The sequence below is a fragment of the Engystomops pustulosus genome, chromosome 5, assembly GCF_040894005.1.
Source record: "Engystomops pustulosus chromosome 5, aEngPut4.maternal, whole genome shotgun sequence".
NCBI classification, from domain to species: domain Eukaryota; kingdom Metazoa; phylum Chordata; class Amphibia; order Anura; family Leptodactylidae; genus Engystomops; species Engystomops pustulosus.
The window spans coordinates 61497036-61641214 of NC_092415.1; the positions used below are offsets into that span (position 1 = coordinate 61497036).

The following is a 144179-nucleotide window of genomic DNA, read 5'->3' on the forward strand; positions in this document are numbered from 1 at the left end:
GTTAGTTGGATCTTGGCATGGAGCTGGCGCTCCGCTGCCAGGCGAGCTTTCGCCAATCCAAGCCCGTGTCTCTAGGCTACTCCCCAAACAGCACTTCTAAGAACCTTTTGTATAAGATCAAGTGTAGTAGCGTTCTTATAAGTTTAGGATATGGCGGGTGAGGGGAATGTAAACAGAAGCGCAAGAAGCGCTGAAATAATATTGGTAAATGATAAAAGTTTGCCAGTATATTTTGTGGATAGCACAGCTGGGTGGCGACAAAGTTAACAACTTTGATGTGGAATCCATGAAAACAACCCAAATTTCTGCCTGACACACCTCGTTTGATAAAGGGACGATGTATGGAGGCAGCTATATGGACGACTTTTGGAGGAAGCAATGGAGACAACGTGTGGAGGCTGCTATGGAGACAATTTAATTTGGATAGTGCCTGTATGTGGCAGTCCAAAAAAGTTTTCAAACCAGAGGAGCAGGTAGGTGGCCCTCCAGAAAAATGGAATAGATTGAGTGCCTGTATGTGGCAGTCCAAAAAAGTTTTCAAACCAGAGGAGCAGGTAGGTGGCCCTCCAGAAAAATGGAATAGATTGAGTGCCTGTATGTGGCAGTCCAAAAAAGTTTTCAAACCAGAGGAGCAGGTAGGTGGCCCTCCAGAAAAATGGAATAGATTGAGTGCCTGTATGTGGCAGTCCAAAAAAGTTTTCAAACCAGAGGAGCAGGTAGGTGGCCCTCCAGAAAAATGGAATAGATTGAGTGCCTGTATGTGGCAGTCCAAAAAAGTTTTCAAACCAGAGGAGCAGGTAGGTGGCCCTCCAGAAAAATGGAATAGATTGAGTGCCTGTATGTGGCAGTCCAAAAAAGTTTTCAAACCAGAGGAGCAGGTAGGTGGCCCTCCAGAAAAATGGAATAGATTGAGTGCCTGTATGTGGCAGTCCAAAAAAGTTTTCAAACCAGAGGAGCAGGTAGGTGGCCCTCCAGAAAAATTGAATAGATTGAGTGCCTGTATGTGGCACTCCCAAAAATTGTTTAAAACAGAGGACCGGGTCGGTGGCCCTCCAGAAAAATTAAATGCATAAAGTACTATAGGTAGAGCCAGTGGGCCCTGTCAAAAAATAACCAGTTTCCTCTGCTTTACTGTACAAAGAGCAGGAGAAGGAGGAAAATGAGGAGGAGGAGGAGGAGTGGATAATTATTCAGGTTGAGCTTCCTTCACCTGCTGGAGATTGGAAATTAGGAGAAATCCATGCTTTATTCATCTTGATAAGCGTCAGCCTGTCAGCGCTGTCAGTCGACAGGCGTGTACGCTTATCGGTGATGATGCCACCAGCTGCACTGAAAACCCGCTCGGACAAGACGCTAGCGGCAGGGCAGGCAAGAACCTCCAAGGCGTACAGCGCCAGTTCGTGCCACATGTCCAGCTTTGAAACCCAGTAGTTGTAGGGAGCTGTGTGATCATTTAGGATGATGGTATGGTCAGCTACGTACTCCCTCACCATCTTTCTGTAAAGATCAGCGCTACTCTGCCGAGACTGGGGACAGGTGACAGTGTCTTGCTGGGGTGACATAAAGCTGGCAAAAGCCTTGTAAAGCGTACCCTTGCCAGTGCTGGACAAGCTGCCTGCTCGCCTACTCTCCCTCGCTACTTGTCCCGCAGAACTACGCACTCTGCCGCTAGCGCTGTCAGAAGGGAAATACTGTTTCAGCTTGTGCACCAGGGCCTGCTGGTATTCATGCATTCTCACACTCCTTTCCTCTCCAGGGATGAGAGTGGAAAGATTTTGCTTGTACCGTGGGTCCAGGAGAGTGAACACCCAGTAATCGGTGCTGGAATAAATTCTTTGAACGCGAGGGTCACGGGATAGGCAGCCTAGCATGAAATCTGCCATATGCGCCAGAGTACCAACGCGTAAGAATTCGCTCCCCTCACTGGCCTGAATGTCCATTTCCACCTCCTCCAACTCCTCCAATTCCTCTTCTTCTGCCCATACACGCTCAACAGTGAAGGACTCAACAATGGTCCCCTCTTGTGTCTCGCCAACATTCTCCTCCTCTTCCTCCTCCACCTCCACCTCCTCCGATATGCGCTGAGAAACAGACCTAAGGGTGCTTTGGCTATCAACAAGGGAATCTTCTTCCCCCGTCTCTTGTGAGAAGCGCAAAGCTTCCGACTTCATGCTGACCAGAGAGTTTTTCAACAGGCCAAGCAGCGGGATGGTGAGGCTGATGATGGCGGCATCGCCACTGACCATCTGTGTTGACTCCTCAAAGTTACTCAGCACCTGACAGATATCAGACATCCACGTCCACTCCTCATTGTAGACTTGAGGAAGCTGACTGACCTGACTACCAGTTCTGGTGGAAGTTGACATCTGGCAGTCTACAATCGCTCGGCGCTGCTGGTAAACTCTGGATAACATGGTTAGTGTTGAATTCCACCTCGTGGGCACGTCGCACAACAGTCGGTGAGCGGGCAGTTGGAGGCGGCGCTGCGCTGCCCTGAGAGTGGCAGCATCTGTGCTGGACTTCCTGAAATGCGCACAGATGCGGCGCACCTTCGTGAGCAAATCAGACAGATTGGGGTATGTCTTGAGGAAACGCTGAACTATCAGATTTAACACATGGGCCAGGCATGGCACATGTGTCAGTCTGCCGAGTTGCAGAGCCGCCACCAGGTTATGGCCGTTGTCACACACAACCATGCCTGGCTTCAGGTTCAGCGGTGCCAGCCACAGATCAGTCTGCGCCGTGATGCCCTGTAATAGTTCTTGGGCGGTGTGCCTTTTATCGCCTAGGCTCAGCAGTTTGAGCACCGCCTGCTGTCGCTTAGCGACGGCACTGCTGCTGTGCCTAGAGCTACCGACTGATGGCGCCATGCCCACGGATGGTCGTTCGGAGGAGGAGGTGGAGGAGGGGTGGGAGGAGGAGGAGGCATAGTAGGCCTCAAACACCTGGACCGAGGTAGGCCCCGCAATCCTCGGCGTCGGCAGTATATGACCAGCCGCAGGGTCACACTCGGTCCCAGCCTCCACCAAGTTAACCCAATGTGCCGTCAGAGATATATAGTGGCCCTGCCCGGCAGCACTCGTCCACGTGTCCGTGGTCAGGTGGACCTTGTCAGAAACGGCGTTGGTCAGGGCACGGATTATGTTGTCTGACACGTGCTGGTGCAGGGCTGGGACGGCACATCGGGAAAAGTAGTGGCGGCTGGGGACCGAATACCGAGGGGCGGCCGCCGCCATGAGGCTGCGAAAGGCCTCGGTCTCTACTAGCCTATAGGGCAGCATCTCCAGGCTTAGCAATCTGGAGATGTGCACATTAAGGGCTTGGGCGTGCGGGTGGGTTGCACTATATTTGCGTTTCCGCTCCAGCGTCTGGGGTATGGAGAGCTGAACGCTGGTGGATGCTGTGGAGGATCGTGGAGGCGACGATGGGGTTTTTGTGGCAGGGTCCTGGGCAGGGGGCTGACTATCAGCTGACACAGGGGAAGGAGCAGTGGTGTGCACGGCCGGAGGTGAACGCGCTTGTTGCCACTGAGTGGGGTGTTTAGCATTCATATGCCTGCGCATACTGGTGGTAGTTAAGCTAGTAGTGGTGGAACCCCTGCTGATCCTGGTTTGGCAAATGTGGCACACCACAGTCCGTCGGTCATCCGGTGTTTCCTTAAAGAACCTCCAGACTTCTGAAAATCTAGCCCTCGCCGCAGGAGCCCTCGCCACGGGAGCTTCACTAGTTGACACATTTGGCGCTGATGCACCAGCTCTGGCCCTGCCTCTCCGTCTGGCCCCACCACTGCCTCTTCCAACCTGTTCTGGTCGAGGACTCTCCTCCGTCTCAGAAGCACTGTGTTCACCCGGCCTCTCAACCCAGCTTGGGTCTGTCACCTCATCATCCTCCGATCCCTCAGTCTGCTCCCCCCTCGGACTTCCTGCCCTGACAACAACTTCCCCACTGTCTGACAACCGTGTCTCCTCATCGTCGGACACCTCTTTACACACTTCTTCCAGTACGTCAACAAGGTCATCATCACCCACAGACTGCGACTGGTGGAAAACCTGGGCATCGGAAAATTGCTCATCAGCAACCGGACAAATGGTTTGTGACTGTGGGAAGGGTCCAGAAAACAGTTCCTCAGAGTATGCCGGTTCAAATGGCAAATTTTGCTGGGAGGGAGCAGACTGGGGGGGAGGAGGCTGAGGTGCAGGAGCTGGAGGAGTGCCGATTTCGGTGACATGGGTGGACTGCGTGGAAGACTGACTGGTGGACAAATTGCTCGAAGCATTGTCGGCAATCCACGACATCACCTGTTCGCACTGTTCTGGCCTCAACAGTGCTCTACCACGAGTCCCAGTAACTTCAGACATGAACCTAGGGAGTGTAGCTCTGCGGCGTTCCCCTGCTCCCTCATAAGCAGGTGGTGTCTCACCCCGCCCAGGACCACGGCCTCTGACCCCTGCAGTAGTTGGACGCCCACGTCCCCGCCCTCATCCTCTACCCCTAGCCCTCGGGTTAAACATTTTGAAAATGAGAGTTATAACTTGAATTTTTTTTTTAACTTTTTTTTTGTTTTTTTGTTTTTTTTTTGTGTTTTTTAGTTTTTAAAACCAAACGATGCTATCCTATTGCTATGGCTATTTTATAGCCAAGTATGAAAGCACACTGCTATGCCAGATGAGATGACGCTGAGTTATGAAAAAAATAAACGTAAAATAAAAAAGGAAATGGCAGACTGTGCCTAATTGAAATACAACCCCGGGCCCTAATAAATTTTCCCACTTCGGTCTTTGCGATGGATATGTGCGTCACTAAAACACAGTGGTCGCAAGTCTGACTCCAAATTGCTCACAATTTGCTAGTAGATGCACTGCAACAACTACAGCCACCAGCAGATCAACCAGAAATCAAATATATATAACGCTACTGTAGGCGTAATTAAGCCGTTTGTATTCTCCTATGGCTATTTTCTAGCCAAGTATTACAGCACACTACTATGCCAGATGAGATGACGCTGAGTTATGAAAAAAATAAACGTAAAATAAAAAAGGAAATGGCAGACTGTGCCTAATTGAAATACAACCCCGGGCCCTAATAAATTTTCCCACTTCGGTCTTTGCGATGGATATGTGCGTCACTAAAACACAGTGGTCGCAAGTCTGACTCCAAATTGCTCACAATTTGCTAGTAGATGCACTGCAACAACTACAGCCACCAGCAGATCAACCAGAAATCAAATATATATAACGCTACTGTAGGCGTAATTAAGCCGTTTGTATTCTCCTATGGCTATTTTCTAGCCAAGTATTACAGCACACTACTATGCCAGATGAGATGACGCTGAGTTATGAAAAAAATAAACGTAAAATAAAAAAGGAAATGGCAGACTGTGCCTAATTGAAATACAACCCCGGGCCCTAATAAATTTTCCCACTTCGGTCTTTGCGATGGACATGTGCGTCACTAAAACACAGTGGTTGCAAGTCTGACTCCAAATTGCTCACAATTTGCTAGTAGATGCACTGCAACAACTACAGCCACCAGCAGATCAACCAGAAATCAAATATATATAACGCTACTGTAGGCGTAATTAAGCCGTTTGTATTCTCCTATGGCTATTTTCTAGCCAAGTATTACAGCACACTACTATGCCAGATGAGATGACGCTGAGTTATGAAAAAAATAAACGTAAAATAAAAAAGGAAATGGCAGACTGTGCCTAATTGAAATACAACCCCGGGCCCTAATAAATTTTCCCACTTCGGTCTTTGCGATGGATATGTGCGTCACTAAAACACAGTGGTCGCAAGTCTGACTCCAAATTGCTCACAATTTGCTAGTAGATGCACTGCAACAACTACAGCCACCAGCAGATCAACCAGAAATCAAATATATATAACGCTACTGTAGGCGTAATTAAGCCGTTTGTATTCTCCTATGGCTATTTTCTAGCCAAGTATTACAGCACACTACTATGCCAGATGAGATGACGCTGAGTTATGAAAAAAATAAATGTAAAATAAAAAAGGAAATGGCAGACTGTGCCTAATTGAAATACAACCCCGGGCCCTAATAAATTTTCCCACTTCGGTCTTTGCGATGGATATGTGCGTCACTAAAACACAGTGGTCGCAAGTCTGACTCCAAATTGCTCACAATTTACTAGTAGATGCACTGCAACAACTACAGCCACCAGCAGATCAACCAGAAATCAAATATATATAACGCTACTGTAGGCGTAATTAAGCCGTTTGTATTCTCCTATGGCTATTTTCTAGCCAAGTATTACAGCACACTACTATGCCAGATGAGATGACGCTGAGTTATGAAAAAAATAAACGTAAAATAAAAAAGGAAATGGCAGACTGTGCCTAATTGAAATACAACCCCGGGCCCTAATAAATTTTCCCACTTCGGTCTTTGCGATGGATATGTGCGTCACTAAAACACAGTGGTCGCAAGTCTGACTTCAAATTGCTCACAATTTACTAGTAGATGCACTGCAACAACTACAGCCACCAGCAGATCAACCAGAAATCAAATATATATAACGCTACTGTAGGCGTAATTAAGCCGTTTGTATTCTCCTATGGCTATTTTCTAGCCAAGTATTACAGCACACTACTATGCCAGATGAGATGACACTGAGTTATTAAAACAATAAACGTAAAATAAAAAGAAACTGGCAGACTGTGCCTAATTCTACTCAAACCCCTTATAAATTTTCCTACTTTGGTGTTTGAGGTGGATATGTGTGTCACTAAGAGCTAAACACAACGGTAGCAAGTCCCCCTGCAAATTCCTCACAATATGGTACTAGCTGCAAATTAAAAAAAAAAAAAATTATAACGTTATTGTAGCCCTAAGAAGGGCTGTTGGGTTCTTTTAGAATCACTCCTGCCTAACAGTAAGCTAATAGAACACCCTAACGCTTTCCCTGACCAGCAGCAGCTCTCTCCCTAGCGGCATCCAGACAGAGAATGATCCGAGCAGCGCGGGCAGCGGCTAGTCTATCCCAGGGTCACCTGATCTGGCCAACCAACCACTGCTATCTACGTGTAAGGGTACCACATCATGCTGGGTGGAGTGCAGAGTCTCCTGGCTTGTGATTGGCTCTGTTTCTGGCCGCCAAAAAGCAAAACGGCGGGAGCTGCCATTTTCTCGAGCGGGCGAAATACTCGTCCGAGCAACGAGCAGTTACGAGTACGCTAATGCTCGATCGAGCATCAAGCTCGGGCGAGTATGTTCGCTCATCTCTAATAAAGGAACATTATACTAACATACCCAACCCCCTCCCCCTCATGCCTAGTGACATGATCCCATACCTTCTAAATCCAAAATTAAAATTACCCCCCACAAATTGGAACAAATTTGCACATATCCCTCTACGAAAGTTTTTCCGAACTACAACAGCCGAACTCATTCACACACATACACACAATAAAAATGCTAAGAACTTTTTACATGAGGCGGAGATAAGAGCAGTAAAATGAACCCTCCATAAAAAACACGCTCTCATGCAAGATCCCTCATGGCTGGAGAAATGGCTACTTAAACCTAAACTACAGAAAGGAGCAATATCCATAATATATGACTACTTACTCTCCAGAGGTATTGAAGCTAAACCAGTTTACATAGGGCATTGGGAAAAAGACCTAGGGATCAACTTTAAAGAAAAGCAGATCAAGGCTATTCATAATAACTCGCATGGATTTTCTAGATGCGTAAGGATTCAAGAAAATTCATATAAAATTGTGACAAGATGGTACAACACCCCAGTATCTCTGAAAGAAAAAGGGCTCTCACAGCAAGACACTTGTTGGAGATGTCAATCCTCAAAAGCCTCACTTACACACATATATTGGTCCTGCCCATTATTGAAGCCATTTTGGAGCGAAGTGGAAAATACTATATATAAAATATCCAAAGAGCGTATATCCCTAACACCAGAATCAGTTCTACTATGGATGCCCAACAAATCTTGGCGCCCACGAAAACATTACCTACCAACCATCCTTATACAGGCAGCTAAATTAACAATACCTCCCAAATGGCTTCAGTCTAGCCCTCCCACAGTTAAGGAATGGCTCTCTAGGGTAGACAACATATATCGACTAGAAGAACTAGCACATTGGGAATCAAGGACCCACCATAAATTCTCCAGAATCTGGGAACCATGGTCCAAATATAGAGACAAACTTAATATAATACAAGGATGTGCACAATAAAGTGTAATCCAAAATGCCGTAATCTATGCCACTTAAATAGAAATCTCAGAGAAGAGAGGCATACACACTTTAGAATACAATCTAGAAATAAAAACTTTAGAATACAGTCTATACATAAATAATCTCATACCTAATTCAAAAATAAAACAACAGGTATTACATAGGTGAAATCTCCTAAAGGCAAAAATTGGTCTTTTCTTCTATTATTTGGTTGTTTATTGTTATTAACTGAAATGTTTGAAAAACATAATAAATACTCATTTGTATATAGATAAGATACACCCCCATAAACCCTCCCCTTCTCCCCTCCCTCCCCAGAACCAACTCACCCCACCACTCCCAATACCCAGTCCCAACCCATCCTCCCCCCCCCTTTTCCCTCCATCGAAGGAAACTTCTGGAGCAAAATGCTCTCTTTTGTTAACTGAATTATCATTGATATTTGAATGCTCATTGGTGCACTTATATTTGCAATGTAAAATATAAAATCAATAAACAAAGTTAAAAAAAAAAAAAAGAAGCTTTATTCCTGTATAAGGGAGGCAGTGTGTGTTTCTTTCGCTGGGCTGTACATGTTCATTTAAACCATCTATAAACAGTTTGTGTGGAATTTAGGAACTCCACCCACATCACATGGCCATGCCTACTTGTTTTGATGCAGCCCACAGAATGGGGTCACTTTAAATTCCCAGTCTACCCCTGATGCTGTGGATAGGGGATAGCAAACAAAGTTGGTAAAATCCTTTTAAGATCCATTGTTTCAGATTTCTAGAAGCAGGACTTCTTGTCTGTCAAAATGAGGGACACCAGAATGTTAGCCCACTGTGCTTTTTAAATTCAGTGCAATCTTTTGATGATCCATCGCTGCCCATTAATTGAACCATCTGGCCCTCTGTTAATTTTGTTGTTCTATAGTAGATCAAAAAGGGAAATTCTGTAAGAAGTACCTAGGAAACCTAGCCTAGCATACATATAATATATACACATTTCATTAACAAGACAATATAATCTAAAATAAATGTAATGCCACATTTATCTAACCAGGGTAGTAGTGCAATGGCCTAAAGAAATTATGTGGACACCTAGCAGTATTATGACATGTTTAAAATACAGTTACTTATACTTATCCTTCTTTCATTTTAGCTTTTTAGAAGTTTCCCTTTAGAATTCAGTACAGGTTTACTTACTATTATCTTTCAAATTGAATATGAATTTTTCATCTGCTGTGACATTTTGATCTGCTGCCACTGATTCAATATGTCATAATTGATCCAAGATTGGGTATGTTTTAACTAAGAACAGATGTAGTCCCTATTCTGTGATGTATTTCAGAAGATAGTTTGGCTCATTTAGATTCTCTACTAGCAATGAATGGGCACTAATTAAAGGCACATTATGCAGAATTTGTGGCATGTGCTTGCACGTCACTTAGTGCAGGAAAATAGATGTATCTTGCTATATAACACATTTTGCTTTAATAAGATCTCCTTTTCTTTCATAAACAGGAAGGGATGTAACAAGGGTTTATGATTTTTATACTGGCTACTACAGCATTTATTTCAATGTGAGAAATTTCTGAGAATGCATGTATATGTACCCTATGATATCTAAAGCATTGTGGAATATGATGTTGCTGTAAGGCTAAATACACACGTGTGCCTGCCGTACCGTAGCATGTCGGGCATGCGTTGGTTCCTCTCTCCATGGAGAAATATGGCGCATGATGCCGTATTATGAGTAAAGATAGGACATGTCCTATCTTTCTCCTGGCTACGGGATGGTGTGGTGCAGCATGTGTGGCACCCGTATGGCGCAGTGCGCCCATTGCCATCTATAGGGGACACATATATACTGTATATACGTTCGCCATATATACGTCCCCCATACGGCCGTGTGAATGTAGCCTAATGTTCGTGCAAAACGTCACTCTATCCGCAGTTGACAGAATAGGTGGCGTTAATTTATTTGTGTTTCTTGTGTGTGAACATTGGCTTAGGTTTCTCCTGTGTTTCGAATTATTGAGCCACACAATTCTCAGTTCAGCCCTGTCCTAGCCTGATGGACAGCTGCTCCAGTCTGCTGCTGGAGGTGTGTCCAGGAATTGCCTCATATACGTGGCTAGTCGCATCAGACCTCGCTTGTTATTCAGTGTTCTGTGTTTCTCCCTCAGTGTAGTGTATGTTCCAGTGTGACCACACTTTCCCTGTCTCAGTTTTGTGTTGGATTTCTGTGTGCCAGTGTGAAGAATAGTTTTCATCCGCATTCTTGTTACCTGTCTGCTCCCCTATCCAACAACTGCCAGAGGAAGTAAGTCTTCCCTGTTACCTTGTAGGGTCACTCAGGGACCATTAGTTAGGTTCCCCCTTGTCAGGGCAGCTTCTCTGCTGGACCTTGGGCCATAGCCTATAGGGACGTAGCAAGGTAAGTTCACCACCAGTTTGATAGCTAGTGCCAAGATTAAAAATTATATTTGAATTACTGGAATATTGAATTGTTTCTTTTAATACAAAATGCATATTTATTCAATAGACTTTAAATCTTAACTCCAAATTCATATATTTTTTTTTAACAAATTGTCATATATGATCACCCTTCCAGCAACTTAAAATTGCTAATATTGTTTTGCACAAGTTTTCCTTTCCATTATGGAATTTCTCTGTTCCATGATTCTTATCAGAAATCTTTCTTAGCAGCAGGGAAGTGGGAGGAGATTGACCCTTTGAGTCAATTTTTAGCTGCTCAAAGTTCCCAAGATGCCTAGTGTTCTCTACTAAACTAGCTTAGTGGATTTCCTTTTTGGAATTTCACCGGATTAACTGCCGGGCTCAACATAGTGTGTACATAAAGGATCTATATAGGTTCTAGCTTTGTAGCTTTAATCACAAAATAAATGTCTGTTTGATGTCAAATTTGATTGATGCGTTTTGTCCTGAAAAAAATGGAAATTCTGTGTTATGTAATTGGTGTAGTGCAGTTGGTGTTATGTAACCGACTGAGCATGCTGGCGCATGCACAGTTAGTTACAGCCAGGTCCTGCCATGATGCAGAACCTGGCATGTAGGCTCCCAGAAGTTGTACCCCAAGGTTGCCACAGGATGGATCGGATCCCACGGTAAGCTCAGATTGGTGGGTTCAATCCACAGGGGGAATCCACATACAGGTTACGGTCATGCACATGAGGAGAACTACCCTTAATGACCACAGTAAAAACATGATACAGAGCTCATTAAAGGGGTTTTCCCATGACATAAAATTCTCAAATTTCAATCCCCTAGGGATGTTAACACAACAATGATAATTTTTAACCCTTTACTTCACAATTTTGCTTATTGCTGCTTTAGCTCCTATCACTCAGTGATGGTCTGTGTAAGATTCCAGAATGTGGGAGGGGACTTTCTAAGCAGACATATTATGATCCATCTAGTTCTGTGTGCTGACAATGTGGTTTGATTATCAAGGTACAGGTTTATATACAGTACACCTTCATCTAGAGACAGGTTGGAATTATAATTGAAATACTGTATTTTTGTTAATAACAGTGAATTAGAGAATATGCTATTTTCTTTGAGGGAATACCCCTTTAAGGAGTTAATTAAAAATGGTTATTTTTCTAATTTAGTAAACAAATTTATTCTAAAGTAGTAAAATGACCATTGCCCTGCATCTTGCATCTTTTTCTTTCAAGCGCTCTGTGTAATGTGATGTCAGCAGTCACAATACAAGCAAAGCGATGACATCACTACTCAATTTTTGGTCTGTTCTTGGTGCACTAAAAATGCATGTGTTTTTGCATGTTTACCATGTGTTTGGCTGGTTTGAATCTGTTTTTCTTCCTTTGTGGAAGTGCAAGAAGCTGTGAGTATTAATACAGGATTCAAACCAAACATATGGAAAAATGCAAAAGCACATGTTGTGACAGCATTGAGTGACAGCACCCTGAGGAAGCGTTCACACGATGCGTTGCTTCACCTTTTTTTCATGCGTTTTTGAGGAATTCTCAAAGGCTTCAGAATTGATCACATGCTTAGGTTACATTGCGTTTCGACTGCATTTGCTAAAAACTCCGCATGTAACCTCCATATGTGATCAATGTTAAAGCCTTTGGAATGTGTCAAAAAAGCAAATGTGATGCAACGCATCATGTGAACGCGCATTCACTGCTTTGGACTTTCACTTTAAGGTGTAGTGTTCCTTTAATAGGGGCATTGGTGCACTGGGTATTTCCCATTTGGAAGCTACATGTAATGACTCACCTCTATCAGCTGGTGAGAAGTTTTAGCTTGCGGTGAAAAGTTAGAGAAGTGTGTGAGCGGAGCCTGACTGTCATCTGCAGTAATGAATTCTGACAGATGCTTTACTTTACCAAGTGATATCAATGCTAATACAGCTCCAAAGAACTTTACTGAAACTTCTCCTGACTGTTCAGGTAAATCACCAGAATATATTAAAAACACAAAGTAAATGGACTTTTGTATTATTTACTAGAACTCTTCCCTTAACTGACATTGAATTATATTTGGCTGTGAAGATAAATGAGATTTTTTTTTATGCTGGGCATCAGCTGCTTGTCTGGAAATGGCTTATGAGATGAAGATGCTGTGGCCCACAGGGTAACATTTGTGTTTGAAGATCAAAGTAAAAGCTGCCCATTAAATTGTATGTCTAGGGTCCTGGTAGTGTGTGCACGGCTCACACAATAAGTAAGCTGAGAGATCTGGCTCTTATGGCTTTGATTCAGTGTTTGCTGTAGATTGTAAAAATTTATGTTTTGGTAATGCACATAGAAATTTTTAAAGAAACATTCCATAGGTTTTATTTTATTTTTTTTTCCGCCGTGGGTGGGTCTGTGTTCTTATGTTGCTTCTAGTGTTTACATAAACCTGATGTAAATGCAATGTGTAAATCCAGCTTTGGGTTTATGTCTAGGAATTTAGAATGTGTGCTAGCTGTATTTTTAACATCATTGGTATAACTAGGAATGAGTGGGCTCCATAGCAAAGTTTTGGCGCCCCCCCCCCCTAGGTCCTCAGTTTTAGAGCTCTTTCACATTGGTGCTGATGTTCAACTTCAGTTGCGTTTTGTCTCCCTGATCCATCAGTTTTGTCTCCGTGTCTGCAAAAAAACTGAAGGTGTAACATTGCTTTGAAAACCTCACACCTTGATTTTCTGCCTTTTACTTTTTGCCTTTCGTGATCCGCATCTGTGAAAAAATTAGGATGTTTCATAATTTTTTTTCTACAACGGATCAGTGAAAATACAAGGCAATGTGAAAACACATTGAGGGAACTGTGGAAATCACTGAACCACTGATATGAAACTCAACTCCAATGTGAAGGAGCCCATACAAAGGGGTTTCCATGATCTTTTTCTATTATGGCGGAGAACAATGGAGACCAGTGGTAGATGGGAGCTTTGTAGAAGGTTTCCTTACATCACATAAGGAATACACGCTTTAAAAATAATGCTGATTGCTACATATGTTTTTTATGTTATAAGTAATGGTTGAAGTTCTGTGTCTAAATCAATGGCGGTAGGGAAGAGGCTTCCATTTACTATTAGTCTATGTTAAAGTGGGCGTGTTGAGCCATTTAGTGGCAGGGTTGAGTGAGCTATCAGCCCACTGAAAAGAACAGTCCTGTCATTGACACTCTTCGTGCCGGCTCATTTGTGATTGACCCATCACTATTGCTAATGGCTGAATATTTTTTTTTCTATCTTTTTTGCCCCTTTCTGCGACTTCTGCCGTTCTACAAAGTTGGCCATATTTGTTTTTTTTTTCAGTGTTTCTGCTGATTGTTATTAGTTTTCAGATGTATGATGTATGAAAATGTCACAATTGTGGCACACATCTGTTAAAATGTCGCACAAAAAGTTGCAGAAACAATCCAGCTCTCTAATGGCGTCTTTCATGACAAACAATGTTAAAGGGAACCTGTCATCAGGAGTCCTTTTTCTGGCTCCCCCATGTCCCCATAGAGAACATAGTACACATTGCCAAAGAGCTTTTATGGTAAAACTGGCTTTTTCCAAAAAAAAGATAAATTAGATCAAAGTTTACCTTTCTGTATGCAGAGTTGTGGCCAGTGAGAAGGGGTTTCCCCTCCACCCAGAGGAAACTGCTCTGTCATTCATTGATTTCAAATAAAAAAAAAAAGCTCCCATGTCCCATTATCTCCTCCTCCCCCTGGTCGCTTTGCCCCTCAGGATGTCATACATGGATGCCCCACTCCTCACTGGCCACTCCCATGGGACACTGGGCACAGCTCTGCATACAGAAAGGTAAACTTTGATCTAACTTATTTTTCAGAAAAATACAGTTTTACTATAAAAACTCTTTGGCAATGTGTACACTAGTCTCTATGGAGACGCGGGGAAGCCAGAAAAAGGGCTCCTGATAGCAGGTTCTCTTTCAAAGACATCTACCATCAGATATACTGATAGAAGACCCCAATCATGTTTTTGTTAAACCCTGGAATGTTTTTTTTTTTTTCCAACAAGCGTTTTATAAAATATGATAATGAGCTGGAGGCACTCAGGCTTGCGTCACCCATGCACCTCCTGGCGCCTGGGGGCTGATAATTTATGCACCCCCCCACTGTTCTTTTTACAGACCCATCCCGCCTTCAAATCCCTCAGACTGCCGGTGACGTCAGAGGCTTTCCTTGCATACAGTTGAAGCACAAGAATAGTTTTGGCGTGCATGCGTGAGATCTACAGACTACTGGCTAACATGACCAACATCCTGAGGGATCTGATAGCAGGACCCGGCTGTATAAAGAACAGTAGGGATGTGCATAACTTATCAGTCCCTGGAGCCAGGAGGTGCTTGGGTGATGTAAGCCTGAGCGCTTCCATCTCATTATCATGTTTTATAAAATGCTTTTTTTGACAAAATCAGTCCATTCTAGGGTTTAATAAAAACAGTATGTTAACAAAGACACCATTCTGAATAATTACATTATAGGAGTCTACCATCAGTTGAAGGATTGTAAACCAAGCACACTGGCTTACTGGTATATGCCCCCTCTGGCAGAATACACTCTTTTATTTTTAAAAACCAGGGTATAAGAAGCTTAAAGCCTTTAAAAATTATGCAAATAATTAATACAACCAGCTGTACGCTTCATTAAAACCTCATTTGCATAATTTTTAAGTTCCAGTTTTTTGTAAAAACTATGAAATAAGAAGCTAAAAGAGGAACAGATCCGTCCAGAGGAGGCAGACACCAGTATGTCAGTGTGCTTGGTTTACAATCCTTAATCCTGGTGGTAGATGTCCTTTAAGCATCACTTCCAGGGCTGATTTTATGTTGTAACTAAAAGGTTAATAGTTTTATCAAAGCCTTGTTTTGGCTTTCCTAAAATAATTTTTACGAGTTAGTGCTAGCGCCCAAGTGCCATCACATGATTCTATGCTTGACTCTGCATATTCAGGAACATTTGGCAGTGCTGCTGCTTTCTTGTATGATAACATTTTATTATGCGAATTTCTCAATCTTGGGCAAAAGGCCTTAGGGGGAAAAAGATTCAAATGCTTGTTGTTGTTGACTCTGGAAATCGAAGGCGGGGAGAATGGTTGGGTTGATGTTGGATCAGGGAGAGAAGACTCCACGTGATGTCTGTCTTCCTGGGGTAAATCCCACCTAATCATTTATGGTAAAATGAAGAAGGATTATTTGTATTTGGTTGGTCAGCTTTTATTTTAGCATAATATTATTGTTTGGAAGCTAAATAGTGCTGAATTAGGATGATGTACATGGTTTCTTACCCAGGTTAATAATTATAGTACCGTATTTCATATTGGAATTCTCCTCTGGCTAACAATGGGTACATTACATTGAAGGTGAGGAACTAGCTTATAGTGTACTTGCTTAAACTGTTCTATGTAGCTTGTCTGGGCCTGGTCATTTTATAGGCTGTGAGGGATCTGTTTTATTTCTACTGCAATTAATGGTAAATATAGGTGCATGAAGTGTACTGGTGTACAAGCCTTGATATGGATGCAATTCTTGGTATTTCCAGGAATTGCAACTATCTTACCCCCCTCCCTTGCTCTACCTCCATGTTGGACGGCAGAATGGACAGCTGCAGTAACCATTCCTGGATAGGGTTATAGCGCAATTCTGTGCCAGACCGGGCTGAAGCCTCTTGATATATCTGGCATGGCAGGAGAGATAACATTAAGTGCTGGCACATGATGCATCAAAGTTTTAATGAATCTGCCCACTTTTTTGTATGCTCCACATCAAAACATGTTTGCTTCCCCATTCGGGTTGAACCCAAATAATTGTTAAGGCTGACCCATTGGAAAGCTCTTGCCTATCATGGATAAATACTCATTCCATATAAATTATTTTTTTGGGGGGATTTATCTTTAGTATCATTAGTTTTTTAGACTCCTAGGAGCTTTTGTATGTCAGATTTATCATAGTGGCTTTGACTACTTGATATATGTGGCACATGAGGTGTTAATTTTACACATTTTTGCACAATAATTTCCTAAGTACTGTATTTTCTGGATTATAAGACGCACTTTTTTCCCCCCAGAAAATGGGGAAAAAACAGTGGTGCGTCTTATAGTCCGGATGTACTTCAGGAGGGGATGGAGCTGCGCTCTGCCAGCTAATACTGGCAGTAAGCGCAGCCCTTCACAGTGAAGCGCAGCGGCTCTGTGCTGCGCTCCTCTCCTCCTCTCAGCCCTACACTGCTGGAGGGAATGGAGGGCATCTAAAGCTGGCACAGCGCAGCGCTTTGTAACTCTCATATATATCGATGTCCTCAAGCTTTGTGGCAGAGCAGCAGCAGAGGAGAAAGAGGGGGGAGGACAAAGGAACTGACTCTGGCCAATCCCCGCTCGGCTTAGTAGCCCGGGAGGCTCAGAGGGAAGAGAGAAGATGAAGGCTGCCGCCAGAGTGTGTGAGAAGAGGAGCCTGTACATCACTGCAGTGTCTGACCTGTAACTTCTCTCCAGACAGGATCAGATGAATAAGTCCTCCCTGCCCCCAGGTCTCTGCTCTCACTCTCTTAACCCCGTGTTGCCTGGTATTTAGAGGCTGCTGTCTTGTGAAGGTGCCTTACCCCACAGACCAAGCTCTTGTGGCCATTGTACAAGGACTATCACCTCCTGTGTCCCCTCCTCCTCATAGATTGTAAGCTCTTGTGACCATTGTCACATATACTCATACCTATACAGCCCTGGTAACTCTTGAGACCCCCTGACTACGTGCCAGCATAATTCTATCTAAAGATAGACGGCAGTGCCCGGGAGAGGAGGGGGGGGGGGGGTGATCGCTGCTCGCCCCTGCCCTTATCCAAAGAGAAAAATGGCTGCCCTGCACTGCCCAGTTACTTTATTAAATATTTTAGCATACTATTTGGGGAAAAAATCATTTTTTCTTATTTTTCCTCCTCTAAAACCTAGGTGCGTCTTATGGTCCAGTCCGTCTTATAGTCCGAAAAATATTTCCTAGACCAGGAGGGGACTGGAGTCAAATGTGCCTTTTTGAAAAGTCACAGTTATTAAATTTGTCTACCACAATCAGGATTCACTTGATAAGTCTGGTGTAAGTAGTACACAGGAAAACTTACATAACTACAATGATAAATGATGCCAGCAGTGTGGCATCAGAGTGGGTGTTCAGTGCGGCGGGGGCCATCGTTACCCCAAGGAGAACCCGCTTGTCCACCCGTAATATGGAGAAACTGACCTTTGTCAAGATGAATCAGGTGTGGATCGGCCAGGATTTCAACACACCAATGCATCAGATCAGCAATGAAACCTCCCCCAAACATTGAGAAATGAGTCTGGATTCTAGATACCTGCCTCAGCCACTATTCTGATGCTGCCACCCACCTGATGCCCCATCTGCTGCCAGTTGCTCCATCTGCCTCCCTTCATCTTTACCAGGTACTGGAATTGTCACCCACCTCCACACTTTGTCATTGTGCCACTCTCTGACCTCACGCTGCTGCTGCCACCTCCACACTGTGGCCTACGATGTTGCTGTCACCTCCATGATTTGTCCTTGTGCCACTCTGCGGCCTACTCATGCTGCTGCCAACTGACCGCTGTCTCCCTGAAACACACTGTGATTTCATTTATGCTGTTTTCACCCTCCACCACTCTATGACGTTGCCACTAGGTTTGGTTTTCCCCTTCATTCCATCTGTCAAAAGGAATGGAAACCTGCAGTATTGATAGCCAAAAGCAGGAGTGGATACAGAACACAGAGGAAATGCAAATATCTCATTTACTGGTTATCTCTGTTCTGGATCCACTCCTGTTTGTTTTTTTTAGCTTTAGCAATACTGATGGATTATTGACCGATTTGAAAGCGGAAACTGATGGATGAAAAGAAGGACAAAATGATCAGTGACGTCAATGCAAAATTACTGCTGACACTGTCTCCACTCTTTTGGGGGGGGGGGTTTCTACATGTATCAGAGTTTAACAGAACAGGTTCTGTCATAATCTATGGAATCATCTAATGTCAGTGTAAAAAGAGTACCCTTTGATGTTATAGTGGGATCTTGGCCCTCAGCTCAGTCCTTTCGAGCTGGCACAGATGTTACCTTGTCAGGCTGCATTCCCGCTTCACTTATTTGGTGAAGTTGGCCCCTGTAAGTGCCCATGGAATTGAAGAGTAAAGCGTTTCTAAGAGCGCCGGCTGTCATGTGGGTCATACTAAAACACAGCATTGTTTGAAGACCAAACCACGCTCCCTATGCATATTTGAGCAATAGCACAACGTTCTACAACACCCTACAGGATCTCTGTAGCCAGGAAATACCTGTTTTTAATGTGATTTGTCATGATTCAATTTGGGTCGAAACGAATTTTTTCTAAAAATTTGGTGAACTCGGCGAATCGAATTTATGAAAAATGCGCCCATTGTATGTCTCTGTTAAGGATACATTTCCTATTTTGCCTTCCAAATTCTTCCTAGAATACAGACATGTCAAAATGGCCTTATTCAGCCTGGATATGCTCATGCAAAAGCAGCCTATGTGTAGAGATGTCAACAACTTTAACAAAAGTCAAATTGTGAATACTATTTGAGTCAGATCTTCCTGAAGTCAGCAAGATTTCTGTGGTGTTCCCAGGACTTTAAAATAGTGGTAAATAAGTCATGTTGGTCTCTTTGGTGCCCAAAGCTCTTTGTTTCTAGGGAGCAAAAGTTAAACTGTTGGATCGTAAGAGTTAAAGGTTTTTTTCACTAAACATGTGAGGCCCTGTTCACACAATAAGGCCTAGTTTGCTGATCAGTGGGATTCTCTGTGATGGGACCCACACAGATCACAAAAATGGGGGTCCGATGTGCCTCATTAGGACCCCTTGCTGAGATGAGCGGAGGAGCCAGTAGCACAAGGTCGAACTGCCCCGTTCATCTCTATGGAGCTGTTAGAGTTTGCCGAGTCTGGCAACTCCAAAGAAACGTATGTGGCAATCCGACCATGCCCAACCAGCTACTCTGGTTGCAGAGTAACGGGGGGTCTGACTGGAGTACATCGGACCCCGTTATCATGATATGTGTGGTTCCAATCACTAAGACCCCCACCGATAAACAACAAATTAAACCCTGTGGATCAAGACTGAATTGATTTGTGTGAAGCCATATATAACTTCAAAAAAAAACACTGTGGACTTCATACTAAAAAGTGGCATTGCAAAGAACCCCTTTTAATTACCATCAACTTTACAGTAGTGGGGGCTTTATGATGGTGTTTGGCTTTTAAACACATGCTGTGTCATTTATCCATCTTTGGACATTTATGTTGTAATCTTCATTAGATTATTTGGGGTTGTTGCTATATTATTGTACATGTTTGCACGTACACTGATTCAGTGGTAATGTCAGATCTACGGTTTAATGTTAGCAGGCTGACATTTAAATTATAGTCACTTTAATTGGACTAATTTAAAAGCCATATTTTGAGCTGCGTATACTTGGCACAATACTGTTAGCGTTGTAACCAAAAACAGCTCTCATTCAAGAGCATTTGTCGGCTCCCACAAAGACATTAGTGTGATTTAAAGATCAATTTAAAGTTAAATGGTTGCTTCACTTTCCTGTTAACTTTTCTAATATGTTACATTTGTTTGAAATGTTCAGATGCTGCGGGCTGATAAAATAATGGGGGAGATTCAATGACTTGTTTAATCCATTGCCACAAATGCTTACTCCACAGTCCTAATTGCATCAAGATGACAGTGCGAATTGGAACACAGGATAAAAAAGCACTGCAGAAGGCTCCATGCTTCTTGTTAAATCACTGATTTTCAGCGTAGTTATCTGCTATCTAAATTCCAGCCATCATTTGATTCTTTATAAATAGAGCAATAAAATAAGTATTTACATCTATGTGCTGCTGAGTACAAGTGCTTCTGAATAAATTAGAATATTATTTCCACCACGTCCCCCATGACGGCCACCTGGAGGATGCCCTTTGACCTCTGTGGGAACAGGAAGGAGAGAGGTTAAAAGTCCCCTCCCAGCATCCTCCCACCAGTGTTCTTCCTGTTCCCACAGGGTCAGGATGGAGAGAAGGTCTCTCCTTGCATCATCCAGGTGTAAGGGGGGACGGCAACACTCACCGTCGCGCGGTCCTCGACCAAGCCACGCAGGTCCCTGGTCATCCCCGTCCGGCCTGGTAAGCACCGCTCGTCCCGCTAGCAGCGGCGCCTAAGGGAGAGCGGTGGCGCTCCGTGCGCCTTAAATGAAAAGGTCCCGGTGTGTCGCGCGGAGGCAAATGACGACTTCCGGCGCGACTGGAAGTGACGCTCCGATGCCAGGTCCCAGAGCATGAACGCCGGCTGCAGCCTTCAACAGGGGGATGGGCTCCCCTAGAAGGTATTTAAGTCAGGTTTTTGCGGGTACACGTTGATCTGAGGTCTAAGTTCAAAGTTTGTGCTGGACTCTCGTGCAGCCGTGTGTTTTGTCTCCCTGCTGTCACAGCCATGTCTGAAGAGGCAGATGCAGGCTCTCTCCACCCACTGGTACCCGTAAGTGCGCTGGAGGTGTCCTCCACCTAGTATATATGTGTATATTTGTGTTTATTATGGTCTCCTGCAACAAATCCTCCTCCTTCCCTTCCAGGAGGAATCTGGTGGAAAGGGGAAAGACAAGGAGGAAAAGCAGGAGAAAGGGGGCAAAGTGGCGAGATCCAAATCAAAATCATCTGATGTTCAGAGCAGAAGATGTAATATGTGCATTAGCAAGTTACCCGATATGCATAAGAAGCCAATATGTAAATCTTGCATAGATAAATTATTGAGAGACGAAAAAACCTCCTTTATGGATGAGATTAAGGAGTTTATCGAAGAAAAATTTGTATCCCTTGCTTCAAACCTCTCAGATTCTTCAGGGTCCCTCCACTAAAAGAGCCCGTATGGATCCAGATTTAGCCACTCCTGCATCAGATTCAGATGTCTCTGAATCTCCGTCATGTTCGTATAGAGATTCAGAAGTAACGCATTCTGATTTACAAGACTCTGAAGCCAGGTATTTGTTTCCTATTGAGGAAATGGAAAGGGATACAGTAAGGGATACACTAAACATCGAAGACATAATCCCTCCTAGATCAGTCAAAGAGGATCTCTTTGGAGGACTGAGGAATAAAAAGCAAAGGGTCTTTCCTGTCAATGATGCCTTGAAAGATCTGATTACGGCAGAATGGCAAGAACGGCAAGGAAACGACTTCTGTTCGAGCCTAACGATTCGTAGATTTGGGACGCCTGTCCTAAAGTGGACGTACAAGTCTCCAAGGTATCCAAGAAGATGGATTTACCGTTTGAAGATGCAGGGCAGCTAAGGGATCCTATGGATCGTAAATCCGAGGCACTACTCAGGAAAGCATGGGATACATCTATGCTAAATCTTAAGACTAACCTGACGGCTACCTCGGTAGCCAGGACATTACTCTTCTGGCTAAAGGAGCTGGAAAACCACGTTAAAGACCATACTCCCAGAGAAGTTATCCTAGAGAATATTCCTCTCCTTAAATTAGCGACAGCCTTTTTAGCTGATGCCTCAGCAGAGTCCATCAGATTTTCAGCTAAAGAAGGGGCCCTATCCAACGCATCCAGGAGAGTGCTTTGGCTAAAGCAATGGGGAGGAGACATCCGTTCCAAAACAAAATTGTGTGGAGTCCCCTTTTCCGGCGAGTTCGTCTTCGGCCCGGACCTCGATGCCATTCTCGAGAAAGCAGCCGATAAGAAGATGGGATTTCCGGAAAATTGACCTGACACCAAAAGGAAATTTTTTTGTGGCCCCAAGGACCAAAGGGAGAGCTACAGAGGGAAGGGCAAACAAGGACGTTGGAGCTATCCCAAGTGAGGCAGAGGTCGTGGCTTCTTGTTCTCCTCAAATAGTGACCCATCAAAAAGTAAGAAGCGGTGATGCCAGGGTTGGGGGAAGACTCACGTTTTATACTTCTCAATGGGAGAAGATAACATCAAATCTCTGGGCAAGAGACATTGTAAAAAATGGTTACAGAATAGAATTCTCCCGTCTCCCCCCCCCCCCCCAAAGATACTTCTGTCCATCTTCTTCTCCTTCTACACAGGTCACCATCTGGCAGGAGGTCCAGAACCTGCTACAACTGGGGGCCATCCTGAGAGTTCCGCTCAATCAAGAGGAACAAGGTTTCTACTCCCCTCTGTTCACAGTGAAAAAACCCAGCGGATCGAACTGCCTCATAATAAATTTGAGAGGATTAAATCGCTTCATAATATACAGACGCTTCAAGATGGAGTCGGTAAGATCTGCTATACCCCTCATCCACTGAAACTCCTTTATGTACACCATAGACATAAAGGACGCTTATTATCACGTTCCTATCCACCCTTCCTCTCAGAAATATTTAAGATTCTCTGTTCTTTCCTTGGAAGGGGTAACTCGCCACTTTCAATTTTGTGCATTACACTTCGGAATCTCTTCCGCTTCAAGGGTATTTTCCAAAATGATGATAGAGGTGGTTGTTTTCTTAAGAAATCAGAAAGTGTCTGTCGTTCCCTACTTAGACGACTTCCTGATTGCTGATAGCCAATACCAGCTTAGACCTAACCAGGTCTCGGGATTTCACTATTTCTACACTCACAAGTCTGGGGTGGATCATCAACTTTCAGAAGTCAAATCTTTCCCCCCTTACCCAGATAAAATTCTTGGGGGTAATCTTGGACTCATGTCGTCAAATCTCTTCTCTTCCGCAGGACAAGAAGGACAACATCAGACACCTCATAATATCATTCAGGAAAAAGCCAAGTGTTTCAATCCGGACAGCTATGAAGCTCTTAGGACAGATGACAGCCAGTATCCCAGCAAAACCATTCTAGATCACTCCAAAGCTGGATCCTTTCATCCTGGGACAGATCACCAAGAGGCTTAGAGAAAAAGGTCCAGATCCCACTGAGTGTGAGACGAGATCTTTTGTGGTGGCTAAGTACAAAGAACCTAGGAAGGGGCGTCCCATGGATCCAACAGCCCTTGATTACCATCCAGACGGATGCAAGCAAGTCAGGTTGGGGCGCTTGTTTCCAGGATCAGCTGGTACAGGGTCAATGGACTCAGGAAATCAGTGCCAAATCCTCCAACTTCAGAGAGTTACGTGTGGTTTGGGAGACACTGAGATCCAACAGGTCTCACCTAAGGAATTCACACCTCCTGATATCCGACAACATCACCACTGTATCATATCTGAGGAGACAAGGAGGAACCAGGTCTCCGGATTTACTGGCCCTATTGCAGAAGATCGTCAAATGGGCAGAGGACAATTGCCAATCTCTCTCTGCGACTCATCTTCGTGGAAGAGAAAATCTAACAGCCGACTTCCTGAGCAGGAAAACTCTCACCAAACGAATGGTGCCTAAAGCAGGAGATTTACGACCATCTGATCTCCCTATGGGGGCATCCACTAATAGATCTGTTTGCCTCAAGAGAGAATACAAAGTGCAACCATTTTTATTCTCTAGACGCAAGAGAGCCATTCTCGATTCTGAACGCATTCAGCCATACTTGGGACCAGCCACTAGCATATGCCTTTCCCCCAATTCCCCTGATTTCAAAGGTGCTACACAAGATCTACCTGGACAGGGCCAGGGTAATACTAATCTGCCCGAACTGGAGGAAGAAGAGTTGGTACCCTCTTCTGAGATCCATGGCTCTTCAGGAACCCATCCTACTTCCTCCGGAGAATGATCTTCTATTCCAAGGCCCAGTCTTTCATCCAAGACCGAGTTATTTCAACCTATCGGCATGGATCCTGAAAGGGAACTCCTGTTAAGGAAGGGTCTTTCCTCAAGGGTGGTAAACACAGGCCAGTAGAAAACCAGTGACATTTGCCATATATCATAAAATATGGAAAACATTTGTATCCTTTTGTGGGGATAAACCTCCATCACAAGATAACCCTAATGTCTTTCAGGTGTTGGAGTTCCTGCAAGCTGGATTAGAAAAGGGTCTATCCACAAGCACTTTAAAAGTGCAGGTGTCTGCCCTCGATGCCTTTCATGACTGCTGCCTTATGGACAATCGGTGGGTAAAAAGATTCATAACCGCCTCTTCAAGGATCCGTCCTTACTAAAATCCCTACCTGGGATCTTACTTTGGTTCTCAATGCCTTAACTAAAGGTCCATTCAAACCAATAGAAAGTACTGATATCAGAAACCTGACCTTAAAAACTGTTTTTCTGATAGCTATAACCTCAGCCCGAAGACTAGGAGAACTCCAAGCCATTTCTATACAAGAGCCTTACTTAAAAATTTTAGATGACAGAATTATAACAACTCTTGACTCTGCTTTTCTTCCTAAGGTGGTCTCGAATTTCCACAGAAACCAGGAAATTATCCTGCCGTCTTTTTGCAATAATCCGACATCCTCCAGGGAGGCCGAATGGCATACTTTTGATGTAAGGCGCATGGTATTAACCCCTTCACGCTCCGCGGCGGATATATCCGCCACGGAGCGCAGTGACTTAGCGCTCAGTGGCGGATATATCCGCCACGGCGCTTATGCCGGCTCGGCTCTGGATCAGAGCCGAACCGGCATCGGGAAACACGGGGTGCCGGCTGTAACTAATAGCCGGCACCCCAGTGTAACACCCGCGATCGGAGTTGTCTCCGATCGCGGGTGCTTAACCCTTTAGATGCCGCGGTCAGCGCGACCGCGGCATCTAACAAGTATCTGGGGGGTCTTTCCCCCACGATCGGCCCCCCCGAACCGTTTTCGGGGGGCGCCGATCGTTGCTATAGTAACTCTGGGGTCCGATCTGGACCCCAGAGTTACTAGCAAGAATTGCCAGTAAGATGGCGTCTGTGACGTCATCTTACTGGCAAAGTGCCAGCCTATGCAAGTGCATAGGCTGACACTGATAATACTCTGCAATACATGAGTATTGCAGAATATTATCATGAACAAGCAATCAGATGATTGCTTGTTCATATCCCATGGTATAAAAGTGAAAAAGTAAAAAAAAAAGTTATTCAATAAAAAAATAAAGTCATAAATCACTAAAAATGCCCCAAACCCCCAAAACATATAAAGAGACATATAACTCAAAAAAAAAGTCTAAATCATAACACAAACCCCACATATATAGTATCACCGCGTCCGTAACAATAATAAAATACTTTAGAATAAAAGTAAATCATTATTGAACCCCCACGATAAACGCCGTAAAAAAAAAACTGTTATAAACCCTCCAAAAATTATGATTTTTACCTTTTCAATCCCACAAAAAATGCTATAAAATGCGACCAAAAAACCATATGTACTCAGACATGATACTGGTGCAAAGTACAACATGTCCCGCAAAAAACAAGCCATCAACCAGCTCCGTAGCCAAAAACGTAACAAAGTTATGCCACTTGGAAGATGGCAATACAAAAATTATAGATTTTTCCCCACATTAGGGTTTTGTTTGACAAATTTAGTAAAACGTAAGAAAATATGTTCATGTCTGGTATCCCCGTAATCGTATCAACCCATAGAATAAAGCTAACATGATTATTAGTCTATACGGTGAACACCAAAAAAAAAAAGTCAAAAATCCAGTACAGAATTGATGCTTTTCTACTCCTGCCCTCAAAAAAAGTTCCTAAATTTTCAACAATAGGTGATACCAACCCCAAAATGGTAACAATGGAAAAAGCATCTCATCGCGCAAAAAAAATGCCGTCACATGGCCCCAATAACGAAAAAGCGAAAATTTTATAGCCTTCAAAAGGGGCCAATGAGGAAACTAAAATCCTGGCAGCTGCAGCGCCCTCCTTCCCTTCTGCGCCTTGCTGTGCGCCCATAAAACAAGTCACAGCCACATGTGGGGGGTCTTTGTACTCAGGAGAAATTGCAGAACAAATTGTATGGTGGGTTTTCTCTTTTTATATTTTGGAAATGTGTAAATTTTAGTGCTAAATGAACGTATAAGGGAACAGTATGACCATTCTAAATTTCACTCCATTTTGATTCAATTACTATGAAGATCTCAAGGGGTTAACAATCTTCGTAAAAGCTGTTTCTGATAGCTTGAGGGGTGCAGATTTGAAAATGGGTAGATTATATAGGGGGTTTTGATGCTAAATATGTAAAATTTCATTCAAAACTGTATTTATCCCCAAAATAGTCAATTCTGAAAATCCGGAAAAGCGCTATTCTATTTGTAAGCCGCGTGACGTCAAAATAAATTATCCAGACATTTCAGAAATTATGAAAATGTAAAGTAGACAAATGGGAAATGTTATTCAGCAACTTATTTAGGTGGTAAATCTATCTGCCTGAAAACGCAATGATTTAGAATTTCGAAAATGGCAAATTTTTCAAAAAATTTATCATATTTTCTTTTTTTTGTAAATAAACGCAAAACTTATCTGCCAGAATTTACCACTAAAATGAAGTACAACATGTGGGGAAAAAACAATCTCAGAATCGTTTTGATAAGTAACAGTGTTCAAAAGTTATAACCATATAAAGCGAAGCAAGTCAGAATCCAAAAAATCGGGCTGAGCCTTAAGCTGTAAAATGGCCGCGTCCTTAAGGGGTTAAAATACCTTCAATCCACCGAGGAATGGCGAGTAGATAATAACCTCTTCATTCAATTCCAGGGACCCAACAAGGAAAAAAAAGGCATCTAAGGTCACTATCGCTAGATGGCTCAAGATGGCAATCTCAAAGTATTACAGTATACAGAACAAGCCAGTACCATCGAACATAAGGGCCCACTCCACAAGAGCCATGTCTACTTCGTGGGCAGAAAGAAGGGGAGCTACGTCAGACCAAATCTGCAGGGCAGCAACTTGGGCTTCCCAAAATACATTCCCTAAACATTACAGATTGGACATTCCTAAGAATATAGATCTGGCCTCCGGAAGGAAGGTGCTTCAATCAGTTATCCCACCCTAACTTATCATCTCATTTGATAAGTCTCCAGGTGGCCGCCATGGGGGACGTGGTGGAAATTAAGATTTAGAACCTACCGGTAAATCAGTTTCCACTAGTCCACCATGACGGCCTATTTATTCCCTCCCTAATATTGATTGTTTTGTTGTATTCTGGTGTGTGACTTAACATACTAAATAAATACAGTTGCATCCATTCCAGGTGTGGTTATTTGGTAGACACTGGTGGGAGGATGCTGGGAGGGGACTTTTAACCTCTCTCCTTCCTGTTCCCACAGAGGTCAAAGGGCATCCTCCAGGTGGCCGTCATGGTGGACTAGTGGAAACTGATTTACCGGTAGGTTCTAAATCTTAATTTTTTAGCAATTCTGTTCACAAAAGAAAACTCATATTTTGTATATTTCATACGAACAGTAAACTGTTTCTAGTGTTTATGTATATTACAACGAACCTCTCACCAGGAATAACCTTTTTTTTAAATCAGGGTTCATTAGCCTATGCTGTGCTTTTTTTTTTTTAAATGCAATCTGCATTCTGAATAATTTGTTTATATAAATTTAATTCTCATTAATGGGCTCCCTGTCAGTCCCAGGGGAGGGGCAGCCTGTCTCTCCTCCACACTCATGCAGCTCACCCTCCCCACCTTCCTTGGAGACACAAGCACACACAGGCAACAGCTGACCCCCCCCCCCCCCCACACACACACACACACCGGGAGCAAGGTAATGCAAATCAATCTATTATAAACTACTGAAATGATCCAGAATGCTGCCAAAGGCATTTTTAAAATCGGCATAGCATTGGGTATTGGAGCCTGCCACTAGCAGAATGTTATAATTTTTCTTAATGTATTAAAACACAATAAAACCTATATACATTTAGAATCTCTGTGATTGTACCTACCCTAAGAACAAAGTAGACATGTCATTTGGGGTACACAATGAAATACATAAAAACCAAGCCCACAAGAAAATTTCCTAAATGCATTTTCCCCCAATTTCACTGCATTTGGATTTTTTTTCCCGTTTCACCATCACTATGAAGTGCAATATGTTACACAGAAAAGCTCTCACACAGCTCTTTACATGGAAAAATAAAAAAAGTTAGTTTTTGAAGATGTGGAGTAAAAAATGGAAATGAAAAAGGCCCTGGCTGTTAAAGGGATTTTCGCAAGAAAGAAAATCGTCAAATCTCAATTCCCTTATGATGTTTACTCAATAAAGGTCATTTTAACCCCTTACTTTACAATTTTACTCAGTTTTATTGCTGTTTTAGATACTATCACTCAGTGATAGTCAGTGCAAAATTCCAGGGTGCGGGCGGGGACTCTAAGTAGGCACATTACGATTCATCTAGTTCTATGAGCTGACAAGGGTACAGGTTTTAATACCTGTTATTATCTATTACCAGTTTTTATTAATATTTAGTCTTGTCTTATTTTTAGGTTGCCATGGGTGAATATCGCCTCACGGCAAGTTACCTGCCTCTAATAGGAGCCATGATGCCGCTTATCTCCAGAATATGCATCTGGCCCACCAGGTTCCTTGCCACGGGGCTATTTCTTCCATGAAAAAAACCCTCGGTCTACCTATGTCAAGGTTTCTATACAGTGAACTACACCTCCCTCATGAATATTCAACAGTGCACCGGAAATGAAGCAAGCACATGGGGGCAAGCCCTTGTTAACTCGGAGGTTTGTTTAAAAAGTTTATAGTTTAGTATTTTATGCAGTCCTTCTTAAGGGCGGGCGTTCCTCTTGAAACACATTCACGTTTTGTACTTCCATGGTTTGCTGTTGGTGATTCTACCCAATAAAGATGAATGATGTCAGGAACTTGGCTGGACCATGACCTTATTTTGTGAATTTGTCTTACCTGAGCAGAAAGGTGGCCTGTGCCTCATCCGACTCATATGGCAGATTACAGGAAGGTGAGGTGGTGTTCCAACACATATACAGATTTTAATACACTTTTATTCACCTTCTGAACATTGTACTAGTATCTGACACATAGAGAGATAAGACAGGTCAGAGATGATGCGACATACTGTCAGCTCTGCTACATATGTGTTCTCACTGATATGTGCCTGCCTTCCCTTTTCCCATGATAACTTATCTGTCTGTAGCTTGCAGCTTCTCTTCCCTCACAATGCTGTTTGCTGGCAGGAGGTGATGAGTCTTTGTGAACTCCATCCTTGACTGCAGTGGGTGTGGCTAAAGTGCAGGGAGCAGAGAGAGAGAAACCGTCACACAGAAAGGGGCTCCTTTTGCATGAATGAGTGCATCAATGCAGTGCGGCATGGATGGATTAGCTGATGGCACTGCAGAGATGTTATGGAAGCCAAGTTGCTTTGATGGTAGCCTTATAGGGTTACAGTCAGGTAAGTTTGCTGGTCAGTAATACTGTGGTTATTAACCCCTTTAGGACGCAGCCATTTTTTTTTTTTTTACTAAAGGCTCAGCCACATTTCTTTGCAGCCTGACAAGCATTGCTTTATATGGTTCTAACTTTTGAACACTTTAACTTGCCAAAGTGATTTTGAGATGGTTTTATCATCGCATGTTGCATTTTGGTTGCTAAGTTTTATAAAAAAAATGATAAAATGTCAAAAATAAAATGGAAAAATTTTAACATTTCCACGGTTCGAAATGATGTTGTTTTTAAACAGATATTCGTTTTACCACCCAAATGAGTTACTTACTTTTTCCTTATGTCTGATTTATGTTTTCATTATTTTTTAAATATCTGGATAAATTTTGTTTTGATGTCACACAGCTTACAAATCCGACATCAGTTTTCTGTATTTTCATCATATACCCTAAGTAAGATGTTATCTTTATTCTATCGTTCAGTATGATAACAGTGATAACAAATTTCTACATTTTTGCTTACAATTTATTTCTTTTGTAGAATAAATCCTAATGTGGGGAAAAAAAATCAATAATTTTTGCATTGCCATTTTCCAAGTGGCATAAAGCTTCTTTTATGCAGCATATGCTGTACTTTGCAGTATAGTTGTACCATTATCGTATAGATACATGTATTTTTACACTTTTTGTACAGCACATTACAGACTACGGTACAATACTATATATGTGAGGTTTGTAAGGTGATTTTCACATTTTTATGTTCTATGTAGATTTCATATGTTATAGTTCTTAGGGGGCTTTATTTGTTTATTTTTTATTTAAGTTATAGTGCTCCTTGCACTAATAATACGTCATGGAACACTGAGAGGTTAAATGAGGTATTGGTACTTTTGGAAAGGTGAACCGGTGTCAAGTCCTGCTGGAAAATTAAAATTCTATCTCTAAAAAGCTTGTCTGCAGAGAGAAAGCATGACATGCTCATAAAGTTCCTGGTAGCTGGCTGCACTGACTTTGGTATTGATAAAACGTAATGGACCTATGCCAGCAGATTACATGGCTGCCCAAATCAACACCACTCTTTCTCCAGTCTTTGGGATCTTGATTTCCAAATAAAATGCAAAATTTATTTTAACCTGAAAACACCTTGGACCACTGAGAAACAGTTCAATTTTTTTCTACTTGCCCCAGGTAAGATGCTTTTCGTGTGGTATATTGGTCAGGAGTGGCTTGACACATGTAATGCAGCACTTGTAGCCCATGTCCTAAATATGTCTATGTATGGTGGCTCTTGAAGCAATGACTCAAGCAGCAGTACACTTCTTGTGAATCTCCCCCAAATTTTGAATGGCCCTTTCTTAACAATCCTATCAAGGCTATAGTTATCCTTGTGTACCTTTTTCTACCACACTTTTTTCCTTCCACTCATCTTTCCATTAATATGCTACAATACAGCACTGAACAGCTTGACACTGGCAGTGTTAGTGACTGCCTTCTGGACCAATCGGCAATCCTCACCATGATTATGTCGCCTACTAAGGCACATTTTAAAATGCTTTTGAAGTGTTTTGGGTTCATTATTTGAACTTTCTGAAAAAAGACTTTTGGGTCATCCTTGTCTGTAAGCCATATTTATCAACATTAACACACATAAACATTTGAAAAAGTTCACTCTATAATGTCTCTATAAAATGTTTAAAATTCACTTTTTGAATTGAATTACTCAAAAAACATTTTTGTTGGTATTCTAGTTTGAGAGGCAACATTTAGCAGCCCTTACTGTAATGCAATGGACTACTCTGAGTGATGGCTGTAGCATTCAACCACTAGAGCTTTCATTTAGAGCAGAATTGAGAGGCTAAGGTAAATCCTAATGCACAGTGCCCAGGACACTTCAGCATAAGTGCCAATTCAAATATATATGCAAGACTTGGCCCATAGATCAAACCTTAAATGGTTAAATGTATGCTACTTGCTCCAACACATGCAAGTGTACAGCATCTGAGTAATATTGCTCTGTTGGGACAGCTCTGTACTCCTTAAAGGAAATCTACCATGAAAATCCATCATGATATATGCACAGATCAAAACACTGTGACTGGGTAATAATTTTATATTTGTTATCCATTGCCTCTCTTGTTCTAAAATCAACTGTAAAATTATGCTAATGAGCATGAACTGCTGTAGAAGAGGAAGTTTCAGCACACAGTAGTTGGGAGAACTTCTCTTGCATAGTGTAACAGCCTGTGAAGATGAAGCATGGAGGGGCTCTAGGAACTGCCCGGAGCCCTTTTTGCTCATTTGCATAATTTTAAAAGTTGTTTTTGAAGGGAGGAAGTCATGGATAATAAATATAAGATGATTACCACAGTCGCAGTGCTTGAATCTATGAGTATGTGTCCTTGATTTATCATGCTTCATTTTCATGGTAGATTTCTTTCATTTCAATAAAATTGCATATCACATAACTCAGTTTGATCATTTTCTACACTGCTATTGAGAGTATGAGGAGTTAAGATTGGATAGGGGGTTAATGGGAAGGAGGATAAGGTAGGGTCGAGAGTAGGGAGATAAATAATCATAACAATAATTTGGCAACAGTTCTAGTAGTTATATCAAGTTACAAAGGCAAAGTAATAGTGAAGCTTAAAAAAGGGGAGTATTTTATTGTTAGAAGAGTTGAGCCATACATTCCAATTAATTTGGAAAAAGGTGTAACTTATGCGTTTAATGGGCTATACATTTTTTGGTAAAGACAGTTCTTGTTGACTGCGCCTATTCTTTCCGCTACAGGTGGCGGATCTGGGTTTTTCCAATATTTGGCTATTTTTACTTATGCTGCATTCATCACACCGGAAATAACTGTAAGATATAGGGGTGGTATATTCTTCTCAATCTAGGAAAAAGGGCTTCAAGAACTGTTAGATTAATTGGGAAATTACAAATTTTGGAGAGTAAAGCTTCTATTGCTTTCCAAAATGCTTTGATAATTTTATAGTTCCACTTATGTGGATCATATCTGCGTGTTTTTCTTGGCATCTCCGACATTCATGTGGGCAGTCTTGATATATATGCGAGAGTCTGTTGGGAGTAAGATTCCAACAGTGTCTTATTTTGATTGCATTCACCAGGTGATTTATACATTTGGAAATTCGTGAGGGGATATTGAATGCCATTTCCCACTGCTTAGTTTCAATATTCATGAAGAGTTTGTTGGACCTTTTCTTCAAGTTAGAAAAAATTATGTCTGAACTTGACTGTAGCAGTATTTTATAAATGAAGATTAACCTTTCTCCTTTGTAGTGTTGAATAGAAATTTTGTAATTGGGGTAGGCCCCTTATCTGGGAGGAAGTTGGCTTTAGTCAGAGCTGGTTTCATCTGATAATTTGCACAGACCTTCTACAGTATTATCTGATGGCTTGTTATAAATTGGGTTAGAGGTTTAACTCTGTGGTTATCCATTATATCAACTAAACTAATATCAGTGGCGTAACTACTGTGGTAGCAGACCCGCCTCTCAGGGGGCCCGGATCCGACCTGCCACACAAAGAGAATGGAGAAAGTGCAGTGCAGTAACTACTGTCTGCAAAGTCTGCACATCTTACATAGTATAGGACTATATAATGTGAGCTGCTGCTCTGAGGAGAAATACCGTGAGGGAGGAGGGGCAGAGGAGAGCAGCGACAGGAGACACTTTAGATAACATCCTGTACTGTCCTCCGGTTGCATTTATATCCATGTGGCCTTCTGACCCCCTTCCTGCAGCACCCTCACGCTCTGCACTCTTTCTACATGTAACCGCGTTTAACCCCTTCCCGACTCGCGCCGTACTAGTACAGCGCAAGCCGGGTCCCGGTACATGGACAGGGCTCGCGGGCTCTCCATAGCCGGTAAGTCTTTGCTGCATATTGCCGGTGGCTTCAAAAAGATGGCTGCCCGGTGTGAAGTAAAGCTGCTAGAAGCTGCTCTCCTCTGATCAACAGTGGTGCCAGGTGTCATATACCTTTCCACCTCTCATAAATAATCTATCCTACTGAAAGGCTGCAATATTTTGTATACTTTATATGTATTCGTGCCACTTTATAGGTTTTACCTTCGTTGCTGTATTATGAGCTCTAATAAGAATTTGTATTAATTTCTGCAATGATCTATCACTAGCCTTTCATCTATAGCTGTATTTTGATACTTTGTATTAGTTTTTTTACATTTTGATATGTTTTATTGTTTGCAAATACACTTGGTTACGATCATATCTTGTGTACACTGTTCCCTTGACGACACTTACCGGCTTTGATACATAAATTTAGTGCGTCGCCGGTAGATGACGTCAACGGCTTGAAGATGCGCTAGTAAGCACGAAATGGCCTGTCGCCGTCTGGCTCCAGTGTTTCCCCTGTATTTGCACCATCCTCTGAATAAAAGAAGTAGTTTCACATGCTCGGTGAGTGCCGCCGCCTTCTTTCACGTATGCTGCAATATTTTGTGACTGTAAAACTACACTTTATATGTATTTTAAAAGGAACCTGTCAGTAGGATATCACATATCAGGTTAATGGCAATCCCTTTATACACAACACAAACATGTATTTGAAGAAATCTACTGGTTTGTTATTGAGGAATTACATTTAGAAAAGGTATATCGCTATAAAACTTCTGGAGCCTGAGTCATGTGGGTGGGTGTTCAGTGGTGACTCCATGAAACCTCCTTCTTGAGACATCACACTTGGGACCCAGAAGCTGAATAGAGATAAGTACCTTTTCGAAAGGTGATTTCTCAAAAATAATTTTAGAGAAATACATGTTTGTGCTGTGTATAATGGGACCTGCAGCAGCTGCCATAATCCTTATAATGGAAATCCTGCTGGCAGGTTCCCTTTAAGGTTATGTGGCACCAAATTACTTATAGGGATTTAGAAGACTAGGAGCTCAATTTATATCCTTTTAATAAATTTAGGTACCATGGCTTGTATCATGTTTAAGGGGAAGGGGGCCCCATTCAGAAGTATGCTATGGGCCCCTGCCTTTCCTAGTTACGCCTCTGACTATTATGTTTATTGAGAATCCAAAAAGAAATTTTTAAAGTGGTTGATTCCTATTTAAGGGGGATACCTTTTGTATCTATTTGAACAAATTCCGGTCTAGGTAGATTTCCTTTCATAAACCTTTGGTACATTATGCCTAACCCATTGCAGACCTTTTTTGTTTCCATTTCAAAAGCAGTGAATATTTCCCTTGTCATATAGGGCCTGTGTTTTAAGAGGTGAAAGGGATTTCAAGACTTATATTAAAGGAAATCTACCACTGACTTAAAGTAAAATGAAAAAAAAAAACATACTCACCTATAGTCCTCTTCTCCAGGATCCCAGCACTGGTCTTCTTTAATGGTGACACTCCAGGATCACTGAAAAAAATTTAGCTAGAAAAAGCAACACGGAGCGTGGGAATGCAATGTCTGGTGGATCCGGGCTGTTAATTATTCATGTCTCTCACGTCACATTCCTCTCCCATGCTCCCTCTTCCACGTCATGCAGGAGGCGTGAATAATAATAACTTTTTATTTTTTGCGTGTCAAGACCAGCGACCGACCTGTAGAAGAGGACTATAGGTGAATGTGAAAAGTAAAATTTAAATAAACATACTCACCTATAGTCCTCTTCTCCAGGTTGGTCGCTGGTCTTGACATGTGGAAAATAAAAAGTTAATTATTTACACCTCGTGCATGACATGGAGGAGGGAGCATGGGGGAGGAATGTGATGTGAGAGGTATGAATAATTAACAGCCCGGATCCACCAGACATTGCATCCCCAAGCTCCGAGCTTCTTTTTCTAACTATTTTTTTTTCAATGATCCTGGAGTGTCACCATTAAAGAAGACCAGTGCTGGGATCCTGGAGAAAAGGACTATAGGTTATTTTTCTTCTTTTTCAGTGGTAGATTTCCTTTAATGATATATACACTTATGTAATAGGGTGCATTGATCATCTGACTGATGACTTTTCTAGGCAAGTTAATGGAGGACTGGGCTAGGAAAGGACTTATATTTTTAGAGTGTGGCCTTCATTTTTTGGATTACTGAAGGTAGCATTGCGCTCATCTGTTTTCATTTGTTTGCTGTGCTGCTCTTTTTTCTTTATATGGATTTTTTCATTACAAAATTATTGCAAATAATTGACAAATTGGAAGCTTTTCAGTTTCTGTTAATGATGCCATGATAACTGTGTGCTGTCTTACAGTATGTGACCACTATATTACTTTTAATACATAGCTTATTAGGCGAATGTTTAATAACTTCCTTTGATGCTTCAATTCTATTAGGATTTTAATGCTTGTAATGCATAAACAGAAAATCTCTCATAATTGGATGGTCATTTATCTCAATAAACTCTGCTGGATTCACACTCTAATTTCCCTCTAGCTGTGATGAAGATACTTCAGATTATCTTGATAACCATGTAAAATATAAATAGAAAATGATAGGAAATAGCCTTGTTCTGTTCAGAGGCTTGATATAAAATGGAATTCAGAAGAAAGAGAAACGATAAAGAAAATGGCTCTGTAATATGAGTCAATAACACAGACCCTTTCACTTTGTACTTGGCTCTGTTCCTGATTGAACTGGATGGAAATTGAATGTTTGCAGAAACAAAATGACCTTTCATATTGAGTTTAGTGGAAAATAAATGTAATATTTTATAGGAAAAATATTGCTTTTGTCGGTGTGCTATAGCTCAGAAGCAATTTGTTAAAATGTCTAAAAATCTAATGTTGTATTCTGATGGTTTCAAATATTTGTGCCATACAAAACATTGGGGATTGCAGTTTTTATTAGCTAAAGCATTAGCTTGGAGGGGAATGGGTTAAATATTGTGCTGCATAGACCTTGTTTTTGTGTTAAACTTTTGAAACTTGTAAAGGATTTGCCATGTTTGTTGAGTCAAAAATATCTGCCTGCTTGTCTGTCTATCTGAACATGGAAGGAAATAAATGGGTATCAGATTGGCGATTTAATGATTTTTCCTTTTGCTAATGAGATGTAGCTATCTCCACAGTACAGAGTCTATGAATTATTAAGAGTCTTTCTTCTTCATAGGAGTATGCTGCTGTTTCAAGGCGGATTCTGAATTACTAGAACTTCCATTCTTTGAAGAAGACATTTCAAAAGTGTTTGAAAGTAAGTCAAAACATCAGTCTTAAATGGTAAGAGCAGGAATTGTATTTTCTATGTCTATTTTGCTATGTGCTTCTTAAACTAATATTCATTTTAATTTGCCGTGGCATTAATAATTGATCTCTACCAGCAAGATGCAAGGTCAACTGTTAGATGCCTCTGCAACACAAAAAGCTTGTAAATTATCTGTTCCCCAAAATTGTTGTTCCCCAACCTTTTCCAAACCAGAGACGGGCTGCACACAATTTTTTTTCTGGGAATGTGAAGTGTTTTTTTTTTCTCTCTGTCACCAATGTATGCAAATCTGAAGCTGGTACTCACTGTCAAATAATGATATAAAAGACATCCAAATAGCCACAGAAAATAATTGAATAAATGAATAAATAAGTGATCAGAGGTTTAGTCCCCAAAAATGAAAACCTCAGCTTGTCCTGCAAAAAAATTACACCATGAACAGCTATGTGCACTGAAATGAGATATTATTATTATTATTATATACACTCACCGGCCACTTTATTAGGTACACCATGCTAGTAACGGGTTGGACCCCCTTTTGCCTTCAGAACTGCCTCAATTCTTCGTGGCATAGATTCAACAAGGTGCTGAAAGCATTCCTCAGAGATTTTGGTCCATATTGACATGATGGCATCACACAGTTGCCGCAGATTTGTCGGCTGCTCATCCATGATGCGAATCTCCCGTTCCATCACATCCCAAAGATGCTCTATTGGATTGAGATCTGGTGACTGTGGAGGCCATTTGAGTACAGTGAACTCATTGTCATGTTCAAGAAACCAGTCTGAGATGATTCCAGCTTTATGACATGGCGCATTATCCTGCTGAAAGTAGCCATCAGATGTTGGGTACATTGTGGTCATAAAGGGATGGACATGGTCAGCAACAATACTCAGGTAGGCTGTGGCGTTGCAACGATGCTCAATTGGTACCAAGGGGCCCAAAGAGTGTCAAGAAAATATTCCCCACACCATGACACCACCACCACCAGCCTGAACCGTTGATACAAGGCAGGATGGATCCATGCTTTCTTGTTGTTGACACCAAATTCTGACCCTACCATCCGAATGTTGCAGCAGAAATCGAGACTCATCAGACCAGGCAACGTTTTTCCAATCTTCTACTGTCCAATTTAGATGAGCTTGTGCAAATTGTAGCCTCAGTTTCCTGTTCTTAGCTGAAAGGAGTGGCACCCGGTGTGGTCTTCTGCTTCTGTAGCCCATCTGCCTCAAAGTTCAACATACAGAGCGTTCACAGATGCTCTTCTGCCTACCTTGGTTGTAACGGGTGGCAATTTGAGTCACTGTTGCCTTTCTATCAGCTCGAACCAGTCTGCCCGTTCTCCTCTGACCTCTGGCATCAACAAGGCATTTCCGCCTGTCCAGTCTGCCCGTTCTCCTCTTACCTCTGGCATCAACAAGGCATTTCCGCCCACAGAACTGCCGCTCACTGGATGTTTTTTCTTTTTCGGACCATTCTCTGTAAACCCTAGAGATGGATGTGCATGAAAATCCCAGTAGATCAGCAGTTTCTGAAATACTCAGACCAGCCCTTCTGGCACCAACAACCATGCCACGTTCAAAGGCACTCAAATTACCTTTCTTCCCCATACTGATGCTCGGTTTGAACTGCAGGAGATTGTCTTGACCATGTCTACATGCCTAAATGCACTGAGTTGCCGCCATGTGATTGGCTGATTAGAAATTAAGTGTTAACGAGCAGTTGGACAGGAGTACCTAATAAAGTGGCTGGTAATATAGAGCCACCATAATAAAAAATATATTATTATTATTCCCGTAATAAAAAGAACCCTGTAATCCAAATGTAATGGCCTGGAAAAGCTTATGGCATAGTTATATGGACTTAGGAAGTCAAGGGTAAGACATATCTGTAGATATGAAAAGAAGGTTAGAGTTTATTCCATTTCATTACTGAGTTCCAGCTAGGTCCAGAATAAATCAGGTAGCACTAAAATCATATGTGGGGTACTTTATGTACCCAGGGTTTAACTTATTTGCTCCATCCATAGAGCCAAGCTTTGAGTTCCAGGGAAGACCACAATTGTCAACTAAAGCGGTGGTTACAGAAAGCTGGTACGTTTTGTTTTAAACCAGGGTGCTGTCTAAGGAATTCAAATCTTTATATAATAAGTTTAGAATATTAGAGTTTTTTAATTTTACATAATGATTAGAGATGAGCGAACATACTCGTCCGAGCTTGATGCTCGATCGAGCATTAGCGTACTCGTAACTGCTCGTTGCTCGGACGAATACTTCGCCCGCTCGAGAAAATGGCAGCTCCCGCCGTTTTGCTTTTTGGCGGCCAGAAACAGAGCCAATCACAAGCCAGGAGACTCTGCACTCCACCCAGCATGACGTGGTACCCTTACACGTAGATAGCAGTGGTTGGCTGGCCAGATCAGGTGACCCTGGGATAGACTAGCTGCTGCCTGCGCTGCTCGGATCATTCTCTGTCTGGATGCCGCTAGGGAGAGAGCTGCTGCTGGTCAGGGAAAGCGTTAGGGTGTTCTATTAGAATAGTGTTAGGCAGGAGTGATTCAACAAGAACCCAACAGCCCTTCTTAGGGCTACAATAACGTTATACTTTTTTTTTTTTTATTTGCTTGTGGCTGGGCTTGCTGGCACTAGTAGTGCAGCTAGTACCATATTGTGAGGAATTTGCAGGGGGACTTGCTACCGTTGTGTTTAGCTCTTAGTGACACACATATCCACCTTAAACACCGAAGTGGGACAATTTATTAGGGGTTTGATTTCAATTAGGCACAGTCTGCCAGTTTCTTTTTATTTTACGTTTATTTTTTTAATAACTCAGTGTCATCTCATCTTGCATAGTAGTGTGCTTTCATACTTGGCTAGAAAATAGCCATAGGAGAATCCAAACGGCTTACTTACGCCTACAGTAGCGTTATATATATTTGATTTCTGGTTGATCTGCTGGTGGCTGTACTTGCTGCAGTGCATCTACTAGCAAATTGTGAGCAATTTGGAGTGAGACTTGCGACCGCTGTGTTTTGCGCTTAGTGACGCACATATCCATCGCAAAGACCGAAGTGGGAAAATTTATTAGGGCCCGGGGTTGTATTTCAATTAGGCACAGTCTGCCATTTACTTTTTTATTTTACGTTTATTTTTTTCATAACTCGGCGTCATCTCATCTGGCATAGCAGTGTGCTTTCATACTTGGCTAGAAAATAGCCATAGCAATAGGATAGCATCGTTTGGTTTTAAAAACTAAAAAACACAAAAAAAAAAAAAAAGTTAAAAAAAAATTCAAGTTATAACTCTCATTTTCAAAATGTTTAACCCGAGGGTTAGGGGTAGAGGATCAGGGCGGGGACGTGGGCGTCCAACTACTGCAGGGGTCAGAGGCCGTGGTCCTGGGCGGGGTGAGACACCACCTGCTTATGAGGGAGCAGGGGAATGCCGCAGAGCTACACTCCCTAGGTTCATGTCTGAAGTTACTGGGACTCGTGGTAGAGCACTGTTGAGGCCAGAACAGTGCGAACAGGTGATGTCGTGGATTGCCGATAATGCTTCGAGCAATTTGTCCACCAGTCAGTCTTCCACGCAGTCCACCCATGTCACCGAAATCGGCACTCCTCCAGCTCCTGCACCTCAGCCTCCTCCCCCCCAGTCTGCCCCCTCCCAGGAAAATTTGGCATTTGACCCGGCATACTCTGAGGAACTGTTTTCTGGACCCTTCCCACAGTCACAAACCACTTGTCCGGTTGCTGCTGAGCAATTTTCCGATGCCCAGGTTTTCCACCAGTCGAAGTCTGTGGGTGATGATGACCTTGTTGACGTACTGGAAGAAGTGTGTAAAGAGGTGTCCGACGATGAGGAGACACGGTTGTCAGACAGTGGGGAAGTTGTTGTCAGGGCAGGAAGTCCGAGGGGGGAGCAGACTGAGGGATCGGAGGATGATGAGGTGACAGACCCAAGCTGGGTTGATAGGCCAGGTGAACACAGTGCTTCTGAGACGGAGGAGAGTCCTCGACCAGAACAGGTTGGAAGAGGCAGTGGTGGGGCCAGACGGAGAGGCAGGGCCAGAGCTGGTGCATCAGCGCCAAATGTGTCAACTAGTGAAGCTCCCGTGGCGAGGGCTCCTGCGGCGAGGGCTAGATTTTCAGAAGTCTGGAGGTTCTTTAAGGAAACACCGGATGACCGACGGACTGTGGTGTGCAACATTTGCCAAACCAGGATCAGCAGGGGTTCCACCACTAATAGCTTAACTACCACCAGTATGCGCAGGCATATGAATGCTAAACACCCCACTCAGTGGCAACAAGCCCGTTCACCTCCGGCCGTGCACACCACTGCTCCTTCCCCTGTGTCAGCTGATAGTCAGCCCCCTGCCCAGGACCCTGCCACAAAAACCCCATCTTCGCCTCCACGATCCTCCACAGCATCCACCAGCGTTCAGCTCTCCATACCCCAGACGCTGGAGCGGAAACGCAAATATAGTGCAACCCACCCGCACGCCCAAGCCCTTAATGTCCACATCTCCAGATTGCTCAGCCTGGAGATGCTGCCCTATAGGCTAGTAGAGACCGAGGCCTTTCGCAACCTCATGGCGGCGGCCGCCCCTCGGTATTCGGTCCCCAGCCGCCACTACTTTTCCCGATGTGCCGTCCCAGCCCTGCACCAGCACATGTCAGACAACATCATCCGTGCCCTGACCAACGCCGTTTCTGACAAGGTCCACCTGACCACGGACACGTGGACGAGTGCTGCCGGGCAGGGCCACTATATATCGCTGACGGCACATTGGGTTAACTTGGTGGAGGCTGGGACCGAGTCTGACCCTGCGGCTGGTCATATACTGCCGACGCCAAGGATTGCGGGGCCTACCTCGGTCCAGGTGTTTCAGGCCTACTATGCCTCCTCCTCCTCCCACCCCTCCTCCACCTCCTCCTCCGAACTACCATCCGTGGGCATGGCGCCATCAGTCGCTAGCTCTAGGCACAGCAGCAGTGCCGTCGCTAAGCGACAGCAGGCGGTGCTCAAACTGCTGAGCCTAGGCGATAAAAGGCACACCGCCCAAGAACTATTACAGGGCATCACGGCGCAGACTGATCTGTGGCTGGCACCGCTGAACCTGAAGCCAGGCATGGTTGTGTGTGACAACGGCCGTAACCTGGTGGCGGCTCTGCAACTCGGCAGACTGACACATGTGCCATGCCTGGCCCATGTGTTAAATCTGATAGTTCAGCGTTTCCTCAAGACATACCCCAATCTGTCTGATTTGCTCACGAAGGTGCGCCGCATCTGTGCGCATTTCAGGAAGTCCAGCACAGATGCTGCCACTCTCAGGGCAGCGCAGCGCCGCCTCCAACTGCCTGCTCACCGACTGTTGTGCGACGTGCCCACGAGGTGGAATTCAACACTGACCATGTTATCCAAAGTTTACCAGCAGGGCCGAGCGATTGTAGACTGCCAGATGTCAACTTCCACCAGAACTGGTAGTCAGGTCAGTCAGCTTCCTCAAGTCTATAATGAGGAGTGGACGTGGATGTCTGATATCTGTCAGGTGCTGAGTAACTTTGAGGAGTCAACACAGATGGTCAGTGGCGATGCCGCCATCATCAGCCTCACCATCCCGCTGCTTGGCCTGTTGAAAAAAGAAGCTTTGCGCTCGTCACAAGAGACGGGGGAAGAAGATTCCCTTGTTGATAGCCAAAGCACCCTTAGGTCTGTTTCTCAGCGCATATTGGAGGAGGTGGAGGAGGATGAGGAGGAAGAGGAGGAGAATGTTGGCGAGACACAAGAGGGGACCATTGTTGAGTCCTTCACTGTTCAGCGTGTATGGGCAGAAGAAGAGGAGTTGGAGGAGGAGGAAATGGACAGTCAGGCCAGTGAGGGGAGTGAATTCTTACGCGTTGGTACTCTGGCGCATATGGCAGATTTCATGCTAGGCTGCCTATCCCGTGACCCTCGCGTTCAAAGAATTTATTCCAGCACCGATTACTGGGTGTTCACTCTCCTGGACCCACGGTACAAGCAAAATCTTTCCACTCTCATCCCTGGAGAGGAAAGGAGTGTGAGAATGCATGAATACCAGCAGGCCCTGGTGCACAAGCTGAAACAGTATTTCCCTTCCGACAGCGCTAGCGGCAGAGTGCGTAGTTCTGCGGGACAAGTAGCGAGGGAGAGTAGGCGAGCAGGCAGCTTGTCCAGCACTGGCAAGGGTACGCTTTACAAGGCTTTTGCCAGCTTTATGTCACCCCAGCAAGACACTGTCACCTGTCCCCAGTCTCGGCAGAGTAGGGCTGATCTTTACAGAAAGATGGTGAGGGAGTACGTAGCTGACCATACCATCGTCCTAAATGATCACACAGCTCCCTACAACTACTGGGTTTCAAAGCTGGACATGTGGCACGAACTGGCGCTGTACGCCTTGGAGGTTCTTGCCTGCCCTGCCGCTAGCGTGTTGTCCGAGCGCGTTTTCAGTGCAGCTGGTGGCATCATCACCGATAAGCGTACACGCCTGTCAACTGACAGCGCTGACAGGCTGACGCTTATTAAGATGAATAAAGCCTGGATTTCTCATAATTTCCAATCTCCACCAGGTGAAGGAAGCTCAACCTGAATAATTTATCCACTCCTCCTCCTCCTCCTCATTTTCCTCCTTCTCCTCCTCTTTGTACAGTAAAGCAGAGGAAACTGGCTATTTTTTGACAGGGCCCCCTGGATCTAGCTATAGTACTTTATGCATTTAATTTTTCTGGAGGGCCACCGACCCGGTCCTCTGTTTTAAACAATTTTTGGGAGTGCCACATACAGGCACTCAATCTATTCCATTTTTCTGGAGGGCCACCTACCTGCTCCTCTGGTTTGAAAACTTTTTTGGACTGCCATATACAGGCACTCAATCTATTCCATTTTTCTGGAGGGCCACCTACCTGCTCCTCTGGTTTGAAAACTTTTTTGGACTGCCACATACAGGCACTCAATCTATTCCATTTTACTAGAGGGCCACCTACCTGCTCCTCTGGTTTGAAAACTTTTTTGGACTGCCACATACAGGCACTCAATCTATTCCATTTTACTAGAGGGCCACCTACCTGCTCCTCTGGTTTGAAAACTTTTTTGGACTGCCACATACAGGCACTATCCAAATTAAATTGTCTCCATAGCAGCCTCCACACGTTGTCTCCATTGCTACCTCCAAAAGTCGTCCATATAGCTGCCTCCATACATCGTCCCCTTATCAAACGAGGTGTGTCAGGCAGAAATTTGGGTTGTTTTCATGGATTCCACATCAAAGTTGTTAACTTTGTCGCCACCCTGCTGTGTTATCCACAAAATATACTGGCAAACTTTTATCATTTACCAATATTATTTCAGCGCTTCTTGCGCATCTGTTTACATTCCCCTCACCCGCCATATCCCAAACTTATAAGAACGCTACTACACTTGATCTTATACAAAAGGTTCTTAGAAGTGCTGTTTGGGGAGTAGCCTAGAGACAGGGGCTTGGATTGGCGAAAGCTCGCCTGGCAGCGGAGCGCCAGCTCCATGCCAAGATCCAACTAACATAGTTTTAACTGCAGCACCTTTAATCTACTACTAGTTCACTGCCTCCATACATGGTCAAACGAGCTGTGTCAGGCAGAATTTTGGGTTGTTTTCATGGCTTCCATGTTAACTTTGTCGCCACCCTGCTGTGTAATCCACAAAATATACTGGCAAACTTTTATCATGTACCGATATTATTTGAGCGCTTCTTTCTCACCTCCTTTGGTTCCTCTCTGCCACCCATTGGTTTGAAGCCTGAGTCCATTTAGGGTATGTCGCCATGCCACTCTCTAGCCTGCCGCTGCTGCCGCTGCCTCTGCATGCCGTCCCCTATAGTGTCAGGGTCAATTATTGGATGTTTTACATGCTATCTAGCTTCATTCTGTCACTCTGTCATGGCCATGCTGTTGCCCATAATTTTGGCATAATGGTGCATTTAAGCAGCCTCAGAGGCATCCATGCCCCTGCTGTTTCCTGTCCATTTCCGTGGTGTTTCCATCCTTTTCTGAGGTTCCCAGGTGTTTGGCCAAGCTTCCCTGTGCAGAGCCTTGGTCCCCTTGAAAAATGCTCGAGTCTCCCATTGACTTCAATGGGGCTCATTATTCGAGACGAGCACTCGAGCATCGGGAAAAGTTCGTCTCGAATAACGAGTACCCGAGCATTTTAGTGCTCGCTCATCTCTAATAATGATCTTTTAAGATGCCATAGTCATAGAGGGAAGACTGATGTTTAGCCATTTCTATGTTTATAGATACTTCCCAGCTTCCCAGCATAGAAAGAGCAGAGATCTAAACGGATAAATGATACATTATTTTAAATCTTTTCCTACAAAGCTACACATGGCTCTGCTCTGTTATTCTTACTCTACACCACACCCCTGCACATTACACTGTTCATTTTTATGTGACTGGTTCCCTTAAAGGGGTTGTCCGTGACTTAAAAAACCAAAAGATGGCTGAGAGGGGGCTGCTTAAAAAAATAAAGTGATACTCCCTCCTTCGCCTTCTGGGTGTCCCGCGCTCCTGTCCGTGTACCATGAAAACAACATGGCAGGCCACACCCACCCATCCCTATCCACAGCATTGTAAAAGCAAGTTGGATGGGTGTCCAGAATGCAGTTCTGCTCCCACAGCCATGTTTGTTTAAATGGCGCACAGACCAGAGCAATAGCAGCACAAGACACCCAGTGGTAAGTACATCTTTATTTTTTTTAAGCAGCCCTCTCCCGGCCACCTTTTTGTTATTTAATAAGTCTCGGACAACTCCTTTAAAGTTGTCCATTGATTTTACGGTTGTATTTGCCCTGGATTTAATATGACACCAAGTAATGAGCTACAAATTTACGCTACTGATTTGCCATAGACCTGCCATGGAAGTACACCCTTTACTGCAAATCAACATTGAATTCTACATCCAAGACTTTTGGATCTTACTGTGGATTTATACATGTTACCACAGCATGGAAGAGACTTTGGAGTTAATATATTATTTATACAGTAAATGTAAGATGTTCATACATAATCCAAATGTAAAAAGATTTTCTAAACTAATTTGTTTTCAGCACAGTCAATCCTTCTGAAACATTATGCAGCAGTTCTGAGCTGGAATTGTTTTGCTTCATTGACAACATTATTATAACACAGCACGTTTTCGATAGCTTTGTTAGACCTTTTCAACTTCTTTCCTTTAGAGTTTTCAGTAAACTGGAAATTGACTGAAATTTCCATGCATTACAGATTAGGTTATCTGAACTTATGACCAGTGCCCATTGCTAAGATAAACATTGCAGAATTGCTGTCTTTGAATCTAAGTTACACATTTTCCTACAAAATTAACACTTTTTAATCCAATATACATGATGATTGCCATGTAAAGGATTGACTTTTCTGTCTCCTAAGAGTGCTATAAATTGATCTCTCATATCTTAGTCGTAATGTCACTGTTATGTGGCATAGCATAGCCTGGCATAGTCACTGTTATGTGCATGGCAGTGTGCTTGATGCCAGTGATGAGTCTCTTCTCAGCAGATCCTGGAACAACTTTAACAGAATTGCTAATGCACATGCAGTTTTGAAATTAAAACTATGGAATTGACTAAATCAATGAATTAAAATATAAAACAATCTTCCAATGTTTATAGAGAATCAGTCACTCATGTTCATATCCTGAAAAACTCTTCCCATTCCCCAATGTATTATCTGATCTCAAAACTTGTTGTGTTTCAAAGCCAAGTGCCCATTGTTCTAATTAATTTTCATTAAAATATCTGTAACGCCATAGTAATAGACTGTGAGAGTAATGCTTTGAGAGTACTCTATAAAGGCTTAGCATGCAGCCCCTTGTCTTCACAAACTACAGGATGAAATCCTAACGGTGAACAAGCTACAAATTGGTATTAAGGTTTCAAGCAGCAGATTGTAATTTGAATTGGATGTGCAGATATCCACGTATTGTCATACTATTTGATTATCTATTATTTTTTCTGTTTTAGTTGACACCAATTTAAGGACTATGAAGAGAAAGAAAAAAACCTTCCTGAAAAGAAAATGGTCCTTTAGAAAGTATAAGCCTCTTAATGTCAAGACAAGTGCACGTTCCTCAATGCTGATTACAGCTCAAGAGAATCGGCGCATGGCGTTAAAAAACACTGGAAAGGAGAATAAAGAAGAGCCTGGAATTAGAAGTGCAGACCGTTATTTACCATCAGGTTTGCTTGAAGCATGTGACATAAAAACCAATAAAATGATAATGCAGACTCAGCAGTTTTATAGCAGCGCGCCAGAATCACAAGATGGCATCCAGATAACTGAGAATATTGAACAATCTATTAATAAAGAAGACAGTCCTGTGCTGGGACAATCACAAAATACTGTTGTCACTGAAGAGGAACATTGCAACAAACTTGACTTGAAGATGAGAAAAGAGGAGAATTGTGACGCAAGTGTAGAGCTGGAAACACATAGTGAAGTCATAGAGGAACAATCACAAGAAAGTGAAATCAAAGGTTCAGGAGATGGGAACGTGGAAAAACAAATTATTAATTCTCAAAGAGTCCGCCCAAATTACTTTGTGGCAATCCCAATCACTAATGATGAGGTACGTGTTCTCTTTCAAAAATTGTATTTCTCCATATGCTAATCTCTTACATGGATTTTCCCATGTGCTTTTTAGAAAAACTCATTGGAAATATATGTGCACCGATCACTGGTTGACTGCGGGCCGTAGCATATTACTGTGTATACTCGAGTATAAGCCAACCTGCGTAGAAGCTAGGGTACCCAATTTTAACACAAATAATGGGAAAACCTATTGTCTTGAGTATAGGCCTAGGGTGAGAAAGCATTCCACCCAGTATATGGCTCAACAGCCCCCTGCCCCCCCCCAGTATATACTCTTCCTCCTGCCCCCAGTAAATAGTCTGCCTCCTGCCGCCCAGTATATACGACAAATTATACTTCCTAGTGGCACTTACTAACTCGGACCTGATGGGCTGCAGAGCATGGCTGTAATTGGCAAGGTGGACACTTATGTGGCCAATTAAAGCGATGCATAGTTGCAGAACCGAAAGTTTGGCTCCACTTTTCTTTATTTATAACCATGAAAATGTTTATTGTTGTTTCATTCCTAAATTCAAAGCACTTCACATCTCCATTGAGTTTTTACTATATTTTAAAGTGGTACCTTTGTGGCGTGAGAAAAGCCTATTTATTAACTTTTGTTAACTCTTTAGAGGAAGGAACAACCCCTCCCCCCCCCCCAAGAATTCCAGCCCTGTTTTGCGTTCCTTTAAAAATATCTTTTTTTGTCTCTCTCTCCAGCTAGGGAGTTCAATGTCAATCATTGCCAATTATTTGCCATAGATTTCATTGTTTTTTTTGTGTGATGTTGCAGCGCTTTAAATTTTTCACTCTTTTTGTTACAGCCAGTTGGTAAGATCAAAAAGTTTTTTTTGATCATTAATGCACATATTGCACCCCATCTTGACAGAAAGAAACCAGAAATGTAGATATTTTTGCCAATTTATTAAACAAGAAAAGCTAAAATATCACATGGTTGAAAGTATTCAGACCCTTTGCTCAGTATTGAGTAGAATCACCTTTTGTAGCCAGTTCAGCCATGATTCTTTGGTAATATGCAACAAGTTTTTAGCACCTAGATTTGGGTATCCAAATCTTCCTTGTAGATCCTCTCCATTTCCCTCAGATTGTATGGTGAACATTGGTGGACAGCCATTTTCAAGTCTCTCCAGAGATGCTCAAATGGGTTTAGGTCAGGGCTCTGGCTGGGCCAGTCAAGAATAGTCACATAGTTGTTTAGCAGCCACTGCTATGTTATTTTAGCTGCATGCTTGTAGTCATTCCAGTCTGGGGTCCAGATCACTCTGGAAAAGGTTTTCATCTAAGAGATCTCTATACTTCATCTTTCCTTTAATTGAAATCAGTCGTCCCGTCCCTGCAGCTGAAAAAAAATACCCCCATAATATGATGCTGCCACCACCATGTGTCACTGTTGGGATTGTATTGGGCAGGTGATGAGCAGTGCCTTTTTTTCACAAACATACTGCTTAAAATTAATACCAAAAAGTTTAATCTTCATCTCATCAGACCAGAGAATATTATTTTTCAAAGTCTGGGAACCCTTTCAACCTGTATGCAGACTTTCATAAGTCTTGCACTGAGGAGAGGCTTGCATCGACACTCTCTGCCATAAAGCCCCGACTGGTGGAGGGCTGCAGTGATTTGACTGTGTGAAACTTTCTCCATTCTGCATCTCTGGTGCTCAGCCACAGTGATTTGGGGGTTCTTCTTCACCACTCTCCCCAAAGCTCTTCTCCTACAAATGCTTAATTAGGCTGGATGGCTAGGTTGAGGAAGAGTTGTGGTCATGCCAAACTTCTTCCACTTAAGGATTATAGAGGCCACTGTGCTGCCCCATTGCTGTCCCTCTTTTTTGCAAACAGTAGTCATCCTGCACGAGAAAATTATTTTCAGATAGAACAACATCTAACAATTCTAATAAAAACGTCCTCAACTCAGAGGTGATGGATGGATTGCGATATAACATTTTTTCTACCACCTTGATGCCCAGTCTATGTTCTATTGACGTGTATAAACGAATCACGTCAATAGTAACTAGTATAAAAATACTGACACCATATGTTAAAGACACAGCTTCATTCCTGCTTGATATGGCATTCCTTGACATTATTAAGAATGTAGATAACATTGCATCATCTGATATACTAGTTACAATTGACGTGGTTAGTTTATACATGTCAATAGAACATAGACTAGGCATCGAAGCGGTAGAGAAAATGTTATATCGCGATCCATCCATCACCTCTGAGTTGAGGACGTTTTTATTGGAATTGTTAGATGTTGATCTACCTGAAAATTATTTTCTCGGGCAGGATGACTACTATTTGCAAAAAAGAGGGACAGCAATGGGGTGGAATGTGGCCCCACCCTACGCAAATTGTTACATGGTAGCATTTGAGGTAGAACATGTCTATACCAATCCTCTTTACATTCAACATGTAAAACTCTGGAGTTGTTTTATCGACCATTAATATGCTGTAAGCTACATTTATAAAAAATAGAACTTTTATGATCTTACCAACTGACTGCAATGAAAATAGGACCGAAAAATTGGGGGCTGGTAGGCTTCATACTACAGGGGGCTGGTAGGCTTCATACTACAGGGGGCTGGTAGGATTCATACTACAGGGGGCTGGTAGGCTCTATACTACAGGGGGCTGGTAGGCTTTATACTACAGGGGGCTGGTAGGCTTTATACTACAGGGGGCTGGTAGGCTTTATACTACAGGGGGCTGGTAGGCTTTATACTACAGAGGGCTGGTAGGCTTTATACTACAGGGGGCTGGTAGGCTTTATACTACAGGGGGCTGGTAGGCTTTATACTACAGGGGGCTGGTAGGCTTTATACTACAGGGGGCTGGTAGGCTTTATACTACAGGGGGCTGGTAGGCTTTATACTACAGGGGGCTGGTAGGCTTTATACTACAGGGGGCTGGTAGGCGTTATACTACAGGGGGTTGGTAGGCTTTATACTACAGGGGGCTGGTAGGCTTTATACTACAGGAGGCTAGCAGGCTATATACTACAGGGACCTGGCAGGCTATATACTACAGGGGGCTGGCAGGCTATATACTACAGGGGGCTGGCAGGCTATATACTACAGGGGGCTGGCAGGCTTTATACTACAGGGGGCTGGCAGGCTTTATACTACAGGAGGCTGGCAGGCTATATACTACAGGGGGCTGGCTGGCTATATACTACAGGTAGCTGGCTGGCTATATACTACAGGTAGCTGGCTGGCTATATACTACAGGGAGCTGGCCGGCTATATACTACAGGGAGCTGGCCGGCTATATACTACAGGGAGCTGGCCGGCTATATACTACAGGGAGCTGGCCGGCTATATACTACAGGGAGCTGGCCGGCTATATACTACAGGGAGCTGGCCGGCTATATACTACAGGGAGCTGGCCGGCTATATACTACAGGGAGCTGGCCGGCTATATACTACAGGGAGCTGGCCGGCTATATACTACAGGGAGCTGGCCGGCTATATACTACAGGGAGCTGGCCGGCTATATACTACAGGGAGCTGGCCGGCTATATACTACAGGGAGCTGGCCGGCTATATACTACAGGGAGCTGGCCGGCTATGTACTAAAAGGAGCTTGCTGGCTATATACTGGGGAGGCTGTGACCAATGCATTTCCCACCCTCGGCTTATATTTGAATCAATAGGTTTTTCCAGTTTTTTGTGTTAAAATTACGGGTCTTGGCTTATACTCGTTTAAAAATTATATTTTAAAAATGTCTAAAAAGTTTGATGTTTATATTCTAAAATGTAAATATTTGAAAATTGCAATTTTCGGGTAAATATTCTTTTATTATAGCTCTGTTTTAGCAGGCAGGATGAGTGATATTTATATGGTTATTTATTAGCTGGAGTCATTATGGTAGTAATGCCAAATCCGTTTTATTGAAAGAACTATATAAAATGAAGCTGGGAAGTAAGGTAGCTTACAGCAATACATAAAGCGTTTGGTCTGTAAGTAGAAAGGTTACTGCTTTTAAGCTTCAGCTGGAGCATATGAAAAGTGATGTTATGCATGCAAATGAATTTAATTAATATTTAATAGATTTTCTTTCCTCCTTTTGAATGCAGTACATTCAGAAGTGCCAACTTGTAGAGGGGGAGAAGAAAAAAGTAAAATGTTTCTATCCAGTAGTTTTTATACATAGTTGTGGAGGGACTAGTAAAATGGCGAACCCATGAAAATTGTCAGGTACAGACAGAATAGATACCTCATGTGTTCTTCCAGTGCCAAAAGGGATATGTGTATTTTTTTCAGGTAATTTTTGAGTCCATTATATTTTATTACTTGAAGGTGGTGACTGGTAAGTCTGGGGATGCTTTGCAATTTGTATAACAATCTAGTATTGTTGTTCATGATGTGATAGTTTACTCACTGCACAAAATCTATTCAAAGTTTAAAGGGGTATTTTTTAATTTATAGGGGGCACTGCTTTTTTTAGTGAAATTTTTTTGAAAATGGAAAGTAGAGATTCAGAATTATCTTTTTGGTAGGCCACAGTAAATATGCATCAAGGAGAATTAAGTGAAAGTATTGGTGTTCCAATATGGTCATGGTCAATTCTGTCTCCATTCTTTTTTACAATTTACTAAAGCAAAGGAGGTGGTGATTTAATTTTGGAAAAAAGGTCAATGATATGACTATGAAATTAATTATGGGATTATGGGATGTGTGCTGTGTTAGGGCTCTTTCACATTGGCGTTAAAGTTCTGCTTCAGTTGCCCATCCGTTAGTTTTTGTCTCCGCTGTGTCTCCATTTTTCCTTTGTTTTGTCTCCCTGATGCATTAGATTTGACTCCGTTTTCCCCCCAAAAAAACTGAAGGTGTGACATTGCTTTGGAAACATCAAACCTGGTTTTTCAGCCTCCTCTGTGAAAAAAAAACGGATGTTTCATCAGTTTTTTTTTTTTTTTTGTAGACCCATAGACTTTATCACTTCCGTGATCCACATCAGTGGAAAAAATAGGATGTTTAATAATTTTTCTCATGGACAATGGACCAGTGAAAATACAAGCCAATGTGAAAACACCCATAGAAATCAATGGCTTTGTGAGGCATTTGTGTAAATTGCTGAAAAGATTGCAATGTGAAAGTTCTTATGAAATGATATTGAAACTCCTTCTTATCAAGTCTAATTGCTCAGTAAATGTAGACCGTTCTGGAATATTCTTTTAGATGTGATTAATGTTTAATATTTTATCATATGTATGATTACTAATGTGCTAAATGTGTATTATTTTATGTCACAGTATATGGGAGGAATAAAATCTCTATCTCAAAGGTTTTTTTCAACTAATGGCACATATCCACAGGATCAGGGGCTTGTGTCTAATTTTAGGGTGACCAACCATTTCGACCCAACCCCTTTTGATCAGGCCATTATTGTCATTATTTCACTAGTTGGAACACCAGGGACACAAAGTTTGTCTTCAGCAGACATTCCACGTCATATTGTTTGTAACAGAAAAAATCTTTTCTTGGAGTAACCTGCAGCTAAACAGTTTCTTCAGATTTCTACATCTTATAACTTAGTGTCATGCAATAAGTAACAAATCCTTGCCTTCTAGAGCTACAATATTTTAAGATTTATTGCATTATCTAAGTTACGAAAATATAACCTATAATCTAACCTAAAAATATAATACCTTATTATTGTTTATTCACTACAGTTTTTTATTTGCTGTAGATTTTAGATCTAATTGAAGATGTTCAGGAACACATATTATTAAAGGAACCAAAGCTGCTTAGAGCCTTAATACCAGCTGAGAAAGTTCATATCACAATTTTAGTTGCCCATTTGCGAACTGAAGACGACATCAAAAGGTAAATATTAGGTTTATAGATATTAAGAAACTGGTATTTTACTAGTAATCTCATAAAATGTAGTAGCATATAACGTTTAAACACCCCTTCAGATGCAGAAAGTGTCAGTTTTATTAAAAACACAGCTACATTATCCAGTGATATATAAAAAATATATTTTGTGGTCAATAATGCTAAAATAAAGTATATACAAAAATATATTGCCAAATGAACATGACACATGGGGGACAGAACTGCTACTATCAACGCCAAGTATATCCAGTTATAAAATAGATAATAACATGGCACTAAAGCTGTATGTACAAAGGTAAAAAATTACTTTTATATTAATATTAGAGATGAGCGAACATACTCGTCCGAGCTTGATGCTCGTTCGAGCATTAGCGTACTCGAAACTGCTCGTTGCTCGGACGAATACTTCGCCCGCTCGAGAAAATGGCAGCTCCCGCCGTTTTGCTTTTTGGCGGCCAGAAACAGAGCCAATCACAAGCCAGGAGACTCTGCACTCCACTCAGCATGACGTGGTACCCTTACACGTCGATAACAGTGGTTGGCTGGCCCGATCAGGTGACCCTGGGATAGACTAGCCGCTGCCCGCGCTGCTCGGATCATTCTGTGTCTGGATGCCGCTAGGGAGAGAGCTGCTGCTGGTCAGGGAAAGCGTTAGGGTGTTCTATTAGAATAGTGTTAGGCAGGAGTGATTCAAAAAGAACCCAACAGCCCTTCTTAGGGCTACAATAACGTTATACTTTTTTTTTTTTTGTTTGCTTGTGGCTGGGCTTGCTGGCACTAGTAGTGCAGCTAGTACCATATTGTGAGGAATTTGCAGGGGGACTTGCTACCGTTTAGCTCTTAGTGACGCACATATCCACCTCAAACACCAAAGTGGGAAAATTTATTAGGGGTTTGATTTCAATTAGGCACAGTCTGGCAGTTTCTTTTTATTTTACGTTTATTTTTTCATAACTCAGCGTCATCTCATCAGTGTGCTTTCATACTTGGCTAGAAAATAGCCAAAGGAGAATCCAAACGGCTTACTTACGCCTACAATAGCGTTATATATATTTTATTTCTGGTTGATCTGCTGGTGGCTGTCCTTGCTGCAGTGCATCTACTATCCAATTGTGAGGAATTTGGAGTGAGACTTGCGACCGCTGTGTTTAGCGCTTAGTGACGCACATATCCATCGCAAAGACCGAAGTGGGAAAATTTGTTAGGGGTTGGATTTCAATTAGGCACAGTCTGCCATTTCCTTTTTATTTTACGTTATTTTTTCATAACTCAGCGTCATCTCATCTGGCATAGCAGTGTGCTTTCATACTTGGCTAGAAAATAGCCATAGCAATAGGATAGCATCGTTTGGTTTTAAAAACTAAAAAACACAAAAAAACACAAAAAAAAGTAAAAAAAAAATTAAAGTTATAACTTTCATTTTCAAAATGTTTAACCCGAGGGCTAGGGGTAGAGGACGAGGGTGGGGACGTGGGCGTCCAACTACTGCAGGGGTCAGAGGCCGTGGTCCTGGGCGGGGTGAGACACCACCTGCTTATGAGGGAGCAGGGGAACGCCGCAGAGCTACACTCCCTAGGTTCATGTCTGAAGTTACTGGGACTCGTGGTAGAGCACTGTTGAGGCCAGAACAGTGCGAACAGGTGATGTCGTGGATTGCCGACAATGCTTCGAGCAATTTGTCCACCAGTCAGTCTTCCACGCAGTCCACCCATGTCACCGAAATCGGCACTCCTCCAGCTCCTGCACCTCAGCCTCCTCCCCCCCAGTCTGCCCCCTGGCATTAGAACCGGCATACTCTGAGGAACATTTTTCTGGACCCTTCCCACAGTCACAAACCACTTGTCCGGTTGCTGCTGAGCAATTTTCCGATGCCCAGGTTTTCCACCAGTCGCAGTCTGTGGGTGATAATGACCTTCTTGACGTAGTGGAAGAAGTGTGTAAAGAGGTGTCCGATGATGAGGAGACACGGTTGTCAGACAGTGGTGAAGTTGTTGTCAGGGCAGGAAGTCCGAGGGGGGAGCAGACTGAGGGATCGGAGGATGATGAGGTGACAGACCCAAGCTGGGTTGAGAGGCCGAGTGAACACAGTGCTTCTGAGACGGAGGAGAGTCCTCGACCAGAACAGGTTGGAAGAGGCAGTGGTGGGGCCAGACGGAGAGGCAGGGCCAGAGCAGGTGCATCAGCGCCAAATGTGTCACGTAGTGAAGCTCCCGCGGCGAGGGCTCCCGCGGCGAGGGCTAGATTTTCAGAAGTCTGGAGGTTCTTTAAGGAAACACCGGATGACCGACGGACTGTGGTGTGCAACCTTTGCCAAACCAGGATCAGCAGGGGTTCCACCACTACTAGCTTAACTACCACCAGTATGCGCAGGCATATGAATGCTAAACACCCCACTTAGTGGCACCAAGCCCGTTCACCTCCGGCCGTGCACACCACTGCTCCTTCCCCTGTGTCAGCTGATAGTCAGCCCCCTGCCCAGGACCCTGGCACAAAAACCCCATCATCGCCTCCACGATCCTCCACAGCATCCACCAGCGTTCAGCTCTCCATACCCCAGACGCTGGAGCGGAAACGGAAATATAGTGCAACCCACCCGCACGCCCAAGCCCTTAATGTCCACATCTCCAGATTGCTTAGCCTGGAGATGCTGCCCTATAGGCTAGTAGAGACCGAGGCCTTTCGCAACCTCATGGCGGCGGCCGCCCCTCGGTATTCGGTCCCCAGCCGCCACTACTTTTCCCGATGTGCCGTCCCAGCCCTGCACCAGCACGTGTCAGACAACATCATCCGTGCCCTGACCAACGCCGTTTCTGACAAGGTCCACCTGACCACGGACACGTGGACGAGTGCTGCCGGGCAGGGCCACTATATATCGCTGACGGCACATTGGGTTAACTTGGTGGAGGCTGGGACCGAGTCTGACCCTGCGGCTGGTCATATACTGCCGACGCCGAGGATTGCGGGGCCTACCTCGGTCCAGGTCTTTCAGGCCTACTATGCCTCCTCCTCCTCCCACCCCTCCTCCACCTCCTCCTCCGAACTACCATCCGTGGGCATGGCGCCATCAGTCGCTAGCTCTAGGCACAGCAGCAGTGCCGTCGCTAAGCGACAGCAGGCGGTGCTCAAACTGCTGAGCCTAGGCGATAAAAGGCACACCGCCCAAGAGCTATTACAGGGCATCACGGCACAGACTGATCTGTGGCTGGCACCGCTGAACCTGAAGCCAGGCATGGTTGTGTGTGACAACGGCCGTAACCTGGTGGCGGCTCTGCAACTCGGCAGACTGACACATGTGCCATGCCTGGCCCATGTGTTAAATCTGATAGTTCAGCGTTTCCTCAAGACATACCCCAATCTGTTTGATTTGCTCACGAAGGTGCGCCGCATCTGTGCGCATTTCAGGAAGTCCAGCACAGATGCTGCCACTCTCAGGGCAGCGCAGCGCCGCCTCCAACTGCCCGCTCACCGACTGTTGTGCGACGTGCCCACGAGGTGGAATTCAACATTAACCATGTTATCCAGAGTTTACCAGCAGCGCAGAGCGATTGTAGACTGCCAGATGTCAACTTCCACCAGAACTGGTAGTCAGGTCAGTCAGCTTCCTCAAGTCTACAATGAGGAGTGGACGTGGATGTCTGATATCTGTCAGGTGCTGAGTAACTTCGAGGAGTCAACACAGATGGTCAGTGGCGATGCCGCCATCATCAGCCTCACCATCCCGCTGCTTGGCCTGTTGAAAAAATCTCTGATCAGCATGAAGTCGGAAGCTTTGCGCTCGTCACAAGAGACGGGGGAAGAAGATTCCCTTGTTGATAGCCAAAGCACCCTTAGGTCTGTTTCTCAGCGCATATCGGAGGAGGTGGAGGTGGAGGAGGATGAGGAGGAAGAGGAGGAGAATGTTGGCGAGACACAAGAGGGGACCATTGTTGAGTCCTTCACTGTTCAGCGTGTATGGGCAGAAGAAGAGGAGTTGGAGGAGTTGGAGGAGGAGGAAATGGACAGTCAGGCCAGTGAGGGGAGTGAATTCTTACGCATTGGTACTCTGGCGCATATGGCAGATTTCATGCTAGGCTGCCTATCCCGTGACCCTCGCGTTCAAAGAATTTATTCCAGCACCGATTACTGGGTATTCACTCTCCTGGACCCACGGTACAAGCAAAATCTTTCCACTCTCATCCCTGGAGAGGAAAGGAGTGTGAGAATGCATGAATACCAGCAGGCCCTGGTGCACAAGCTGAAACACTATTTCCCTTCTGACAGCGCTAGCGGCAGAGTGCGTAGTTCTGCGGGACAAGTAGCGAGGGAGAGTAGGCGAGCAGGCAGCTTGTCCAGCACTGGCAAGGGTACGCTTTACAAGGCTTTTGCCAGCTTTATGTCACGCCAGCAAGACACTGTCACCTGTCCCCAGTCTCGGCACAGTAGGGCTGATCTTTACAGAAAGATGGTGAAGGAGTACGTAGCTGACCATACCATCGTCCTAAATGATCACACAGCTCCCTACAACTACTGGGTTTCAAAGCTGGACATGTGGCACGAACTGGCGCTGTACGCCTTGGAGGTTCTTCCCTGCCCTGCCGCTAGCGTGTTGTCCGAGCGGGTTTTCAGTGCAGCTGGTGGCATCATCACCGATAAGCTTACACGCCTGTCGACTGACAGCGCTGACAGGCTGACGCTTATTAAGATGAATAAAGCCTGGATTTCTCATAATTTCCAATCTCCACCAGGTGAAGGAAGCTCAACCTGAATAATTGATCCACTCCTCCTCCTCATTTTCCTCCTTCTCCTCCTCTTTGTACACTAAAGCAGAGGAAACTGGCTATTTTTTGACAGGGCCCACTGGCTCTAGCTATAGTACTTTATGCATTTAATTTTTCTGGAGGGCCACCTACCCGGTCCTCTGTTTTAAACAATTTTTGGGAGTGCCACATACAGGCACTCAATCTATTTCATTTTTCTGGAGGGCCACCTACCTGCTCCTCTGGTTTGAAAACTTTTTTGGACTGCCACATACAGGCACTATCCAAATTAAATTGTCTCCATAGCAGCCTCCACACGTTGTCTCCATTGCTACCTCCAAAAGTCGTCCATATAGCTGCCTCCATACATCGTCCCCTTATCAAACGAGGTGTGTCAGGCAGAAATTTGGGTTGTTTTCATGGATTCCACATCAAAGTTGTTAACTTTGTCGCCACCCTGCTGTGTTATCCACAAAATATACTGGCAAACTTTTACCATTTAGGGATATTATTTCAGCGTTTCTTGCGCATCTGTTTACATTCCCCTCACCCGCCATATCCCAAACTTATAAGAACGCTACTACACTTAACTTGGTGTACGCTGGGACCGAGTCTGACCCTGGGGCTGGTCATATACTGCCGACGCAGAGGATTGCGGGGCCTACCTCGGTCCAGGTCTCAAAGGCCTACTATACCTCCTCCTCCTCCCACCCCTCCTCCACCTCCTCCTCCTCCGAATTACCATCCATGGCCATGGCGCCATCAGTCGGTAGCTCTAGACACAGCAGCAGTGCCGTCGCTAAGCGACAGCAGGCGGTGCTCAAACTGCTGAGCCTAGGCGATAAAAGGCACACGCCCAAGAGCTATTACAGGGCATTCCACATCAAACTTGTTAACTTTGTCGCCACCCTGCTGTGTAATCCACAAAATATACTGGCAAACTTTTATCATTTACCGATATTATTTCAGCGCTTCTTGCGCATCTGTTTACATTCCCCTCACTCGCCAAATATCCCAAACTTATAAGAACGCTACTACACTTGATCTTATACAAAAGGTTCTTAGAAGTGCTGTTTGGGGAGTAGCCTAGAGACAGGGGCTTGGATTGGCGAAAGCTCGCCTGGAAGCGGAGCGCCAGCTCCATCCCAAGATCCAACTAACATAGTTTTAAGTGCAGCACCTTTAATCTACTACTAGTTCACTGCCTCCATAATAATAATAATCTTTATTTATATAGCGCCATCATATTCCGTAGCGCTTTACAAATCATAGGAAACAAATACAAATGTAATGTAACAGAGCACAACATTTGTATGGAACAACAGGAGTGAGGTCCCTGCTCGCCAGAGCTTACGGTTTATGAAGATGATGGGGTAACACGAGGTAAAAGAATTTTTAATGGTCAAGCCATTCTTCTTAGGGAATAGAACAAAATATAATAAATGGAATTGCTGTCGCTTGAACCACTCAGCCGTCACCAGGTCCAGGGTGAATGGGACTGCAGAGAAGTCTGGTGCCTGTTGGTTGCTGGATAACAGATGGGAGGACGACACAGGACGGGTTAGTAGAAGAGTTAAAACTTCATGCAGTTAATGAGTGTTATAGGCTTGCCTAAAGAAATGGGTTTTAAGAGCACGTTTGAAACTTTGGAGGTTAGGTATTAGTCTGATAGTCCGGGGCAGAGCATTCCATAGAATTGGTGCAGCTCTAGAGAAGTCTTGGAGACGCGAGTGGGAGGTCCGCACTAGGGTAGAGGTTAATCTAAGATCAATGGCGGATCTAAGAGCACGGGTTGGGCGATAGACTTAGATAAGAGAGGAGAGGTAGGGGGGTGCAGCATTATACAGAGCTTTATGGATGAGGGTTATTATTTGAAACTGTATTCGAAAGGAGACTGGCAGCCAGTGCAGCGACTGGCATGAACTGTAGGCATACATGGTCCCCTTATCAAACGAGCTGTGTCAGGCAGAATTTTGGGTTGTTTTCATGGCTTCCACAACAAACTTGTTAACTTTGTCGCCACCCTGCTGTGTAATCCACAAAATATACTGGCAAACTTTTATCATTTACCAATATTATTTCAGCGCTTCTTGCGCATCTGTTTACATTCCCCTCACCCGCCATATCCTAAACTTATAAGAACGCTACTACACTTGATCTTATACAAAAGGTTCTTAGAAGTGCTATTTGGGGAGTAGCCTAGAGACAGGGGCTTGGATTGGCGAAAGCTCGCCTGGCAGCGGAGCGCCAGCTCCATGCCAAGATCCAACTAACATAGTTTTAACTGCAGCACATTTAATCTACTACTAGTTCACTGCCTCCATACATGGTCCCCTTATCAAACCAGCTGTGTCAGGCAGAATTTTGGGTTGTTTTCATGGCTTCCATGTTAACTTTGTCGCCACCCTGCTGTGTAATCCACAAAATATACTGGCAAACTTTTATCATGTACCGATATTATTTGAGCGCTTCTTGCTCACCTCCTTTGGTTCCTCTCTGCCACCCATAGGTTTGAAGCCTGAGTCCATTTAGGGTATGTCGCCATGCCACTCTCTAGCCTGCCGCTGCTGCCGCTGCCTCTGCATGCCGTCCCCTATAGTGTCAGGGTCAATTATTGGATGTTTTAGATGCTATCTAGCTTCATTCTGTCACTCTGTCATGGCCATGCTGTTGCCCATCATTTTGGCATAATGGTGCGATTAAGCAGCCTCAGAGGCATCCATGCATGCTGCCCCTGCTGTTTCCTGTCCATTTCCGTGGTGTTTCCATCCTTTTCTGAGGTTCCCAGGTGTTTGGCCATGCTTCCCTGTGCAGAGCCTTGGTCCCCTTGAAAAATGCTCGAGTCTCCCATTGACTTCAATGGGGCTCGTTATTCGAGACGAGCACTCGAGCATCGGGAAAAGTTCGTCTCGAATAACGAGTACCCGAGCATTTTAGTGCTCGCTCATCTCTAATTAATATACAAAATTGAACACAATAACCTATATCTAAAATATATATCATACTGCTAAAAAACACAGAATATTTCATATAAGACAGATACAGTATATCAATTCATGAAGTAATCCTTAAAAAATCCACAGAGCAATTGCTGGATAACTCATATATGTACATACAATGGCCCTTGTAGAGAATTATGGTAATTGGAATCCTAATCGTTATAGTTAATATCAAATTGCTGTTCTTTCTTTTAACTATTGCTATTAAACTATCCTTGAAGCATATTCAATTTAAAAAGTGCACTTTCTAGAACTCTGACCTTGCCACATGCATTATTGTCCATTATTTTGTATTCTATAGGGATCGTTCTTGCAAATTCAGTTTCTTAATACACTCAGTTTGTGTGCAAATTCAATCTCCTTCGGTGTCTTCGCAGCACTTTGGCACAGTGGCGAGTTGGATCGGGACTAGTCTCAAGAAGTGACATTACACAAATAGAAACAATGTTGATGTCTGGCTGTAGGTCTGACAGCAGTGGTCTGTGGTGGTGGATGACACAGTGGTGGAGTGGACTATAGGAGTGGAGTGCACCACTGTGTCATCCACCACCACAGACCACTGCTGTCAGACCTACAGCCATTCATCAACATTGTTTCTATTCCCCTGATGAAAGTTCCACAAGGAGTGGCACTAGAAACGCGTCGGGAAGACTGAATACTGGATGTATAGGGCAAAATAGGGCCACTTTCAAACCTACAGGGAAAGCTTGGGACCGTCCTTGTTAGGGCGGGAGCAACATTGGGACATAAAGGGAGATCTTAAGATATAGGGCACAATAGGGTCAGTGCAATCATCTTCATCCTGACCTAGAAGTGCCCGTGACGGATCACCCGTACCTCCCCCACTGTGACGACAAGATGGGTGAGATCTATGCCTTTTCTAATATGCACTGGTTTAGATAGCAGAGTCACCATATGTTGTAATTATTCCTATATTGTGTGATTATCTCTGTAGGTCCCTTGCACTCTATACTTACAACACTGACACATAGTGATGAGTGAGATTTATTTGGTGGTTGAAAAGTACATATTTTATTTTCTTTTAATACAATATTAATAAAAGTTATATTTTATTTATATGCCTTCACCATAGTAAATTAAGTGTAAATAATGTGGCAGGTGAACCCAGTAGCCGGGCGATAGAGGCCTGTGGCAGTATAAGCAACAAAGACTGCTATATGTGAGTTTGTACACATGTGCTCTTGATGTAACCAAATACCTAAAACTTCAAGAAGACTGCCCCATAGCCAAAGTCCAGACAGGATCTTGTTTGATCAGCTGATACACTCCAGTTAAGCTGTGGTAGATGGTCGATTAAAATAGGTGGATTCTCAGTATAATAAATGGGTAGTAGATGGCTGGAATATGCCAAAATGGCTACAAAATTATAATCTATGTTCCCATTTCCTATCCTTCTTAAATACTTTCCGGGTAGGATGTAAACAAAGGACTGTATGTGGTCTTTAAATTATGCAGTTGTAAGCTAGAATAATCAGTTCTGTATCATGCTGCTGCCTTCTTCCTAACCTACCTGTGTACCTATATGCAAAATAAAGATTGTAGGGTTCCTTCTAAAATACATTATTATTTTATATCCAGCCAAGAGGCTGATAGAGGGCAGACCAGAATGAGTTTTCTGGGACACAAGCCCTAAAATAATCACAATGCCTTAGGGAACCGGCACCACCAATAAAAGATGAAAGCACATAAAGACTACCAACAACCAAGTTAAAAATGAATACTTTAATTCATCATTACAATGCACATAGAATATATCATGAGAAAATATCACATAGAGAGCAAGTCAGAATGTAGAGCAAAAATTACTAAAAAGTGGGGAGACACAAAGTTGCAGAGTGAGAACCAATACCTCAGAACGAAGATATAAATAAATGGGGACAATACCAGTTATCTGTTTAGTAACAATACTTTGCTGGAAATAAATAAATAACATCAGAAATAATAATAGGGGCCAATACATAAGGTATCCTTAATTGCATAAAGACCAATATTAATACTAAGTATTAAGGCTACTAAGGCTATGTTAAGTTTTGAGAGCCTAGAAAAATTGCCGAAGTACTAAGGCTATGTCTTACTCGGATGTACACAAAAGTCCTATAATGCATATAATGAAATATCAGGATCACATCCTGTGTATACCTTACATCATGCTGCCAGTATATTGGAGCGCACTGAGGACACAATCATTTTGATGTATGTTTCACCCTGTGGCTTTGTCAGCCTGTGTATCGTACACCCTGTATTGTTACTACACGATAGTTTATAATATGGGCATATATTTGGAGACCTGTTATAACTGGTATTGTTCTCATCTATATCTTGGTCATGAGTTAGTTATTGGTTAATGCTCTGCAGCTTTGTGTCTCCCCACTTTTTAGTCGGTAATCTTTGCTCTACATTCTGGCTTATTCTCCATGTGATATTTTATCATATATTTTATGTACATTGTAATGATGAATTCAAGTATTCCATTTTAACTTTGTTGTTGGTAGTCTTTATGAGCTCTCATCTTGTTGGTCGATATTCTGTGGCCTTTTGGCTGAATGAGTAGTACAATGGTTTAGGTCTAATTTGTTTTTGAGGTTTGTGTAGGTAACTTTGTGATTATTATCACCTTTACCCCATTTACACGCCAGGGTCTTGGAGGGGCATGAAGGGGGTGCAGCCAGCAGCAGAGCGGCCAATCGGGAGTTCCTGCCCTGCACAAGCGGTACAACTAGCTACTGTTTAAACTGAAAGGGCTTTGGTTAATGGTGCAAATCTACGCCAGACACAGAAGAGTTGTGCACTGTGTAGCCCGAGGCTGGGGACTCTATATGTATTCAGAGGTGCTTGATGCACAAGCTCCAGCATGTGACAGTTATCCACCATGAATGTCTATGGGCAATTGAGGAGTGGATGGCAAGAGGGATAATACAAGGTGTTGTGAGGGTACCCAGGGTATATGAATTTTGTCTGAAATATAGAATGCATGGGCAAATAGGGGGTTGATTACATAGTAAGAATAATGGGAGGTGACAGGAGAGAAGATGGGGGCAACTGGATATAAATCATAACAAAAAAAACGAAACTTTTTTGGTCCCCAAACTCCAATGCCTCAAGGCTTGTGGGATGAATTGTGATTACAATATACTAAGCTTTTTATCTGTATTATGATTTGATTTGTTACCTATACATATTGCTATCTTGGGTAATTTGTTGTAAAGCCATATACAAATTGATACTTTAGAAGTCTTTGCGTTCCTTCCATTGCATTACTAACACTTATTATCTTTCCTCATTCACAAGACTGGCACACTGCAATTATAATTCTCCATGTTGGCCACTCTCCACCTCTGGAACTAGCATCATTTAATAAAAATTATTTCAAACCACACGGACATATGCTTTCAGCATAGCTTTTATTTAAATACCAGTAAATTAAACACAAAATTAAATATTTACCTCTAACATGTTAATAGTTTCCTTGCTTTAATTTCAGTTCTCTTTTTTTTATTACATAGGAAAAACAGTCTACTATGATTTTTATGGAGTCAAATATATACCTATTCAAAAAAAAGCTAGGTGAAAGTACAATGCTTCTACAATGGCACACATTAAAAGCTAATGATATACAATGGGAAATCCTTCAAAAGCAAGATGTCCACTATTTTTAAAGTATTGGTAATGTCTGATCTTTTTCTCTCTGTTTGTAGAGCTGTTTCTGCATTGTTGCAAAGCAAGGAAAAAGTAGAAAAGCTATTGATTGGCAAACAATTTGCCTTATCCCTTCATGGAATTGGCGAGTTTAATAATCAAGTTATATTCCTAAAAATAACCAAGCATGAAAATAAGCTGTTGTCCGAAATTGCAGGTAAACATTAGGTTATAATTTAAAAATACAGATGAAAATTTTGTTTTAAATAAAATTGATTTGCAAAAATGTTATACGGGTAAATTCTAATCATATACTGTAACTATAAATGTTACATCTGGATCTACACAATCATACTCTTAAAGCATTTTACTTACTATTTCATTTCTCTGATGATGTTCCTCTCCAATACATTGGTGATACACTGGTATATACTTTATGATAAGTATTCTCTGTCTCAAGTACTTGTCTAGTGCTGTTGAACTCGTGCTCTGAAGTATTTCATAAATCAGTTTTTACTCTACTGATACTATGCTGAAGTAAATACTGAGCACAGCATAAAGATAATTGACGGGAATGTACTTGCCTATCTTGACCTTTTTGTTTTTTACTTGCAAGTTAAAAAGAAAAATAGATAATAGTATATGCTGTAGGGAAAACTTGAACCCATCCTTTGCTGCATAGCAGAAACTTCACAGAAAATAACTATTTAAAGCATTTCAGTTGACTATGTTTAATTTGCTGAAATACTCTGCTGTATCTGCTTTTGTATATGACAAAGTAGCTGAACAACTGGAGATCTTAATTTCTCAATAATGATCTGCAGCTATTAAAAGAGTAAGGAAATCAAGCCATTCTACTTATCATTACATAACCAAATTACTCAACAGATTAAACAGTAACAATATGTAATACTTAAGTTCTGCGATATATAAGGGAGTATGAAAGTGCAAAAAGAAAAATGACAAATGCTTACTCAAAGTTATGTTATTTATCGAAGACTGTAAAATGTCTTGAATGATTTATAATCTGATCTTGGCAACATAATACATTTCTTTGGGGTTTAAAGGAAATTTACAGTTCGCTTTTATGCATTATGAACCAAACATACCTTGAGAATGCTGTAGCTACACTGATGCAGAAACATATATTGTTTAATCCCTAAACTATTATAAAATTATGATAATGAGGCCCTGTTTCTCCTTTGGGTGGCTCAGCACTTCTCTTCTTACCTCAATCATGAGCTGCTTCAGGGAACGCTGAATTCACTGTGTTGTCTGTGTTGTCACTGACAGGCAGTAGTAATCAATTCCAAAAAGTATCCAAAGCACCAGCATTCAGAACATATATATACAATATGGAAACTATATACAACATGGTAACTAGGTAACTACAGGTAACAAGACAAGCAACCTACAAGAATGGTCACCCTTGTGAGTAAATCTCACAAGGAATGAAGTAGATCAAGAAAAGACAGCAGTATGCTAACTGTGGATATTTGTGTGGAGCCAGAATCTCTGCCCCAAGTGATTGGAACTGCAGAGGAAATGGGTGTAGTGAAATGACAACACCAACACACATAAACCATAGTTCATACTAGGAATGTCAGGTAAAACATGTAGACTAGATAATTGTTGCTAGCTTGGATCCATTTTTTTCACAAATATTTTTGTTTCCTTGTTAGAAGTTGTGAAGGACTGCTTCATCAGTGAGGGTGTGAACATCAGTGGAAGCAAAGATTTTAAACCACATTTAACCTTTCTAAAGCTGTCGAAAGCTCCATCACTCCGGAGAAAGGTACAGGATTTTCTTTTTTTTTATGTACATATGTATGCACATTCTGCCTGCCCTGACCTTATCATTTCTCTGTCCCTTCTGTACAATGTGTCAGTACTTCTCAACCCACCTGCGTCAGCCACCATAGAAAGGAAATTACATGTTGAAAACCAGGATACCATCAAACTAGTTGCCTTACATTAAGCTTCTGTAACCATCACACAGGTTAAGACTGTTTAATAATCTTCATTTGTCATTCATCTGTGTTTAACTACACCCAGTAGACCACTTAGTTGGCCAAAGATTCTGAAGATCTGATCACCCTAAATGCGCATGCACTGTACATATATATATATATATATATATATATATATATATATATATATATATATATATATAATTTTCAAGTGCTTGTAGAGCAGATATAGAAAAAAAGATGTCAACTTACCTTGTTCAGGTGTGTAGAACCATTTCAGAAACATTTATTCTATTGGCAACCGAAGGAGGAAATATTTGGTTGAGAGAAAATTGGATCATAAGTAATTTAAAATGGCTCGGATAGTCAGTTTTCTTGAATTCCAATTTACATAAAGTTATTAGTGCCTTAAAGAACATGAAAGGAAGGCAATCATGATGACGATGAATTGCAGACTGCAAGAGGAGTATTATGTGACATAAGACCTGTTAAAATTCATGTGTATCAATCCTTAGCAAATGTTAGGTTGAAAAATAGTTATATACTATAGATATCTATATATTAGAAAAAATAATGGGGTTAAAAAAACTAGTACCATAAGTGGTGGAGAAAAACGATTCCTTCTATTCTATATTACTGGTGTAGATTTTGTTGAAATAAACAGTGCAATGAAGTCATGAATTCAAATTGGTTTCTGTTGTACCCAGAGGACTCTTAATCTTTCCATATGTCTCTTCAACTTGATTTAGACATAAATTCAACAAAATATGTTAAGAAAATGCGATGCATACTATTTCTATTTAAGAATCCACCCTTAAAGGGATAGTACAGTTTCTGTAAATCAATGCTGTTTATGTAATGAAAAGAATTTAAATTTTCCAATATATTTTCTGCTTGCTGGCAGCTTCGTTGTGATCTACCAGTGGATATAAATCTATCCCTGGTCATGTGATGTCACACAGGTGCACAGCTCGTTAGTATCACAGAGAGTAATCAGGAGCTGTGTGATATAATGAACCGTGCACCTTTTGTAGCATCACATGACCATAGACCATTTGTTATCCACAAGAAGTGAACAATGACACTTCCCATAGCATGAAAGCAAGCAGAGATCTAGAAAACAATGAGGAATAGATGCAGAAAGTATATTGGAAAATTGTGTTACTTTATTATAACTTCATTATACAAAATGTATTTGCAGAAACTGGACAACTCATTTGAGTTTGCTTGTACTTTTGCTAAGTACAGGTGGTCCCCTACTTAAGAACACCCGACTTACAGACGACCCCTAGTCACAAACGAACCTCTGGATTTTGATAATTTACTGTACTTTAGCCTTAGGCTACAATAAACACCTATAACAGTTATATATGATATCTGCAATGAAGCTTCAGTTCTTATTGACAACCCAACATTTTTAAAATACAATTGTGACAGAGACACAAAAATTCTGGCATTAAGGGTTACAATTATAAAGTATACAGTTCCGACTTACATACAAATTCAACTTAAGAACAAACCTACAGACCCTATCTTGTATGTAACTCGGGGACTGCCTGTACTCCAATTCCTCATTAAACCCAAAGCAAATCATTCCAACGCAAACCCACCACACACTAGATGGCTGCAAATACATACATAAATTAATATCACTACATGAAACTAGTTTGTCTTAAAAAGATGACCATCAGAAACACATTTATTTAAACAATGTTACAAAATATTTACTTATGTAAAATAACAGTAAACACTATTTACTGTTATTTTACATAAGTAAATATTTTGTAACATTGTTTAAATAAATATGTTTCAGATGGTCATCAATTTAATCCTAGATCTTGAAGAACTCTAATTCATTGTATAGAAAATTCCCACTGCTTACATGTGCAATGAGAGTAATGTCTGCCAGTGTAATGGAGTGGTCACAAGAACAGTCTTCTCAGATCCTAATAAAATCAATGTAAATGTTTCTTATTCAAGAGTGGATTGTAGAGATGGCATTAAGGGTTAGTACTTGGTTTATACTGTTTTTAACCTGCACAGAATGAAATTGCATTTAGTATCTAGGTAACTAACACTAGAGACACTAGGATTTACCACACTAAACTATTAGTCCCCTCGGGTAGGGTATGAAATGTACTTTCTGGAATCTTTTTATATGAAATTACCCCCTTTAACCTATAAAAAATCTTCCCCAAAGTAATTTTCACTTGAGATGAGTCAAATTTGGTTGTTGTAGGGATAGTGTCACTTCAAAAGCCCATAACATTTGGTTCTATAGTACCTAGAAACATGCATTTTGTGTCATATTAACTCCACTGCGCAATAAGACGTACCTGTACGTTTTATTGTGCATGGGGGAGTATGAAGAGGGCCCATCTGTTGCTCGATCTGTTGCCATGAAAGCCTTGGATCACACAAAGATCCGAGGCTATCATGTTTTAGGCCAGTGATGGGCAACCTTTTGAGCTTGGTGTGTCAAAATTCGCCAAAAAACCGAGCATAACTCGGGTGGTGTGTCACCTTGACAAAAAAACATAGTTTTGTGATATTTATAGTTTAAATAACAAATATGTATACTATTTAACTTCTAGGGTACTTTAACCGTAGGTTGTCTGATTGATCCTACCATGTAATGCCATACTACAGTATGGCAGTATATGGGGATTTTCCCAATCATCTATTACTATGTGCAAATCTCACATTGTAATAGATCGGTTACAATCAGACAGGTGTGGAAATGCTTAGTAACCTGTGAACTTTCTGTCATGAAAGTTCACAGGTTATAGCGAGGACGCAGGCACCACTGTCTGCATCTCCCTCATGCCCTCTTGGCATGGAGAAAGTGTGAGGAGCAAAATAATCCCAATGTCTGGCGATTTGCAAGGCGTTGCGATTATGTCAGGGCTTGTACGTCACAAAACTGACACACAAGCCCTGATGACTGTCTTCTATCATACAGTGCACTGACCTTACTTACTATATGATGAGTGGTTGTGCTCCCTTGCCCCTGCTGTGGAGATGGTCAGTGTAGAGGTGGCAGCTGCTGGGACATCACACAAGGCAGCAGCGATGTGACCTCTGACTGTGCTGCCATCTTCCCCCCACCACAACTATCAGGAGCTGCAGAGGAGCCTCCTGGGTGTATGGCCGGGTCACCTCTCCTGCTGTGCCCCATGCTGATACCTGTGCTGACTGTAGACACTAGGCACAGCTCACACATGGGGAGGGGCCGGCCCGCTGGAGGAGGAGGAGGAGGGAGTGCTGGAAGCCTAGTGCAATCTCTCATCCTCCCGGCTACTGCACCTGGTCATGTAGGATGAAACTTAACTCTCAGGCAGCCGTGTGTCAGTGAAAATGGCTACGCATGTCAGCACTGTCGCGTGTCATAGGTTAGCCATCACTGTTTTAGGCTATCTATTACAATGGGCGGTGTTCAAAATCCCCAGATACTGCCATACTGTAGTATGGCAGTATATGGTAGGATCAATCAGACAACCTATGGTTAAAGTACCCTAGGGAGTCTGAAAAATAGCAAAAAATAAAAAAAGTTATAAAATGATATTAAAAAAACTTAAAAATTCAAATCACCCCCCTTTCCCTAGAAGTCATATAAATAATTAGTAAAAATCATAAACACATTAGGTATTGCCGCGTCCAAAAATCCCTGATCTATCAAAATATAATAGTGGTTTTACACTGCGTTTAACCCCGTAACAGAAAATAGCGCCCAAAGTTGTAAATGGCATTTTTTTGCAATTTTGAAAAATATAAAAAATTAAATAAAAAGTGATCAAAAGGTCATACAATCCTAAAAGTAAAATCATTGAAAACGTCATCAAAAGTCTCAAAAAATGACATCAACTACAGCTCTGTACACTAAAGTATGAAAAAATTATTAGCGCAAGAAGACGGCAAAATGAAGAATTTTTTTGTACAAGAGTTTTTAATTTTTGTAAATGTATGAAAACATTACAAAACCTATACAAATTTGGTATCCACGTGATCGTATTGACCCAATGAATGAAGTAGACCTGTCATTTAGGGCGCACAGTGAAAGACGTAAAATCCAAGCCCACAAGAAATGGCGCAAATGTGTTTTTTCATCATTTTCTCTGCATTCAGAATTTTTTTTTTTTTTTGCTTCCCAGTATACGGCATAGAATTGACATTCTCCCTGCACCCATTAAACTTGACTCCTCTTATGTGAAAATGAGGTAGGAAGATTCATATTTGCTTCACTTTTGAGAGACATTCTTTATAAGTAAATGGTGAACATTTTACATAAGAGGGAATTCTAGTAAGCATATTTCCAATACGTCCCCCATGACGGCCCACTTGGAGGATGCCCCTTGACCTCTGTAGGGACAGGAAGCAGAGAGGTTAAAAGCCTCCCACCCGCATCCTCCCGCCAGTGTCTTCCTGTCCCTGACAGGATAGGTCAGAGAGGCTCCTCTCCTCCAAGGGGGGGGGGGGACGCTTGTTTCTTGATAAAGAAAAACTTACCGGGGTTACGCCGGCCTATTGCAGGCTGTAGTTTCCCTCCGGATCGGGTCCGCGGCCGGGTCCTTCCCTCCCTGGTCCCTTGATGATCCGGAGAGCGGTCCTCTCCAGCAGCCGAATGGGGCCTACGCGAGGACACGCGGAAAGCTCCGTTCCCAGGAGTTCCTTGCGGCCGATGACGACTTCCGGCCGCGACCGGAAGTGAGGTCAGGCGCATCTCGGAGCGCCAGAACGGGCGCGGAAGAGCCACCGGCTAGGGGGATGGGCTCCCCGATAAGGTATATAATCCAGCACTATCATGAGGAGCGGTGTCTCGTATTGGGGCTTATACCGCTCGGTGGCCTTGCCGTCCCAGACATTCCTGACATGGCTGATGAGGCAGACTTGGGCCTACTCCACCCTCCTGGTTACGTAAGTGGTGCTGTATGGCATGTTCTAGTAGTAAATCACATTAGAACCCCAAGTAAGTTATTCCTTACCTTTCTCCCTTAGGACAAGGATCAAGGGACTAAGGGGAAAGGTAAAGAGGACAGACCAGAAAGGTCTGAAAAAGCTAGCAAACCTGCAAAGAGCAGAAGCACTGCTAAGAAATGCAACATGTGTTTTCACACTATGCCCGAGGCGTATCAAAAGCCCATTTGCAGAACCTGTATAAAAGAGTTCATGCGAGAAGAGAAAACATCGTTCATGGATGAGTTAAAATCCTTTATTGAGGAGAAAGTGGTAGCTTCAGTGGCTTCGGCAACACAGAAGGAACCCCCTCCAAAAAAACCAAGATTAGCGGACATCTCCTCCTCTGAGGAAGGAAATTATGATTCAGAAGTCCCTTCCTGTTCCATGGTCGACACAGAAGAACTCGATTCCCAGGATGTAGGTCAAAAGACTGATCCACGTCATCTTTTTCAGTTGGATGAGTTAGAGAACCTACTGAAGGCCATACGCGAAACTTTAGATATTGAAGAAGTTCCCTGCACATCTAGAGAGGACGAATTGTTTGGAGGACTGAGAGCCAAAAAACAACGCGTCTTCCCAGTTAACGATACCCTCTTAGGGTTAATTACAGAAGAATGGAAGGACCCAGAAAAGAAGATAACAACTTCCAAGGGGTTTAGGCGACGTCTAGTCTTTGATCCAGAAGTCTCCAAAGTTTGGGACTCTGTTCCTAAAATGGATGTGCAGGTGACAAAGGTTGTCAAAAAAACAGACCTACCGTTTGAAGACTCTGCACAACTCAAGGATCCTATGGACCGAAAGGCAGATGCCCTTCTTAAAAGGGCCTGGGAAACATCTATGACCAGCCTAAAATCAAATTTATCGGCCAACTCAGTTGCCAGAACCCTCTTCTTCTGGCTAAACCAACTAGATTCCCACATCAGAGAAGGCACCCCTAGGGCTTCTCTGTTGGAAAGTATTCCACTTCTTAAATCTGCCACTGCCTTTCTAGCCGATGCTTCAGCCGAAGGCGTCCGTTTTGCGGCCAAATAAGGGGCTCTAACAAATGCTACAAGGAGAGCCTTGTGGCTAAAACAATGGGGCGGTGATATTCGTTCAAAAACGAAGTTATGCAGTATCTCGTTTGCTGGAGATTTAGTCTTCGGTCCAGAGTTGGACGCCATATTAGAAAGAGCCTCTGACAAGAAGAAGGGGTTTCCGGAGAACAAAGCACCTTCCAAGAAACCTTCATTTCGTCCCTTCAGGAACACCAAGGATTCCTTTCGGGGCAAAGGTAAACAAGGTCGTTGGAGCTACCCTAAAGGCGGCAGAGGTCGGGGGTTTCTATTCTCAAATTCCCCTGACAACTCCGGAGGGAAGAGACAGTGACGCCAGAGTGGGGGGGCGTCTTCTAGGGTTTGTCAATCAATGGTCTCGTATTACTTCAAACCCGTGGGTCCTGAATATCATCAATTCAGGATACAGGATAGAATTCAGTTCCCTCCCACCTTTAAGATTTATGCCTCCCTTATCTTCTACCTCTTCCTCTACCCATTATCTCATCTGGCAGGAAGTTTCATCTCTCATTCTCTCAGGAGTGATCTCCCGGGTTCCTCAAGATCAAGAAAAGACGGGCTTCTATTCCCCCCTCTTCCTGGTCAAAAAACCAAACGGGTCAAACCGGATGATAATAAACTTAAAAGCCTTGAACAAATTCCTCACCTACAGACGTTTTCACATGGAATCGGTAAGATCTGCTACCCAACTCATTTACACCGATTATTGCATGTGCACAATAGATCTGCAAGACGCCTACTATCACATCCCAATTCACCCCTCATCTCAAAGATTCTTAAGATTCTCTGTCCTCTCTCCAGAGGGTTCTGTCCTACACTTTCAGTTTCGGGCTCTTCCCTTTGGGATTTCGTCAGCTCCAAGAGTGTTTACAAAGATCATGGTGGAGGTGGTTGCTTTTCTGAGACTACAGGGAGTATCTATCATCCCTTATTTAGACGACCTGCTGATTGTGGGAAAAGACAGATCAGATCTCAGTATAGCAAGAGATCTTACGATGAACAAACTCTCAGATCTGGGATGGTTAATAAACACCCAGAAGTCAGATCTTTCTCCCTCCACCCTCAAGAAATTCCTTGGTGTAATGTTAGATTCTACTCACCTGATGTCCTTTCTTCCTCAGGAAAAAGCGGAAAATCTGAGACATCATGTTCACTCCTTCAGAAGGAAGATTTCTGTCTCAATCCGAGGAGCCATGAAGATTTTAGGACTCCTTACAGCCGGTCTCCCATCAGTGGCCTGGAGTCAAAATCATTCTCGTACCCTACAGAATTGGATTCTGAGCAGTTGGGATCGAAGGCCCTCAGGTTTGGACAAGAAGGTCATCATTCCATCCTCCGTAAAAAGAAATTTACAGTGGTGGTTACAGAGAAAGAATCTGGAGAACGGGGTCCACTGGCACTGCCTTCCGCGTCTCACAATTACGACCGATGCAAGCAGTGTGGGCTGGGGAGTGGTCTTCCCTTCCCACTACGCCCAAGGTCCATGGACACCTTCCCAATCCAGGAAGCCATCCAATTATCGAGAGCTACGGGCTGTCTGGGAAGCCTTAAGGCTAAATACACCTCTTCTAAAGAACCACCATGTACACATATTATCAGACAACACCACAACACCACCATTATCGACAACTCTTTCCACCTTAACACACACCATCTTCTCCTGGGCAGAGGAGAACGTGCTTTCCCTCTCTGCAACCCACCTGAGAGGAATTCTAAACGAGGAGGCAGACTACCTCAGCAGGGAAGAAATATCTCCCAACGAATGGAGCATCAATCCAGAAGTCTTCATCCATTTGACGAGTCTGTGGGGAGTTCCTCAGATCGATCTGAGGAAGAATACGGTATGCCATCGATACTACTCTCTGGAAGCAGGAGAACCAAAGGATTGATTGGATGCTTTCAGCCATCAATGGGTGGAACCTCTTTCCTATGCCTTTCCCCCTATTCCCTTAGTGGCAAGGGTCCTCAGAAAAATCCTTACGGACCAGGCAAAGGTGATACTGATCTGTCCAAATTGGCCAAAAAAGAACTGGTACTCCCTGTTGACATCCCTGGCCCAGCAGCAACCAGTGATACTGCCTTCACGGAGAGACCTTCTACATCAGGGACCGATTCTTCATCGCGACCCAGGACGGCTTCAGCTAACAGCCTGGATCCTGAGTCCGAATTCCTGACATCACGGGGTCTTTCCATGGCTGTAGTAACCACTCTTAAGGCAAGTAGGAAGAAGGTTACGTTCGCAATTTATCACAAAATCTGGAAAAAATTTGTAACATTTTGTGGGGATAATCCTCCATCTCAATCTAACCCAAATATCTTACAGATTCTGAACTTCCTACAGAAAGGCCTGGAACAGGGACTTTCTACTAGCACCCTAAAGGTCCAGGTCTCAGCCCTTGGCGCCTTCTGCGATCGTCCACTGGCGGAGCACAGGTGGGTCAAGAGATTTATCCTAGCCTCCTCCAGAATCAGACCCCAGATTCTCAGGAGAGTTCCTACATGGGACCTCAAACTGGTCCTAGACGCACTTTCCAGACCACCATTTGAACCTCTGGATAGCGCTAACATAAAGAACTTAACGTTAAAAACTACCCTTCTTGTCGCTGTCACTACAGCTAGAAGATTGGGTGAGCTTCAGGCTATTTCAATTTAAAGAGCCTTATATGCGGGTTTTGTCTGATCGTATAATTCTTACTCTAGATCCAGGCTTCATTCCCAAGGTGGCATCCAGATTTCACAGGACTCAAGAAACTCTTCCATCCTTTTGCGAAAACCCCTCTTCTAGTAGGGAAGCTTCGTGGCATCTTCTGGATGTAAGAAGAATTGTACTAGCTTATCTACAGGCTACAGAACCCTGGCGTTTAGACAATAACTTGTTTATTCAATTCCAGGGAAAAAACAAAGGGAAGAAAGCCTCGAAAACATCAATAGCAAGATGGCTAAAGTTAGATATCTCCACCTGCTATACGCAACAAGGGAAGGAGATTCCATCGAATCTAAAGGCCCATTCCACCAGGGCTATGTTCACTTCCTGGGCTGAAAAAAGAGGTGCATCACTAGAACAGATTTGCAAGGCCGCTACCTGGGCCTCATCATCCACCTTCATAAAACACTATCGACTGGATTTACCTTGTTCTCAGGATCTTTCCTTTGGCAGGAAGGTTCTACAAGCGGTCATCCCACCCTAGAAATTCCTACTTATCTGGTAGATCTCCAAGTGGGCCGTCATGGGGGACGTATTGGAAATGTAGAATTAGACTCACCGGTAATTCAGTTTCCATCTAGTCCTCCATGACGGCCTATATATTCCCTCCCTAGCATATTTCTGTATTGTATGTGAATATTTAACATACAAAATAAAATTTTGTTGTACCTTCCACCGGTGTATTTATTTGGTAAGACACTGGCGGGAGGATGCGGGTGGGAGCCTTTTAACCTCTCTGCTTCCTGTCCCTACAGAGGTCAAGGGGCATCCTCCAAGTGGGCCGTCATGGAGGACTAGATGGAAACTGAATTACCGGTGAGTCTAATTCTACATTTCCTATCTAAGGGGCTAGTAGTTTAATGGAGTAAAATCTGGTGACAGGTTCTCTTTACGCATTCTTCATTCTGGAATATTCCATAGGGGTTCCGTTCTTGTGATTGGTTGGGTCACAGTAGGCATTCTCTTTGTTATCCAGAATCTTGTGGATAGGGGACAACTTCTAAACTTGCGACAACTACTTTAGGTTTATGATCAGAACAAAAAACCAGTTGGTGTGTAAAGGCTAAGTAGTGTATAAATTGTATTTCAAAATATAGAAAACACACACAAATGATGCCATGCATCACATTCCATAAAAGCTTTTAAAAAGTGTACAGAATACACATCAACAAGTGGAACGGAGCCAGTCCAACCGATCCACACACGGCCACCAATCAACATCAGATAAGAGAAATCCCCCCCCCATGCACAAATGAAGATCAATGTTAGCAACAACGTACAAAGATTTCTGGCACATTTGTCTACCAAGTGATGAAAGTTATGGCAGACTCCTAAATGACAAGGTAAACAGATGGTCAAAACCGGGTATTGATCAAAAGGAGTCAACCAGTGGAGAGGTCAAAAGGCCAGCATTAAGTAGATAGCTGGAAAAATAAAGGGTAAGCCATGGGGGAAAGTGGTAAGGGGAAGAGGGACGAGTGGCCGGAGGCACCCCACGAGTTACGCCGCGAGCCTGCGACTTCCTCAGGGGTCTTTATTTTTAGAAAAGTCATTTGTTGCAGAAACTAGCCTAATAGTCCTCACAAAGACCTACTTAAATCATAAAACTTTGGGTGTTCTCTTTCTTTCATGGCAGATTCAAGACACACCTACAGCGATCCAGGAAGCCGAGATATAATTGAATTTTTTTCCATGGTGTTTAGATTAGCAGAATGTCTGTCCAATGGGTTAATGAATTATTTACTTTTACAGAAGGGGTTGTAATAGCTTGTTAACCCCTTAATGCCGAGGCCCTTGTTCATTTTTGGGTTTTCATTTTTCACCCCCCACCTTCCAAAACTTTTTGTATTTTTCCATGTAGAGAGTTGTGTAATGGTATTTAATATTCCATGCCGTGAACTGGGAAGCCGGAAAAAAAGTTTTCTTGTGGGCTTGGATTTTACGGCCTTCACTGTGCGCCCCAAATGACATGTTCTCTTTATTCTTTGGGTCAACACAATAACGGGGATATCAAATTTCTATAGTTTGTATTATGTTTTCATACATTTACATGTACAAAATTTTTTTTATTTTGCCAAATTCTGGCGCTAATAACTTTTTCATACTTCGATGTATGGAGCTGTGCGTGGTGTCATTTTCAATACTTGTCTTTTTAGGACTGTATGGTTTTTGATCACATTGAATTTTTTTATATTTTTCAAAATGGCAGAGGCTGTCATGGCATCAATTGGCGCCCCCGATGACGTCAGGGGGAGCGACTCTCTAAATCTGTTTGTAAATAGTTTTCATTACTTATCTAAGTGACCCAACTATTTCAGTAGTTCCATCTGTATTTAAACTATAGGGTGAAAACATCCTGTAAATTAAAAACTTTTTCTTCCTTTTTGATGTCCTTCCAACTCCACCATGGCTCATGACTAGGAGTACAATTTTAATACAGTTCTGAATTATATACCTTCTAGTTATACTTGGGATAACTATAAATCAATGTTGCTTCAATAACGATTTACAACAAAGGTAATTAGAATAAAAGCATTAAAAATTGAAAGTCTCTCTAAAATTTCTTGACATGGCATTGGCTGGTATCCCAATTATTAAAATGGCTCCCATATACACTTCTACATAACCCTGTATTTTCTAGATTTATATTAACTTGGTCTAACTATTTATTAGAGGTTGTCCACTTTCAGTAAATAATTGATATTGTTTGGGTAATGAAAAGTTATACAATTTTCTAATGTACAATACTTGAAACAATTGCTCACAGTTTTCTAGGTCTTTGCTTGCTGTCATTCTGTAGGAACTTCATTTACTTCCTGTGGATGAAAACCTGTCTAAAGCTCGTTCTAAAACAGAGGGGCCCATTTGCTTATCAGTCTGCTGGAGTTCACCGAAAGTCAGACGGTAATGCACTGTGCCGCGATTAACTAAGATTGTGCACCCGATATCATGCATGTGTCACTTCCCTGCTCAGGTCCGACAGAGTTCACCATATTTTTGGTGGTGCATGTAAGTGCTTGGGCTTGCGACACAATTTGAATGTTAAATCCCGCGCTCAGTCCGAATCAGTTGGATCATCTGACAGCACGCCCCCCAATTTGTGCTGCATGGAAGCTAGCGCAGCTGCGCCAAAAAACAATTGCATGCAGCCAAATCTCAGCTCAGACATTTCTTAAATACCTGTGTAATCTCCGGGAAAGACACACAGTCGCAGTGAGCAGTGCGGCCCTTAGTAAGTGAGCCACAGAGAGTAATCAGACTTGCCTGATACGAGAAGCGGTGCACCTGTGTGACATCACATGACCATGGACAGATTTTTATCCCCAGGAAGTTAAATGACAGAAAGCATATATGACAGATCCATGAAGAAAGTATATACTAGAGAATTGTATAGCTTTTTCATTACACAAACCAAATCAATGATTTGCTGAAAATGGACTTTAATCTGCAGTCTTTTTATATTTCTAATCACAATCTCTAACTCCTGACTGCCATCAGTAATTTTTGGTGGTGTAAAGTTAAAGTTGCACTGGGACACAAGAGGCTTTGAAGAACACTAAATACCAAAGCTCCTAAGTCACAATCATTATGGCTACTTTTTTAAACAGCCCATATTAAAACTGACATGGCCAAAGCCATTAATAACTAAAAAAAAAAAATTACTAACCTCTATCATATACTTTTGGTTTTATCCACTTTTCATCTTTGTGCTACTCTTTCTTATACCTTTTAAATTGATTGTAACTTTTCTGTATATCCCAAGAAAAATCTGTTAACCTTTTCCCCAAATCAATGTATAAAGTTAAAATAATTTTTCAGTGTCTATAATATTGGTTGCATTTGGCCTTCTATGAATAAAAAGTAATGGATAAAAATGTGTTTCTTTTTTAATCGTATTCTTTATGATTTTTTTTAATGCTTTTTTTTACTTGAGCATTTTTAAGATATCCTGTTCGGGCCACATAACACATGAGAATTTACTGGTTTTCTCTGGTTTTAGTACTGAAGTAAAATACAGAAAGTTATATGAACGTAATCCAATATTTATATACAGCTATAGGAGTGCCATCTAGTGGTCATTCCACAACATTTGTTTTAAGAATAACCTTGGATGCAACATAAAGATTTGGGAGAATTAAAAATATTAATTTATATTGTTCTTTCATACATAAATTGCATATTACAGGAGTAATTCACAGGTTTAATCTTGCGGTCCTGCTTTTTTATTAGTGCCCATTAAGTTTAGTACAAAATGTGGAAAATCTCCTGAAAAAAATGAATCGCTTGAATTGTATAGAGGACTCGTGTTAAATACAGAATAGAAAATACTAAACAATAATTTAAAATATACACTGCCCCCTATGAATTTTATATATTGGGGCCCCTCTATCTGTTAAAAACTAAAAAAAAAATGTACTCGCCTGTCTGGTTTTGTCTTCTAGCTTCAGCCACTGGAAGGGAAATCCTTTCCCTGCTCCAACAGGTTGTGGATAAGATCATTTGTGCACCACAAAATTGCATTAATTGGGAGGTGCACCCAGGGACTGACACATACACAAGTAAACATGGGCAGGGATGTTAATTCTCCTCAACTGCCCACTACTTTAATGTAGTGGTCCGTGCAGATACAGACTGGATGACGAGCTCCCTCCAGAAGATAATGCCATTCTTCCAAAGCTAGCTTTATTGCCAGAAGCTATGGAATAATTCCTCTCTGCGGCAGAGAGAGTCTTGGAGAAGAAGCCGTAAATAAGGGTTCCCCCATTGGGCCCTTTCTGGGTGAGAACGGCTCTAGCACCAACTGATGAGGCGTCAACCTCGAGTGGGAATGGTCTCTCTATATCAGGCCAGTTGAGAACAGAAGCGGAAGACTTCAGGTTGGAGAAAGCCTTTTTTCATTCGCCAGAGGCCAGAGTTTTGGATTGCCGCTTTTCTTAGTGCCACGATAGGAGACATGAAAGGAGAAAAGCGGTATAAACTGCCAGTAGTAGTTAGCAAAGCCCAAAAGCTGACGTTATATGCCCCATGGAGGTCTAGTTTGCTTAAGACCTTAACTCCACATAAGCGGTCGAACAGTTCTGTGATCAATGGCTAAGGGTAGCAGTTCTTCACGGTAAACTTTTTAAGGCCGCAATAGTCTATGCAGGAACGGAGTGACCCATCTGTTTTGGCCACAAAGAAGAATCCTGCACCGGGAGAAGAAGACTTGCATGTGAATCCCCTCTGTAGGTTCTCTTTCACGTAGGCAGACATAGCCGCGGTTATAGGCACAAAAAGAGGATACACCCAACCCCGTGAAGGAGATGTGTGCTAGCAACAGGTCTATTGAGCAGTCATAGGGGTGGTGTGGTGGCAAAGTCTCTGCTTGCTTTTTCGAGAAGACATCGGCAAAGTCCCTAAATAGAGCGGGGAGACCCACCAGTGGCTTGGAGGACAAGGTGGAGAAGGGACAAGGTACCTCCAAACAGTGTGACTGACATTCCGCTCCCCAGCGGAGAACTTCACCGGTCAGCCAGTTGAGCACAGGTGCGTGGCGCTGCAACCACTGAAGGTCCAGAAGAACAGGCGACGTGGACCAGAGTAGCACATAAAGAGAAAGTCTCTCCTTGTGCACGGCTCCCACTTGCAGACATAGGGGCTTAGTGTGATAACGGTCTACTTTGTAGAGAATCTGCCCACTGACAGAGGAGATGACCAGCGGCTTCTTGAGATGGACCACAGGAAAATGATACTGAGAGACCAGAGCAGCATCCACAAAGTTTTCAGCAGAACCGGTATCCAGGGAGTTTAATCTGATTACCTGTCCGGGAGCCGAGTAAGACAGCTATGTTCACATGTGGAGAAGCTTTGTTCTCACCTAGGGAGGCTTCTCCCAAGAACCCTAGATGCGTGCGTTTCCCTAACGCTGAGGATGGAGCGGGCGACTCTGAAGGAAATGTTCTGGGCTGGCACAGTAGAGACAGAGGTTCCCCTGTTGTTGCCTAGAATGCTCCTGGGGAGACAGCCAAGCCTCTGAGACAGAAGATGACAAGGTCTTTGGAAAACAGGAGCTAGACAGGGCAGACATTGGATCCTGACTTGCAGTCGTTCCAGATGCTGCTCCTTAGAATGCTCAGCAAACCAGATGTCTGAGTGTTCAGAGAGATGAGACCACTCAGTGTAGATGGCAAGTCACGTGCAGACAGTGAGTCTTTAATCTGCCCTGACAGTTCCTTTTTAAAGGTTGCGACAAGAGCGGCTTCATTTCAGGTTAGCTCAGAAGCCAGGGTACTGGACTGAACCGCATAGTCAACTTGACGCAGGTTTAGCAGTGCGGTCTCAGGAGAAGACGCCTGGGCAGGTTCCTCAAAGACAGACTGGAATTCAGTGAGGAACGTGGTAAGAGTAGCAATGACCGGATCGTTCCTGTCCTATAGGGGAGTATATAAAGCCCACACCAGGGCTTTCCCGGAAAGAAGACTGATCAGGAAAGCTCCCTTACCCCATTCTGTGGCTAACTGAGAAGGCATCAATTTATGTAAGGAGCACTGGGTGATGAAGCCCCTGCATAACTTGGCCTCACTGTTATACTTAGAGGGCATTGGAAGGCGCAGCCTGGGTTCAACAGTAGACGATACAGCCGTAGTAACAGGAGTTACTGCAGGTACAGGAAGCTGGTGCTGGTAGTACAAAGTCATCAGGGAGAAGCATGGTTGGGGACAGGCAGAAGGTTAAGACGTGCAGCAAAGGATCAGGGTCAGGTTGTAGCAGTAGTTTAGGACAGGCAGAACAGGAGAGAAGTCAGGAACGTAATTGGGCATGGGCATAGAACAAAGATTTATCTTGGGCATAAAAGCACAAAGATCTGGTAGGGGACACAGGAAGGGGCAAGAATTTATCAGGGCAGGTGGATGGCCAGTGCCAATTATTGGTGTGCTGGCCTTTTAAATCTTATAGAGGCAGCACACATGGACCCTAGGAGGCGGGAATGCGCGCGCCAGACTTCAGAGACTGCCACTGGAGCCGGGGAAAGGTGAGTGTGCAGGCTGGATCCAGGGGCACAGGGGGGAACATGGGTGCACCTATGACCCAGTATATGGGTCACAGGGGTACCTGTGACAAAGGACTTCTCCCAAGCTGCACCCTTTCTTGACTATCAGACTAATACTCAATCTCCAAAGTTTCAAACATGCTCATGGTCAGACATGACCAGACCCCTTGGAGCTCAAAAATTTGCAGGTTAAAAAATAAATTTTATCTTGACTTTCCAATTATCAGTTGTGTATGCTAAGTTAATAAAGTGGCCTACTTGCAGCTCGTTTTGGGATAATTTTTGAGCTCACCAATTCCCTTTTGAGAAATTATTTTAGCCATCCTTTTAGTTACCAGAAATTTCTAGAACTAAAATTTCTAGAACTAGAATAATATAAACCATGTTTTGATTAGTCCTTTTCATTTTTAACAATCCTTTAGTTTACATGGCTCCCTGCCAGAATTCTGTGCTGAGTCCCTGGGGGTTGACCACTTTCAGCAAAAAAATTGATATTGTTTGTGTCTTGTGAAGTTTGTGCAAATTTCAAATATACTTTCTGTATCAATTCCTTGTTGTTTTCTAAATTTCTGTTTGCTGTCCTTCTTTAGAAAGCTTCTATGTTCACTTCAGGTCGATAAAAATTTGTCCATGGTCATGTAAGGGACAGGCAGGAGCACAAGCCATTATTATCACATGGCTATGATTACTCTCTGTGATAACAACAGTTTGTGCCCCTGCCTGTCCATCATAAAACTATGGACATATTTCTGTCCACCTGAAGTAAACATAGAAGCTTTCTATAGCAGGACAGCAAGCAGAGATCTAGAAAACCTGAGGAATTGATACAGAAAGTATATTGGAAAATTGTATAATTTTTCCTAACAGAAACCGTATCAATTATTTGCTCAAAGTGGACAACCCCTTTAAGCACTAACTAAAACACAAGCAAAACACAAGTGTGATGACTGGTTGCCTTTCAAGAAGTTTGCTTTATTTACATTCTAATATACTTTATATATGACTTATTCCACAGGGATTCAAAAAAATATGCAGCGAGTTATACAAGGAGTATGAAGATTTTTCTTTTGGGACTGAACTGTTTAGTCGGATAGATTTGTGCTCAATGCACAAAAAGAATAAAGAATCCGGCTACTACTACTGTGAGAGCTCTATTCTGATAGATAGCATAAAACCAAAGGAGGGAGGAGGGTCGATCCATGAAACTAATGTAGATTCTAAAGATCCAGGCAAAGAAACTGCTGCAGATTTCAGTATTACCTCTTGCCTAGCAGAAGTTGCTGACAAAATAAGTTTAGAAATTGCTAATGTATTAACTGTAAGCCAAAACGAAGGAATCAAAGAGACGGATGGGCAGCCTGAAGCCACGAACACTAATCCGGGAGAAAAATCCTGCTTCCAGTCAACACCTGATCTATTTCTAGCACAACCAATAGCATCAACAGCTGTGGATGATGGACCTGAAAAGCAAAACTGACATATAAAAAATTTCTGCCAAAGAAATGTCTGCTTGGTTTAAGAAAACACAGAGATAGGGAGGAAATCAGGCGTTCTACCGCAATAAAATTCTGTGTTTAATGGTACAATGCCAACTAATGAGACCATATCAGGAGATGCATTACAAAGGTTAGAGAGAAATGTAGATTGTCAGCTACAATAGCAATCTAAGCTAGTGTGCATCTCCCAGAAGGATCACAGAGCCAGATGGTATGTTCTGTTCATCAAGTTATTGTAAGAATGGCAGAAATGAGCTACTAATATAAGTAGCGGCAAGAAACAAGAAATAATGAAATGCATTTTCCTCGGACTGGAGACTGGGTTATCTTAGGGGAAAATCCTCTTTGCACGTTGGGAACTCAAATCGTTTTCTTTCAATGCATTGCTGATTGACCAATTTAGCATAATAAATGAGATTCATCGACGCTTAGATTCCATTGTTCAGGTAAATCTATACAGTAATTTTGTAGGTATAAGTGACATAAATGTGTTGTATGGAGCCGAAGAAGTCTTTAAACAATGAAGTTAAACATTCAACCCCCTCTTAGCATTTTATGGTGATTTAACAACCATGACTTTATTTATTGTATTACTACCTTTAAATAAAATATGTCAGCATTTTTTTTGACCCCCATAGCAGCTGTTCATACTTTTTTTTTTTTTTTTATTTGGGGTAAATTGTTAAAATGTGGTAATCTTCTCATTTGTTATCCATGTCCTTCTTCCTTCTAAAATCAACATTTAAAATTCTGGAAGTAAAGGGCTGCTCCTGGGGTTTATTTCCAGAGCCCCTTCATGCTGTAGCTTCACAGGCTGTTACACTGTCTCCACTTCTGCCTGCTCCCTTACCACTTCCTTTTTCCTCTGCCTGGTGTAATTTCGCTTCAACAGAGGAAGTTTCGGCACACAGTGGGATGGGAAAGTGCTTCTTGTACAGGATAACAATATAAGAAGGTCTATGAATAAGTTACTCATGCTTATCATGAATGATTTTGATGGTATATTTCCTTTAATTGACCTCCCAGGCTACCCATTATTGAGGAGTGTGAGCATAATATATGGAGGTAACAGAACATGAGGTGGGATTTTCCGGGGGTTGAAAACTTGGTTGCTTCCTTCCAAAAAAACGTTCCAGATCCGACCATGGTTTGTGCTGGGATTGAAGTTCAACTGTACAGAAATGATTGGAGCTTAGTTGCAATACCACACACTCTGGACAATCCTTTTAAAACTACCTCTAAACAATATAGCTAAACTATAGTCACGGACCACAGCTGTAGCCTAATAAAACTAAAGTGTGAGTACTGAAGAAAATAATTAGCAGGTAAACATCACCTAAAGATACTGTTTTACATAAATTTTTTCAAGTATTTTCTGGTCATATTTCATTGAAATCCTGCAGAAATCTTAAGAGTAGGGTGTCAAAATCCTAATTAAAATAAAATCCATAACTGCATGAATAAAATGGGAGCAAAAATACAACAGCATGGTTTTAGAAAATTAATAAAACTTAATTGAATGAATTCTGTTTTTGTTTGATTTTATGTATTTTATGGAACAATTAGCTCTTTATCAATTAAAATATCTATCTATCTAGATTCAATAAAGCGGGCAGTAAAGTACAAGTTTTGGTTAAATGAAGAAGCACTACTAACCTAACTAACCAGCATAATTGCTAACTAACATAACTACTGATGTTTCGGGATAGACATGTAAAATGTTTATTATATACAATTGCATGTATACCGTATAATCCGGCGTATAAGATGACCTGGTGTATAAGACGACCCCCCTACTTTCCTGTTTAAAATATAGAGTTTAAGATATATTCGCCGTATAAGACTACCCCTTTTCCAACGCATACAAAACACCGGTAAAAATTAAAAAAAAAAACAGATTTGAATTTAACATGGTCCTTTTTTTAATTTAAATTCTTATGACATGCAGGTATATAGCAGGAAAACTGTCGCTCATAAACATAAGGCATACAACAACAACATTACCATTGTCCATTTTACTGTAAATGTTACCATACTGTACCTTAAATTTTTATTTTATTAAATATTCCATGCCATGTACTCAGAAGCGGGAAAAAAATTCCAAATGCAATGAAAATGGTGAAAAAACGCATTTGCGCCATTTTCTTGTGGGCTTGGATATTACGTCTTTCACTGAGCGCCCCAAGTGACTACTTTATTCTTTGGGTCGGTACGATTAAGGGGATACCAAATTTGTATAGGTTATAATGTTTTCATACATTTACAAAAATGAAAACCTCCTGTACAGAAATAATTTTTTTGATTTTGCCAACTTCTGGCGCTAATAAATTTTTTATACTTTGTAGTACGGAGCTTTGGGTGATGTCATTTTTTGCAAAATTTGATAATATTTTCAATGATATAATTTTTAGGACTGTACGACCTTTTGATCACTTTTTATAGATTTTTTTTATATTTTTCAAAATGGCAAAAAAGGGCCATTTTCGACTTTGGGCGCTATTTTCCGTAACTGGGTTAAACGCATTGAAAAACCATTATCATATTTTGATAGATCGGTCATTTTCGGACGCGTAGATACCTGATGTGTTTATGATTTTTACTGTTTATTTATATTTATGTCAGTTCTAGGGAAAGGGGGGTGATTTGAAATTTTAGGTTTTTTTATTATAATTTTTTTTTAACTTTTTTTTATTTTTATTTATACTATTTTTTAGACTCCCTAGGGTACTTTAACCCTAGGTTGTCTGATCGATCCTATCTTATACTGCCTGCTACAGTATGGCAGTATATGGGGATTTTCCTCCTCATTCATTACAATGTGCTATCAGCACATTGTCACAGGGAGCGGCGATCCCAGGTAAGATGACGGTGCCCATGCGCCGCTATCTTTTTGAGGCTGCCGGCAGCCATCGCTGTGAAAACACCCGCTAGCACCGATCGCGGGTGTTACCGGTAAGCCTTTGCTGCAATATGCAGCAAAGACTTACCGGCTATGGAGAGGGCTCAGCCCGTGAGCCCTCTCCATGCAGCGCGACACGACCGCCGCCGTGAATATATGGCGGGCGGTCAATTACCGGCGTATAAGACGACCCCAGACCAGAAAGAAGATTTTGCAGTCTTCAAAAGTCGTCTTATACGCCGGAATATACGGTATATCCCAAAATCAAACATGATATTCAGACCTATGTATACCTTGCGTCATCTTGCCAGGAGGGACACAGACACGCCGCGGTCCAAGAACCTCAACGTACGTTTCACCCTGTGGCTTCGTCAGGAGGCATATAATGAAAATAAAATCGGAAGTATATATACTGGGTCGATTGAGAGATGCATTACACCTGTGCTGAGATAATACGGTGCGCTTCCGCTGTGATGTCCGGGTCCAGTCACATGACCGCGCACATGACCGGAACTAAGGCTGGCCCCTGGATGATGTCACAAGGTGTAACCCGGCAACACTTGTAAGCGGCGCAGACACAGGACGGGACCTCGGACAGCGCACGCGTGGAGCGCGCTCATCACCAACACAGGTTAGTGTTACAACCAAACAAGTTAATATATAAACAAGACAATAAAGCAAAGGATAATAGATTGCAGAACACAAAATTCCAGAAACGGGTGTCTAGAAGAGGAATAAATGTTAAAGATCTTTCATACACACAGGAGTAAAAGTTGCAATTTGATGTATTGCTGTGAGCGATTTAATATAAAACCAAAACTGTATATGATAGTTCATTATAATTATTATAAAGTGCAAATAGTGCATAACGTGCATCTATACACTGGGCATTGCATATAAAACATAATAAGAATTCATTGAGGTCAAAGCAAAGTGCAAAAGTGCATGACATATGTGCTAAATACAAGGGTCTCCCCTCGCCACCCCAAATACGCTCTGTCAATGCTCCAATGCCCCTGAAACCTTTTGGGTTGCAGGAATGATGTTCACGAAAATGTCGGGGTATGGTATCCAATAGATCTACGCGTTCAGCCTGAGATGCCCTCGAAATGCGACTGATGTGCTCCAACCCTCTCACCTTTAAGGCTCGGGTGGTCATACCAACATATAGTTGGTTACAGGGGCATTCTGCCAAATAAATGACACCCACCGTATTGCATGTTATGTTGTGCACAATTTTGTACTCTCTATCGTGTGCTGTCCCCCATTTTGGCCCCCGACTACCAAATGTGTTCTGTTGGGGAGGTATACAGTGACTGGCTGTCAAAATGTCGCCCAAATTTCTGGATCTTTGCCAGGTCACTGAGGGGGATGATGGCAAATGAGGAGTCAAGTCAGGGTCGGTGTGTAATGTTTCCACAAAATATCTTTCACCAGAGTCCAGTCAGAACTGAACGTAGTGATAAATCTTACTTGCGTGTCAAAGGTTTTGGTTGACTGTGATGCATGTGGTTTACTTACCAATAGGGAGTCTCTCGATGTATTTTGTGCTTATACAAAATGGACTTCCGGTTCCGGCCCCGGCATGTGAAGAGGCGCGTGACGGAGCTCTGCCGCCGAGAACAAGTAAAAGTGCCGCAGAGCACGTAAATCGCGACCCCACCACCCGCTCTCATGGTACATCGCCTCCCCTCTGGGCCGGGGAACACACCACCGGGAGTCCATAGCAACGGGACTCGTGGCGGATAACACCGCGACACACTCCCTGTTAGCCGGAGTGTCGCAAGATGGCGCCGCTGAACCCACGCAGTGGGAAAGAAGAGGTTCAGAGTCGTGAGCCCAGAGGAGAAGCATCGGAGGACGAGATGGGGGAATCAGACGCCAGCTCCCAGCAGGGGGTAAGACGGCATATTAATTATAAAAAGATAGCAAAGGAAGTGGCTAGGAGAATCGCCCCTGGCATACAGGCAGCTGTCTCTGATGCATTAGAAGAAACATTGCAGGGGATATAGGCAGAGGTGGATAAGCACTCTCCTCTGCTCACTGAGGCAGAACATAGAATCTCTCTATTAGAAGATGATCTAGGGGCAGCAATGAACAAGTTAACAGCGGTCACCACAGACTCAGCTCGCTTGGCAGAGAAACTGGATGACCTAGAGAACAGGTCACGTCGGAGTAATTTACGAATGGTGGGGTTGCCAGAAACAATTCAGACCTCTCAATTGGCTCAGATATTTTCGGACCACCTGCCACAACAACTCGGTCTACCAGGACCATACAAAGTAGAACAGGCGCACAGAATAGGCCCCCAGAGAGCACCACGGTCCCCCTCTACGCAAACATCAGGGAGGGAGGATCGACCACGCCAGGTCATCGCAAAGTTCCTAGGCGGGAACCGCTGAGAATCCATAATGCATCCATACTGCTTTTTGCGGATTACTCGGCTGAGCTAACGAGAAAGAGACGGGCCTTCAGTCCTTTATGTACAGAACTGTTCCGGAGAAAATGGAAGTTCCATCTTCTCTACCCGGCCACGTTGAAAGTCACTCATCCAGATGGCACGTCATGCAGCTTCACGGACCCGGAGATTGCAGACACCACGATACAAGGCCTACAAGCATGGCGTGACCACATGAGGAACCACCAAGACTCACCATCGACTACTTCTGCCTCACGACAAAGAGCATCGTCCCAGGAACATGTATCCCGGGACTTCCAACAGCCACCCAAGACCCCTCTTCGTGTATGATGCTCTCATCAAGAGGGGAATATACGATCCAACAGAGACTTGCTGGAAAAAAGAATCTACATCTTTGGTGGAGTTGCATCATTATTAGTCACCCATGAGCTGGCGGTGAAGCTTGTCTCTCATGCCGGAATATGTGGAAGTCACCGAGACACTGTTCGTTATGCCCACCATGCTGGGCAGGGGTGAATATGCTCCTTATGTTATACCACGTTTTATTTAGTAATAAGGCATTGTTGATGGTTTTTTTGCTTTGGTTATGTATAATGTTTAACAGAAGACCGACCACAACAGGGTAGAGATTGTAGAGATATAGAATCCCATAGCAACACAGTCCAGTTATTATGACTACGAAAATAATATCATGGAACGTTAAAGGGCTTAGGTCACCACAGAAGAGGTCTTTGGTTTTACGCCACCTTCACAAATTGAAGGCTGATGTGGCATTGCTACAGGAGTCTCACTTGCTTAGCACAGAGACAGGCTTAATGAAAAAGTTCTAGGTAGCAGAGGCAAGGGGGGGTTCAATTTCTAGACAGGGGGGGGGGTTATTGTACTTTATTAATAAACGCTCTAATATCACAAGACGTATTCATACAATGCTGGAAGATGAACGGGTGCTACACGTTATCCTAGACACCCCCACAGAGCAATTGAGCATATACAATATATATGCCCCTAACCACCACCAACGCCCCTTTTTTGCTAAACTTACAACAATACTGGCTCAGGATTCATCGCCTCAAATAATAGTAGCTGGGGACTTTAATCAGGTCATGCACACGGCAGAAGATAGGACAGGTCCGACTCTGGGGTCACAAATAACATCGCAACCTGATACCAATCTGAGGATATTAATGACTGACCTAGGTATAATAGACACATGGAGATATTATCACCCTGATGATAGGGAATACACGTTCCACTCGGATGTGCATCACACATGGTCCAGGCTGGATTATATTTTTGTCAAGGGGTCTCTGCTTCAGCTGGTGGAGGCTGCGGAGGTGGAACAAATACTAATCTCAGATCATGCACCGACATTCGTGACCATCAAACACACATTTAGACCAGGGACAGAATACTGTTGGCGGTTCCCAGCCTACCTTGCCAAAGAGGATTCATTTATACAGCTGTTAAAGGGTTGGTGGACAGAATATGAGTTCTCACAAACGATATCTAGAACCTAGCATATACTGGGAAGTGGCAAAAATGGAGGCATGGAAGACAGCGAGAACACAACATGAAGCGCTGATAGCACACCAAGAAGCACAAAATCGCACTAGATATGAAGCAACATTGTTTAGGTTTGGGAACAAATCAGGAAAAATCCTATCAAACCTAGCTAAGGGTCAGTCACCAAGAGTACAGATAAATAGATTGAAGGACACTGACGGGACAACACAAGAAGACCCGCAAAAGATCCTAAACATTTTCCGCAAGTTTTATTCTGACCTATATGCTGAAACATCAACATTTGACAGGAACAAGGCAGAGGGCTATCCATCCAAAATTACACTACCCAGGTTGTCAGAGGAAGACTTACTGACATTAAATGCAGACATAACACCAGAGGAAGTGAAGGGAACAATCCGAATGTTGGGACATGGGAAAGCGCCGGGACCGCCGGATTCCCAGCAGAGTTCTACTGAGGGATTAGTGATCAGATAGCGACACCCTTAGCACAATATTTCTCCAGCATAATACGTGGAAAGCAGATACCCGCATCCGCAAACACAGCACACATAAAGGGGTTGCCAAAAGCCGACAAAGACCCTTTACTGCCCAGCTCTTATAGGCCCATATCACTTATCAATCAAGATCTAAAGCTGGTGGCCAAGATTATTGCTAATCGTTTGGCGAACTTTATGCCCAAATTGATAAGCCCACCTCAGGTGGGGTTCGTGAAGGGCAGAGCGGCTTCACTTCGTGAAGGTTCATTTCGCACCTTTGTCAGGGCTTTATATACTGATCCCAGGGCAGAGATTTTATTGTCGGGTTACAAATCCAAGGTCATACATCTAGAGAGGGGAATGAGACAGGGGTGCCCTTTATCACCCCTGCTGTTCGATTTAGCCATCGAACCGTTGGCACTGGCAATCCGCTCACCGACTATTAACAAAGGGATTGAAGTGGGAAACGGTTGGGTGAAAACCGCTCTTTTTGCGGATGACATTTTATTGTTTGTGTCAGATCCAATACGTGCAGTGCCTCGGATCCTAATACATATTGCAGAGTTTGGGGAACTATCGGGATTCAAGGTGAACCCGAGCAAAAGTGACCTTCTCCCTTTAGACCATCTCCTCTTTGAGGAGCAAAGAGCGATAAAATCGATAGGAGTGGGACTTGCAAACAAAAACATAAAATACTTGGGGCTAAACATAGGCAATACAGCCTCATCAATATACACACTTAATTACCCGCCGCTATTCCAAAAAATCAAAGCAGAGCTCCAGCGTTGGGAATCTCTTCCATTAAACATCTCTGGTAGAATACATCTAATCAAAATGATTAGCTTCGCACGGCGAACACTACCCCCTACAAACACTACCTCTCTTGCTGAAAACCGCAGATATCAGAGACTGAATAAAGCTTTTACTAGGTTTATATGGCAGGGAAAAAAACATAGGATTAGAGATGAGCGAGCGCTAAAATGCTCGAGTGCTCGTTATTCGAGACCAACTTTTCCTGATGCTCGAGTGCTCGTCTCGAATAACGAACCCCATTGAAGTCAATGGGAGACTCAAACATCTTTCAAAGGGACCATGGTTCGGGAATAAAATGTGTTATTTAATTGAAAAAGAATGTCTTCTCATAAGTTAGCAGATGTATGCAAACATCTGCAATCTATTCTTCACTGTTCTGCGCGTATATTATCTCCCGACAAGTTAGCAGATGTGAAGAACAGTGAAGAATAGAATAAAAACAGTGAACACAGGATCATTTAAGTGAAAAACACAGTGAAGAATAGATTGCAAATGTTCGGCACACCTGCTTACTTGTCGGGATCCGTGCTGCTGCCCCTCCCCGAGTGTCTCCGTGCTGCCCCTCCCCGAGTGTCTCCGTGCTGCCCCTCCCCGAGTGTCTCCGTGCTACCCCGATGTCTCTGCGCTGCCCGTTCCCCCGATGTCTCTGCGCTGCCCGTTCCCCCGATGTCTCCGCTCTGCCCGTTCCCCCGATGTCTCCGCTCTGCCCGTTCCCCCGATGTCTCCGCTCTGCCCATTCCCCCGATGTCTCCGCTCTGCCCGTTCCCCCGATGTCTCCGCTTTGCCCGTTCCCCCGATGTCTCCGCTCTGCCTGTTCCCCCGATGTCTCTGCTCTGCCCGTTCCCCCGAAGGCAGGGAGGACAAGTAGACTGTTTGTCCCATGGAAACTTAAGGGGATCACGCAGATGCGACACCTGATACATCAAACTGAACCTAGGCTCAAATCATTGAGAGAACTCACAGAAGAATACTCACTGCCAGATAGGCAAGAATTCCCATATGCCCAGATTGTGGCATTCTGCACTTCCAGAGTCCTTAATCTGGCGGGGGAAATGACCACCAACACTTTTGATGAGCTACTGGGAGGCCCAGGGGTTAGACGGTTGATAGCGATACTGTATACCATACTAGGTAGAAAAGGGGAACCAGTAGAGCAACCACTCAACTTCCCGTATTGGGAGAAACGGTTACATTGCATTCAGATAGCACCCCGCATATTACATAGCTGGGCCAAGATACGCTGGCACATTTTAAGCGAAAGATGGCGAGAGACCTTCAACAAACTGATACATGCAGCCGAATATGCCTTTAACCTACCGGCGTCAGAATCACATCCTGATAGGATAACTAAATGCCCGAAATGTGAAGCACCACTGGTGGACCTCTACCATGCTATCTGGACTTGTTCCAACTTACAGGCATTCTGGAAAGAAATCCGGGACCAAATAGACAGAGCATACTCAGTTATACTCCCATTAAATGCATTAAGTATTCTATTCCATTCGGTCATTCCTGAGGGGGAAGAGGGAGACAAAGGGGATCTGCTACCACCACTGGTACACATCACGCTGCTGGTAGCAAAAAGATGCCTGCTGAATCACTGGCTGGAAAGATCGATACCGGACTGGGCGGAAGTGTTGGCCCAAATGAAAACCTACCTAGAGGTAGACAGAATAGAAACCGAGCGGTTGGGGAACAAACGCACTAAATCATTCTTCCGAAAGTGGCGAACATTCATTGTGACATACCTTTCGACTGACGAAATTAGGAAACTAAGGACCAAGCTAGGGCAAACTGATGGTACCACACGGAAAACCTCAAAGGGACCCTGGGCCGCTTGTAAGTGACACTGGACATACACTAACTTAACAGAAAAGGGAAATATTGGAAAGGATATGACTACACTCGCTATAATCGCTGTTAGACATGTAACCCACATCCATGAAAGGTCGAGATGTCTTCCGATGTTAATTGTTTATGTATATTATGCTTTTTCTGATGTAAACATATCATACTTTGAATTGCTTACATGTAATTGTTAACAGTGGAAGTTAAAGCTAATTGCGCTCAGTTGTAATACTTAATGTAATAAGAAAGCGTTACGGTTAAACCATGGTCTTTAACCGGTTCGCGACCGCCCGCCATGTATTCACGGCGGCGGTCGTGTCGCGCTGCATGGAGAGGGCTCACGGGCTGAGCCCTCTCCATAGCCGGTAAGTCTTTGCTGCATATTGCAGCAAAGGCTTACCGGTAACATCCGCGTTCGGTGCTAGCACCGATCGCGGGTGTTTTTACAACGAGGGCTGCCGGCAAAGCTGCCTGCAGCCTCAAACAGATAGCGGCGCATGGGCGCCGCCATCTTACCTGGGATCGCCGCTCCCCGTGATGTCTTCCGAAGACCCGAGGCTATTTCGTTTTAACCCCTTCATTACAATGTGCTGATAGCACATTGTAATGAATGAGGAAGAAAACCCCCATATACTGCCATACTGTAGTATGGCAGTATATGATAGGATCGATCAGACAACCCAGGGTTAAAGTACCCTAGGGAGTCTAAAAAATAGTATAAATAAAAATAAAAAAAGTTAAAAAAAAAAAAATTATAATAAAAAAACCTAAAATTTCAAATCACCCCCCTTTCCCTAGAACTGACATAAATATAAATAAACAGTAAAAATCATAAACACATCAGGTATCGACACGTCCAAAAATGCCCGATCTATCAAAATATGATAACAGTTTTTCAATGCTTTTAACCCCGTAACGGAAAATAGCGCCCAAAGTCGAAAATGGCACTTTTTTGCCATTTTGAAAAATCTAAAAAAATCTATAAAAAGTGATCAAAAGGTCGTACAGTCCTAAAAATTATATCATTGAAAATATTATCAAATTTCGCAAAAAATGACACCCCCCACAGCTCCGTACACCAAAGTATGAAATAGCGCCAGAAGTTGGCAAAATCAAAAAAATTATTTTTGTACAGGAGGTTTTCATTTTTGTAAATGTATGAAAACATTATAAAACCTATACAAATTTGGTATCCCCTTAATCGTACCGACCCAAAGAATAAAGTAGACATGTCATTTGGGGCGCTCAGTGAAAGACGTAATATCCAAGCCCACAAGAAAATGGCGCAAATGCATTTTTTCACCATTTTCATGGCATTTGGAATTTTTTTCCCGCTTCCGAGTACATGGCATGGAATATTTAATACCATCATTATGAAGTGCAATTTGTTACGCAGACAACAAGCCATCACACAGCTCTTTACGTGTAAAAATAAAAAAGTTATAGATTTTTGAAGGTGGGGAGTGAAAAATGGACATGAAAAAACAGGAAAGGGCCCGGTCCTTAACCGGTTAATGTGCTGAACCAAGATAACCGCTAGTAAATAGAGATGAGCGAACACTAAAATGCTCGGGTACTCGTTATTCGAGACGAACTTTTCCCGATGCTCGAGTGCTCGTCTCGAATAACGAACCCCATTGAAGTCAATGGGAGACTCGAGCATTTTTCAAGGGGACCAAGGCTCTGCACAGGGAAGCTTGGCCAAACACCTGGGAACCTCAGAAAAGGATGGAAACACCACGGAAATGGACAGGAAACAGCAGGGGCAGCATGCATGGATGCCTCTGAGGCTGCTTAATCGCACCATTATGCCGAAATTATGGGCAACAGCATGGCCATGACAGAGTGACAGAATGAAGCTAGATAGCATGTAAAACATCCAATAATTGACCCTGACACTATAGGGGACGGCATGCAGAGGCAGAGGCAGCGGCAGCAGGCTAGAGAGTGGCATGGCGACATACCCTAATTGGACTCAGGCTTCAAACCAATGGGTGTCAGAGAGGAACCAAAGGAGGTGAGCAAGAAGCGCTCAAATAATATCGGTACATGATAAAAGTTTGCCAGTATATTTTGTGGATTACACAGCAGGGTGGCGACAAAGTTAACATGGAAGCCATGAAAACAACCCAAAATTCTGCCTGACACAGCTCGTTTGATAAGGGGACCATGTATGCTTACAGTTCATGCCAGTCGCTGCACTGGCTGCCAGTCTCCTTTCGAATACAGTTTAAAATAATAATAACCCTCATCCATAAAGCTCTGTATAATGCTGCACCCCCCTACCTCTCCTCTCTTATCTCAGTCTATCGCCCAACCCGTGCTCTTAGATCCGCCAGTGATCTTAGATTAACCTCTACCCTAGTGCGGACCTCCCACTCGCGTCTCCAAGACTTCTCTAGAGCTGCACCAATTCTATGGAATGCTCTGCCCTGGACTATCAGACTAATACCTAACCTCCAAAGTTTCAAACGTGCTCTTAAAACCCATTTCTTTAGGCAAGCCTATAACACTCATTAACTGCATGAAGTTTTAACTCTTCTACTAACCCGTCCTGTGTCGTCCTCCCATCTGTTATCCAGCAACCAACAGGCACCAGACTTCTCTGCAGTCCCATTCACCCTGGACCTGGTATATAAGATGACGGCTGAGTGGTTCAAGCGACAGCAATTCCATTTATTATATTTTGTTCTATTCCCTAAGAAGAATGGCTTGACCGTTAAATATTCTTTTACCTCGTGTTACCCCATCATCTTCATAAACCGTAAGCTCTGGCGAGCAGGGACCTCACTCCTGTTGTTCCATACAAATGTTGTGCTCTGTTACAATACATTTGTATTTGTTTCCTATGATTTGTAAAGCGCTACGGAATATGATGGCGCTATATAAATAAAGATTATTATTATTATTATTATGGAGGCAGTGAACTAGTAGTAGATTAAAGGTGCTGCAACTATGTTAGTTGGATCTTGGGATGGAGCTGGCGCTCTGCAGCCAGGCGAGCTTTTGCCAATCCAAGCCCCTGTCTCTAGGCTACTCCCCAAACAGCACTTCTAAGAACCTTTTGTATAAGATCAAGTGTAGTAGCGTTCTTATAAGTTTAGGATATGGCGGGTGAGGGGAATGTAAACAGATGCGCAAGAAGCGCTGAAATAATATCCCTAAATGGTAAAAGTTTGCAAGTATATTTTGTGGATTACACAGCAGGGTGGCGACAAAGTTAACAACTTTGATGTGGAATGCCCTGTAATAGCTCTTGGGCGGTGTGCCTTTTATCGCCTAGGCTCAGCAGTTTCAGCACCGCCTGCTGTCGCTTAGCGACGGCACTGCTGCTGTGCCTAGAGCTACCGACTGATGGCGCCATGCCCACGGATGGTAATTCGGAGGAGGAGGAGGTGGAGGAGGGGTGGGAGGAGGTATAGTAGGCCTTTGAGACCAGGACCGAGGTAGGCCCCGCAATTCTCTGCGTCGGCAGTATATGACCAGCCCCAGGGTCAGACTCGGTCCCAGCCTGCACCAAGTTAAGTGTAGTAGCGTTCTTATAAGTTTGGGATATGGCGGGTGAGGGGAATGTAAACAGATGCGCAAGAAGCGCATGATGCGCATGGAGCTGGCGCTCCGCTGCCAGGCGAGCTTTCGCCAATTCAAGCCCCTGTCTCTAGGCTACTCCCCAAACAGCACTTCTAAGAACCTTTTGTATAAGATCAAGTGTAGTAGCGTTCTTATAAGTTTAGGATATGCCGGGTGAGGGGAATGTAAACAGATGCGCAAGAAGCGCTGAAATAATATCCCTAAATGGTAAAAGTTTGCCAGTATATTTTGTGGATAACACAGCAGGGTGGCGACAAAGTTAACAACTTTGATGTGGAATCCATGAAAACAACCCAAATTTCTGCCTGACACACCTCGTTTGATAAAGGGACGATGTATGGAGGCAGCTATATGGACGACTTTTGGAGGTAGCAATGGAGACAACGTGTGGAGGCTGCTATGGAGACAATTTAATTTGGATAGTGCCTGTATGTGGCAGTCCCAAACATTTTTCAAACCAGAGGAGCAGGTAGGTGGCCCTCCAGTAAAATGGAATAGATTGAGTGCCTGTATGTGGCAGTCCCAAAAATGTTTCAAACCAGAGGAGCAGGTAGGTGGCCCTGCAGTAAAATGGAATAGATTGAGTGCCTGTATGTGGCAGTCCCAAAAATTTTTCAAACCAGAGGAGCAGGTAGGTGGCCCTCCAGTAAAATGGAATAGATTGAGTGCCTGTATGTGGCAGTCCCAAAAATGTTTCAAACCAGAGGAGCAGGTAGGTGGCCCTGCAGTAAAATGGAATAGATTGAGTGCCTGTATGTGGCAGTCCCAAAAATTTTTCAAACCAGAGGAGCAGGTAGGTGGCCCTCCAGTAAAATGGAATAGATTGAGTGCCTGTATGTGGCAGTCCCAAAAATGTTTCAAACCAGAGGAGCAGGTAGGTGGCCCTGCAGTAAAATGGAATAGATTGAGTGCCTGTATGTGGCAGTCCCAAAAATTTTTCAAACCAGAGGAGCAGGTAGGTGGCCCTCCAGTAAAATGGAATAGATTGAGTGCCTGTATGTGGCAGTCCCAAAAATGTTTCAAACCAGAGGAGCAGGTAGGTGGCCCTGCAGTAAAATGGAATAGATTGAGTGCCTGTATGTGGCACTCACAAAAATTTTTCAAACCAGAGGAGCAGGTAGGTGGCCCTCCAGTAAAATGGAATAGATTGAGTGCCTGTATGTGGCAGTCCCAAAAATGTTTCAAACCAGAGGAGCAGGTAGGTGGCCCTGCAGTAAAATGGAATAGATTGAGTGCCTGTATGTGGCACTCACAAAAATTGTTTCAAACAGAGGACCGGGTAGGTGGCCCTCCAGAAAAATTAAATGCATGAAGTACTATAGCAAGAGCCAGTGGGCCCTGTCAAAAAATAGCCATTTTCCTCTGCTTTACTGTACAAAGAGGAGGAGAAGGAGGAAAATGAGGAGGAGGAGGAGTGGATCAATTATTCAGGTTGAGCTTCCTTCACCTGGTGGAGATTGGAAATTCTGAGAAATCCAGCCTTTATTCATTTTAATAAGCGTCAGCCTGTCAGCGCTGTCAGTCGACAGGCGTGTACGCTTATCGGTGATGATGCCACCAGCTGCACTGAAAACCCGCTCGGACAAGACGCTAGCGGCAGGGCAGGCAAGAACCTCCAAGGCGTACAGCGCCAGTTCGTGCCACATGTCCAGCTTTGAAACCCAGTAGTTGTAGGGAGCTGTGTGATCATTTAGGACGATGGTATGGTCAGCTACGTACTCCCTCACCATCTTTCTGTAAAGATCAGCCCTACTCTGCCGAGACTGGGGACAGGTGACAGTGTCTTGCTGGGGTGACATAAAGCTGGCAAAAGCCTTGTAAAGCGTACCCTTGCCAGTGCTGGACAAGCTGCCTGCTCGCCTACTCTCCCTCGCTACTTGTCCCGCAGAACTACGCACTCTGCCGCTAGCGCTGTCAGAAGGGAAATACTGTTTCAGCTTGTGCACCAGGGCCTGCTGGTATTCATGCATTCTCACACTCCTTTCCTCTGCAGGGATGAGAGTGGAAAGATTTTGCTTGTACCGTGGGTCCAGGAGAGTGAACACCCAGTAATCGGTGCTGGAATAAATTCTTTGAACGCGAGGGTCACGGGATAGGCAGCCTAGCATGAAATCTGCCATATGCGCCAGAGTACCAACGCGTAAGAATTCACTCCCCTCACTGGCCTGACTGTCCATTTCCTCCTCCTCCAACTCCTCCAACTCCTCTTCTTCTGCCCATACACGCTGAACAGTAAAGGACTCAACAATGGTCCCCTCTTGTGTCTCACCAACATTCTCCTCCTCTTCCTCCTCATCCTCCTCCACCTCCACCTCCTCCGATATGCGCTGAGAAACAGACCTGAGGGTGCTTTGGCTATCAACAAGGGAATATTCTTCCCCTGTCTCTTGTGACGAGCGCAAAGCTTCCGACTTCATGCTGACCAGAGAGTTTTTCAACAGGCCAAGCAGCGGGATGGTGAGGCTGATGATGGCGGCATCGCCACTGACCATCTGTGTTGACTCCTCAAAGTTACTCAGCACCTGACAGATATCAGACATCCACGTCCACTCCTCATTGTAGACTTGAGGAAGCTGACTGACCTGACTACCAGTTCTGGTGGAAGTTGACATCTGGCAGTCTACAATCGCTCTGCGCTGCTGGTAAACTCTGGATAACATGGTCAGTGTTGAATTCCACCTCGTGGGCACGTCGCACAACAGTCGGTGAGCGGCCAGTTGGAGGCGGCGCTGCGCTGCCCTGAGAGTGGCAGCATCTGGGCTGGACTTCCTGAAATGCGCACAGATGCGGCGCACCTTCGTGAGCAAATCAGACAGATTGGGGTATGTCTTGAGGAAACGCTGAACTATCAGATTTAACACATGGGCCAGGCATGGCACATGTGTCAGTCTGCCGAGTTGCAGAGCCGCCACCAGGTTACGGCCGTTGTCACACACAACCATTCCCGGCTTGAGGTTCAGCGGTGCCAGCCACAGATCAGTCTGCGCCGTGATGCCCTGTAATAGCTCTTGGGCGGTGTGCCTTTTGTCGCCTAGGCTCAGCAGTTTGAGCACCGCCTGCTGTCGCTTAGCGACGGCACTGCTGCTGTGCCTAGAGCTACCGACTGATGGCGCCGTGCCCACGGATGGTAGTTCGGAGGAGGAGGTGGAGGAGGGGTGGGAGGAGGAGGAGGCATAGTAGGCCTGAAACACCTGGACCGAGGTAGGCCCCGCAATCCTCGGCGTCGGCAGTATATGAGCAGCCCCAGTGTCAGACTCGGTCCCAGCCTCCACCAAGTTAACCCAATGTGCCGTCAGCGATATATAGTGGCCCTGCCCGGCAGCACTCGTCCACGTGTCCGTGGTCAGGTGGACCTTGTCAGAAACGGCGTTGGTCAGGGCACGGATGATGTTGTCTGACACGTGCTGGTGCAGGGCTGGGACGGCACATCGGGAAAAGTAGTGGCGGCTGGGGACCGAATACCGAGGGGCGGCCGCCGCCATGAGGTTGCGAAAGGCCTCGGTCTCTACTAGCCTATAGGGCAGCATCTCCAGGCTAAGCAATCTGGAGATGTGCACATTAAGGGCTTGGGCGTGCGGGTGGGTTGCACTATATTTGCGTTTCCGCTCCAGCGTCTGGGGTATGGAGAGCTGAACGCTGGTGGATGCTGTGGAGGATCGTGGAGGCGACGATGGGGTTTTTGTGGCAGGGTCCTGGGCAGGGGGCTGACTAGCAGCTGACACAGGGGAAGGAGCAGTGGTGTGCACGGCCGGAGGTGAACGGGCTTGTTGCCACTGAGTGGGGTGTTTAGCATTCATATGCCTGCGCATACTGGTGGTAGTTAAGCTAGTAGTGGTGGAACCCCTGCTGAGCCTGGTTTGGCAAATGTTGCACACCACAGTCCGTCGGTCATCCGGTGTTTCCTTAAAGAACCTCCAGACTTCTGAAGATCTAGCCCTCGCCGCAGGAGCCCTCGCCACGGGAGCTTCACTAGTTGACACATTTGGCGCTGATGCACCAGCTCTGGCCCTGCCTCTCCGTCTGGCCCCACCACTGCCTCTTCCAACCTGTTCTGGTCGAGGACTCTCCTCCGTCTCAGAAGCACTGTGTTCACCCGGCCTCTCAACCCAGCTTGGGTCTGTCACCTCATCATCCTCCGATCCCTCAGTCTGCTCCCCCCTCGGACTTCCTGCCCTGACAACAACTTCCCCACTGTCTGACAACCGTGTCTCCTCATCGTCGGACACCTCTTTACACACTTCCACTACGTCAAGAAGGTCATCATCACCCACAGGCTGTGACTGTTGGAAAACCTGGGCATCGGAAAATTGCTCAGCAGCAACCGGACAAGTGGTTTGTGACTGTGGGAAGGGTCCAGAAAACAGTTCCTCAGAGTATGCCGGTTCAAATGCCAAATTTTCCTGGGAGGGGGCAGACTGGGGGGGAGGAGGCTGAGGTGCAGGAGCTGGAGGAGTGGCGATTTCGGTGACATGGGTGGACTGCGTGGAAGACTGACTGGTGGTGGACAAATTGCTCGAAGCATTGTCAGCAATCCACGACATCACCTGTTCGCACTGTTCTGGCCTCAACAGTGCTCTACCACGAGTCCCAGTAACTTCAGACATGAACCTAGGGAGTGTAGCTCTGCGGCGTTCCCCTGCTCCCTCATCAGCAGGTGGTGTCTCACCCCGCCCAGGACCACGGCCTCTGACCCCTGCAGTAGTTGGACGCCCACGTCCCCGCCCTCGTCCTCTACCCCTAGCCCTCGGGTTAAACATTTTTAAAATGAGAGTTATAACTTTATTTTTTTTTTTACTTTTTTTTGTTTTTTTTTGTGTTTTTTGTTTTTTTTTGAGTTTTTAAAACCAAACAATGCTATCCTATTGCTATGGCTATTTTCTAGCCAAGTATCAAAGCACACTACTATGCCAGATGAGATGACACTGAGTTAGTGCCTAATTGAAATCCAACCCCTACTAAATTTTTCCACTTCGGTCTTTGCTATGGATATGTGCGTCACTAAGCGCAGAACACAGCGGTCGCAAGTCTCACTACAAATTGCTCAGAATTGGCTAGTACATGCACTGCAGAAAGTACAGCCACCAGCAGATCAACCAGAAATCAAATATATAGAACGCTACTGTATGCGTAAGTAAGCTCTTTGTATTCTCCTATGGCTATTTTCTAGCCAAGTATCAAAGCACACTACTATGCCAGATGAGATGACACTGAGTTAGTGCCTAATTGAAATCCAACCCCTACTAAATTTTCCCACTTCGGTCTTTGCTATGGATATGTGCGTCACTAAGCGCAGAACACAGCGGTCGCAAGTCTCACTACAAATTGCTCAGAATTGGCTAGTACATGCACTGCAGAAAGTACAGCCACCAGCAGATCAACCAGAAATCAAATATATAGAACGCTACTGTATGCGTAAGTAAGCTCTTTGTATTCTCCTATGGCTATTTTCTAGCCAAGTATCAAAGCACACTACTATGCCAGATGAGATGACACTGAGTTAGTGCCTAATTGAAATCCAACCCCTACTAAATTTTCCCACTTCGGTATTTGCTATGGATATGTGCGTCACTAAGCGCAGAACACAGCGGTCGCAAGTCTCACTACAAATTGCTCAGAATTGGCTAGTACATGCACTGCAGAAAGTACAGCCACCAGCAGATCAACCAGAAATCAAATATATAGAACGCTACTGTATGCGTAAGTAAGCTCTTTGTATTCTCCTATGGCTATTTTCTAGCCAAGTATCAAAGCACACTACTATGCCAGATGAGATGACACTGAGTTAGTGCCTCATTGAAATCCAACCCCTACTAAATTTTCCCACTTCGGTCTTTGCTATGGATATGTGTGCCACTAAGAGCTAAACACAACGGTAGCAAGTCCCCCTGCTAATTCCTCACAAAATGGTACTAGATGCAAATTAAAATAAAAAAAGTAGAACGTTATTGTAGCCCTAAGAAGGGCTGTTGGGTTCTTTGAGAATCACTCCTGCCTAACAGTAAGCTAATAGAACACCCTAACGCTTTCCCTGACCAGCAGCAGCTCTCTCCCTAGCGGCATCCAGACACAGAATGATCCGAGCAGCGCGGGCAGCGGCTAGTCTATCCCAGGGTCACCTGATCTGGCCAGCCAACCACTGCTATCGACGTGTAAGGGTACCACGTCATGCTGGGTGGAGTGCAGAGTCTCCTGGCTTGTGATTGGCTCTGTTTCTGGCCGCCAAAAAGCAAAACGGCGGGAGCTGCCATTTTCTCGAGCGGGCGAAGTATTCGTCCGAGCAACGAGCAGTTTCGAGTACCCTAATGCTCGACCGAGCATCAAGCTCGGACGAGCATGTTCGCTCATCTCTACTAGTAAACATACTGGTACATAGATGTGGGACCAGGATATGTAATGTGAAATGTATATATAAACTGTCATCACATTTTGACCAAATAAAGCTTTGAAAAAAAGAAAAAAAAGAAAAGTCAAAGATGAAAAGATGGCAGTAGAAATCGATTTTTCGTATGGACCCTGTGAGATACCCCCACTCTTGATTTTTTTACGGGGTGCACTTATGCTAGATTTCCTTAAAGTGTAATCGTCTTTCCGAGCAAAATAAAAAATATAATGCTGCTCCAGGTTTCCCTGGGAATCATTCCTCAAAGTATTTTACCTCTCGGTCCTCATTTAGTATCTTTTTTGGCCCATAGCAACCACGGTTTCCAGCTCTTAAAAAAACTACAATTGGCAAGAAGGAGGGTCAGGACCTGCCTCCTGTGATATAATCACAAGCACCTGCTGCTGACCAATGAAACCAGAGCTATCTATCTATTTATCTATCTATCTATCTATCTATCTATCCCATAACTATCTATATCATATCTATTTATCCCATATCTATGTATCTATCTATCCCATATATATCTATATCATATCTATCTATCATCTAGTCATACCTATCTATGTATCTATCTATACCTTCAGCACAGCACATGGGGGACGGCTTGAAGACTTAGAGAGTCTCTCCTGTCATTTCCTGCTGTGGAGTGTGGGGTGATGGGGGACTGAGATGGATCCGCATCTTGTGTCTGTGTGGATTATTTGTTTATATACAAGTGTAGGGAAAGCTGAGGGAGAGATAAGGGTAGTTGTTTGGTGTATTGTAGGCAGGGCTCCTGGCAGCACATGAGTGCTGGATCACTGAGCTATGAGGTAAACAGATGACAGCAGGGAGAGAAGAGAGAGGGGGTGTGTCTCATTCTTCCTCTGTAGTAAGCTCCCCGGTGAAGCCAGAATGTGATCTCCCGCTAATCGCCACTGGCGGCTTCAAAAAGATGGCAGCACACGATCTATAAAAATATAATAACTTTTTTTCACTGTGTTTAACCCCGTAACGGAAAATCGCGCCCAATGTAAAAAATGGCACTTTTTTGCCATTTTGAAAAATATAAAAAAATTCAATAAAAAGTGATCAAAAGGTCGCACAGTCCTAAAAATGATAACATTGTAAACTTCATCAAAAGCCACAAAAAACAACACCTCCCAAAGCTCCGTACATCAAAGTATAAAAAAGTTATTAGCGCCAGAAGATGGCAAAATCCCCAGAAATCTTATTAAACCCTATACAAATTTGGTATCCCCATAATCGTACCGATCCAAAAAATAAAGTAAACATGTAATTTTGGGCATAATGTGAAATCTGTAAAATCCAAGCCCACAAGAATACGGCACAAATGCGGTTTTATATCAATTTCACTGCATTTGGAGTTTTTTTTCCCGCTTCCCAGTACACGGAATGGAATATTAAATACCACCATTGTGAAGTGTAATTTGTTATGCAGAAAATAAGCCATCACACAGCTCTGTACATGGAAAAATAAAAAAGTTATAGATTTTTGAAGGCGGGGAGTGAAAAATGAAAACGCAAAAACGAAAAAGGGCTGCGGCGTGAAGGGGTTAAGGATGCAAGCAGAGACTTAAGTTTTAAAGGTTTAATAAAGAAAAGGGGCATAAAATTGTCAGATAAAAATGGTTACAAAGGAATATACACACAATGTACACAGAAGCAGTTGTAAAATAAAAAGGGAATAAAACAAATAGAAGCTACTACTGAAATAGTTGAAAATTACTTGCTACTGAGACCCAGAAATTAATTCCTGGGTATCAAGAAGACTGACAATGGGCATTTGTATAGCCCCATAATTTATAGTACAAGGATTTTCCTCCCAGCTTGTTACGTCACTGGGATAGGGATAAAAATACTGCCCCCCCAAGCACATTTTTAGGTGATTTGTTAAAAAAATCCACATAATTCTTTCCAGAAAATGGTTACAATGACGCAACAATTGTCAATTGACTTTGTACCTCATCTTCTATCACCCCATACTGAATTTTGGGTGGCTAGATTAAAATCAGGGGTGTTGTTATCTGACCATGTTCCCAAACAGCTACATTTCTGAAATGTTTAATCCTACCCTGTTAGTGAGGCCTCATAACAAAAAATTATGTCTGAGTTATTAAGAGGTATGTAATTCCTTTTGTTGCCATTGTTACACACTTGGCTACAACCAGGAGAGGTGTAAACGGACACACTTTCTAGACTTTCCTCGAGACTTTTGAAAAAAAAAAAACAGGGTTTCTTTAAGGCAGATTCTGTCCTGGCTCTAAAGCAGTGATGGGCAACTTTTTGAGCCTGGTGTGTCAAAATTCCCCCAAAAAACGAGCATAACTCGGGTGGTGTGTCACCTTGACAAAAAAACATAATTTTGTGATATTTATAGTTTAAATAACAAATATGTATAATTATTTAACTTCTAGGGTACTTTAACCCTAGGTTGTCTTATTGATCCTACCATGTACTTCCATACTACAGTATGGCAGTATATGGGGATTTTCCCAATCATCTATTACTATGTGCAAATCAGACAGGTGTGGAAATGCTTAGTAACCTGTGAACTTTCTGTCATGAAAGTTCACAGGTTATATCGAGGGCGCAGGCACCGCTGTCTGCATCTCCCTCATGCCCTCTTGGCATGGAGAAGGTGTGAGGAGCAAAATAATCGCAATGTCTGGCGATTTGCAAGGCAGGGCTTGCAATTTCAGGGCTTGTACATCACAAAACTGACACACAAGCTCTGATGACTGTCTTCTATCATACAGTGCACTGACCTTACTTACTATATGATGAGAGTTGTTGTCCTCCCTTGCCCCTGCTGTGGAGATGGTCAGTGTAGAGGTGGCAGCTGCTGGGACATCACACAAGGCAGCAGCGATGTGACCTCTGACTGTGCTGCCATCTTCCCTCCACCACAACTATCAGGAGCTGCAGAGGAGCCTCCTGGGTGTATGGCCGGGTCACCTCTCCTGCTGTGCCCCATGCTGATACCTGTGCTGACTGGAGACACTAGGCACAGCTCACACATGGGGAGGGGGAGGCCCGCGGGAGGAGGAGGAGGGGGGAGTGCTGGAAGCTCAGTGCAATCTCTCAGCCTCCCGGCTACTGCACCTGGTCATGTAGGATGAAACTTAACTCTCAAGCAGCTGTGTGTCAGTGAAAATGGCTGTGTGTCATAGATTAGCCATTACTGCTCTAAAGTATAATTAACATTAGCAAATGAAACTTAGTAGAATGGGTGAATTAATGAATGTGATTAAGAATATAATCACATTCCCCGAGGGATGATCACTTGAAACAACTAGTTATGGCTATATTTCATACTTTTACCACAGACTCCATCGCTTCCAACGGCTGCAAGCCCCAGTAATACCTTTTAATAGATTAAGTATAGTTATTTTATAGACAGTCCCTTACTCAAGAAGTGCTGACCTACAGATGGACCTCTGCGTCCAGTGTGACCTCTGGTGAAGCTCTCTATATGCAGGTAATTAACTGTATTTTAGCAACAAGCTGTAATGATCAGCAAGAAACTGAGACGCCGCAGGCCTGGGATATTGATGCATGACACAATGGATATCGTGTTTTAACTTTAGTATTTCTTTAATAAAATTCACAATAAGGACAATTTGGAATAAATATTAAAGTTTACACTTTATAGGACTAACACTCTTCATAGGAATAACTTTTTCTCCGCCGCCACAGTAAAACATATTTGTCAATGAGCTCACCAAGTCATAGCAACGTAAAATAATTTAACCATAATGTGCTCTAGATAAGGGGCTATAGACTGCATAATACCTTTTATCCATTAGATGGCACTAATGCAAAAAGCATTTCAGTTTGACTTACAAGAGATATATTTGGCATTTCACATCCAGCAGCGTAATTCCTGCTGTCTAACATCACAGACAATTATGCATCACTGCACCAAGGTATATTTTACACTTGTATGACGTGTGAAGTCACAATATAAAATGTGAACAACTGGAAGTAAGGAAGAATTAGTGATGTTCTCACATTTTGGTGCTTGCTTAGACAGCTGCTAAGGAGTCATAGACAAAAAGCCATCAACCTGCTAAATCACAGAAATGATGGGCTCCACTTTGTGTGCTACTCAAGGACATAGGGAAAGTTTGAATTATATAATATCTAGAGTTTTTCCACTAGTTTTGTGATGGAAAGCAAGTTTGGGGATCATCTGACAGCAGGATTGCCAAATGTTTTAAAGGAAATATACCATCAAAATCAAGCATGATAAACCAGAGATCTAGGCACTGTAACTGCTTTAATCTTCTTTTATTTGTTACACATGGTCTCCTTTCTTTTAAAATTAACTCTTAAAAATATGCTAATGAGACTGAAGTGCTACTGGAGCGGTTCCAAGAGCCTTTCTGTGCTGCTGGTTGACAGGATGTTACACTGTCTCACCCTACTGCCGTGTATCCCTCTCCCTCTGTCTTATGTAATCTCACTGCACGATAGGAAACACTGTAACTGCCTATGAATCAGCAGCATGGAGGGGCTTTAAGGCATATTAACATAATTTTTTAAGTTAGTTTTAGAAGGTAGGAGGCCATGTATAAAAATATAACAAGATGACCACAGTCACAGAGCCTGGATCTATGAGAAAGTGTCTCTGATTTATCATGCTTGATTTTGATGGAAGATTTAATTTAAAGGACATCTACCACCAGGATGAAAAATTGTAAACCAAGCAAACGTGCATGCTGATGTGTGGACCCTATGGCAGGATTCACTCTTTATTTTGAGATTTTTACCAAAAAGGCTTTAAAAGTTATGCAAATGTGGCAAAAGTGTTAATTGAGGCTGTAGCCAATAGGTTAATTTGCATAATGTTTATAGTCCTTTTTCATGGAAACAAGGATGTGGGGAACTAAAAGAAGAGTGGATTCTGCCTGAGGGGGCACACGCCAGCATGTCAGTGTACTTGGTTTACAATCCTTCATCCTCTTGGTAAATGTTTTTTTAATCTACCATCTACATGTTCACAAGCAACCATTAGATTTCCTTGTTAACTCTATTCATTTATGATCACTTTTATATACCATATATACTCGAGTATAAGCCTAGTTTTTCAGCACAAAATTTGTTCTCAAAAACCTTAACTCGGCTTATACTTGAGTCAAGAAAAAAAAGTCATAACTCACCTTTCCGACATCACCCATAGGTTCCATGCTTGATTCGATGCTCCGGTGCCACTGCGGGACCTTCAGATCCTCTTCAGGTTTATCCGCTCCTCTTCAGGTCCCCTCGCGATGCCGGCGGTTCACAAACAATGACGCCGGCAAGCAGCTGACGTAATTCTGTGTGCCGGCCGAGCACGAAGACCCGAAGAGGACCAGAAGAATCCAAAGAGGACCGAAGGACCCGAGGCAGCAACGGAGCATCGGAGACAGACTGGGCAGGCTGTATACTACAGGGGCTGGGCAGGCTGTATACTACAGGGGCTGGGCAGGCTGTATACTACAGGGGCTGGGCAGGCTGTATACTACAGGGGGCTGGCAGGCTATACACTGCAGGGTCCTGCAGGCTAAACACTACAGGGGTCTTGCTGGCTATATACTGGGAGGCTGTGACCAATGCATTTCCCACCCTCGGGTTATACTCGAGTCAGTATTTTTTCCCAGTTTTTTGTGTTGAAATGAGGGGTCTCGGCTCATACTCGGGTCGGCTTATACTCGAGTATACGCGGTATACACTTTCTATTTTTCTTAATCCCTTGACTAGAACCACTGCTAGTGCAATGCTATGTAAAGCCAGATTTATGACTTGCGAAAAATGTCAAGCTCACTCCACTCCACTGTGCTTGTGATTATTTTAATCCTTTTGCTATTATTTTACATTACTTTTTTATAAAATCCCAGAAACTGCTCCAAAGGCAGAAATAGACAAAGCCTACCTGATGATAAATAATCCCCTGTATACATCGTAGTCATTTTTGTTTGATCGCACATTAAACTATAACAAGGTGACAAATAACATGAGTTCATATTTTTGCTGTGTACAATGATGGGTAAAATGCGGTAAATAGGAAATCGCAAAGAGCCACATGTAATATGTTCCATTGTAATGTATATTTCACCTCCTCTCAATTCCATTTGAGCACCATTATACCAAGAACATTATTGAAAATTAGCTTTTAAGATCATAAATCTTATTATGTAATACACTGTTACACTGAACTTCCTGTAGATACATTTTCTGTATATGAAATTAGCGGGAATATTATACAATTAATTCCATGTATATCTCCTTTTCTAATTGTCTCTGATGTAACTTTTTAGTTTTCCTCTGCTATATTACTATAAAACATTACCTTATAGCCTACAGTATACTACGTGCAGTACTTACTGTAAATTAATATAACTTTAGGAGTCTTTATGTTAAACATTTAGGCATCGTTTGGGTTTGGCTAAACCCACCATCAATCATTGGTGTTAACTTTAAATGCTGGCGGCAAAGCATTCAAATTGATGCAGTACGTATACACCGACACTCGCATATCATTTTCTGGAGGGTCCGCGCTCCCCAATGACATCACCAATGTTTTAAATGTTTGCGGCAGAATTAAAACACAGATGTGTGTTAACTATAACCAACGAACAAAAAATTAGTACAAATCCTAGACGTAGCAGAACATCTAAAATGGCCTTTAACTAAATTCAGCTTTTAATTAAAAATGCAAACCTTCCTTACTATAACAGAACTAATGCAAGTAATTACTGATGATTACAAACAAATTGGTTGGCTAATTAACAAGAGTAGATCAGATCCACAAGCAATGTTTCACAATGGACCGCAGATAGCTAAAAGTATGTCTAGGGGGTATTGATGTATCCCTTTTCTTTTACCATTCTTTTTTGAAAATCACCTCTTGTGGATATGATCTGCATTTGTTAAAATAGACACCTACTTTGTTATTATCACACCCATAGGCGTATGTCCTGTTCTTTCTTGGAAGAAAGTAACCATGCTTTTTCTATTTCTTTTTATACTGTCCAAAATTCTGCATTCATTAACTGTATGAAATCAATTCAACTTGAAAAACTGCATTTTGTATTTTTGGTTTTCCCCAGTGTCTATTTCTGTAGATTTAACCCAATTATGTTGTAATAAATCCTATACATTTGCTACACATATATAATTAAAACTGGTTTAATGTTAAAATGACTTTTGCAGATCTTTTCACAAATGTGTGCCTTGGGAGAATGTACACAATTTCTCTTCCGTATTCTCTTTAAGGTGATCTCTAAAGAGCTGTAAGGAAAACCAGCAGCTGAAAAAGTGCTTCGTTATTTCAGTGATTCTCTGCAAGAGTCTCTTAAGGGCAATTACACTGGGCACTGAGGAAATTAAATTGCTAATTCTGACACACAAAATGAGTATAATTGCAGCAGACTAGTATAATTGATCATTTTCAAGCTAACCAAGCATCAGTTTCTGAATAGAACTGGGTCTCCATGCCTTATGGGAAACAATTGGCTATGCTATTGATACAAGTCTTGTTTCAACTTAATATTTTTAAGCTCTGATGTGTTAAAATTATTTTACTATATGATTTTATAATTTACATTATTGCACAGATTCGTTAAGGGCTTGTTTAGAAATAAAAATGTCAAGATTCAAGATTAGAATCGTAAATGAGATAATACAAAAAGAACACTGGTCAAATTTAGATAACGCTTTCAAAAAGCGGAAAGGTATTGGTGTTAAACAGGCTCCTCTTTCTGATTTCCTTAATTATATGACAAACCCTATACAACTAGCAGGGTAACTTTTCAGTTTGCGCTCACTGCAAAGAACCTCTCTGACAGCAGGTTGTCCAGATGAAGGTCAAAGGGGTGACCCTGTTCGCCAGGTGTGGTTTGTTTCCAAAGAATTGGAACATATGCTCTCACAGCAATGATAAGAAAGCATAGTAGTGTATGTTTGTAATTGTGGGGGGAGATGTCTTTGTGATGTAGGAGGAGTAAGGGAGGATCCAATCGGATCGAGTCACCGCAGATCAGAGAAAGAAGGCGTTGAAGCTCTTGACAATAGGAAGTTAAAACACGAAATTGTATATATTCTAAAGCACAGAATAAATTTCTAAATGAGATTTACAGACACCTGCAAATTATTGGTGTTAATCTGGCCCCTGGTGCTAATTTCCTTAATTATCTGACAAACCCTATTTAACTGGCAGCCTAATCTGGCAGTGACGGTGCTGTGAAATAAAAATGTGTTCACTGCACCATAACTGGGTGCAATAGACCTCTATGGGACCATGATCTGGCGATGGATTGTCCTGCAAGATCACAGTTCAGTCCCCAAAATGGTTGTGTGAATGTAACCTTACAGAGGAAACACAGAATGTAAGCCTAGTGTACAAAAGAATTAGCCTAATGAAGACTACAAATGTTAACTATAGACATGTTGGAACAGATGGGAGGTACTCTTTTAAAGAACATTAGGTTGATGAACAAAGTGTAAATCACTAATGCAAATCCAATTGTATTTAAAAGTAAACTTAATTGCACTAGCTCATTCAATGATTAAAGTTACTACAATGCCAAGGTGTCTATATTTATACTTCGGTTCAATGTTGTAATTTATATGGAGAGAGGGGCACTAGAAGGTACTATAGTATATATAGAATAATATTTTTCAACCTTAGTGCAGATTTCAATATACCACACATCATAGCTTAGTTCATAAAATGTCTCTTGGGGGGAAAAAAAGCAAAAACATAAAAACTCCAGTTCACTACACAATCCAGGAGTTTGATCAGTTCAAGATTAAGGAATCTTTCCGAAATGCGTAGACTGTGAGCTGTGGTTGTGTGTTTCCCATGTTTCATGTACTATGGATTTTAAAGGAATGAAATTAAAAAAATCGTCATGTTTTTATGAAACTCCTGGATTATGTCGTGAGCTGGATTTTTCCAGTTTTTTCTTGTATTTGGACATGAAACAAAGTTTATCTGTGCTCCAATCTACCAGGATTAACTGCATAGCCCTCAGATGAGCTTCCTCTCCTTCCTATATTCATTATATTTCCTTGTTTTATTTTTAGAACTTGGTGAAATCATTACTTGCTACAATGTTTAAGAAGAAATGTATTTCTAAGGCCTCCTGCACACGATCATGTGTTGCCGGGGGAAAGAGGCCCATATGTAGTCCCATGGAGTGGAGTCCTTGCATTATACCAAAATATGATGCAAGGACTTCCCTTCTGCAGGCCATCACTGTTTGCATCATATTTTGGTATAATGCAAGGACTCCACTTTTCTACAAGTTGTGTCGTCAGTGGGATTGAGATGACATATGGGTCAGTTTTCACCTGCAGCACACGATTGGGTGCTGCAAACTTAAAGTAAATATTCCTATGAATATATTAATAGAAGAAATATTCCAGAATTCCAATTTCAATTAAAACGTATAAAAAAAGGTTAAAAACCAGGTGCGGCACAGTGGACAGGTAGAGCTTAATCATAATAGATATAACACTGTGGGTAATATTATGCAGAATGTATTATGCAACATTTATTTGCTTATGAATAAACTACTGTGCTGCAGTACCAATATCTTCTTAAAATAAGCATTAGTTAAGCTTTTGAAACAGTTGTCTGGTATTTGTACATTTGCTTTATACACGCTGGAATTTCTAACTATGTATTTTTTATCTGATAATTTGTCCTTCGTCCACATTAGACCATTTGCTTAAGATGTAAGACTCTGGAGTATGCCTTAAATCTCTGTGTGTTCTGTAATTTTACGGTAACATTGAACGCTTTTAGAGCACTTCCTGGCTCCAAGAGTTACAGTCTTATTCAACAATCGCTCACGTTCTATAAACATGTGATACAAGACAGACATAAATGACTATTTTATTTGAAAATTCTGCTTCAAATATGTATGATCTCAACGCTTACTGAGGAAATGAGCTCCATTACATCCTTCTATTTTTCCACACTTAAAGGGGCTACGGCTTTTAGGCTACTAGATTAGCAACCCCTCAGTTTAGGTATTAAATATTCTTTCTAGCCTTCTTTTTTTTGCACAGTAGAATTACTGTGCAGCATTGTTTAGGAGAGGGCATTATGCAGCAAACGCCCATGATTGGTGCTGGCACCGATTGTGGGTATTGATTTATTTCTTTTTAACCATTTTTTATTGTAAAATAAAAGAGTAGATTGTATAAATAAGTAAATAAGAGACTGCTATATAACTTTAGTTCAGAGGGTGTAGTATGTATAATAAATGAGGTAATTTATAGGATAATGCATTTATGAAGCCCTGCAAATATATAACATATTAAATGCTAATTTAGGGGGAATATAATGTATATAGTAATACATTAGGAGGGCCACACTGTGGATGTTTTATATGTGGGGATCAGAGAGTGTTGTTATCCAGGTAACATTATCCTTTAAGTAATAGTTGACCAGGTCTGCCTTCTGATTGTGGACTGGCAACAAGGAATGGAGGTGTTATCATGTGTTAGTAATGATATCAGCTTTTATTGATCGAATGTGGGTGCTTTTGCCTGTAAATTAAGTGAACTGTAAATAGCAGGGGCATCAGGGGTAACAGTCTGTATCTATGCATCTAAAATACAAGACTGGTTGTGGGCCCACAATCTTAATACTGCCCAGGGCCAATGGTTGACTTAAAGGGCATCTACCACCAGAATGAAGGACTGAACGCAAATGAGCCTGAGGGGCACCAGGCTCCAAATGTGTTAATGGAGCCTGGAGCCCCTTAGACTCATTTGCATACAGTCTTTCATCCTGGTGGTAGATGTCCTTTAATCTTCATAAAGACACTGGCCTTACTAAGGTATATAATTGTGATGTAGGATGCTTACATCATGGTTGCCTCTCTAAAAGTTGCCCAACAAATTAATCCACTGATTTCCCCTACTGCTCACATTTCATTACTCGCCAAGTCTCCTTTTCCCCAACTAACAGCCATTTTTGATGGGTCTCAAAGGTTCGGTAACCTTCAGTTGTTTTAGGTCATCATTGTGGCAGGCAGACAATAGTTTATGTATTTTGTTTTATGCCTTTGAAGTAATGTGCAAGCCAAAAATACACTGCATGATATCAAACAGACTAGTTCATTCTTCTTATTTGCTTAAATCTACTAGGAAATATTCAGCAGCTTAGTTATTTTTGGTACTTCTGTATTAAAGGGTGACTCAAACTAATTACATGGATATTTTGTACAGGCAGGACAGGGAGGAATTCAGAAGCCATGAAAGATAACTTTGAATACAGATTTAGAAAACAGCAGCTGAAAAGGGTTTGGTTACATTCATATTTTTAGGATATTTCTAGTAAAACAGATTTTTTGGCATAAAGTAAAATGTATTTTGACTCCTGAACACCTTCAAACAGTTGATGAAGACACTTCTACATGGAATGACCATTTAAACCATGTCTAAATGAACAGGGATTTACAAAATTGATTCCAAATCATTCAATGGATGTTTCCATCAGGATGATCCTCATAGTGCCAGCTCTATACTAATTCTCAATAGCTATTGTAAATACTTACCAATTCTACTCTCATGAATGCATTTTTTATGGTACTGGATAATGAATTTTTAGTTTTTTTTGCTTTGTACTTTTATCATTATAATATCCTGGAACTAATCAAGACGAGTGTATATCCTGTATCATGGATCAGTACAGATTTAATTAATGTATATTATTTATAAAGTCAGGAAGAGAAGAAGGTGGTCCGTATTTATGATTTGTACTGTAACATAGATCATGGAACATATCATAACTTTAAAAGATCATATTGTATGTTGACAAAACTATTATTAGAAATATCCATTTCTGAATTATAGCTAAAAATCTTAAACATGGATGTATTGTCAGATAACAATGAACAGAATTTCATAAAAACTGGTCTCCGGGATAAACTGCTAATAAATATGAAGTGGATATATGTTAAAAAACATGTCATGTGAGCAGGTCCAGATTTTAATAAGACCCTCATGCATAACCTTAGAAAAAAATGGAAATCTATAGTGTAGTCTATATTGAACATCTTTATATTTATGATGTGCCATAGTTCTGAAGACTCTTGTATCATTCTTTTTCATCCACATTCATTTATTTCAGTTTTTTATTGAATGTGATATGGTTTTCACACCACCAGGTACTATGTGCCTTTAATCCCTTGAAACTTAATTATTTATTACAGGGTTAACCTTTGGTAACTCTTGATTAGTATATGAGGAAACTGCATATATTTGGAGCAGGCTTTATAAAAAATACAGAACTTTATATATTTATTGGTTTGTCCATGGAGGAAGCTTTTGATTCTTTCAAGTATCAGAGCAACCACAAAACCAGAATACTGATACGTTAAAGGAAACCTACCACTTGTAGTGGCAGGTTTCCGATGGCAATATCGGGCACCAGCTCAGGGTGAGCTGGTGCCGGAGCTTATTTTAGTTAGTGTTTTAAACCGCGGTATCGCGTTGTAGCCGGCGCAGGCAGGTACGCGCGTACCTGCCTGCGCCGGCTACAACGTTTAAAAAGTGTTTTAAACCGCGATACCGCGGTTTAAAACACTAACTAAAATAAGCTCCGGCACCAGCTCACCCTGAGCTGGTGCCCGATATTGCCATCGGAAACCTGCCACTACAAGTGGTAGGTTTCCTTTAAGAAAGTTATTGGCCTTCTGTTATACATGAAGGAATGAAAGAAAACATTATATTTTAAGGCTTTTATATTTGTCTGTATAGTTTATTTTTTACTGTCATTGTCATGAATTTCTAAAGTGTTGAGAAAGCCGATGTGTTCCAGTTTCTAACATGTATAAACTTGTCCTGAGTCATTGCCAGGGTATAAAAATAAATGTAGAGAATTTTATCCTGATAATTTTTGAATTACAGCTCATTCCAATGTGAAAATCACTACCAATCGACAATGTACCAAATTTAAATAGCCTTTGTCACAATGCTGGGAGCGTCTGCATTTTACTGTTTAGGTTTAACAGGTCATAGACATTAGATCATTGTCTGAACTATGCAGTTCTGGAAGATTCAGTTGTGAATGGAAATGTGCATGGTAAGCCTCTGAACTGTCTCTGGATGGGAGGTGTAAGGGGAAGATAAGGACCAGGAGTTGGGGGACTGATTAAAGAAAATTGCACAGCAGCTATTAATCATTTAGCTTACATGAGATTTTTACCATCTGATAAGATAGATAGTGACCAATTGCTTGTAAGTCTGAATAAGCATTTCTAGAGTGAATTTTCTTTGTCATTTTTGTATCAATTTTCAGTATTATTATTAGAAAGAATTTACATAGTTACTCTATTATATGTGTCTAGAGTTTACTATAAATTGTAATTGAGTCTATTATTGTTGAAATGGTTATAAATCACTCAGCAAAGTAAAGTGATTAGCCAAAAAGTGTTTTGGGAACCAATAGCCAGTAGGTGCCATATTAATCTTCAAGTGCAAGTTATTCCTATTCACAAGCATCTTCAGAAGAATGAGTCATTGCACCGCTGAGTTTTACAGGGGACTTATTTTAATCCAATTATCCGATGCATTGTGTCATTTTGACCTACTGTGTTTAATACAGCAAGAGGCAATTTTAGTGTACAGCAAACTGAATTATGTATAGGGCCTCTAGCAGAAGCATAGCTTTGACTGAAACCCACATGTGATGTCACAAGAGCTTACAACAACTCACAGAAACAATATTGCTATGTCTACAAATAATAATCTGAGGAAAACCAACTTGTGATGTCACAGCAGTTTTCCTGCATTAAATGGTTGTGATGTCATAGCAGTAATCTGAAGAAAACATAGTTGTAATACTAAAGCTGTTAACCATTACCAACTTATCATGCTATAGCAACTTGAACCCAAATGTGATTACCTGACTATTACAGTTGTGATGTGAAAAAAACAAACAAACTATGTATATACACATACCACATACATGGCCTTCATGATTTAAATATTTTTATAAATAATTTTTATCTTCTATACTACAGCTTCCTGGACAAAGAAATTAATTGCATTTATCAGCATGAACATGGCCAGCTCTAAGTAAGCTCAGCTTAAAAGTGCTTTTTTAAAGTGGTTTATTTCCTTTAAAGGCATTATAAACCAGGGAAATCCAGGCACAGTGTTGGAATCTTATGTTGGTATTCATGGGTTCCTTCCTTTTAAAATCAACTTTTAAAACTATGCTAAAGAATCTGAAGGGCTCTTGGTGTGTTAGGATGCCTTCTGTGCTCTGGATTCACAAGCAGCTGTTCCGTTGCAGAATCACGTGTCAGTTTCACCCTCCCCTGCACTTCCTATAACCTTAGCAGCAATGAGTATACAGTAGGAAGGGTGATTGCTCACTCAAAATGTAACAGCCTGTGTGTCAGCAGCATGAATGGGCTCTGATAACACGCCAAAAGTCTTTCAGGCTCATTAGCATGATTTTAAAAGTTGATTTAAGAATGGATCTATGAGTAAGTACCACTGGAATATCTTGTTTGATTTCAATGATAGATTTCCTTTAATTATTTAGTTTTAGTGGACCACTAAATTATTTATTTTCATATGCTTGCGCCCTAATTTAATTAATGTATTATAGTTACTCACTAAATTATTTATTTACATAACCCCACCCTGTCCCTGAGGTACTCTGCCGGCACTACCGCTATTCCTCTCCTGTCTTCACTCATGGAGGATGCGTGCCCATGTGATGAGCAAGACATGGCCTAGGAAGGCTCCTGGTTGTTATACACTCAATCTCAATGACATCTGCATCTTAAAATCATACATGGCTGATTCTATATACCTGAATGGCTGGTTACTATTACCAGTGACCAGTAATATTACCTGCTGGGACCCTCTATGGGGAAAAAGGCCTCTGCTGTAGGTGTTGGGGCTCACCTTTGGATCCACAGGTCCACCTGTAGGTCAGCCCCAGCCTGCTAGTATTCATCATTTTATGGACTTTTGCTAGAATATCTATTATCCATATTGATTTTGGTACATTGTAATTGTATCTACTATTATTAATAATCTTCTATTTCCTTTATTGTTACTGTTAAGTGATAATTAATTTTTTTGCTACTTGTGTGTTACAGTCGGGTGTGGATAGGCATACAACACTACAACACAGAGTGATGATGTCATTCCAGATGAGCAGCTCTTTTAATCTAACAACTGATGGTTCGGTAATCTGCCTTGTCAATAAGTATAAACACAGGGGGATTTGTAATAGCTTAGACTCGAACTGTGACTCTGCAACTAATTCCCCCTCTACAATAACCTGGTGCCAGACTATTGGAGTAGGCTGGGACAGGGCAGGGATGTGTCAAGCCAGTGAACACTAGCTATAGCCTATGCCTGGTACAATTCTACGCCAGACTGGTCATAGTATAGAACTGAGCTGGGGACATAACAGTGCGTCAGATATATAGCAGAAGGTTGGAGTCTCATGATATATCTAGTGCAACCCAAGGGATAGGGCCAACTTTGAGTGTTGGCGTATTCAGCACCAGCACTTGAAAAATGTGCCATGTAATATAATATTTCTTTTTTACGTGGCATGGCAATATCTCAGTCACATTAGTGGAAAACATTTGTGAATGACAACTTTCCAGTCAAGCAACAGATTCTCAACTGGTTTATGTCTGAAATTTGACTGGAGCCCTTTAACACATGAATATGATTTGATGTCAACCGTTCCATTGTAGCTCTGGCTCCTTGTTGGAAGGTGGACTTAAAGCACTGTCTTAAGTATTTTGCAGCCCCTAACAGGTTTCACCTTTGCTTTGGTTCAACATCTTGCAATAATTGCATGAAATAACCAATACCAAATCAAAAAACTTTTAGAGCAGCACAATGAAAATATAAAAACCTGTTATCGGAGCAGAACAACAATAATAGGAGAGCTGGATCCAGTGTAATCACGGACACAGGCAATGCTTTAATCTCATCGTCTATAATGGGGTCCATCAGGTTTTTATTGTATATACAGAAATTTTACAAAATCACTTATCAGGCATTTAAATTGATCCTTAAAACAGAAATGTAAAAAACACAGGTTTTTCTTTCTATATGCAGTAATTTACCAGGAATATTGGCTTTTTCAATACAAGAATATCCAGCTAAACTAAGTTGTTTTTTGGAAATTATTTCTACAGTACATGTCATTCATTGTTATGCTCATGGTCCCTATATCAGATATGTATTTAATTTCTTTGCCACTGAGATTGTTACTGGAGCCCCATAGGCTCATCCTGTGAGATAGAGCCTATGAATATTTATAGTGCACATTACTTGCCGTGCTGAACTGCTTCATTATGCTTCACAGTAAAAAATAAATGCTATGAGCTATAAATCACACTGACACTGTCTATCTTGAGCTCATAACTTCATCCTATTCCACCCAGGCTGGAATATTTCAAGAGTTTCAAATGCAATTTTCAGTTTAGATAACTAGATGGCAACTGCCTCATGTTGCAGTACTCAGGTAATTTTACACCAGGCACTAGGGAATGGCTATATTGGACAGCGCTTATACTTTCAATGACAAACAATGTGATTGTCAATCTGCATTGTAGTTAGAGAGAATGATATACCTAATAGTTATTTATGGCTATCACTTCTCATTCTCAAGGCAGTTTGCAAATTTAGACGTTACAAGGTATGAATTGGTTTGTAGAATACGTTTACCACATTTTCAACATTAAATAATAGAAAATAACATTATAAAAGATTGTTTTCTTGCCTTGAATGATCTTTTATATACATAATGCAACAGTCAAAAAAGAAGAAAAAAAAAGAAGCAGCTCATTGTAGTAGCCAGTATCTTGGATTCGAAGATTCCCTTTGCCAGTGTGAATGGAAGACTGTAGCCATTCCAGCAATAGATATGGAAAAAATGGTAGATCCAGCACTCATAATAAAAATTCAAGTTCTTTAATTCATCCTTCTAAAATATCTTCGATACAAATGATGTATAATGTGCAAAGCACAAGCTTGTACCCATTAAAAGAAAAATAATGACCTATGCATTTCAGACATCAGATATTTGCATCCTTACTTATGGTCAAGAAGAGCAGAGAAGAGAGTATGACTTCTCTGGGGAAAGGGGAATGGAGAGAATCAGATTTTTTTTTTGGACCAGGTGTTTCAAGTTTAAATTTTTTTTTGATCACCTTTCATTAAAACACTTTATACTAAACAAAAATGTAAAAAAAGATATTCGGTATCCCCATGTTCCAAACTAAAATAATTATCCAATGCAGTGTACATCATAATGGAATTCCAAATTGTCCATTTTCCCTATTTTGGCACGCATAAACACATAAAGAATTTGGAATCTCTGTGATTGTACTTACCCATGGAATAAAAGCAATGTGTTATTTGGATCTCACAGTAAAACCTGTTTTCAAAAAGTCCATTAGAAAATCATGCAATAAATGGTGAAAATAGGAAATATGTTTTGTACCACAGAAAACAAGCCCTCATATGGCTCTATAGGTTGAAAACTAGAAATGTGGCTTTTTGAATATAGTAAAAATAGATTTTAAAAAATGTTACTTCTTCCAAAAAATGTACCACATCTGTATACTAATGTTATGGAGTTGAAACACACATGGAACAAAAGGGGTTGTCCACTTTTCACAAATAGTTGAATGATATTGTTAGTGTAATGATATTACACAAAGTTATAGTGTAAGTTATACAATTTTCCATTACACTTTCTGTATCAATTCCTCATGGTTTTCTAGGTCTATGCTTGCTGTCATTCTATAGGAAGGTTCTACATTTATTTCAAGTGTATAACAATCTGTCCAAGCATGTTCACAAGCTGAGGAAACAAAAAGGAGGGTAAGGATCGGCACTCCAGGCTTTCTAAAACATGGTACTTCTTTATTCAAAATTCATTAAAATCCATAAAGAGGTCATAGTGCATAGTCCATAGACCTACGCGTTTCGAACATTAACATTAGTTCTTACTCATGGTCTGAGAAACATTAGCAAGGACCTGCATTTAAAAAGAGGATACAACAGGTGGAACTAACTACGTTGATTAGCACATGCGCAAAGTGGAATGGCCGAGTATGTTGATATGTAAACATGGAAACAAGGTGTTAACTATAAAAATATGTTACAATACATACGAAACATATATAAATTGCAGTGCGTGTAGTTGACAAAGTCACACAATACATTAATAGAGATACATTGTGTCTGTTTTGTTATTAAGACCGCTGGGCATGCGTGTATCTAACTGGAGGATCCACAACATTTCTCGGTTACGGAGTTTATGGGTACGATCTCCGCCTCTACTAGGGGCGGTAACTCTTTCTATGCCAGTAACCAAAAGGTTCGAGAGATCCCCGTCATGTCTTTCTAAAAAGTGTTTGGATAGACTAGATATGTTCTTGTCAGTCAACCGTATTTTGGAGCCGTCCGTCATATGTTCTGCAATCCTTTTCTTTAAAGGGCGGATTGTACTGCCCACGTAATGAAGATTACATTGTGTGCATTCCGCTAGATATACTACATATTTTGTGTTGCAGTTAATAAATGATTTTATGTTCCATTCTCTGTTAGTAATGATATTAGAAAATGTAGTAGTGTTACGCATGTGGCTGCAGCAATTACATCTGTTGCCCCCACATCTGTAAGAGCCTTTGACAGAAAGCCATGTACACTGGCCTCTGTTGTGCTGTGAGACATATGTTGAGGGGGAAACTGTGTTGCCAATTGTACGAGCCCTACGTGATATGAACTGGCATCCATTGTTCAAGATTTGTTTTAGTTTACTGTCTGCTGTCAACATAGGTAAGTATTTCTTGATTATGGTTACTGTGCTGCCCACTGGCAAATGTTATGCAGGTTAAATGATGTTCATAATTTGTCCATTATGTAACAGATGTTTGTTTGCAGGCGCCATCTAATGGCCAAAGTTAATAACTACTTACATTCTGTTTTCCCCACCCACTAGCAGCTACAAAGGATTGTGGGTAGGAGAAGGGCAGTTCCCTTCATGTCTACACAGAGAGAAGACCTATATTCATTCATCTTAACCCTTGTTGTAGTATAGCCGGTAAGGAGACTGTCTATAAGAATCTATAGCTGCTAGCAGTTATAGGACCACTCTGTATAAAGTCTCTTATATGAAGTGTAATGTATAGATCTGTAATTGCACTGTAATTGCACACATGGGCCCAACCTCATGGTCGGCCATGTTTGGTCCCAAACTGTATATGTATCAGCTTGTTTCCTGTTATATGCTAATGTAATGTATGTAACATGCTCCTGTTATATTATTGTACTATTCTAATAGATTGTACATTCCTGTTTTTCTTCAGTTTCACCCTAATCCTACATCAGTTTAATAAAGCTACGGACTTTGAACCAGTCTCATTTGTTGAACTGTAGGAAGGCGTTTAACTGCCTGTCGAGCTCCGCATAGACCCCGGGGGTACGTGAAGTGGGGGCAGGACAGTGAAACGGCTGCTTGAAACAAGCGGGAAAGATTTAGCCTACACAGAGGTCTGCTACTGTCTACGCAGTCACCTGCAAACAGTCAACACAGCAATCTCTAAACGGTCAAAGCATGTCACAAAGCCAAGCGTCTTCTATCAAGACAAGATCACGGGCCAGTTCCTCAAAAGCATCTACCACGAGCAATGCAGCCGCCATCGCCCGCGCAAAAGCGGAAGCAGCGAGGACACGGGCTACCTTTGCTGAACAAGAGATGCAGTTGAAATTACAACAGGCCTCCTTAGAAGCAGAGAGGGCACGTCAAAAGGCCTCCTTAGAAGCAGAGAGGGCACGTCAACAAGCCTCTTTAGAAGCAGAGAGGGCAAGACAACAAGCCTCCTTAGAAGCAGAGAGGGCACAAGAACAGGCTTCTCTGGACTTAGAAAGAGCACGCTTGGAAGCAACACTTGAGAAGCTGACAGTTGAGAGGGAAGCCGCAGCTGCCATGGCGGAAGCAGAAATCTTAGAGGCAGCCGCATTCTCTCACAGCGAGCCCAGCAGACACAGTAGCATGCCTGATCTGGAACAAGAACCCAAGGATACACTAGAACGCACTTCAGAATACGTCCTTCAACATCCTGTGTGTAATCCTCAGACTACACATGAAACAAAGGTTACCAACTGCGAGTCAAGTCCAAGGCATCATATTTTACGTCAAGAAGCGGACCTCAGACCACAGTTCTGCAAGCAAGAGAATGCTACGGCTCAAGTCAACTTCCTTGCCTACCAGAGAACCCAAGCTTCATCCCAGCGTCCAGGAAGTTACTACACTCCCAGACAGTGTGGCACTGTGAAACCTAAAGAAGAGACTTCTGACAGGTATGGCTACACACCACACTCTCACCAAGGCAACCATTTGCCAACCTGTCTCAGCACAAACCAAGCCACAATAGACTTTGCTAAGTTCTTTGCTCGACGTGAGCTTGTCACCAAAGGACTTGTAAAGTTCAATGATCGCCCTGAGAACTATAGGGCTTGGCGATCCTCATTCCAGAGTCTTATAAGAGACTTAGACTTGTCTTCTAGGGAAGAGCTAGATCTACTGGTGAAATGGCTTGGAGATGAATCTGCTGAGCATGCCAAGAGGATCAGAGCCATTAACATAAACTATCCAGAAACAGGCTTAAAGATGATCTGGGATAGACTCGATGAGTGTTATGGCTCAGCAGAGGTTATAGAAAATTCATTATTCAAAAGAATTGATGACTTCCCTAGAATAGCTAGTAAGGGCTACCAAAAACTTAGGGAACTAAGTGATCTGTTAACTGAACTACAGGTTGCCAAAGCAGAAGGAGATTTAATGGGACTTGCATTTCTTGACACAGCCAGAGGTGTCAACCCTATAGTGCAAAAACTTCCTCAAAACCTACAAGAGAAGTGGGTCAATCATGGTTTCAAGTACAAGGAAATCCATGATGTACAGTTTCCACCCTTCAGTGTATTTGTGGAATTTATTACTCAGCAAGCAAAAATCAGAAATGATCCCAGTTTCGATTTTACTCTATCCTGTGCCACTCCATCTGGTCTTAAACAACATAAAACTCCGGTAGCAGTTCACAAAACTAATGTTTCTTCTAAAAGTAATTCTTACAGGCCTTCAAGCTCCTCTCACCAGGATGGAAGATCCACGGACCCAAGTAAGCAGTGTCCCCTGCACAAGAAGCCACATTCCCTACTGAAATGCAGAGGCTTCAGAGAGAAGTCCATGGAGGACCGCAAAGCTTTCCTCAGGGAGAACAAAATCTGTTACAAGTGCTGCTTAGCAACATCACACTTCGCAAAGGACTGTAAGGTCAGTGTTAAATGTACAGAATGTGACAGCACAGATCACAACTCAGCTTTACACCCTGGGCCACCACCATGGGCCTCGTCTCATATAGAAAGTGGCCAGGAACAAGGTGGAGAGGAGGGAAATACTGAAACAGAGACACCAGATGTTACTTCTCAATGCACTGAGGTCTGCAAAGGACTTGTAGGTGGCAGGTCCTGCTCAAAAATCTGTCTTGTCAGAGTTTACCCAACGGGCTGCAAAGACAAAGCCTTCAAAGTATATGCCATTCTTGATGACCAAAGTAATAAATCTCTGGCTAGATCTACTTTCTTTGAGATTTTCAACATTAAGGGACCCAGCTCTCCCTACTCCCTAAAGACTTGTGCAGGCACTGTTGAGACGGCGGGGAGAAGAGCTACTGGGTACACAATAGAGTCTATAGATGGTCGCACCTGCCTGACTTTACCAACCATAATCGAGTGTAACCAGATCCCTGATAACAGGTCTGAAATCCCTACACCAGATGTTGCAAAACACCAACCCCATTTGAAGCATATAGCTCATCTCATACCAAAGTTAGATCCTCAAGCTCAGATAATTCTGCTCCTTGGAAGAGATATCTTGCAAGTTCACAAGCCTAGACATCAAATTAATGGTCCTCACAATGCTCCATTTGCCCAGAAACTTGACCTAGGGTGGGTGATTGTAGGTGATGTTTGTATAGGTGGTGTGCACAGACCCACTTCGGTGAACAATATGCTTACCAGCACATTAGAGAATGGACGCCCTTCTCTCTTTCAACCATGTTACAGTAACATCTTCATAAAAGAACTTCCACACAGCATTCCTCTACCCTGTCATATCACTAGCAACCTTTGTGACAACCATACTTGTACTAGTGACCATGACCACTTAGGATGCACAGTCTTCCAGAGAACAAAGGAAGACAATCAACTGGCAATGTCCTTTGAGGATAGACTGTTCTTAGAAATAATGGAGCAAGGAATAGTTAAAGACGAATCAAATAGCTGGATAGCACCTCTTCCCTTCAGACCCAAAAGGCAGTGTTTGCCTAACAATCGAGAACAAGTTTATAAACGCTTTGCTTCCCTTAGACGGAATCTTCAGAAAAAGCCTGATATGAAAGATCACTTCTTTACATTTATGGAAAGAGTATTTGAGAACTCCCACGCAGAGATAGCTCCAACCTTAAAGGATTCAGAGGAATGCTGGTATCTACCTATATTTGGAGTTTACCACCCAAAGAAACCAGGACAGATAAGAGTAGTATTCGACTCTAGTGCCAAATTTGAGGGTGTTTCCTTAAATGATGTCCTACTGCCAGGTCCAGACCTCAACAACCGACTCCTTGGAGTGCTTCTCAGATTTCGCAGAGACTCTGTTGCATTTATGGCTGACATCCAACAAATGTTCCACTGTTTTCTTGTTAAAGAGGAACACCGAAATTTCCTTAGGTTCTTTTGGTTCAAGGACAACAACCCCTTGGAGGAACCCATTGAGTATCGCATGCGTGTGCACATCTTTGGTAACAGCCCTTCCCCATCAGTGGCTATATATGGACTTAAACATTCAGCAAGGGAGGGTGAGAAAGAATATGGTTCAGACGTTGCACAGTTTGTCAAAAGGGACTTTTATGTGGATGACTGTTTAAAATCGCTACCTACAAATGAGTCTGCAATCAGTCTTCTTAAGAGAGCTCAAGAAATGCTTGCTAATTCAAACCTGAGACTCCATAAAATTGCCTCCAACAGCAAAACATTGATGGAAGCATTTCCCTCTCATGATTACAGCAATGACTTAAAGGACTTAAGTACTGACACTTTTCCAATGCAACGTAGTCTTGGACTGCTCTGGGACTTAAAGTCTGACACCTTTACCTTCCAAGTCAGCGAGGAAGAGAAACCCTTTACTCGGAGAGGAGTACTATCTGCTATAAACAGCTTGTATGATCCATTAGGGTTTGCAGCTCCTGTTACCATCCAAGGTAAAGCAATACTTAGAGATTTGACTCATGATGCCTCTGACTGGGATGAACAACTTCCCAATGAAAAGAAAGCACTGTGGGTAGAGTGGAAGGACTCTCTAACAAATCTCTCTCATCTTCATGTTGCACGCTCATATGCCCCTGTGCCATCTACAGAGGTTCAGCTACAAAGACTTTATGTGTTTTCTGATGCTTCTATCAAAGCCATTGCTGCTGTGGCCTATCTTAAAACAGTAGACATTAAAGGACAATGTCATATAGGATTCGTCATGGGCAAAGCAAAACTTGCACCACTCCCTGAGCACACTATACCGAGACTAGAATTTTGTGCTGTAGTATTAGCAGTTGAGCTAGCTGAGATGATCGCAACAGAGATGCATTTGGAGATCAAAGATGCTGTGTTTTACACAGACAGCAAGGTAGTCTTGGGATATATCTACAACGAAAGCCGACGCTTCTACGTGTATGTCAACAACAGGGTTCTACGAATCAGGAGGTCAACTTTGCCAAAACAGTGGAATTTTGTTCCTACTGATCAAAATCCTGCAGACCAAGCAACTAGATCTGTTGCTGCCAACCGCCTTAAAGACACTACATGGTTTACAGGTCCTGCCTTTCTATACAGCTCAGAACACGGCACTACGGATCTTGAAACATTTAAACTTGTGGATGCTGACAAGGATGCAGAAATCCGTCCCAAGGTATCGACACTACACACAGTGACTTCAGACAATTACCTTAAGTCTCACCGATTCAGCAGGTTCTCAACCTGGAAATCACTTGTTCGTGCCATCACTTTCTTAATCCACATAGCTCGTTCTTTCAAAAATATCAAGCTTGCTAATGTGAAGGATTGTAAAGGCTGGCACCTCTGCAAAAATGTTCAGACCAGTAACTGAACTAATCTTATTGCTGTCATCTGGGGACTCTTGTGGTGGCATCGATTGACGCCAGGCGGGGAGTGTGCTGCCCACTGGCAAATGTTATGCAGGTTAAATGATGTTCATAATTTGTCCATTATGTAACAGATGTTTGTTTGCAGGCGCCATCTAATGGCCAAAGTTAATAACTACTTACATTCTGTTTTCCCCACCCACTAGCAGCTACAAAGGATTGTGGGTAGGAGAAGGGCAGTTCCCTTCATGTCTACACAGAGAGAAGACCTATATTCATTCATCTTAACCCTTGTTGTAGTATAGCCGGTAAGGAGACTGTCTATAAGAATCTATAGCTGCTAGCAGTTATAGGACCACTCTGTATAAAGTCTCTTATATGAAGTGTAATGTATAGATCTGTAATTGCACTGTAATTGCACACATGGGCCCAACCTCATGGTCGGCCATGTTTGGTCCCAAACTGTATATGTATCAGCTTGTTTCCTGTTATATGCTAATGTAATGTATGTAACATGCTCCTGTTATATTATTGTACTATTCTAATAGATTGTACATTCCTGTTTTTCTTCAGTTTCACCCTAATCCTACATCAGTTTAATAAAGCTACGGACTTTGAACCAGTCTCATTTGTTGAACTGTAGGAAGGCGTTTAACTGCCTGTCGAGCTCCGCATAGACCCCGGGGGTACGTGAAGTGGGGGCAGGACAGTTACTATTTGTTCAAATTGATTACTGTATGTGGTAGAAAAAACCACCTCAGCTTGGGTATTAGATTTACATCGGCCATCAGATAGTAGGGATCGTCTCGTTTTGGTTTTGGCTATGTCTATAGCTCTTTGTATGACAGATTTTTGATATCCTCTTTCCGTCAACCTTGTAGTTATAACATCACATTCTCGAGAAAAAGATTCCTCTGTGCTGCAACTCCTGCGAGCATGAATGAATTCGCCCACTGGCAAATTCCTTACCACATGACGGGGATGACAGCTGGAAGCTTGTAACACCGAATTGCCACTGGTACTTTTACGGTATAGTTCTGTCTGTATAGATTGTATCTTTGAATTACCTATCAACATGATATCTAAATATGGAATTTTATATCTATTGATTTCATAGGTAAATGATAGGTTACAGTCGTTATCATTAATATACTGTATAAACTCGATGACGTCCTGCTCACATCCGTCCCATATGAGCAGGGCGTCATCTATATATCTTCCGTACCAGTGTATTTTACTGATGAAAGAGTTGGTACTGCTGTACAAGTAGTTGCGTTCCCACCAGGCTACATAAATGTTAGCCAATGATGGTGAAAAGCAAGACCCCATCGGGCACCCCTGGATCTGCACATAAAAGGTTTTGTTAAACGAGAAAAAATTATTAGTGAGTAGTATGTGGGTTACTGCAAGAATGTATTGTTGTAGCTCATATGAATAATCAGTAAAAAGACTCATGTGTTGTTCTAGAGCTATTAATGCTTTATCATGCGGTATATTAGTGTATAGTGAGACTATATCACACGTGATCCACAGGAAACTCTCTCTCCATTCTAATTTCTCCATGATTTGCAATACTTGTTTGGTATCTTGTATGTAGCCCGGTAAAGCTTTCACCATGGGCTGCAAGTAAGAGTCTAGCCACCCACTAAGTCGTTCCAAAAGAGAATTTACTCCAGAAATAATGGGGCGTAAAGGTGGGGGAAAAATATTTTTGTGTGTTTTAGGAAACGCATGAAAAATAGGGCACAAAGGGAAATCTGGAACCAAAAAAGAAGCCTCTTTTTCTGTGTGCAAACCCAGGGATAACCCCCACTGTATATTTGCTATTACCTTTTGTTTGATGTCATTGGTGGGGTCACTGGTTAATGTTTTGTATACCATGATATCACTTAGCATAAACATTATACATTTTTCATAGAGGCCCCTGTCCATAACAACAATAGAACCGCCTTTATCCGCCATACGGACGGTTATGTTTTCATTATTCTGAAGTTCCTTCAGTGCCCTCTCTTGTGCCTTGGACATATTGCGTTGTAAATATTGGTGTTTGTTGTTAAGTTCTTGTAGATCCCTTTCCACCAGCGTTTGAAACATGTCCATTTCATTAGTTCTAGACCCTATAGGGTAGAATTTGGTATTTTTAATGGATATTGAAGGCACATTATCTTTTTTAATTCTACTCTCGTCTGACAATTGCTGTAGATTGTATATTACACATTGGTCCCGGAAAGTATGGTCTTTAAATTCGTTATGTATATCCTGGTGGGGTGTTTCTGGAGCATTGGCTACTTGTTTTAAATCCATCAGATCTTGATTATGAAAATGTCTCTTTAGGGTCAGTAACCGTACAAATTTATTAACATCCAGCAGTGTATGGTATAAGTCAAAATTAGTGGTAGGTACAAAGTTAAGACCTTTGGCAAGAACCTGTTTTTGTTCTGTAGTGAGAACACAGGCCGATAGATTTAGTACCGTCAATTCTTCCGCTTCTTGTTGCTGTTGGAATTTGTCGCCCTGGTGTTGTATTGTGCGCTTGTGTCTTTTTCCTGCATGTCTTGTGCGTTTTTTTGATTTTGGTTTTTGGAGTTTTTTTGATGTTGTTGTGTTTTGTTGTTTTTTGTCTGATCTGACTTATGAGTTTGTCGGGTTTGATTAGTTGCAGTTGCACCCTCACTATCAGAGTCCTCTGAGACCACATCTGTTGACTCCTGTTCAGATGACGTAAAGCCCACTTTACTCGCACTCTGGGAATATTTGCGTCTATTCGTACTTCTTAGGATGGATGATGTGGCACGGTTATGTCTCCTATAGGCATGCCACGTGTACACACAATCTTTCTCATAGTCTCGCAAATCTCTGTTGAATTTATTCTGTTTAATTTGTGTTATGGCATTTTCCATGTCTGCAATATTATCCTTAAGTTTCGCATCTAGATCCTTAAATTCCGGTTTTTCTACATGCGGTTTCAGAGATTCACGTATTTTTGCAATGTCCTCCTCTATGGCTGATAACTTATCTTTCTCCATAGAGATGATGAGTTTCATTAGGTTTAAGGAACATTCCGACAATATTTGGTTCCATTGTTTGGAAAAATCATCATTGTATATTACAGTCGGAAGTTTCTTGATCCTGAGACCCCTCGGTATCATTGCTCTTTCTAAATAGGACTGTAGTGTTGTATAATCCCACCAAATTTTCACTTGGTCCGACATCTGTATCTCCAATTCCTGCATCAAAAAACGCACACTTGAATTTTCTGTTCCTTGTTTTGAAAAAATCTCCGCTGCTCGGTTTCTTCTCGTGGTATTATCCACATTTTCAAAGGCAGTGTTATTAGTATCCATAATTCCTGTTGTATCTTGTTTAAAAACACCTACGCAAATATGAAATATTCTAGAGAAAAAATTTTTTATGAATTTATATATACCCAAAAAAAAAAAATTGTGGGGAGGCCAAGACTCACATAAAAAACAATTTATCGGTGTTTCCTGATATATGAATAGGTATCCTATTGTAACATGGATACTCTAAGTAAGAAGTTGCACTAAATTTTTCGCATGCAAAATGTAAAGGGCTCGTATGCACAAGGTTCTATTCACACTTGAAAAAACTTATTGATCACAGAGTCATCATCTTGAAAAAAAAGGGGGCAATCGGCATGTAAAAGTGCAAAGTGAGGTGCAAAACTGCTTCACCCGACAAATTTCAACAATAGGCAACAAAACACATGGAGCGTGTTGCTCACTCACGTGAACCTTGCTGAGCCGCAGGAAACACTAGTGTGGTCCGGTGCACGAATCCAGAGGACTTGTCGGAACGTCCCAACGTAGTAGAGGAAACAAAAAGGAGGGTAAGGATCGGCACTCCAGGCTTTCTAAAACATGGTACTTCTTTATTCAAAATTCATTAAAATCCATAAAGAGGTCATAGTGCATAGTCCATAGACCTACGCGTTTCGAACATTAACATTAGTTCTTACTCATGGTCTGAGAAACATTAGCAAGGACCTGCATTTAAAAAGAGGATACAACAGGTGGAACTAACTACGTTGATTAGCACATGCGCAAAGTGGAATGGCCGAGTATGTTGATATGTAAACATGGAAACAAGGTGTTAACTATAAAAATATGTTACAATACATACGAAACATATATAAATTGCAGTGCGTGTAGTTGACAAAGTCACACAATACATTAATAGAGATACATTGTGTCTGTTTTGTTATTAAGACCGCTGGGCATGCGTGTATCTAACTGGAGGATCCACAACATTTCTCGGTTACGGAGTTTATGGGTACGATCTCCGCCTCTACTAGGGGCGGTAACTCTTTCTATGCCAGTAACCAAAAGGTTCGAGAGATCCCCGTCATGTCTTTCTAAAAAGTGTTTGGATAGACTAGATATGTTCTTGTCAGTCAACCGTATTTTGGAGCCGTCCGTCATATGTTCTGCAATCCTTTTCTTTAAAGGGCGGATTGTACTGCCCACGTAATGAAGATTACATTGTGTGCATTCCGCTAGATATACTACATATTTTGTGTTGCAGTTAATAAATGATTTTATGTTCCATTCTCTGTTAGTAATGATATTAGAAAATGTAGTAGTGTTACGCATGTGGCTGCAGCAATTACATCTGTTGCCCCCACATCTGTAAGAGCCTTTGACAGAAAGCCATGTACACTGGCCTCTGTTGTGCTGTGAGACATATGTTGAGGGGGAAACTGTGTTGCCAATTGTACGAGCCCTACGTGATATGAACTGGCATCCATTGTTCAAGATTTGTTTTAGTTTACTGTCTGCTGTCAACATAGGTAAGTATTTCTTGATTATGGTTACTATTTGTTCAAATTGATTACTGTATGTGGTAGAAAAAACCACCTCAGCTTGGGTATTAGATTTACATCGGCCATCAGATAGTAGGGATCGTCTCGTTTTGGTTTTGGCTATGTCTATAGCTCTTTATATGACAGATTTTTGATATCCTCTTTCCGTCAACCTTGTAGTTATAACATCACATTCTCGAGAAAAAGATTCCTCTGTGCTGCAACTCCTGCGAGCACGAATGAATTCGCCCACTGGCAAATTCCTTACCACATGACGGGGATGACAGCTGGAAGCTTGTAATACCGAATTGCCACTGGTACTTTTACGGTATAGTTCTGTCTGTATAGATTGTATCTTTGAATTACCTATCAACATGATATCTAAATATGGAATTTTATATCTATTGATTTCATAGGTAAATGATAGGTTACAGTCGTTATCATTAATATACTGTATAAGCTCGATGACGTCCTGCTCACATCCGTCCCATATGAGCAGGGCGTCATCTATATATCTTCCGTACCAGTGTATTTTACTGATTTTACCAGTAAAATACACTGGTACGGAAGATATATAGATGACGCCCTGCTCATATGGGACGGATGTGAGCAGGACGTCATCGAGTTTATACAGTATATTAATGATAACGACTGTAACCTATCATTTACCTATGAAATCAATAGATATAAAATTCCATATTTAGATATCATGTTGATAGGTAATTCAAAGATACAATCTATACAGACAGAACTATACCGTAAAAGTACCAGTGGCAATTCGGTGTTACAAGCTTCCAGCTGTCATCCCCGTCATGTGGTAAGGAATTTGCCAGTGGGCGAATTCATTCGTGCTCGCAGGAGTTGCAGCACAGAGGAATCTTTTTCTCGAGAATGTGATGTTATAACTACAAGGTTGACGGAAAGAGGATATCAAAAATCTGTCATACAAAGAGCTATAGACATAGCCAAAACCAAAACGAGACGATCCCTACTATCTGATGGCCGATGTAAATCTAATACCCAAGCTGAGGTGGTTTTTTCTACCACATACAGTAATCAATTTGAACAAATAGTAACCATAATCAAGAAATACTTACCTATGTTGACAGCAGACAGTAAACTAAAACAAATCTTGAACAATGGATGCCAGTTCATATCACGTAGGGCTCGTACAATTGGCAACACAGTTTCCCCCTCAACATATGTCTCACAGCACAACAGAGGCCAGTGTACATGGCTTTCTGTCAAAGGCTCTTACAGATGTGGGGGCAACAGATGTAATTGCTGCAGCCACATGCGTAACACTACTACATTTTCTAATATCATTACTAACAGAGAATGGAACATAAAATCATTTATTAACTGCAACACAAAATATGTAGTATATCTAGCGGAATGCACACAATGTAATCTTCATTACGTGGGCAGTACAATCCGCCCTTTAAAGAAAAGGATTGCAGAACATATGACGGACGGCTCCAAAATACGGTTGACTGACAAGAACATATCTAGTCTATCCAAACACTTTTTAGAAAGACATGACGGGGATCTCTCGAACCTTTTGGTTACTGGCATAGAAAGAGTTACCGCCCCTAGTAGAGGCGGAGATCGTACCCATAAACTCCGTAACCGAGAAATGTTGTGGATCCTCCAGTTAGATACACGCATGCCCAGCGGTCTTAATAACAAAACAGACACAATGTATCTCTATTAATGTATTGTGTGACTTTGTCAACTACACGCACTGCAATTTATATATGTTTCGTATGTATTGTAACATATTTTTATAGTTAACACCTTGTTTCCATGTTTACATATCAACATACTCGGCCATTCCACTTTGCGCATGTGCTAATCAACGTAGTTAGTTCCACCTGTTGTATCCTCTTTTTAAATGCAGGTCCTTGCTAATGTTTCTCAGACCATGAGTAAGAACTAATGTTAATGTTCGAAACGCGTAGGTCTATGGACTATGCACTATGACCTCTTTATGGATTTTAATGAATTTTGAATAAAGAAGTACCATGTTTTAGAAAGCCTGGAGTGCCGATCCTTACCCTCCTTTTTGTTTCCTCTACTACGTTGGGACGTTCCGACAAGTCCTCTGGATTCGTGCACCGGACCACACTAGTGTTTCCTGCGGCTCAGCAAGGTTCACGTGAGTGAGCAACACGCTCCATGTGTTTTGTTGCCTAATGTTCACAAGCTCTTGGTATCACAGGGCTCTGATTACTAACGGCTCATGCGATTATGTGACATCACATGACCATGGACAGATTTCTATCCACTGGAAGTAAACAATGAAGCTTCCTACAGAAGGACAGCCAGCAGAGATCTTGAAAACTGTGAGGATACAGAGAGTACATTGCAAAATAGTTTTTTTTAATTACACAAGCAATATCAATTATTTGCTGAAAGTGGACAACCCTATTTAAATTATTTCTACTTCACAATTTTCACTGTGACCGCTAGCGATAAATTACACTAGGCTTTTACTTTGCAGCAGTCACCCCATTTACACCACAAGCCCTTTATAAAAAAAAAACTATAATGTCATCCATTGTTGGCAATAGATGATATAACAATGTATCTGCGTATATCACAGACTGTGAAATAGTACAGTTAAACATGCTCAACATTGGGGGAGATGTATCAGTGTCTGAGGTAAAACTGTTCTAGGTGCCTATTGCGACCAATGAAAGCTTAGCTGTAATTTAATACACAGCTGTTGGAAAATGAAAGCTGACCTATGATTGGTTGCCATGGGCAACTAGAACAGTTCTGCCATCAGACACTTCTGATAAATCTCTCTCAATGACTTTACAGTTTGGCTAATAACCCTAGCAGAAACATATTTTCCCCTAATTGCCAATGCTGTGTTCTGCAGCCTCTTCACTGTACTGATCTCTAGTCAGTGATGGGGACATAGAACAAAGCTGCAGTACATTTAACCTTGATGATGTGAACATCTGTGCACTCATACTGACACCTGCTCTCTGCTCCTAGAATAAATAAGGAAACAACAACGCATCTTAATGATTTATGAGCCTCTTTTATAACAGTTGAAAGATGCACTTTTTAGCAAGAAAAAATCTTGTTAAGAGGTGCCTGCGTCTTATAGACCAAAGGTCAGGAGGATCCAGCACTGCCAGACCCTCCTGACCGCTGTAATGGAGATCGGGTGATGCCCTGATATAGAGCTGCACCCGATCTCCTGGAGAGGTGAGCCTCCGCACTGCTCTCCCCTCTCCCGAGTGTCCTACAGGACCTACGGTGATGTCAGAATCATGTGACTGATCACATGCTTCTTACATCACCAGATACTGCCGAGAATGGGGACATGCTGTGCTGGTACAGTGTAAGAAGAAGGACAAGAGGGGAAGAGGGGAGTGTGTAACTGTATGGATAATGGAGAGCTGTGTGTGTAACTGTATGGATGAAGCAGAGCTGTGTGTAACTGTATGACTCCTCCTACTAGTACTCTTGCCGTCCCAGCTTATCTTCTGCTTATCTTTTATTTTATTTATCCAGGTCTCTGTGAATGGGTGTACGCAATACTTACCGGACGGGTACACTTAAAGACGAGTGTATTTTTAATTTCCTCTTGTCATCCAGCACCCCTCCCCTTCTGCCCGCATTAACTAGGCAGGATTGGTCTCTCAACTGTGTGTATATTTTTTTGCCCCCGAGCAGCCAATGGGAGTGATCGGAGGCGTTCTCGGCTCCCGGTCTCTCCATTGGCCGCAACATCAAATGACAACAAGGGGACGTACTAATGCGGGGAGACCCATTCCCCTGGGTGCCTCCGCATTGGTTAGAGACCAATCTGGTCCATAGCCACCTGGAATCGTCACGATCACCCCGTACGTGGCTCTCAGAGAGGACAGGGACCTTTAGGTGTGGCAACTGTAATGTGTGCCCGCTGGTCCTAGGGGGGAACACTTTCCAAAGCGCCAGTAATGGAAGAAGTTTCTCCATACGAGACTATGCGAATTGTAGGACGGAAGGAGCTGTCTATATGCTGACATGCCCATGTCCTCTCAATTATGTGGGCAAAACCTATCGCCCCATTAAAGTTAGGATTCAAGAGCATGCTGGTGACATGAGAAATCAACGGACTACTACAGTGGCTAGACATTTTGCAATCTGCCATAACAGTAATCCTAAACTGTTACGGTTCCAAGTCATAGAAAAAGTGAGACCACCCAAACGGGGGGCAACTGGGACAGGCTCATCCAACAAAAGGAGACCAAATGGATCTTCACCCTAGACACAGTTGACCCCAAGGGACTTAACGAAAGCATGTCTTTCGTTAGCTTTCTATGACCAACTTAGTTCTCTGCTACAGTAATATAACCTTTCTGGGAGGAGCATCCCCTCCCTCCCCCTAATCGTCTTTAACAATCCGTGTCTCTACATCTTATTTCCCCTGCCTCTACCTTCTCTCTCTGAATGTCTATATCCCGTTGTTATTCATCCCCCTGCTAAAAATCATAAATGTTCCTCAACGATGACAAATATTTGGAGTTTCCATCGGTTGGATGACTCCTCCTACTAGTACTCTTGCCGTCCCAGCTTATCTTCTGCTTATCTTTTATTTTATTTATCCAGGTCTCTGTGAATGGGTGTACGCAATACTTACCGGCCGGGTACACTTAAAGACGAGTGTATTTTTAATTTCCTCTTGTCATCCAGCACCCCTCCCCTTCTACCCGCATTAACTAGGCAGGATTGGTCTCTCATCTGTGTGTATATTTTTTTGCCCCCGAGCAGCCAATGGGAGTGTTTGTCGCGCGATCGGGGCGGTTCCTTTGACCTTCACTCTGACGCGCGACCACATGACCGGACTTGGCCCCGCCTCCGTTCTCGGCTCCCGGTCTCTCCATTGGCCGCAACGTCAAATGACAACAAGGGGGCGTACTAATGCGGGGAGGCCCGTTCCCCTGGGTGCCCCCGCATTGGTTAGAGACCAATCTGTGATGTCACAAGGGAGGTAGGGGTTTAAGCATTAAATATTCGGCGTTCCCCGCGAGTGATTGCCGTTGATATCATAGCGGGGACACGCTATCTATATGTGTCAGACCTACCATGTGGTCAACCACATAATTGCATCTACAATATGTGGATGAATATGTTGATCACAATATCCACTATCAGATCCCTGATGAATGTTATCAGGAAACGCGTCGGATCGCAATAGTATCTAGAGGAGCGCTAGCTTAGACAGAGACTGTATCATATAGCCTAGCGGTTTGAGTGCTTGATCTAGGCACCAGCATTAGAAAAGGTTAGGGTCTCTGTCTCATTGTATTGCTGTAAAAGCCTCCCAGCAATATCTGTTAGATCCTAGCAGTTCTCGACTCTCATTAGTTTGTTGTTAGGGTCGTAGCTCCCCCTTTTTTTAACATTTATATAGTTTAGGATTGTGTATCATTTTATCTTTATATATAATAAAGGTTATGTTTTATTACCAGACATACTCTCGTGACCCCCACAGTGAATTAGTTCCTATATAGAGAGGTTTATAAACCCTTATCTCAACCCAGTGAATAAAAACTGTGTGTAACTGTATGGATGAAGCAGTGCTGTGTGTGTGTAACTGTATGGATGATGCAGAGCTGTGTGTGTGTAACTGTATGGATGATGTAGAGCTGTGTGTGTAACTGTATGGATGATGCAGAGCTGTGTGTGTGTAACTGTATGGATGATGCAGGGCTGTGTGTGTAACTATGGATGATGCAGAGCTGTGTGTGTAACTGTATAGATGATACAGAGCTGTATGTGTAACTGTATGTATGAAGCACAGTAATTGGAGCAATATATACACTAATTGGAGCAAAAAAATACAGTATTTATTTGCATGATTGAGGTCAGTGACTTGCTTCAATGTGAAATTTCTAGAAATGTCCCTGTTTATTTTCTTGAAAAAGTAGATTAAAAGGGCAAGGTTTCTTAATATGGGTATAAAAGAAAATATAGGTTCTATCCTACCAGGGCAACAAATAATCAAAGTAAAAGAGAAATCTGATCCCTAGTTCTCAAAGGTCAAATTCATATTTGGCGGACGTTTCCAATATTCTAAAAAAGTGCTTCTAAAGTTTTTTAAATGAGATTGATGTGTCATTAAAGGGGTATTCCCATCTGGGCATTCACATTTATTTTAATTCATTTTCCATATGTAAACATTTATTCAATAGGATGTTATTAAAAAAAATGTTCCTGTATGAAGAGAATTTCTCATAAATGTAGCCATGTTTTCCCTTAGAAACGAGATGGCTTCCTCGGTTACGACCACCTCACATTTTGACAGCAATGGCCAGATATGCCCTATAGAGTTCTGCCTGACCCGCTGGGTACAGCAATCATTAGTACAGGATGGCTTTAGGACCTGCGGTAACTCCTCCGACATTTCATATTCAGAAACTTTTTGTTTCCTTGTGCAGTCCCTCCAGCAGAGGTGGCCGTAAGCAAGGACACAGTCTTGTTTCTAAGGGACCAGATGACTACATTTATGAGAAATTATCTTCACACAGGAACATTTTTTTAAATAACATCTAATTGGAGAAATGTTTATATATGGCAGATTAATGAAACTGAATGTGAATGCCCAGACGAGAATACCCCTTTAAAGCATGACCTGTCACTTTAAGTGACCATATTTGCTCATGGCAATGAAATCAACTTTCCTTCTGTTTAGTGTTCATCAAAAAGCCTGTAGTGACTGTTTCTTGCCTGTCCCATATTTGTCTACCTACTGCGTGACCATACTGCTTTCAATTTCAACTCAACCAGGTCTGTTATTGTCAGGGGCATAACAAGGAGAGGCATGGGCTCTGTAGCAGACTTCTGAATGGGGCCCCCCTTCCCACTTATATACATATTTATAATACTATCACATGCAAATAAGAATCACACATTAAACCACTTATGTGCACACATATAGAGCATATATACACACTTACAGTATATACACACACCAAATACACATATAGCATACAAACATTCAGATACAGCATATATACATCATATATATGATATATGCATATAATGCTGTACCACTGAAGTTACGCCGCTGTGTATAGTTACTGCATTTTCTTTTAACTAAACTACTGTTCTTACTTTCGTCTTTTTATTTTGTATTTGGATGAATTTTCTGGTTTTAGGAGCTAATTAGCAGGGATGTGGAGTCGGTGTTGGAGTCATGGGGGGGTCATTTACTAAGGGCCCGATTTGCAGTTTCCCGACGTGTTACCCAAATATTTCCGATTTGCGCAGATTTTCCCTGAAATGCCCCAGGTTTTTGGCGCAAGCGATTGTATTGTGGCGCATCGGCACTGGCATGCACGCGACGGAAATTGGGGGCGTGGCCAAACAAAAAACCCGACGGATTCAGAAAAACCGCCGCATTTTTTAAAAAAAATGTTGCGGGACTCGCGCTTACCTTCACCAGGTATAGGCCGGTGAACTTCAGGGCATTCTGGCGGGCCTCGGGGAACTTCAGCGCAGCAGCGGAACTACCTTAGTGAATCCCGGCCGGACCCGAATCCACTGCAGAGAACGCGCCGCTGGATCGCAAATGGACCGGGTAAGTAAATCTGCCCCACTGAGTCAGTCGTTGACCTTTTTGATAGAATCTGAATAAAATTGTAAAAAATCTTTATATTTTTTGAAGTTGGTCAATCAGTTCACTACAGTATGTGCTGAATATTGTTCTCATCAAAATTTAGGGGAATTATGCAATGTCCTATAAATGTCTATTCTATTCCTGATCTAAGTATGTAGGCTTTTAGATGAGATGAATGTGGATGCACTTTTTGCTCATGCTCAGTAGTGAAGATTCTCCCCTACAGATAACAGGGGAAGGAATGTTTGCACTTATCTTAGAATTGCTAGAGTGCTCAAGAAAACTTAAGGCAGAATTGTCCAGTGTATGTTGACTATTTTATGTTGTAGTTTGTTTTCGCTCTGAGTTCAAGTTTTTATAGGTTAGTTGCTCTCATGGATTCAATACACTATACATAGAATATGAGGGGAAAATTGTTTTCTAACATCCCAAACATACACATGATAAAGTACTATAGGTATATAACCTAAGCCTTCGTGTTACCTAGCACTGCTAGACTGTACAGCATTATGATGTAAACCACCTACTGAGCTGTTCCCAGAGAAAAGACTGATATTGATACTTCAACCTTTCATCATGGCTGAATTTGATGGACATGTGTCTTTTTTCAACCGTATAAACTATGACACTATGATCAAAATTAACTGTTCATGAGGCAATTCCTCTATATACAGAAATTATTAGAGATGTTGCCCTTCTGGTTACTGCATTACCACCAACCCAAGTCAGTTTAATAAATAGGTCAGACTTGAGGTCATCTATGAAGGAAGATCTCATGGAGACGATAAAGTTCTAAGGTTGTATTCCAATAAATATTTTATATGTTCCACGTAAATAGAACATTACCATTATGATACAATACCATTATTGTATCATAATGGTAATAAAAGGCCTTATTATTACTGTAAATCGCTTAAACATGCTGTGATAAATATGGCCTGGGGAGGGAGGCCTTATAATACTCAAATCCCCCACTTCCCCCCAGCCTCAGCGTAATTAGCCTAATGGAGCTAGCTAGTGTCACCTAACACAGCAGGCGTCCGAGCTTCAAAAGATCTCTGTAGCTGCATTGTCTCTAGAGGCTTCAGCTGATTTTCCCTCCATTTTCAAACAGGAGACAAAAAGGAGGCAAATACATTTTTGTATTCCTGTAGTATCATTTCTATTTAGGCTCTAGCACCCTTGGGTCCAGAGACATAAATATCTCTGAATAGGACCATAGCAAATGGGTCAGGTTTGTTATCAATTCAATTCAGCGATTCACTCGGATCCAATGATACAAGAACCATGACCCTACAACTTCCCCTTGAGAAGATATGGCTTTTCCAGGGTTCGGGATGTAATACCAGGTAGGAGGGACCCATGACCGCTCCTGGGGTGGACAGAGGTGTGTCTGTACCTGATATAATCAGACACCTCTAAGGCCACATCGTCTTTGTCTGGGAACACATTTTGAAATTGAGGAGTCAGAGGTTAATTTATTGACTCCACTGCCCTGCTTAGTAGTAATGAGTGGACCCAGGGGCATTTCGGTCAGGCAGGTTCAGAAAAAACCTGAACACCTTAATTCGGTGCTGGAGTAGTCTGGCAGAGGGTGTACCTGACTTGCTGCTGTGCATGAACTATAGCCTACAGTTGGCACAGCCTGTAGTACAGGTCAAAACTTAGCAATACCTGGTGTAGTATTGCCCTTCTGCAGTATATATCAAGACTACAGAGTATCTAAATATATCCAGCGTGTGCAAGGGGCCATGGCTAACATAACATGCTGGAGAACCATGCGCCAGTCTAGTCAAAGCCAAGCAACACCTGGTATAGAATTGCCCATCAGCAGGATATATCAAGAGTACAGAGCATCTAAATATATCCAGCACATGCAGGGGATCATGGCTAACATAGCCTGAGTCTGCAAAACAGAGGCTCCCGAACCATGTGCCAGCATATGACAAATCTTCCCTTAGTCTTTATGCTGCACTCCATATTTATTTGTTTTTGACACTTTATCAAAATGGCAATTGGACATAATTTCTTTCATATTCTGTATAGTCTATAATAGTCTGCAGAGTTTTCCAGGCTCTCAGCTGTCATGGCAACCAATAGATGCCCTCTAATGACATCACAGGCTACGCCAATCAGCTCCAGCTCTATATAGATACCTAACATGTTACCTTGATCAGTGCAAGTACAAAAAAATTGGGTGCATTTTTAGAGTTTAGAGTGAAACTATGATCAGGAATGTAATTTTTAGCTGGTGAAAGGTTCTAATAGCCCAGTGATGGCAAACCTTTTAGAGGCCGAGTGCCCAAACTACAACCAGGACCCGCTTATTTATCGCAAAGTGCCAACACAGAAATTTAATTTGTGATTTATACTTCCTTCTCTGTCACAGTTTTCATTGATACCAGCCCCTGAGGACACCAATAAAGCAGAAATAGTCCCAGGTAGAGCTGTCACTTTAAAATAGCTCTGTGCACAGCATGTCCTGGACTGTCTGGGACTGCAGGAAGATACCTGGAGTCATCTCTGGTGATGGCCTGAGTGCCCACAGAAAGGGCTCTGAGTGCCACCTCTGGCACCAGTGCCATAGGTTCGCCATCACTGTAATAGCCTATACTGATAAAAATACATGCATGATGAATACTGCCACTACTTTATAAAACTTTATTTCAAACTACCTGGTAGCAGTGTGTGGTGAAGGGGTTAAATCATGGGTGGCTAAAGCAGCCTATGTCTCCTTATCCTTTCTTCCTCTACTCCACACCATCCCCTCCCCCCCTTTCCTGCTCAATGCACATGACAGGATGTGTGGAGGGGGGTGGGAGCTAAAAGAGTATGGTAGAAAGGAGACTCACACAGGCACACACAGGCTGCTGAAGCTTCCCTAACCCCTGGGACTTGCCTGCTGGCAGGGAGCCAAGTAATGTGAAAAAAAAGTACTGAAATGATTCGAAATGAAGACACATCATTTTTAAAATAAGCATAGCATAGACTATTGGAACCTATCACCAGCTTAAAATGAAATTCCTGTAGACAGATTTGCTTTAATCTGTGTTGTACAATAATATCTAGTTGCTCCTGGATGCCATATTTTGCAGCAGTTACACATATTGGACAATAAATTTTTTTTTTATGCAGCATTTTTAAATTGCATTCATATATTCATCTACTTTTCAGGGAAGGCAGCTGCATAATTTCCTGTGCTACCATTCTGCTCTCTCAGTACTATTACATTGTGTGTGTTGCATAAAAGTCATTATTTTTCTAAATGAATACTGATCAGAATGAATCATAACATCTCGAGAAACAAA

The 144179-nt window shown here is 42.4% G+C and overlaps 2 protein-coding genes across 2 annotated transcripts; both read left to right on the top strand.

Moving 5' to 3' along the window:
• Nucleotides 1-12456: 12456 nt before the first annotated feature.
• LOC140132857 (uncharacterized) lies at nucleotides 12457-84898 on the top strand. The gene is made up of 7 exons (XM_072152189.1): nucleotides 12457-12642; nucleotides 37063-37143; nucleotides 47185-47789; nucleotides 53510-53646; nucleotides 65110-65267; nucleotides 66733-66845; nucleotides 83781-84898. The coding sequence occupies exons 1-7, from the start codon at nucleotides 12552-12554 to the stop codon at nucleotides 84240-84242; spliced, it is 1647 nt and encodes a 548-aa protein (XP_072008290.1). The 5' UTR covers nucleotides 12457-12551; the 3' UTR covers nucleotides 84243-84898.
• Nucleotides 84899-124142: 39244 nt separating this feature from the next.
• On the top strand, nucleotides 124143-129126 carry LOC140132858 (uncharacterized). Its single transcript, XM_072152190.1, has 2 exons — nucleotides 124143-128733; nucleotides 128999-129126. The coding sequence occupies exon 1, from the start codon at nucleotides 124201-124203 to the stop codon at nucleotides 128428-128430; it is 4230 nt and encodes a 1409-aa protein (XP_072008291.1). The 5' UTR covers nucleotides 124143-124200; the 3' UTR covers nucleotides 128431-128733; nucleotides 128999-129126.
• The last annotated feature ends 15053 nt before the right edge of the window (nucleotides 129127-144179 follow it).

Bases quoted from the DNA above. Each gene is read 5' to 3' on its own strand.
- LOC140132858 (XM_072152190.1), top strand. From the start codon at position 124,201: ATGGCGGAAGCAGAAATCTTAGAGGCAGCCGCATTCTCTCACAGCGAG.
- LOC140132857 (XM_072152189.1), top strand. From the start codon at position 12,552: ATGAATTCTGACAGATGCTTTACTTTACCAAGTGATATCAATGCTAAT. The intron at 53,647-65,109 runs GTAAATATTAGG...CTCTGTTTGTAG, and splicing joins ACTGAAGACGACATCAAAAG to AGCTGTTTCTGCATTGTTGC. The intron at 65,268-66,732 runs GTAAACATTAGG...TTTCCTTGTTAG, and splicing joins GCTGTTGTCCGAAATTGCAG to AAGTTGTGAAGGACTGCTTC.